The sequence below is a fragment of the Pseudophryne corroboree genome, chromosome 8, assembly GCF_028390025.1.
Source record: "Pseudophryne corroboree isolate aPseCor3 chromosome 8, aPseCor3.hap2, whole genome shotgun sequence".
Lineage (NCBI taxonomy): Eukaryota > Metazoa > Chordata > Amphibia > Anura > Myobatrachidae > Pseudophryne > Pseudophryne corroboree.
In genome coordinates this window covers 171,291,051-171,432,334 of record NC_086451.1, presented here as the reverse complement: position 1 = coordinate 171,432,334, position 141,284 = coordinate 171,291,051, and the positions used below count along the sequence as shown (strand labels likewise).

The window sequence follows — 141,284 nt, the reverse complement described above, 5'->3', positions numbered from 1 at the left end:
AGGAACAGATATCGAGTAACGTTGGAAGGAGTTACTGCACCTGAAGGATCAGACTCCATCCGAGAGAGAAATTGTTCAACCAGAGCGGCATATTGCAATAAATCTCCATCAAAGTAAATAGGTGGAAAACCATCAGACGAAAGCTTAGAGGATGAAACTGAAGAAAGCTTTGGCTGGACGAGTAGGACTGGATTGGATCCGAGGATACTTGAATTGGCTGGAGCCAAAGGAGACGGACCAGGCTGGTCCTGGAGTATTGCTGGACCGGCTGTAACCGGGACGGACTGACCAGGCGGAACCTGGAGTATTGCTGGACCAGCTGGAACCGGGACGGACTGACCAGGCGGAGCCTGGAGTATTGCTGGACCGTCTGGAACCGGGACGGACTGACCAGGCAGGGCCTGGAGTATTGCTGGACCGGCTGGAACCGGGACGGGCTGAGCCCTTTCTTCACAGGGCTGGGCTGAGGCAAGAGCCCCCACTTCACGGGGCTGGGCTGAGGCAAGAGCCCCCACTTCACGGGGCTGGGCTGAGGCAAGAGCCCCCTCTTCACGGGGCTGGGCAGCACTCTGTAGAATCTCTGGCTGGGCAGCACTCTGTAGAATCTCTGGCTGGGCAGCACTCTGTAGAATCTCTGGCTGGGCAGCACTCTGTAGAATCTCTGGCTGGGCAGCACTCTGTAGAATCTCTGGCTGGGCAGCACTCTGTAGAATCTCTGGCTGGGCAGCACTCTGTAGAATCTCTGGCTGGGCAGCACTCTGTAGAATCTCTGGCTGGGCAGCACTCTGTAGAATCTCTGGCTGGGCAGCACTCTGTAGAATCTCTGGCTGGGCAGCACTCTGAAGACTCACTGGCTGGGCAGCACTCTGAAGACTCACTGGCTGGGCAGCACTCTGAAGACTCACTGGCTGGGCAGCACTCTGAAGACTCACTGGGGCTGGGCGCTCTGAACCCCTCACTGGGGCTGGACGCTCTGAAATCGCCCCTCCTGGGGCTGGACGCTCTGAAGACGCCCCTCCTGGGGCTGGACGCTCTGAAGACGCCCCTCCTGGGGCTGGACGCTCTGAAGACGCCCCTCCTGGGGCTGTGGACACGGACTCCTCTGTGACTGTAAATGGCTTGAACATTCTTCTCTGGACACCAAACTTGGGATAAGGTCTTTTAACCACCGGACCCCAGTCATAAATTTGAGTCTCTCTCAGAAGAGTAGCCTTCTTGATACCCCCGTCAGCAGCAGAAGGATCGGATACTGTGGATGACTTATAGTCATGAGCACTATGATACTGAGATTTGTCACTATTACCTGGCTTGCGAAGAATGCAGTCTTTAACAAAATGACCAGAATTTCCACAGTAAAGACAGAGATGTAGCTCCTTACGCCGCTGACGTTCAGCTTCAGAGAGCTTGGGCCGTGGATAGCTCTGATGAAAAACTTTCCCTTGCGCAGAGGAAGAGACTATTAACTGGATGGGACAAAACAGGATCATTAACGTTGGTAGTATTCCTGAGGAGATCAGGCATCACAGAGAGAATACTAGGCAAAAGTTCTTGTAACTGTAGTAACATCTGGTAGAAAATCTGCAGTTGGTCAGGAGTCTTAGAGCAGAAGGTCATAGAATCTCTGGAGGACGAATTCCGCTGCAGACACTGTGCCAATCGATGCTGAGTCGACTCCAGACCTTCCAAGCGTCCTGCAATATTGCTTAGGAGGTCATGCGTCAGACAAACACTTTCGGCCGGGTCCATGTGGCCAGTTCCTACTGTCATGACTAAGGTTTTGTGAACCCGGTGTTAGTGAAGTCTGTGCGGGCGACTGGAGGATTATATGAATACTACCACTGACCTGGTTTGGGACTATTGTGGACTCTGGGTTTCTTCCGGTGACTGGGAAGAGGAACCGCAGCAGAGATGGCCGAATCTAGGTTCTCCTCATGCAGGATTAGGTCGGCAGACAGGAGGCATGCTGAAGGTCTCCTGAAAGACAGAACTGGAAAGGCACTGATGAATCAGTGAAGAATACCAGGTATAATTGTGCTAAAGGGCACGGGGTGCTTGGAGACACTGAGGTGCTTGCGGACACTGAGGTGCTTGCGGACACTGAGGTGCTTGCGGACACTGAGGTGCTTGCGGACACTGAGGTGCTTGCGGACACTGAGGTGCGTGGAGGCACTGAGGTGCGTGGAGGCACTGAGGTGCGTGGAGACACTGGGGTGCGTAGGGGTGCTGAGGCACGGAGGTGCTGGAAGCACGGAGATGCTGAGGCACGGAGGTACTGAGGCACGGAGGTGCTGTGGCACGGAGGTGCTGGAAGCACGGAGGTACTGAGGCACTGAGGCACGGAGATGCTGAGGTGCTGGAAGTACGGAGGTACTGAGGCACGGAGGTACTGATGCATGGAGGTACTGATGCACGGAGGTGCTGGAAGCACGGAGGTGCTGAGGCACTGAGATGCTGAGGCACTGAGATGCTGAGGCACGGAGATGCTGAGGCACGGAGATACTGAGGTGCTGGAAGCACAGAGGTGCTGAGGCACTGAGGTGCTGAGGCACTGAGGTGCTGAGGCACGGAGATACTGAGGTGCTGAGGCACGGAGATGCTGGAAGCACGGAGATGCTGGAAGCACGGAGATGCTGGAAGCACGGAGATGCTGGAAGCACGGAGATGCTGAGGCACGGAGATGCTGAGGCACGAGGTACTGAGCCCTGGAGATCCCAACTACAACAGTAGTAAAACTGAAACACGACAGCTGTGGTTTTCAGTGGAGAACACGGAATTCAGTACTGTGCCTTTAAGACGAAACATTGCAGCTGTACCTTTACATTGAGCCTCAGGGAAATGGTGAAATCAAATGGCAACACACAAATAAACCAAACGGTAACAAGGGAACAGAGTTTCCACAGGAACTTAGGTACAAAGGTTACCTTTAGGGAGCTCAGCTTAAGACCCACACAAGGCTGTATGTGACACAAGGAACTGGCCCAGATTCCAACTCAGCCTCCTGATTTATACTTCCTGGTCCTTGATGATTGGTGGGCAGGATTAGGTGATGTAGAGAGTCTCAGGCTGGCAGAGGATTGGACAACTCTGGGTCAGGTGAAGTCACTGTCATGTGACTACTCTAGAGGAGGCTGTGAAGTGCAGCGAGGCCTAGCAGGCCGAGAGAACACTGAAGCCTGAACTTCAGATTACTGAATTCAGCCTCACACAGGAGATCACCACAGGTGGAGCTAATTAACTATTACCTCTCAGGCAGAGAACTCAGGAAAACTCAGTTCTGACAAGCTGTTTAACTCCGTGAGTGAAAAAGACACAGGATCCAGGACAGATGGCAGGGGTAAGTCACCAAATATAAAACCTACAGTCAGGATTGTGACACTGGGGTTTCAAGACGTTCCCCCTCACCGATTGTTCAAATCGGCCTTAGTCAGCAGGGAGAAGGTTTTTATTCAAGCCTCTTCGTGGTCCCGATGCCGGACGGCTCAGTCAGACCAATCTTAAATCTGAAATCCCTCAATTTCTACCTAAAGAAATTCAATTTCAAGATGGAATCTCTCAGGGTAGGGATCTCCAGTCCGGAGGAAGGAGATTTCATGGTTTTGGTAGACATAAGGATGCCTAATTACATGTTCCCGTTTAGCCACTGCATAAAGCTACCTGAGGTTTGCAATTCAGGATTGTCATTACCAATTTCAGACGTTGCCGTTTGGTCTGTCCACGGCTCCGAGGATTTTCACCAGGGTGATGGCGGAAATTATGGTTCTCCTTCGCAAGCAAGGAGTCACAATTATCCCGTACTTGGATGATCTCCTGATAAAGGCGAGATCCAGGGACCAGTTGGTGCAAAACATCTACTCTCCCTGACAGTTCTTCAACAACATGGTTGGCTCCTAAACTTGCCAAAATCGCAGTTGGTCCCAATGACGCGGTTGTTGTTTTTGGGAGTCATACTGGACACAGAAGAGGCTTTCTTCCAGTGGAAAGGCTATGGAGATCCAGAGTCTGGTCAAACAAATTCTAAAACCAGCAAGAGTGTTAATCCATCAATGCATTCTGTTGCTGGGGAAGATGGTTGCGGCCTACGAGGCCATTCAGTTTGGCAGGTTCCATGCCAGAGTGTTCCAGTGGGACCTGTTGGACAAGTGGTCCGGACCTCACCTACACATGCACCGGAGGATAATCCTGTCTTCCAAGACCAGAATCTCACTCCATTGGTGGCTGCACAGTTCTCACCTCCTAGAGGGGCGATGGTTCGGGATCCAGGACTGGATCCTAGGGACCACGGATGCAACCCTCCGAGGCTGGGGAGCAGTCACACAGGTGGAAAACATCCAAGGAAGATGGTCAAGTCAGGAAAGTTGTCTCCACATAAATATTCTGGAGTTAAGGGCCATTTAATAACTGCAGACACAGTAAGCACTGGGACGGGTGCCCAGCATCCTCTACGGACTAAGAGAAAAGGATTTACCGGTAGGTATTAAAATCCTATTTTCTCTAACGTCCTAGAGGATGCTGGGGACTCCGTAAGGACCATGGGGATAGACAGGCTCCGCAGGAGACATGGGTACTTTAAGAAAGACTTTAGTTCTGGGTGTACACTGGCTCCTCCCTCTATGCCCCTCCTCCAGACCTCAGTTTGATACTGTGCCCAGTGGAGACTGGGTGCTTTTCAGGAGCTCTCCTGAGCTTTCTGACAGAAAGTATTTTGTTAGGTTTTTAATTTTCAGGGAGCACTGCTGGCAACAGACTCCCTCATCGAGGGACTGAGGGGAGAGAAGCAGCCCTACTCTCCGAGTTGTAAGGTCCTGCTTCTTAGGCTACTGGACACCATTAGCTCCAGAGGGATTGGTACGCAGGATCTCACCATCGCCGTCCGTCCCAGAGCCGCACCTCCGTCCCCCTTGCAGAGCCGGAAGATAGAAGCCGGGTGAGTATGAGAAGAAAAGAAGACTTCAGAGGTGGCAAAAGACTTCATGATCTTCACTGAAGTAACGCACAGCACTGCAGCTGTGCGCCATTGCTCCCATACACCTCACACACTCCAGTCACTGTAAGGGTGCAGGGCGCAGGGGGGGCACCTGGTCAGCAATATAAACCTCTTTTTGGCAAAACTATAACACATATACAGCTGGGCACTGTATATATGTATGAGCCCCCACCAATTTTACAGTTTAAGCGGGACAGAAGCCCGCCGCCAAGGGTGCGGGGCTTCTCCCTCAGCACTCACCAGCGCCATTTTTTCTTCACAGCACCGCTGAGAGGAAGCTCCCCAGACTCTCCCCTGCTTTTTCCATAGTAGACAAGAGAGTTGAAAAGAGGGGGGGGGCACATAATTCGGTGCAAATTACATACAGCAGTACTACTGGGCAAACATTAAGTTACTGTGTATTCCTGGGTTATATAGCGCTGGGGTGTGTGCTGGCATACTCTCTCTCTGTCTCTCCAAAGGGCCTTGTGGGGAAACGGTCTTCAGAAAAAGCATTCCCTGTGTTTGTGGTGTGTCGGTACACGTGTGTCGACATGTCTGAGGAAGAAGGCTATATTAGAGAGGAGCGGGAGCAAATTAATGTGGTGTCTACACCGACAGCTGATTGGATGGATATGTGGAATGTTTTAAATGCTAGTGTAAACTCATTGCACAAAAGATTAGACAAGGCTGAAGCTTTGGGACAGTCAGGGTCTCAACCCATGCCTGATCCTATGTTGCAGGGACTGTCAGGGTCTCATAAGCGCCCACTATCCCAGATTGTTGACACAGATACCGACACGGATTCTGACTCCAGTGTCGATTACGATGATGCAAAGTTACAGCCAAAATTGGCAAAATCCATTCGATATATGATTATGGCAATAAAATATGTTTTGCACATCAGAGAGGAACCCCCTGTCCCTGACAAGAGGGTACATATGTACAAGGGAAAAAAGCCTGAGGTAACCTTTGAGGGGGTCACACGAGCTGAACGAGTTATGTGAAAAAGCTTGGGAATCTCCAGATAAAAGACTGCAGATTTCCAAAAGGATTCTTATGGCGTATCCTTTCCCATCAATGGATAGGTTACGAGGGGAATCCTCCCCTAGGGTGGACAAAGCATTAACACGCTTATCCAAGAAGGTAGCCCTCCCGTCCCAGTATACGGCTACCCTCAAAGAGTCTGCTGACCGCAAACAGGAGATTACCCTGAAGTCCATTTATACACATTCAGGTACCTTACTCAGACCGGCAATTGCGTCGGCCTGGGTGTGTAGTGCTGTAGCGGCATGGACGGTTACCTTATCTGAGGGGATGGATACCATAGATAAGGATACTATTTTATTGACCCTGGGGCATATAAGAGATGCTGTCCTATATATGTGTGTATGCAAACTACAGGTGGTGCTGCAGGGCTCACACCCTTTTACTTGTCTTGTAGAGCAACTCTGGAGCTGTTACTGGGTCCAGCTGCTGCAAGAAATCAGCTTGAATGCTTCAGGGGCTGGGGCATGGCCAACATGAGCCCACACTGATGGGGGGTGGGGGTGTATAAAGCGATTTAGGTGTCATCCAAGCGCAACCCCACAAAGGCCGCCATGCCCTGCGTGACCCTTTTCTCTTTTCATATGCAGACGAGGGTTGCAGCCAACTATGTCCACTGCTTGGATGACATCACCATATGCAAATCCATCTGCTGCAGGCCTTCCCCCAGGAATGCTTGCACTAGTTGTTGCATTTGGTTTGTTGTTTGGGGGTGCTTCAGTATTAGGCAGCCTTCTGCCCTCCCACATTCGTCTGAAAATGTGTTCTCCCTGCAGTTGTTGTCCCCAGATGAGAGTTCCCTTGTGCTGCCTCAGTTGAATCTCCTTAACTTGACAGGGGTGTGCCCGAGCAGCCGCCCTCCACAGCCCTATCCCAACACATACTTATCTTGCATATGAGATCTTTTGATCATAAAGATAGTTCTCAAAGGGTGAGGTTCATCCATTACATTTTAAAGTAGGAAGGTACAAATTACATATTCAAATTACATATATGTGCTGGATTCAAATGTTTTCCCCCCTTCCTTTCTCAATTGTGCCCATCAGCAGCTATTCTAATGTTGCTGCCAATGGGTGTGACACATTAATTTCTTCTGTGGGGTACACTGGACTCCACAAGGATTCACATTGGGGTGTAGAGTAGGATCTTGATCTGAGGCACCAACAGGCTCAAAGCTTTTGACTGTTCCCAAGATGCTCAGCGCCCCCTCCTCTATAACCTCGCTTCCATGAACAGGGAGCTCAGTTTGTAGTTGATGCCTTCAGTAGCAGGCCACTTAACAGGGGGCTGCCTCAGGCAGCCTATTCTTAGCTATTAATTTTGGCAAGAAAAGAAGAACTTTTTTCATAAGAATCTACAAGGGCTGCAGCAGGCTAGGTCTAATAGACTTCTTTACTGCAGCTCCATCACTCCCAGTGGCGCAGTATACTCCCGTGCCCCGGTTGCTGGGTCACTGCAGCGGAGGCTCCGGTTTCTTCCTAAGGTCAGTCACACACACACCACCCTCCGGGATCACGAGGCCGCTGATGGGGGCGGGCCATGTGCGCACTGGCGTGGACACTGATTACTGGGCAGCCGCTCCACTAGCCACCAGGGACAGTTAAGGAGCACAGCTCTGGGGTTTTTTCTCCTATATTAACCCCATTTTGTACTACCCGCAGTGCATTGTGATAGGTAATGGGGCCTGATTCAGGTTGGATCGCAATCCAACTGCAAAAACTGCTAAGAGCATACGCATCCGCCTGCATTTTCTGCGGCACCCCGCAGATAATGCGATCGCCTCTGCATCGGTGAAGGGGGGGGGGGGAGGGGGGTCAACAACACTCCATTTCCAAGTCGGAGATGGAGCGGTGCGGGGGCACGGTTTCAAAATGGGGTCGGCAACGGAGAAACAGGAGGTGTGGTCAGAGCAGCTGCATGACATCACATGGGCCGGACTCTGCCAGTGGAGCCCCAGCGTCATGAGGTAGATTTTGTAGAGGCCGGGGAGGACTTCTGTTCCTGGGAACTAGCTGTGTTGTGCAGCTTTATTCCTCTGCCCCTACCTCTGGCAAGAAAGGACGCACCTCGCACTTTCTTGTTTCTTTGTGACCGAAAGGACTGCATTTGATAATGCAGAGCTTTCTTATGCTGTGAGGGAACATAAGGTAAAAATTTGATTTTCCAACTGTAGCTGTGCGTGTTAATGCTTTGTCCATCCTAGGGGAGGATTTCCATCGTAACCTATCCGTTGATGGAAAAGGATACGCCATAAGAATCCTTTTGGAAATCTGCAGTCTTTTATCTGGAGATTCCCAAGCTTTTTCACATAACTCGTTCAGCTCGTGTGACCCCCTCAAAGGTTACCTCAGGCTTCTTTCCCTTGTACATATGTACCCTCTTGTCAGGGACAGGGGGTTCCTCTGATGTGCAAAACATCTTTTATTGCCATAATCATATATCGAATGGATTTTGCCAATTTTGGCTGTAACTTTGCATCATCGTAATCGACACTGGAGTCAGAATCCATGTCGGTATCTGTGTCAACAATCTGGGATAGTGGGCGCTTATGAGACCCTGACAGTCCCTGCAACATAGGATCAGGCATGGGTTGAGACCCTGACTGTCCCAAAGCTTCAGCCTTGTCTAATCTTTTGTACAATGAGTTTACACTAGCATTTAAAGCATTCCACATATCCATCCAATCAGGTGTCAGCGAGGACACCACATTCATTTGCTCCCAATCCTCTCTAATATAGCCTTCTTCCTCAGACATGTCGACACACGTGTACCGACACACCACACACACAGGGAATGCTTTTTCTGGAGACAGTTTCCCCACAAGGTCCTTTGGAGAGACAGAGAGAGAGTATGCCAGCACACACCCCAGCGCTATATAACCCAGGAATAACACAGTATCTTAATGTTTGTCCAGTAGCGCTGCTGTATGTAATTTGTGCCGAATTTTGTGCCCCCCCCTCTTTTCAACCATCTTCTCTACCGTGGTATAAGCAGGGGAGAGTCCGGGGAGCTTCCTCTCAGCGGTGCTGTGGAGAAAAAATGGCGCTGGTGAGTGCTGAGGGAGAAGCCCTGCCCCCTCGGCGGCGGGCTTCTGTCCCGCTTAAACTGTAAAATTGGCGGGGGCTCATACATATATACAGTGCCCAGCTGTATATATGTTATATTTTTGCCAAAAAGAGGTTTATATTGCTGCCCAGGGTGCCCCCCCTGCGCCCTGCACCCTTACAGTGACCGGAGTATGTGAGGTGTATGGGAGCAATGGCGCACAGCTGCAGTGCTGTGCGTTACCTCAGTGAAGATCATGAACTCTGCGGAGCCCGTCTATCCCCATGGTCCTTACGGAGTCCCCAGCATCCTCTAGGACGTTAGAGAAACTAGGATTTTAATACCTACCGGTAAATCCTTTTCTCTTAGTCTGTAGAGGATGCTGGGCACCCGTCCCAGTGTGTACTGTGTCTGCAGTTATTAAATGGCCCTTAACTCCAGAACATTTATGTGGAGACAACTTTCCTGACTTGACCATCTTCCTTGGACGTTTTCCCCCTGTGTGACTGCTCCCCAGCCTCGGAGGGTTGCATCTGTGGTCCCTAGGATCCAGTGCTGGATCCCGAACCATCGCCCCTCTAGGAGGTGAGAACTGTGCAGCCACCAATGGAGTGAGATTCTGGTCTTGGAAGACAGGATTATCCTCCGGTGCATGTGTAGGTGGGATCCGGACCACTTGTCCAACAGGTCCCACTGGAACACTCTGGCATGGAACCTGCCAAACTGAATGGCCTCGTAGGCCACAACCATCTTCCCCAGCAACCGAATGCATTGATGGATTAACACTCTTGCTGGTTTCAGAATTTGTTTGACCAGACTCTGGATCTCCATAGCCTTTCCCCTGGAAGAAAACCTCTTCTGTGTCCAGCATGACTCCCAAAAACAACCACCGCGTCATTGGGACCAACTGAGATTTTGGCAAGTGTAGGAGCCAACCATGTTCTTGAAGAACTGTCAGGGAGAGTGCAATGTTTTGCACCAACTGGTCCCTGGATCTCGCCTTTATCAGGAGATCATCCAAGTACGGGATAATTGTGACTCCTTGCTTGCGAAGGAGAACCATCATTTCCGCCATCACCCTGGTAAAAATCCTCGGAGCCGTGGACAGACCAAACGGCAATGTCTGAAATTGGTAATGACAATCCTGAATTGCAAACCTTAGGTAGCTTGATGCAGTGGCTAAACGGGAACATGTAAGTAGGCATCCTTTATGTCTACCAAAACCATGAAATCTCTTTCCTCCGGACTGGAGATCACTACCCTGAGAGATTCCATCTTGAAATTGAATTTCTTTAGGAAGAAATTGAGGGATTTCAGATTTTAGATTGGTCTGACTGAGCCTTCCGGCTTCGGGACCACGAAGAGGCTTGAATAAAAACCTTCTCCCTGCTGACTAAGGCCAATTTGAACAATCGGTGAGGGGGAACGTCTTGAAAACCCAGTTTGTACCCTTGGGACACTATTTGTAAAACCCACGAGTCCAGGTCCGAATGAATCCAGAACTGACTGAAGAGTTTTAGACGTGCCCCCACTGGTGTGGGCTCCTGCAAGAAAGCCCCAGCGTCATGCAGTGGATTTGGCAGAAGCAGAGGACAATCTCTGCTCCTGCGATCTTGAAGAGGCTACAGACCTCTTCCTTCTCCTTCCTCTACCTGCAAAGAAAGGGGAATCTTAACTTCTTGCATATCTATTGGGCCAAAATGACTGCGTTAGATAATGATGCATCTTCATCCGTTGAGAGGGAACATAGGGCAAGAAGGTTGACTTACCTGCGGGAGCTGCCGAGATCAAATTAACTAGGCCGTCGCCAAACAAGGCTTCACCTTCATAGGGAAGAGACTCCCTTTCTTCTTGGAGTCAGCATCAGCATTCCCTTGGTGAATCCACAATGCCCTCCTATCCGAGACTGCCATGAAATTGGCCCGTGAACTCAAGAGTCCTATATCCCTTGCAGTCGTAAGTATGCTGCAGTGTCAACAGGCCAACTAAACCCTCCCCCCTCCTTTACCCCATCACTTTGTCCAGTCCCTGTGGTCCATACTGTATTGCCATTATTATGCATGTTGCTGTGCTGGCCCTTTTCTGAATGTCCCTGCCACCGCCACCGAAGAGCTGGATAGCCCAGTATGAAAACCACCTGCCGGCCTCACTGACGGTCCGAGTCAAAGGCTCCATTTTTTTTTTAAAGATCCCTCTGCCAAGTTAAGGGGGGCTTAAGGGGGCCCCAGAGATATCAGTGTACTGGGGCCCAAGATTTCTGTTGCTGGCCCTGACCCTCAGGGGCGTATCTACCCCTTGGCCAGGATGTCACTTGCCAGGAGCACCATCCAGGTTTCAGTTGGGGGATTAGAGTTCATACAGTAATTAAATGTTTTCATATTGAGAACTACATCTCCCAGCATATACAGTGTGCTGGGGATGCTAACAAGCTTTATTTAAAAGTTTAAAAAACATTGCTTTTATAATTGCAATGGTTAAAAAGGGAGAGCTATAAATCAATTTATCAGTGAATGATCGCAGTTTGAGCCGTTACATTTTACTGAACCACCTATCCCTCCACACTCACTACCTGTCCTCAGGATACATTTACCATCCTGGCAGACGGTATACCGGCGGTCATTTGACCGATGTTGGAATCCTGACACCACTTGGGAGACTGGTGCCGGCACATAGACAGCCAACATCCCGAAGGTGAGTATTGGAGGGAGGGTTAGGAGTCGGACCAGGGGAGGTGGTGTAAGAGAAGGCACTAGGAGGGGGGGGGGGGTAGCCCTAGCTGCCACCCCCTGAGGGTTAGCCCTATCCGCCACCCCCCCAGAGGGCTAGTATTAGGATTGGGGATCATGTGACCTCTGGAATCCCGAGCGCCGGATGCCATACCCAACCCCCTTTACTTTTTCAGGCATTTCTATCACTCCTCTCTCTATGGTGTTCCAATTGCCCACTTTCCCTTGTGCTTTACTCTCTCTCTCTCTCTCTCTCTCCTTTGTTTAGAGCATCAGTTTCTGTAGTCCACTTATACCCTTATTTTTTCCAGTGTTTCACTAACTCTCTGATGTAATGAGGATGTATGGTCTAGAGGGATCAGTAATGCATTGTACTGTACAGAGGCGTCAGGGATGTGGCGTAGGGAATAGAGGCGTCAGGGATGTGGCGTAGGGAATAGAGGCGTCAGGGATGTGGCGTAGGGAATAGAGGCGTCAGGGATGTGGCGTAGGGAATAGAGGCGTCAGGGATGTGGCGTAGGGAATAGAGGCGTCAGGGATGTGGCGTAGGGAATAGAGGCGTCAGGGATGTGGCGTAGGGAATAGAGGCGTCAGGGATGTGGCGTAGGGAATAGAGGTGTCAGGGATGTAGCGTAGGGAATATAGGCATCAGGGATGTACTAGCAGGTATATAGAGGTCAGTGTACTGTAAAGAGGGGTCAGTAATGCAGTGATGGTTATAGAAAGGTCAGTGATGTAGTGTAGGGTATAGAGGGGTCAGTTATGTAGTGTGGGGTAAAGAGGGGTCAGTAAAGATACTAAGCTGAAGTACTTAGAACACTTCTTGAATTAAGACACAACCTGCAAGAAAAAGTATGCAATATGGGTGAAAAGGCAAATGTCAGAGGTCTGATACAAGTGACCAGCTCCATACCTTGCACCACATAGCGTTATGTTAAACTGGGATTAGTGCTGAGCGGATTCGGTTTTACTCGGTTTTACTCGGTTCTCAAAACCAAATCTTATTGGCTATCCAAAACACGTGACATCAGTGAGCCAATAAGATTCGGTTTTGAGAACCGAGTAAAACCGAGTAAAACCGAATCCGCTCATCACTAACTGGGATATGTTCTTTTTTGGTGTGTGTGGGTGTGTGTGGGTGCCAAAGGCTGCCTGCCTTATTGCTCCTCCCCCATCCGGCTCCCAAGCACCTCTGCTGCCCAGTGATCCAGGAGCCTGCTGCTAGGAAGAAGTGGCCGAGCTTCAGCAAGCGAGTCTGGAAACTGGCGGAGGAAGTCATAATAACCAGATAATGGGGAGTGGAGAGCCAGTTCCAAGGTAATACTTTATACAGCTGGTTGAGATCCTGGTCGGTGGATATGGATTCCAAGAAAACCCTGGAGGTGCTTCCTTTCAAGGGAGACACTCTTTGGAGAAGACCTCAATAAGATTGTAGCTGATCTGGCTACTGCTAAAACAACTTGCCTACCTAGTATGACTCCTACCACGCAGAAGGCTAAAAGTACTTTTCCTTGGCCCTTTCATCCTCCAGGTAAAGCGTACCCATGGTCAGGCATACCCAAAGCAAGCTCATGCTTCCAGACCTGCCAAGCCCAGACTGAAGCAAGCCTGGGCTGCCGGTCAGCCTGCTTCCAAAACGGACAAGCCTGCCGCATGACGGGGCGGGCCTCCCTCTGGGGGATCCCAGGGTGGGGGGCCCCGACTTCTAGGTTTGGCATAGACAGGTATAATTCTAAGATAGAGAATTCTATTTGGAGCTCACCTTGTACTTTGTGAAGAAATAATCAGCATTGTGGCTGAGCAGATACATGTAGTGTGTGGCTGCAAACTGCATGGATCTGCTGCGTTGCAATGCTGATACTTTTTTTTTTCAAAGTACCAATAGCTTCATATAATGTTCACAATTTTTATGCAGGATCAAATAGCTCAATGGGTAGGGTGTTTGATTAGAATTCAACAGGTTATAGGTTTGAATCCTGGGTATTGTAGTTTGAGATGTGTTATTTAATAAAGCATGTTATTCTGACTGCCGGCATCCTATCACCTGGGATATCATACTAAATAAATGGAGTTGATCAATTTTTTTTTTTTTTATTAAACTAGGGACAATTTCCAGATACTTTTATTTATAACTGAGATTGCCCCCTGGAACTTCACATCAGTTGACAACTATGCATGAGTGGGCAGTGCTTGCCCTGGATCTGCCCACCCATTTGTGTGCCATCATAAAAGAAAGCATAACTGACAGTTATCCTGGGCGTACACTACACAATTATCTGTCAGGCTATCTATCCAGTCTGGATGGATGGAATAAAAATCTGGTAATGTATAGGAGCAAATGTCGATTAACCATTTGCTCCCAAACACTAGAAAAGTGGTCAAAAATGGTCATTACACAAATTGGTTAAACCCAAAATTTAACCAATTTGTTTAGGGGACCATTTTTGTCCATTTTCTAGTGTTTGAGAGTAAATCGTTGATGGTCATTTGCTCACATAGATAACCGGATTTCTATTCCAATCAGCCAGTGTTGGAGAGATGGTCTGCCAGATTACATAATGCATACCAGAGCCATGACTAGACTTTTTAGTGCCCTGTGACAGAGAATTATATGCCCCCCACCCCCCACTATTTTTGCAATATGGACTAAAGGCGCATGCCTCGTGGGGAAGGGGCATAACGAGATTGGTCTCAGAGAAAGCACATGAGATATGAAGATATATCTAGTATACTTGACACTCAATGGTTTGTGGTATTGCCGGGGGGCCCTCCTTAAATGCATATACAGTCACACATGGCTTGCTTGTGCAAATGGCATATCAGCAGTCAGCACTAACTGGTGACATGCCATTTGTACAAGTAAGCCATGTGTGACTAATATATAAACACACTTTATTAAATAACACCTCAAACTACCATACCCAGGATTCAAACCTATAACCTGTTGAATTCTAATCAAACACCCTACCCATTGAGCTACTTGATCCTGCATAAAAATTGTGAACATTATATGAAGCTATTGGTACTTTGCAAAAAAATATTATTAACATTGCAACTCAGCAGATCAATGCAGTGTGCAGCCACACACTCCATATATCTGCTCAGCCACAATGCTGATTATTTCTTCACAAAGTACAAGGTGAGCTCCAAATAGAATTCTCTAGCTTAGATTATACCTTTCTATGCAAGGGTAAATAGCTCAATTGTTTGACTGCAATGCCACAGGAAATGGTTTGGATCCAAGACAGTGTGACTGAATAATAAAGAAACCTTAAGATGAGTTCATGAATGTTGTAAAAGTATTAGTGAGAGAAGGGGTCAGGAGCATGCTAGGCTGCAAAAAATAAGGTAGGCTGCAAGTGAAAGTAATGATCTCCTATATATTTTCCCAGATCTGTCACTCTGTGTGGCTAACTCTGGGGGAAGTCACATCAATGGGCGGAGACGGCATCTGCAGGACGATACACCAGTGCCAGCAGCAGACCGTAACAAAGTGACAGATTAGGGAGAATATATAGGAGGTAGGGAGGTGGCCATGGTACATGGCTGACCAAGGGACACTAGCTCATGTACCCCTTTACCACTGAGGCTAGCCACCAAGGATGGACCTGTCACCAGTGCACATGCAATAACCTCTTCTGCTGCCCTCTTTGCAACTCAGATTGCCCAGTGCTCCCCTTCGCTAACAGTCCACAAAGTTTCCCCATCTCACGATCTGCCTCCTCACCGCCACTTTCATCTCTACAGCACACGCGCATATCATACAAGATCCCATCATGCGTACGTAGGTCTGAAATGCCAGAGGGAGGTTGGGGGGAGATTGGCATGCGCCAGCAACACCACACAGCTCACTGTGACCACAGTGGAGAGGCGCTGCAACAGGACAATACACCAACCTCGGAGCAAGGAACTGCGTCGGTCAGGAGGAGAACTATTTCAATAGCATAAAAAGGTTAGTGCGTCCCACCCTATGGACACCAGACTCATCAAGTCACTGTTGCCAGAGTCTCATACAATGACTCTGAACCTCTAAGCACACTATTTGACTGTCCACACCCTGCTGTGCCTATTACCCATCTCCTCCACCACCCTCAACACTGACCCACACATCATTCACCCACAAAGATACAATAAAGGTAGTTTGGATAAATTAGCTAAATGAAATGGATTTAACCAATTTATCTAAATGACCATTTTTGGATGTTTTCCAGTGTTTGTGAGCAAATGGTCAATTGTCATTTGCTGCCACATATTAGCATAATTTTGTTTCAACTAGAAAAAAAAAAATTGGACAGATAATCTAAGTGTGGATCCAGTTTAAAGGTCCGTATTCACGGCCCGATTTTGGGGAGATGTGTGCTGAGCGAACTGCTCAGCACACATCTCTCCCCCCGCTCAGCACAGCGTGATGTGTGCTGAGCGTACGGGGGGTGGGGGGGCGCTCATTTCACCCCCTGTGTAGGGCATTCTGTGTGTATCCAGCTTAACAGGTGAGCATCATACAACTACTGACTTGCGAGTAACTATACAGCAGCTCCATACCTTGTGACTTGAAGAAACACCAGTTAACCCCGGGAATGCTGCAGTCAAAGCAACAATTCCTCTTCTTACATTCCGCTGCACTTATTGTGGGGTAGCCGCAATCCCTTCTGCTGTACGGTTCCACATTACATTGTTTCTTGTCACTTCCTGTTGATGCAGTAAGGAAACATCCAGGAATTACAGCAGCTTAGTTTTTTTTTTTTTTTTTAACTGGTGCAATTTAGCTAAAACAGCTAACAGGAAATTTCCACTTAAATGGTATTTTCTAATCTTATATGACCATGACTAAGAATAAAGGATACACAAGATAAACTCTTATAGCTATGGACCTTATCCATGTTTAAGCTCCATCAAATCTGTAATCAATAGCACTACATGCTCCCACTCTACCACTGTACTGTATACTCTACCTGTGTTTTTAAGGTAAAAACACCATTTAACCCCAGTGACACTTGAATTAAAGCAGCAGCCTCTATAATAGCATTCTTTAGCATTAATCCCAGGAAATCTGCAATCTTCACGCTCTTTGATAGCCACGCTACATTGCTGTTTACTTGGATGGAGCAGAGAGCACAACATCAGGACATAGGAAATATTACAATGCATGATAAGAAAGGTGTGAGCTCTACAGCAAGGCCTCTAACCCTTTGCCAGTGCCAAATACATAGGGCTTAACTCAGATCTGATCACAGCAGCAAATTTATTAGCTAAAACCATGTACACTGCAGGGGGGGGGGGGGTGTATAATATGTGCAGAGAGAGTTAGATTTTGGTGCGGTGTGTTCAAACTGAAATCTAAATTGCAGTGTAAAAACAAAACAGCCAGTATTTACCCTGCACACAAACAATATAACCCACCTAAATCTCTCTGCAAATGTTATATCTGCCCCCCCCCCCCCCCATCCCTGCAGTGCACATGGTTTTGCCCACTAGCTAACAAATTTGCTGCATCTGGGAATTACAGCATCTTAATATTTCTTTTTACAGAGGGTTCAGCAAATTAAATTATTTAGTGAAATACTGTAATCATAACAGTTACAGGGATATTGTAGGTAGATTTATTGTCAGTGGATAAATGTAAAAATTAAACCCTTAGGCATCGTTCCCAAATGCTGTCATTGCAATCCAGATTTTAAGGATATCATGCTTGAGCACAGGTGACTTAATTAGAACTTCGGTCAATGTGAATTAACCATTGGACTCAACCATGGTTATCCTTAAAACCCAGGGGTCTATTTAAGATCGATCTTAATCGATGTTGGGCTTCCAGGTTGAAAAAAAAACACACATTTACTAACATTTTAAAATTTATATAAAAAATCATCTGTTCGTAAATGCAGTGCACATGGTTTTGCCCAACTGCTAACAAAAATCCTGCTGCGATCAACTCAGAATTACCCCCCATGGCCCTCATTCCGAGTTGTTCGCTCGCAAGCTGCTTTTAGCAGCATTGCACACGCTAAGCCGCCGCCTACTGGGAGTGAATCTTAGCATCTTAAAATTGCGAACGAAAGATTTGCAATATTGCGATAAGACATCTCTGTGCAGTTTCTGAGTAGCTCGAGACTTACTCTGCCAGTGCGATCAGTTCAGTGCTTGTCGTTCCTGGTTTGACGTCACAAACACACCCAGCGTTCGCCCAGACACTCCTCCGTTTCTCCAGCCATTACCGCGTTTTTTCCAGAAACGGTAGCATTTTTTCCCACACGCCCCTAAAACGGTCTGTTTCCGCCCAGAAACACCCACCTCCTGTCAATCACATTACGTTTACCAGAACGATGAAAAAACCGTGAGTAATATTCCTAACTGCATAGCAAATTTACTTGGCGCAGTCGCAGTGCGAACATTGCACATGCGCATTAAGCGGAAAATCGCTGCGATGCGAAGAAAATTACCGAGCGAACAACTCGGAATGACCACCTATGTGCACTGCAGGGAAGGCAGATTTAACATGTGCAGAGAGAGTTAGATTTGGGTGTGGTGTGTTCAATCTGCAATCTAATTTGCAGTGTAAAAATAAAGCAGTCAGTATTTACCCTGCACAGAAACAAAATAACTCACCCAAATCTAACTCTTTCTGCACATGTTATATCTGCCTCCCCTGCAGTACACATGGTTTTGCCCAACTGCAAACAAAATTCCTGCTGTGATCAACTTGGAATTACCCCCATCGAATTACCCCCATTTTCACACTGCTCGTGTATATAAGACATAGTTTGGATCGTAATACGCGTTACAACCGCAAAAACTATGAAGAGGATGGGGGCATATACGCAGGGTCCATCCTGTGCGTGTGCCTACATTTTCTCCGGGTGCCCCGCAGAAAATGCGAATGCCTCTGCCTGTCAATCAGTAGAGGGCGTACCTTCGCAGGTATATCGCGATCATGAGCCATGTCTCCCATTTTTGTCATTATAGGTGCTCTGTGAGCTGCTGGCCATGCCCCAGCCCCTCTGTCTCCCGTGAATAGACATTGAGGCTTATTCAGACCAGATCGCTTCAATTTATTTTCACCCAGCGGGCAATCAGGTCTGCACTGCACATGCGTATGCGCCACAATGCGTAAGTGCGACGGTCCGGAGATCACAAGAAGATTGACAAGAAGAGGGTGTTTGTGTGGGTGGCAACTGAATGTTTCTAGGGAGTGTCCGGAAAAACACTGGAGGGACCCGGCGTTTTGTGGGAGGATTTGTGACGTCACCTCAATGGCTGAGTAAGTGCTGAGCTGTGCAGCTCTTGTGCACATGTGATCACACACCTGCACAGCAAATTTTCCCTTCCGCTGTAGGCGGCAACTACCTGATTACAGGGATGCAAAAAACACACCCTAGCGATCAGGTCTGAATTACCCACAATGTGCATATTTGCAGAGCAACAAGCTACAGGGAGCCTTCCACCCCCCCCCCCTTCCCCATGACTATGGGACACTGCGGCCCCCACAGGGGGGGGGTTGTTTGGGTTAGCTGGACATTCCCAAAAAAAGTGACTGTCCTGCAAATATTGGTATAGTTGGGAGGTATGTTCAAATACATTTATTGTTTTGCATGCAGGGTAAATACTGGCTTCTTTGACATTTAGCCACAAATGCTGCACAGCTGAATTACAGTATTACACTGCAATTAACAGTTATGCTAGGACATTCCCCCTCCCAAATCTACCTCTCTCTGCATGTTACATCTGTCCCACAGTGGCGTGCGGTGAGGTCAGTGGCTAGTGAGGCACTACAGCCATAATTTCCGCCGAATCCTGCCGATGACCCTTAGCCAATGCCCGCTACTGCCTCTGAGCCGATACCCGCTGCCACCGCCAATGGCTTACAAACTCTCCCACAATCAACTGACCCAGCCCTCCACCACTAATTTCTATCTCAGTCCGATGCCGCCAATGCCCGCTGCCTGCCTGCTCATTGTTCTTGTTATATATTATACATTTTTAAAGAAAAAAAAATGAGTGTTTGGGACTGGGAAGGGTGAGGGAGGAGGACATGAATGCAATTTTGTTGTCCAGGGCTTCCATTAACTTAAAGGAGAAGGGTCTGAATGGGTTAAAAAAAAATGCGTGAGGTCCCCCCTCCTTAGTATAACCAGCCTCGGGCTCTTTGAGCCGGTCCTGGTTATTTAAATACTGGGGGAAAAATTGGACAGGGGTTCCCCGTATTTAGACAACCAGCACCGGGCTCTTAGAACGGTCCAGGTTCCAAAAATACGTGGGACAAAAGATGTAGGGGTCCCCCATATTTTTAAAACCAGCACCGGGCTCCACTAGCCAGAGAGATAATGCCACAGCCGGGGGACACTTTTATGTAGGTCCCTGCGGCCCTGGCATTACCCCTCCAACTAGTCACCCCTGGCTGGGGTTCCCTGGAGGAGTGGGGACCCCTTAAATCAAGAGGTTCCTCCCCTCGAGGCACCCAAGGGCCAGAGGTGAAGCCCGAGGCTGTCCCCAGCACCCCTGGGTGGTGGGTGCCGGGCTGATAGCCATGTGTGTAAAAAAAGAATATTGTTTTTTTTGTTGTGGAACTACAAGGCCCAGCAAGCCTCCCCAGCTTGCTGGTACTTGGAGAACCTCAAGTACCAGCAGGCGGGGAAATAACGGGCTTGCTGGTACCTGTAGTTCTACAACAACAAAAAATACCCAAATAAAAACACAAACACACACAGCGTGACAGTAAAATTATTGAGACAGGCTGTAGCATGTGGGTGCATGTAACCCTATAAAAGTGATGGATTGGGTGACTATTACAATACCCACTGTTGCTGTCTGAAAAATTATGGATTTATAGATTGCTCTGCCGAGACATGTTTTTTTCTAAAATGCACCACAGGTATGGATGGATAGTATACTTGACGACACAGAGGTAGGTAGAGCAGTGGCCTACTGTACCGTACTGCTATATATTATATTATTTATTATTATTATTATCCTTTATTTATATGGCGCCACAAGGGTTCCGCAGTGCCCAATTACAGAGTACATAAACAAATAATCAAACAGGAAAACAGCAACTTACAGTTGACAACAATATAGGACAAGTACAGGGTAAATAAACATAGCTACATCAGCAGATGACACTGGAATAAGTATCAGGTGGCAGAAGACTGCTGGATTTGGTGCAGCTGAAGATTATTAAAGTAAGAAAAGAGTAAGCACATGAGGGAAGAGGGCCCTGCTCGTGAGAGCTTACATTCTAAAAGGGAGGGGTAGACAGACAGGGGTGAGACAGATGGGGTACATAGAGAGCGTGGAACAGAGGTTTAGGATGAGATTTGGCTGGGTTTGGTGAAGAAGTGGGTCTTGAGAGCCCGTTTGAAGTTTTGTAGAGAGGTGGAGAGTCTGAGGGGGAGAGGTAGGGAATTCCAGAGAAGTGGTGCAGCACGTGAAAAATCTTGGAGGTAGGAGTGGGAGGAAGTAATCCGTAGGCAGGAGTCTGTGTGCATTAGCAGAGCGAAGAGGACGGGTGGGAGTGTAAAGCGAGATAAGATCAGAGATGTAGATGGGAGAGGAGTGGGTGAGGGCTTTGTAAGCAAGTGTGAGAAGCTTGAAATGGATTCTGAAAGGGAAGGGGAGCCAGTGAAGGACTAGTAAGAGAGGAGAGGTGGACGTAGTGCGTTTGGTGAGGAAAATGAGCCGGGAAGCAGCATTGAGGATAGATTGGAGTGGAGAGAGGTATTTGTCAGGAATGCCAGTCAGGAAGAGATTACAGCAGTCCAGTCTGGAGATGACCAGTGAGTGGATAAGAGTCTTAGTAGCATCCTGGGTCAGAAAGGGTCTGATCCTGGAAATATTTTTTAGATGAAAACGGCAGGTTTGTGAGAGGTGCTGAATGTGTGGTTTGAAGGAGAGGGAGGAGTCAAGGATTACTCCAAGACAGCGCACTTGGGGGGTAGAGGAGATAGTAGTGCCATCAATAGATAATGAGATTGTAGGAGGTGAGGTTATGCGGGAGGGAGGGAAGATGATCAGCTCGGTCTTAGACATGTTAAGTTTAAGAAAGAGCTGGGACATCCAGGAAGAGATAGCAGAGAGACAGTTGGAGATACGAGTGAGGAGAGTAGGGGAGAGGTCTGGAGAGGAAAGATAGATTTGAGTGTCATCAGCATAGAGATGATATTGGAAACCAAAAGAACTAATGAGCTTACTTAGTGAGGACGTATAGAGAGAGAAGAGAAGAGGACCAAGGACAGAACCTTGGGGTACCCCTACAGTTAGTGGAAGTGAGGGGGAGGTGGAGTCATGAGAGGAGACAGAGAATGAACGGTCAGAAAGGTAGGACGACAACCAAGAGAGGGCTGTGTTACGCAGACCAATGGAGTGAAGGATTTGCAGTAGGAGAGGATGGTCCACAGTGTCAAAAGCAGCAGAGAGATCAAGTAGAATAAGTAGAGAGTAGTGTCCCTTAGATTTAGCAGCATGGAGGTCATTGCATACTTTTGTAAGGGCAGTTTCAGTGGAGTGGAGAGGACGGAAGCCAGACTGGAATGGGTCAAGCAGTGAGTGTGAGGAAAGAAAGGAAGTAAGGCGGTTGTAGACAATACGCTCAAGGAGTTTGGAGGCAAAAGGGAGGAGAGAGATGGGTCGGTAGTTGGAGAGAGTGTTTGGATCAAGGGTAGGTTTTTTAAGAATAGGAGAGATGAGAGCGTGCTTGAAGGCAGAGGGGACAGTGTCTGATGAGAGGGAGAGATTGAGAAGGTGGGAAAGATGGGAAAAAGCAGAAGAAGAGAGGTGGCAAAGGAGGCGGGAGGGGATTGGGTCAAGTGGGGAGGTGGTGAGGGGACAGGAACGAATGAGGGCCATGACTTCCTCTCCAGATGCATGGGAGAAAGATGACAGAGTTGGTGCGAGGGATGGGGAGGGTTGGTAAGGGTTGGGAGAAGGCTGGTTACTGATAGTCTGGTGTGATGTGATGTCCTGACGTATGGAGTCAATTTTGGATGTGAAGTAAGTGGCAAAGTCAAGAGCAGAGAGTGAGGAAGGGAGACGAGGTGGAGGTGGGCAGAGGAGTGAGTTGAGAGTGGCAAAGAGGCGCCGGGGGTTGGAAGACTGGGAGGAGATGAGGTTCTTGAAGTATGACTGTTTAGCAAGAGAAAGGGCAGCACTGAAGGATGAGAGCATAAGTTTGAAATGGAGGAAGTCTGCCTTAGAGCGTGATTTCCTCCAGTGTCGCTCAGCCGTACGTGAGCATTTTTGCAGATATCTGGTGCATTTGGTGTGCCAGGGTTGAGGTGTTCATTTGTGAGGGTGAATAGTGGTTGGTGGAGCAACAGAGTCAAGAGCAGAAGTAAGGGAAGCATTGTATGTGGAAGTGGCTTGTTCAGGGCATGAGAGAGAGAGAGAATAGGAGAGAGAAGTGAGTCAAACAGGGAGGAAAGGAATGTGGTGTCAATAGCTTCAATGTTACGCTTAGTGATGGTAGCCTTAGGAGGTAGAGATGGGGAAGTCGAGAGAGATAGGTTGAAGGAGAGCAGGTGGTGGTCAGAGAGGGGAAATGGGGAGTTGGAAAAATCAGAAATATCACAGCGGTGAGTGAAGACCAGATCCAGTGAGCTCCCATTCACATGGGAGGGTGAGGAGGTCCACTGGGAGAGACCAAGTGAAGAGGTGAGGTTAAGGAGTTTAGAGGCAGGGGATTGTGTGGGGATGTCAATAGGGATGTTGAAATCGCCTAGGATAATGGTGGGAATGTCAGAAGAGAGGAAGTGAGGAAGCCAGGAAGCAAAGTTGTCGATTAATTTGGAAGCAGTGCCAGGGGGGCGGTAAATGACAGCTACTCTAAGATGGACTGGTTGGAAGAGGCATATGGCGTGGACCTCAAATGTAGAGAATATAAGGGATGGTTCTGGTGGTATGAGTTGGTAGGAGTAACTAGAAGGTAAAAGGACCCCAACACCACCCCCATGGCGACCCCCAGGTCGGGGTGTGTGTGTGAATGTAAGGCCCCCAGCAGAGAGAGCAGCAGCAGAAGTAGTGTCAGAGGGCGTAATCCAAGTTTCAGTAATGGCTAGTAGGTGTAGGGAGTTGGAAATGAAAAGGTCATGAGTGGGGACCAGTTTGTGTATAAACAGATCTGGCATTCCAGAGAGCACAGGATAGGGGGTATGAGTTTGTGGGAGAGATGTGAATTAGATTTTCAGGGTTGCTGTAGCGATGAGGTGGGATTAAGTTTGAGGGCAGGGATGATGAGAGAGTAGTGATGGTACGGGTGCCTGAGCTAGGAGGGGAAACTGCAGGAGGTGGGCAGGGAGGGAGGTCAGTGTGATGTGGATGGGGGTGTGGGGAGGTGACAGGGAAGGGAGAGAGGGAGCAGGGCTGAGTTGTGGGGTAGCAGGACCATGGGGCAGAGGTGAATGAAAGTGGGGTAACAGGAAAGGTGGGGGAAGGAAACAGAGGGATGGAGGGGAGACAGAGGAGGGGAGAGAGGAGGAGGTGGAGGAGACTAGGGGGGAAGGCTAAAGATACATTATTAGGTAGACACTGAGTGATGTGGGGAGTATAAGAAAACATTGACATAGTGTTAAGTAGGTAAATAGGTTGAGGGAAAGTGGAAGTAGGAGAGGAGACTGTAAGGCAATCCGAGCAGAAGAATTGCAGAAATGCAGGTGAGAAAAGCAGTGTAGGCTCAAGGGGTGTAGATTTAGTATGAAATGAGTCAAAAGCGTAGATAAAGTGGGTGCAGAAAAGTATTTGGAGTGTAAGAAATGAAAGGATTGTGAGAGGTTTAAGAAGCAATGGTAATTATGTTAGATGTTTTAAGTGTTTGCAGGTAAAATTGCATTGGTGCAGCTGTGCTTAAAAAACAAAATTACAATAATACAGATACAGGCATTCAGAACGACTTAGTTAAATTAGAAGCATGGGCAGCCAAATGGAGAATGCGCTTCAACACAGACAAGTGTAAGGTAATGCACTGTGGTAACAAGAACAAAAATTACACCTACCTACTAAATGGGGTAAAACTAGGGGATTCTGTACTGGAAAAGGACTTAGGTGTCCTCATAGATAGCAAGCTAAGCAGTAGTACCCAAAGTAGGACTGCAGCAAAGAAGGCTAATAAGATATTAGCATGCATAAAACGGGGTATTGATGCTAGGGACGAGAGTATTATACTCCCATTATATAAATCACTAGTGAGGCCACACCTTGAATACTGTGTACAGTTCTGGGCACCGTACTACAAAAAGGATATCCTGGAGCTTGAAAAGGTACAAAGGAGGGCGACCAAACTAATTAAGGGCATGGAGACGATGGAATACAAGGAAAGGCTTGAAAGACTAGGCATGTTTACATTGGAAAAGCGGAGACTAAGAGGGGACATGATCAACATCTACAAATATATAAGGGGACAATACTCAGAGCTTGCGCGGGACCTGTTTTTGGTTAGATCAACACAGAGGACTCGTGGACACTCGCTCAGGTTAGAGGAGAGGAGATTCCGCACAATACGGCGTAAAGGCTTTTTCACGGTAAGGACAATACGTGTTTGGAATTCCCTGCCCGAGGGAGTTGTAATGGCGGAATCTGTCAACACCTTTAAGAATGGGTTAGATAAATTCCTATTGGATAAGGATATCCAGGGGTATGGTGCATAGTCATGCATTATAGTTACTATTTAGTCAAATCATCATGCAGAGGACACCACAAATAGGTTGAACTCGATGGACAATTGTCTTTTTTCAACCTCAGATACTATGTTACTATGTTACTATGTAAATGGATGGTTTATGAAATGTCCAAGTAAGGTAGTTCTGTGCTATGTAATCAGATGCAACAATCAGGAGGTGAGTGATCTGAGGAGTAAGTGACTCACATTTGTTATTAGTTCTTCAGTTTTTTTTGTTTTGTTAGATTGGTGTGCTTCTGTTTTCCTTCTTTTTCACTTCGATTGAACGCTAATTGAACACTGCTGTTATGTGTCAATTTTATCACGCTTTGATAAAAATGCACGCTTAGATCAATAAATGCACAGCCAAACGGCTTTGCACAGCCTACACCATTGGACTTAAGTAGAAGACTATTACAAGTGAAACCAATAATTGAAATCTGTAACCACACCCCATCCCCTCAAATGCCAGGCAATAAATTACCGTAAAAACAACAACCAGGCATTCCACAAAGATTAAACTGGGTCTATATCATTCAAAACTTTAAAAAAGTACTTCAAAATCACATACTATGCAATAATGTTTCAATTTGCATTACCCAGCAGAATTAGCTTTGCATATATAGATATAGTGCAGCAGAATATATTGGTGGTTGTAGTCAATTGTAATTACTCAGCAGAATTAGCTTTGCATATATAGATATAGTGCAGCAGAATATATTGGTGGTTGTAGTCAATTGTAATTACCCAGCAGAATTAGCTTTGCAAATATAGATATAGTGCAGCAGAATATATTGGTGGTTGTAGTCAGTTGTAATTACCCAGCAGAATTAGCTTTGCATATATATAGTGCAGCAGAATATATTGGTGGTTGTAGTCAATTGTAATTACCCAGCAGCAGCTCTACTGCACTCAACATCACCAGTGCTCACAATATATATAATGCTATATACTATGCCATAGTGGTGCTTACTATATAACACCTCCTACTGCGTTCCCCCTGGCAATGAGCATGACACCCAGAGAGTGAAACCCCTGGCAATGAGCATGACACCCAGCACGTGAAACTCTTGGCATTGAGCAGTTTTTGTAAAAGTAATTAGAAGCTTTACTGTAGGGCATAGTGTATCACAGATATTGTGGTGAGTGACATAATATGTTCCAAAGGGCATTAATGTGTGGGGCTTAACATGGTGGAAATTACTGTACTTTTTTCCCTGTGGTGGCCGAGGTCTGTTGGTGCAGGGTCAAGAACTGGGGTGTAAGGTAGTCTTTGCCTGCAAGGCTACGCCCATTTTATGGAGACCATACCCATTTTTGCGAGGTCACGCCCCCCCATCCCGTCCGGAGCGCTCACGCAAATATAGTTTTTTATATATATATATATATATATATATATATATATATATGGGGGAGGGGCGCAATTTTTAATGCCAATGGTGGCGGGGGGCACGCATTTGAAGCCAAATTGTTTAGAAACACCCCTGCTAGAAAATATCTGCAAATCCAATGTTACCATAAGTGTGGCATATACCTGCGCTTGCTCGCGGGGTGAGAACATCTCCCTAATTGAATTCAGCGATATGAATAGAGGTTGTGCAGCAGCCACAGAAAGGGTTAATCTCTGCAGCTTGTCACTAAATTACATTGTTGCAATTTTAGCTGGGAGCTGCAATAATTACTCTAATACATAACACAGCCAACACTTCTATATTCACACAATATACTGCATGGTGAATATAGAAGTGGTGCTTACTAAACAGCACCTCCTACTGCATTCCACATCACCGCTGGTCACACTCATATCAGGCCCATAATGCTGTATACTATGCCATAGTGGTGCTTACTATATAACACCAGGTGCTGTGCAGTGGTCAAAACACACTAACTGGTCCCATGCTGTTGTTGAACTAAAGGCCTATACACACGATGAGATTCGGTCTATGCTAATAGGTTTAAAAAGGTTACATAAAAGCTACTTTATGTATTTATTCATTAAAGTTTTTAAGTTGTATTTTACAACCATACAATGATATGATATATAATGTATCGTATAATCATTACATAATGTTGATGGCATTGAATTGTCTCTGCCTTGACTAGTGGCAGCAGCTTCAGCACTAGGTGGAAGTGGATCTTGATCTTTCCCTATTTTACCCTCCACCTTTTTGTTCTCCATTTTTTAATGTGTGGAATTATATGCCAGTAATATATCTGGAATTAGACGGTGGTAATGTCTGGAATTAGATACCACTAGATAGATACCAGATATCACTGCATACCCTCCAACATTTTACACACAAAAATTGGTACAAATTAGGAAAAGGGGCGTGGTCACGGGTAAAGGGGGCGTGGTCACGCCCCTTTTCCTATACTTTCAATGGAAGTTTGGAGAGCCAAAAATAGGTACAGACCATGAAAAAAAGGTACTGTACCTATTAAAAAGGTACAGTTGGTGGGTATGTCACTGTGACTGGAATGATGACATATGCACAGTGACAGGACACTACCACAGCACCCTACAGCAGCCATATGCGGCACAAGACACTGGAGTATTAGTAATGTACTGTAGTATACTGAGCACCACAAGACAATGAGCAGTGATACGGAGCACTGATGAGATTACTAGAACTGACACTGAGCAGCCAGATGCAGCACTGGACTATTAGTAATGTTCTGTAGTATACTGAGCACCACAATGCAGCACAAAACAATGAGCAGTGATACTGAGCACTGATGAGGATACTAGAACTGACACTGAGCAGCAAGATGCAGCACTGGACTATTAGTAATGTACTCTAGTATACTGAGCACCACAATGCAGCACAAGACAATGAGCAGTGATACTGAGCACTGATGAGGATACTACTGAGAACTGACACTGAGCAGGAGAGACACACTACAATTTCATCTTGCGCCTCTTTTTTTATTTATCTTTGCATCATGTGCTGTTTGGGGCTATTTTTTTAAGTGCCATCCTGTCTGACACTGCAGTGCCACTCCTAGATGGGCCAGGTGTTTGTGCTGCCCACTTGGGTCGCTTAGCTTAGTCATCCAGGGACCTTGGTGCAAATTTTAGGACTAAAAATAATATTGGGAGGTGTGAGGTGTTCAGAATAGATTGGAAAGGAGTAGAAATTATGGTTATTGAGCTTAATACTATAGGATCAAAATGACCCCCAAATTCTATGATTTTAGCTGTTTGAGGTTTTAAAAAAAAATCACCCAAATCCAAAACACGAAAGGGTGGTTTTGCCAAAACGCGTCCGTATCCAAAACACAACTGCGGATCCGAAACCAAAACATGAAACACGAAAAATGCCCGCTGCACATCTCTAGTTAGGGGAGAAGCATGTAGCCTTGTAGACTATGCACAGCTATATCTAGAAAAATATACGATCTAATCTTTAACCAACCAATGCAAGAAAGTATTTAATGTGAAAATACGAAACACTAGACTAATTGGAGGTGCGCCCTAAAGCAAATTACAATGTTAGGATTAGGGGGTTCGGAAAGACCTCTAGTGTATACACTACTATATACATTTTAAGATAGGAAGGTACAAATTACATATTCACATTGCATCTATGGGCTGGATTCAAATGTCCCTTTCCTCCCTCAATCGTGCCCGTCAGCAGCTATTCTAATGTTGCTGCCAACGGGTGCGACATGTTTATTTCAGCTCGCTACCCCCAGGGGAAACAAGCTGAAATGTGAGCAAAGAGACCCATTTGGGCAACCAAACGGTGTCTTTTCACGATCGCGCCCATTACTTTATTCAGGTTTAGGTGCTTTGTGCACCTAAACCAGAGTGTAATGGGCGCAATAATTGAGGGCATTTGAATTTCCCTTATATGTGTGTGTGTGATATACACACAGACACACATACTGTATTTCTTTATATAATGGACACCTCAGTTTCTATTCATTCATGTCCTGCCCCCTACTCTGTCAGACCCCTTCCCCTCTACTTTTCTGACCCCAAACGCCACTCATTCTTGTTGAGTGCTGGTGGGCCCATTCAGAATTTTGCTATGGGGCCCACAAAGGTCTAGTTACGCCACTGGGCAGGGTTATAGAGGAGGCGGTGCAAGGCATCCTGGGAACAGTCAAAGCTTTAGCCTGTTGGTGCCTTGGATCAACATCCAACTCTACACCCCGATGTTAGTGTAGTGCCTTTTGGGGTTAAGGTTTTACAGAAAGTTACAGGTTTTTTTAATTTAGTAAAATATGCCCCATTTTAAAGATAGGGCATTTAAATTTGTTGCACCTGTGCAGTACATAGCAGCCTGCAGGGCATGTACAGTGGCTTCATTTGGGTGCACATACATTGCCGGCTCCTGGTCGCAAACTGAAATTATTGTGTGTAAGTGGAATTAGCGGTGTTTATGTCATACAGGGGGGTGGGGGAGGTTTGTGGTTGGCGGGGGGCACGCTGTGCGATTATTATCCTGCATCTATACATACATGCGCTAACACCTGGACATACACTGATGTACCCACACCTAATATCCATACATACACGCCCTGACACCTGGACATACACCAACATTCCCACACCTGCATCTATACATACACATGCTGACACCTGGACATACACCAACATACAAGCACCTGCATCTATATATACACGCGCTGACAAATGGACATACACCGACGTACCCACACTTGCATCTATACATACATGCACTGACATCTGGACATACAAGCACCTGCATCTATACATACACGCGCTGACACCTGAACCTACACTGACGTTCCCACACCTGCATCTATACATACACATTCTGACACCTGGACATACACAGACGTACCCACACCTGCATCTATACATACACGCGTTGACACCTGGACGTACACTGACGTACACACACCTACATCTATATATGCATGGATGCAAATGTGGTTACGTCTGTATACGTCCAGTTGTTAGCATGTGTATGTATAGATGTTAGGTGTGGGTACATCAGTGTATGTCCAGGTGTCAGCACATGTATGTATAGATTCACATGTGGGTACGTTGGTGTACGTTTAGGGGTCAGCGTGTTTATGTATAGATGTTGGTGTGTGTATGTCAGTGTACGTACAGATATAGGTGTGTGTATGTATGTATGTATGTATGTATGTATGTATTGTAACACTGTAGGGGTGCAAGGTGCCTTTTCCTGGGGAATATGGCAGCACGCAGCAGCTGAGGAACAACACAAGTCCAGTTTCTGGTACAACTGACCCCGGCCAGTTTTATTGAAACAGAAAATAAAACAAACCCCAAAATAAAAATACCTTGCCTGTCCGGCACTAACTAAACATAAGACGTTCCTAACTGTCACTAAACAAAACACAGAGTTCTTCAGTACATACTGTATAGCTTACTTGCATCAGAAAGCGTGTCTCTCACACACAGATCCTGCAGCCTTCCCAGGCAGTCTGCCCATACTAATCAGGTTAGAAGCACTATATCACTCTTACACAGCTGAAACCCTGATTAGCCCTCTGTGAGGCCAAAGACCCGAACTGGGCCCAATGTCTAGAACTCGCCTTATCTCTCTCTCAGAGCCTTTACCCAGCTTTTACAGCAAACTGAAAAGGTTCAGACAAAACAAAAAGCATTTTTCCTAGAAGTTAACATTTTCTAAAACATGTAAGACAAGAACCTGGGACAAATATACCTGCCCTCAAACACTATCCCAGTGTTCTTGTCACATATCCCCCTCCCCTGTTTCGACCTAGGGGCCGGAACACTTGTAGCCCCCAAACAGAAGATGCGAGACAATGCATCTGCGTTGGCCAATTGTGTTCCCGGTCTATGTTCGACAGTAAACTTAAAGTCCTGCAACGCTAGAAACCATCTAGTTACACGAGCATTCTTGCCTCTATTTACATACATCCATTTTAAAGGGGCATGGTCTGTCACTAGTCTGAATTGTCTACCCAAGAGGTAATATCTCAAGGTATCTAGTGCCCACTTAATGGCCAAAGCCTCCTTTTCCACAATGGCATACCTTTTTTCATGCTCATTGAGTTTCCTACTCAAATAAATGATAGGGTGTTCGTCCCCATCTCTGGTTTGGGACAGCACAGCACCTATCCCTACCTCTGAGGCATCTGTCTGTACCACAAATTCTTTTGAAAAATCTGGTGTTATCAACACCGGTTGTGAACACAAAGCCACTTTTAACGCTTGGAACGCCTTTTCTGCATCAGGGTTCCATTTCACCACATTTGACTGCTTCCCTTTGGTAAGGTCTGACAACGGCACCGCTGTGGTCGCAAAATTAGGAATAAACCGTCTATAGTACCCAGTAATTCCCAAAAAAGCCCTTACCTGTTTTTTATTCACTGGACGAGGCCAGTTTTGAATAGCATCAACTTTATTCAATTGGGGCCTAATCAGACCTCTGCCTATGGTGAAGCCCAAGTATTTGACCTCCTCCATTGCGAGGCAGCACTTCTTTGGGTTAGCAGTTAACCCTGCCTCTCTGATTGAGTCCAGTACTGCTTGTACTTTAACCAAATGTGACCCCCAGTCTGTACTGTGAATTACCACATCATCCAAATAGGCAGCTGCATATTTTCTATGGGGCCTCAAAATTTTATCCATCGCCCGTTGAAAGGTTGCTGGAGCCCCATGCAACCCAAAGGGTAACATCTTATACTGGTACAGCCCCTCCGGAACCGAAAAGGCTGTTTTTTCTTTGGCGCTATCAGATAAAGGTATTTGCCAGTAACCTTTGGTCAGGTCCAATGTGGTGAGAAACCTGGCTGTTCCCAGCCTTTCTACAAGCTCATCCACACGGGGCATGGGGTATGCGTCAAACTTGGACACCTCATTTAACTTACGAAAGTCATTACAGAAGCGTATGCTACCGTCGGGCTTCGGGATGAGCACTATGGGACTGGACCACTCACTGTTAGACTCCTCTATGACTCCAAGTTCTAACATGGTTTTAACTTCCTTAGAAATAGCTTCTCGCTGAGCTTCAGGAATCCTATATGGCTTTAAATGAACCCTGACCCCTGGTTCTGTGACAATGTCATGTTTTATTATGGTCGTTCGGCCAGGCAGCTCTGAAAATACCTCCCTATTTTGGATGAGAAATTCTTTAACCTGATTGTTCTGATCAGCTGATAATGTCTCTGACACCTTCACTGCGGGAAGCAACCGGGGTGAAGACACCGAAGGGCAAGGCTCCGCTGACAGAGACAACCTATCTTTCCAGGGTTTGATTAAGTTAACATGGTAGATCTGTTCGGGTTTTCTCTTTCCCGGCTGGTATACTTTGTAATTAACCTCATTCATTTTTTCCCTAATCTCAAATGGACCCTGCCATTTAGCTAGGAATTTGCTTTCCACAGTGGGTACCAAAACAAGAACTCTATCTCCAGGAGCAAATTCCCGTATCTTGGCACTCCGGTTATAGACCCTCTGTTGAGCACTTTGGGCCTGTTCCATGTGCTCTCTGACAACAGGTACCACGGCTGCAATCCTATCCTGCATTTGTGTTACATGCTCAATAACGCTTCTATAAGGAGTGGGCTGTCCTTCCCACGTCTCTTTGGCAACATCCAACAGCCCTCTGGGGTGTCTACCATACAACAAATCAAATGGAGAAAACCCCGTAGAGGACTGAGGAACTTCTCTGATGGCCATTAACAAGTAGGGCAACAAACAATCCCAGTTTTTCCCATCTCTCTCAACAACCTTTTTTAACATACTTTTTAATGTTTTATTAAACCTTTCCACCAACCCGTCAGTTTGGGGATGGTAGATGGACGTCCTGAGGTGAGTGACCTTAAATAACTTGCACAATTCTTTCATGATCCTTGACATAAATGGAGTACCTTGGTCAGTCAAAATTTCTTTTGGTATTCCCACTCTACTAAATACCTGCACCAGCTCCCTAGCTATCGCCTTGGTTGTGATAGTGCGTAAAGGGACTGCCTCAGGATATCGAGTGGCATAGTCCATAATTACCAGGATATACTGATGGCCCCGAGCAGACTTTAACAAGGGCCCCACGAGATCCATGGCTATTCTGTCAAACGGGACCTCTATAATAGGCATGGGAACTAGTGGGCTCCTGAAATGGGGTCTAGGGGCATGATACTGGCATTCAGGACAGGAAGAACAATATTCAGACACTTCTTTATAAACCCCTGACCAAAAGAACCTTTGTAAAACTCTTTCAGTGGTTTTTTCTGCCCCTAAATGTCCTGCGGTAACGTGACTATGAGCTAAATCTAGTACCGTTCTCCGATAAGGCTGGGGAACTACCAGCTGTTCCACCACATCCTCGCCCCTTTTGACAATGTGGTACAAGAGCTCATTACAGATGGCCATGTGGGGATACGTAACCCTGTCACCTGGTACCACAGGTTCCCCATTAACAATCTTAACATTCTCTCTAGCCTTTATTAAGGTAGGATCCTTTAACTGTTCAGACGCAAACAGATCCTTCTTTACCTCCAGGTCAGGCACGCTTTCAGTTCTAACTACTATGTCTCTGTTCCCGGCAAGAGGGTCCTCACTGGACTCCCCATCTGTCACTTCCCCAGCCAAACTAGCAAAAGGCAAAGGGCCAGAAAGTTCCGAAGACCCACGTACATCCATAAAATCACCGGTATTATCAACTGGCTTTTTACTTCTCACATCTGTTGATAACCGTGATTCCCACAGTTTCCAAAAATGAGGAAAATCCCTCCCTATTATGGCCTCATGCACCAAGGTAGGGACCAGTCCCACTTTAACCATTGCTGACCCACAACAAGTTTCTATATTCACCTCAGCAGTGGCATAATGTTGGGTATCCCCATGTATGCAAGTTACCCCAATAGGTATTTGCTGGACCTTTAAGGGGTTCACTAACCCAGCTTTCACGAGGGTAACTAAACTTCCTGAATCTAGCAAGGCCTCTACCCGGTTACCTTCTAAGAACACATCACACATTTGTTTTTCCAGCTCAGGTGAAGGTACCACAGTACAGGCTAACCTAGTAAAGAAAGACATTCTGCGACATTCAAAGGCAGCATCACATTGCATGGGTTCTTGCGTGACTGGGCAATTGGCAATAACATGACCTGGCATACCACACCTAAAACATTTAACCACACGATTATCAACCCATTTGGGCAGCATAGACCGTTCTAGCCCCATTGGCCTGTTTCCAGGGCCAGTGTTTACAGTCTCTCCAGCCTTGCGTTCTCTTAACCGCCCAGCAACGTTTTCCCACGGAACAGTCTTACCAGTCTTTACTGAAGGGCGCTGTCGAGGATCTATGGGTTGCTGGGTGGTCATCAGTAGTTCCTCTGCTGCCAAATACCTCTCTACCATGTCCACTAATTGGTCAGCAGTACCCGGGTTTCCATGGCTCACCCACTTGCGCAGGACCATGGGCAAAGATCTCAAGTAGCGGTCCATGACGACTCTTTCCACCATCTGGGGACCAGTTAATGTCTCTGGCTGTAGCCATTTTTTTGTTAGCTGAATAAGGTCGTGCATCTGGGAGCGCGGAGGCTTCTCCATGGCGTACAGCCAACGGTGCACCCGTTGTGCTCGTACTGACAGCGTGACTCCCAGGCGGGTCAGGATCTCAGTCTTTAGTTTATCATAGTCCCGAGCCTCAGCAGGGCTTAAATCAAAGTAAGCTTTTTGGGGCTCACCTGACAGGAAAGGTGCCAGCAGACTGGCCCACTGTGCTTTCGGCCAGTTCTCACGCTCGGCAGTCCTTTCAAACGTGGTCAGATAGGCCTCCACATCATCAGCCTCTGTCATTTTCTGCAGGAAGTGACTGGCTCGTATAGAACTAGAGCTGGTTGGAGCACTGACGGCCACATCTCCAACCCGAGCTGCAAGTCTCTGCACCACTTCTGCTAAGGCCTCTCTATCCTGACGCTGTTGCCTGTAAAGTTCATCAACAACTGCCTGCTGTTGTCTCTTATTTTCCTCCATTGCCACCTGCTGCTGTCTGTTGGCCTCCTGCTGTAGTCTCCAATTTTCCTCCATTGCCACCTGCTGCTGTCGGTTGGCCTCCTGCTGAGCCGCTGTAGCTTGCAGCAAGGCTTTAAGCAGATCCTCCATGTCAACAGATTTTTCAGGCGGCTTTGCAGCTGCTTTCACCCAGGACATATATCAAACCCTCAGGGGTGAGTCTCAGTAACTTCACACTGGGCTGTATCTGCATAAACCACCGTTTTCTGCAGGCCTCACAAAGCTGCTGCTTTCACTTATGCGCAGAACGGCCTGCTCGCATTCTCCACCAAGTTGTAACACTGTAGGGGTGCAAGGTGCCTTTTCCTGGGGAATATGGCAGCACGCAGCAGCTGAGGAACAACACAAGTCCAGTTTCTGGTACAACTGACCCCGGCCAGTTTTATTGAAACAGAAAATAAAACAAACCCCAAAATAAAAATACCTTGCCTGTCCGGCACTAACTAAACATAAGACGTTCCTAACTGTCACTAAACAAAACACAGAGTTCTTCAGTACATACTGTATAGCTTACTTGCATCAGAAAGCGTGTCTCTCACACACAGATCCTGCAGCCTTCCCAGGCAGTCTGCCCATACTAATCAGGTTAGAAGCACTATATCACTCTTACACAGCTGAAACCCTGATTAGCCCTCTGTGAGGCCAAAGACCCGAACTGGGCCCAATGTCTAGAACTCGCCTTATCTCTCTCTCAGAGCCTTTACCCAGCTTTTACAGCAAACTGAAAAGGTTCAGACAAAACAAAAAGCATTTTTCCTAGAAGTTAACATTTTCTAAAACATGTAAGACAAGAACCTGGGACAAATATACCTGCCCTCAAACACTATCCCAGTGTTCTTGTCACAGTATGTATATGTATAGAGGAAGGTGTGATACATACATATAACACATACATGATAGATACATACATATATCACACACACGATAGATAGATAGATAGATAGATAGATAGATAGAACACATACATACAAGATAGATACATACATACATGATAGATACATATATACACACACATACGATAGATAGATAGATAGATAGATATCACAAACATATATGATTCATACATATATCACACACACATACATGATACATACATGAGAAAGACCTGGGATGGTGATGAGGCCCGGGCCCCCTGCTGATGTTGCGTTGAGGAAGGCAGTGTTCCAGGGCGGATGCCAGTCGGGGAGAGCGCCGCGCAGCCCGGGAAAAATACTGCTGAGGAGCTACATCTGGAAGAGCCCCAGGGAGGGAGAGTGTCACATGCCCCATCCTGCGCGGCACACTCTGCAGGCCTGCACATGGGAAGGGAGGTCTCTGGCCACACATACTCACCCTGCTGCTGAAGCCCCGCTGCTGTCCCCATCAGCGCTCTCCAGCGGGGAGCGGGGCCAGGATGAACCTCAACCTGTGAGAACTATCTTCATGATCAAGAGATCTCATATGCAAGATAAGTATGTGTTGGGAAAGGGCTGGGGAGGGCGGCTGCTCGGGCACACCCTCGTCAAGTTAAGGAGATTTAACTGAGGAAGCACAAGGGAACTCTCGTCTGAGGACAACAACTGCAGGGAGACCACATCTTTTCAGATGAACATGGGAGGGCGGAAGGCTGCCTAATACTGAAGCACCCTCAGACATTAAAACCATATGCAACAACTATTGCAAGCATTCCTGGGGGAAGGTCTGCAGCAGACGGATTTGCATTCGGTGATGTCATCCAAGCAGTGGGCCAAAGTTGGCTGGAACCCTCATCTGTATATGAAAAGAGAAAAGGGGCATGCGGGGCATGGCGGTCTTTTGCGGCGCTTGGATAACCCCAAGTTTGCATTAAACACCCCCACCCTCCTTCGGTGTGGGGCTCATGTTGGCCATGCCCAAGCCCCTGAAGCATTCAAGCTGATTTCTTGCAGCAGCTGGGCACTGTAACAGCTTCAGAGCTGCTCTACAAGACAAGTAAAAGGGTGTGGGCCCTGCAGCCCCACCGGTAGTTTGCATACACACATATATAGGACAGCATCTCTTATATGCCCCAGGGTCAATAAAATAGTATCCTTGTCTAGGCTATCCATCCCCTCAGATAAGGCATTTGTCCATGCCGCTACAGCACTACACACCCAGGTCGACGCAATTGCCGGTCTGAGTAAGGTACCTGAATGTGTATAAATGGACTTTAGGGTAATCTCCTGTTTGCGGTCAGCACACTCTTTGAGGGTAGCCGTATCCTGGGACGGGAGGGCTACCTTCTTGGATAAGCGTGTTAATGCTTTGTCCACCCTAGGGGAGGATTCCCATCGTAACCTATCCGTTGATGGGAAAGGATACGCCATAAGAATCCTTTTGGAAATCTGCAGTCTTTTATCTGGAGATTTCCAAGCTTTTTCACATAACTCGTTCAGCTCGTGTGAGGGGGGAAAGGTTACCTCAGGCTTCTTTCCCTTGTACATATGTACCCTCTTGTCAGCGACAGGGGGTTACTCTGTGATGTGCAAAACATCTTTTATTGCCATAATCATAAATCGAATGGATTTTGCCAATTTTGGCTGTAACTTTGCATCATCGTAATCGACACTGGAGTCAGAATCCGTGTCGGTATCTGTGTCAACAAACTGGGATAGTGGGCGCTTATAAGACCCTGACAGTCCCTGCAACATAGGATCAGGCATGGGTTGAGACCCTGACTGTCCCAAAGCTTCTGCCTTGTCTAATCTTTTGTGCAATGAGTTTACACTAGCATTTAAAACATTCCACATATCCATCCAATCAGCTGTCAGCGGAGACACCACATTCATTTGCTCCCGCTCCTCTCTAATATAGCCTTCTTCCTCAGACATGTCGACACACGTGTACCGACACACCACACACACAGGGAATGCTTTTTCTGAAGACAGTTTCCCCACAAGGCCCTTTGGAGAGACAGAGAGGGAGTATGCCAGCACACACCCCAGCGCTATATAACCCAGGAATAAAACAGTAACTTAATGTTTGCCCAGTAGTGCTGCTGTATGTAATTTGCGAATTATGTGCCCCCCCCCCCTCTTTTCAACCCTCTTGTCTAACGTGGTATAAGCAGGGTAGAGTCCGGGGAGCTTCCTCTCAGCGGTGCTGTGGAGAAAAAATGGCGCTGGTGAGTGCTGAGGGAGAAGCCCCGCCCCCTTGGAGGCGGGCTTCTGTCCCGCTTAAACTGTAAAATTGGTGGGGGCTCATACATTTATACAGTGCCCAGCTGTATATATGTTATATTTTTGCGAAAGAGGTTTATATTGCTGCCCAGGGCGCCCCCCCCTGCGCCCTGCACCCTTACAGTGACCGGAGTATGTGAGGTGTATGGGAGCAAAGGCACACAGCTGCAGTGCTGTGCGTTACCTCAGTGAAGATCATGAAGTCTTCTGCCGCCTCTGAAGTCTTCTTTTCTTCTCATACTCACCCGGCTTCTATCTTCCGGCTCTGCGAGGGGGACGGAGGCGCGGCTCTGGGACGGACGGCGAGGGTGAGATCCTGCGTACCAATCCCTCTGGAGCTAATGGTGTCCAGTAGCCTAAGAAGCAGGACCTTGCAACTCAGAGAGTAGGGCTGCTTCTCTCCCCTCAGTCCCTCGATGAGGGAGTCTGTTGCCAGCAGTGCTCCCTGAAAATTAAAAACCTAACAAAATACTTTCTGTCAGAAAGCTCAGGAGAGCTCCTGAAAAGCACCCAGTCTCCACTGGGCACAGTATCAAACTGAGGTCTGGAGGAGGGGCATAGAGGGAGGAGCCAGTGCACACCCAGAACTAAAGTCTTTCTTAAAGTGCCCATGTCTCCTGCGGAGCCCGTCTATCCCCATGGTCCTTACGGAGTCCCCAGCATCCTCTAGGACTTTAGAGAAAATAGGATTTTAATACCTACTGGTAAATCCTTTTCTCTTAGTCCGTAGAGGATGCTGGGCACCCGTCCCAGTGCGTACTGTGTCTGCAGTTATTAAATGGCCCTTAACTCCAGAACATTTATGTGGAGACAACTTTCCTGACTTGACCATCTTCCTTGGATGTTTTCCCCCTGTGTGACTGCTCCCCAGCCTCGGAGGGTTGCATCCGTGGTCCCTAGGATCCCGTCCTGGATCCCAAACCATCGCCCCTCTAGGTGGTGAGAACTGTGCAGCCACCAATGGAGTGAGATTCTGGTCTTGGAAGACAGGATTATCCTCCGGTGCATGTGTAGGTGGGATCCGGACCACTTGTCCAACAGGTCCCACTGGAACACTCTGGCATGGAGCCTGCCAAACTGAATGGCCTCGTAGGCCGCAACCATCTTCCCCAGCAACCGAATGCATTGATGGATTAACACTCTTGCTAGTTTCAGAATTTGTTTGACCAGACTCTGGATCTCCAGAGCCATTCCACTAGAAAAAAACCTCTTCTGTGTCCAGTATCACTCCCAAAAACAACAACCGCGTCATTAGGACCAACTGCGATTTTGGCAAGTTTAGGAGCCAACCATGTTGTTAAAGAACTGTCAGGGAGAGTAGATGTTTTGCACCAACTGGTACCGGGATCTCGCCTTTATCAGGAGATCATCCAAGTACGGGATAATTGTGACTCCTTGCTTGCGAAGGAGAACCATCATTTCCGCCATCACCCTGGTGAAAATCCTCGGAGCCGTGGACAGACCAAACGGCAACGTCTGAAATTGGTAATGACAATCCTGAATTGCAAACCTCAGGTAGCTTGATGCAGTGGCTAAATGGGAACATGTAAGTAGGCATCCTTTATGTCTACCAAAACCATGAAATCTCCTTTATCCCCCGGACTGGAGATCACTACCCTGAGAGATTCCATCTTGAAATTGAATTTCTTTAGGTAGAAATTAAGGGATTTCAGATTTAAGATTGGTCTGACTGAGCCGTCCGGCTTCGGGACCACGAAGAGGCTTGAATAAAAACCTTCTCCCTGCTGACTAAGGCTGATTTGAACAATCGGTGAGGGGGAACTTCTTGAAACCCCAGTTTGTACCCTTTGGACACTATTTGTAAAACCCACGAGTCCAGGTCCGAATGAATCCAGAACTGACTGAAGAGTTTTAGACGTGCCCCCCAGTGGCGGAACTAGCGAGCAGTGGGCCCATGTGCGACAAAATGGCTTGGGCCCCCCCCCCATCCCATCCCATCCAAGTCCACCCCCTCACCCCTGGAGAGGATCTGGTGAGGGGGGCCTGCTCAGGGAAGTGGATACCTAGCAACAGTGCCGTAACTAGACATTTTAGCAGTGTGTGCAAGAAACGGCATTGGAGCCCCACCCCTGCATGCAAAACAGGGGCAGTGCGCGCCGTAGGCGCGCGCAAAAAAACATAGTGGCGTGGCTTCGTGGTTAAGGGGTGTGGCCACAAAATAATACCAATTCATAAAACGGTGCACAGTAGTCTCCATTATTCAAATTACGCCGCACAGTAGCACCACTACACCAGGTAGAGACCCTTTTACACCTTACGGCGGACAGATTCCTCTTTTTACACATTACAGCAGACAGCATCCTCTTTTTACACATTACAGCAGACAGCGTCCCCTTTTTACACATTACGGCAGACAGCATCCCCCTTTTTTACACAACGGCAGACAGTGTGCCCTTGTTACACATAGCGGCAGACAGCGTACATTTTTTTCACATAACGGCAGACAGCCTGCCCTTGTTAAACATAGTGGCAGACAGCGTACACTTTTTACACATAACGGCAGACAGCCTGCCCTTGTTAAACATAGCGGCAGACAGCGTACACTTTTTTCACATAACAGCAGTCAGCCTGCCCTTGTTACACATAATGGCAGACATCGTACACTTTTTACACATTACAGCAGACAGCTTGCCCTTGTTACACATTACAGCAGACAGCTTGCCCTTGTTACACATTATGGCAGACAGCGTGCCCTTGTTACACATTACGGCAGACAGCATCCCCCTTGTTACACATTACGGCAGGCAGATTCCCCCTTGTTACACATTGCGGCAAGCAGATTCCCCCTTTTTACACATTGCGGCAAGCAGCTTCCCCCTTTTTACACATTGCGGCAGGCAGATTCCCCCTTTTTACACATTGCGGCAGGCAGTCCCCCTTTTTACACATAGCTGCAGGCAGATTCCCCCTTTTTACACATAGCGGCAGGCAGATTCCCCCTTTTTACACATTGCGGCAGGCAGTCCCCCTTTTTACACATAGCTGCAGGCAGATTCCCCCTTTTAACACATAGCTGCAGGCAGATTCCCCCCTTTTACACATAGCTGCAGGCAGATTCCCCCTTTTTACACATAGCGGCAGGCAGATTCCCCCTTTTTACACATAGCGGCAGGCAGATTCCCCCTTTTTACACATAGCGGCAGGCAGATTCCCCCTTTTTACACATAGCGGCAGGCAGTCCCAACAAAGAAAGAAAGAGACGAAAGAAAGAAAGAAAGAAAGAAAGAAAGAAAGAAAGAAAGAAAGAAAGAAAGAAAGAAGAATTATACTTACCCTCTCCGCTGGCTCAGGCTCCTCGTGCAGCTTGACGATTCCCGGGCAGTAGAGAAGGAGGAGGAGGGAGGTGGAGGAGGGAGCCGCAGCAGCGCTGTGTTATTGGTGGAGGCGCTGCTGCTGCTGCCCCTCTGCTTCACTATAGGCTGTTCTCGGAAGACAGCCTATAGTGAAGCAGAGGGGCAGCAGCAGCGCCTCCACCAGTAACAAAGCGCTGCTGCGGCTCCTTCCTTCACCTCCCTCCTCCTCCTCCTCCCCCCCGTGCCGCTGCTCCTCTCATCTCCAAGCGACCCTCCTCCCTCTTCGTGTGTTACAGAGGTGGCAGCGTGTCTGGTGCTGCGGCTGCTGCCCGTAGTGCCCTGGCCTGATCTGTTCGTTACGACGGGCGGGCGGCGGGAGTCGCAGGACGCAGACCCGACGGGAGCGCTGGTGTGCGGCTGCGGCATGATACAATGAGTCATTGTGACTCATTGTAATGCCGGCGGCTGTGGGCCCTTGAGTGCGGCGGGGCCCCAGTGCAATGCACTGCCTGCCCTGCCAGTAGTTCCGCCCCTGGTGCCCCCCACTGGTGTGGGCTCCTGCAAGAGAGCCCCAGCGTCATGCAGTGGATTTGTCAGAAGCAGAGGACTCTGCTCCTGCGATCTTGAAGAGGCTTCTTGGAGTCAGCATCAGCATTCCCTTGGTGAATCCACAATGCCCTCCTATCCGAGACTGCCATGAAATTGGCCCGTGAGCACTTGTGCCCGGTGTAGGATTTTTAAATATGTGTAGTTTACTGTATGCAAGGGTTTAAAACCTTTTAGGAACTGATATCTAAGGTGTATTACATGTAGTTTAAAAAAAACAAAAAAGGTTTATTTTATGGCAGTAGTTTCCAAACTGGGGTTCTTGCACTGGTAGCATAGTTTGGTGGTCCAGGACCAATTAAAATTATTTATACTTTATTAAATTGGCAAAACCATTCCCTCACAACATAACTGAACCTGAGGATGACATGCTATAAACACAATTTACTTAATTTTATATTTTTTTCTGAATTTCTCAATAAAAAAAACTTTGGCCTAGGGGTGCCGTGAAACAAATTTTGATACTATTTATTTATATAGTGCTCTTTCTCCAACAGGACTCAAGGCGCTTGAGATATGGCTTCTGGAACTGAACACAGGATTCTAAATGTGGCTGTACCAAGGACCTATACAGTGGCATTACAGGTTGAGTATCCCTTATCCAAAATGCTTGGGACCAGAGGAATTTTGGATATCGGATTTTTCTGTATTTTGGAATAATTGCATACCATAACGAGATATTATGGTGATGGGACCTAAATCTAAGCACAGAATGCATTTATGTTTCATATATACCATATACACACAGCCTGAAGGTCATTTTAGCCAATATTTTTTATAACTTTGTGCATTAAACAAAGTGTGTGTACATTCACAGAATTCATTTATGTGTCATATACACCTTATACACACAGTCTGAAGTTCATTTAATACAATATTTTTAATAACTTTGAGTATTAAACAAAGTTTGTGTACACTGAGCCATCAAAAAACAAAGGTTTCACTATCTCAGTCTCACTCAAAAAAGTCCGTATTTCGGAATATTCCGTATTTCGGAATATTTGGATATGGGATACTCAACCTGTATTACTTTTTTCTGCTACTGGTTCTTTACCTATGCAAACAAGCATCTGACTTGCCTTTCCTATTGCTTTGTTACATTGCTCACCTGAAATAGTAATACTTAGATAGCTTTCCTCTTGCCATTATAATGCCCTTAATATTATAGTTAGCCTTTGTATTTTTGAGACGTGTATGATTTTGCATTTTTTGGCATTAAATGTTGCCATGTTCTTGACCATTCCTCTAGTCCAGGGGCGGAACTGCCAGAGACAACGGAGTCAGTTGCCGCCGGGCTCCAGCCCTAAAGGGGCTTCCTCCATTGCCCTCCGGCTGTTACGTGCCCTTCCTACTAAATAGACAAAGGCGCTACCAGCAGGGTCTCGCAGTTTGTACATTCCATGCCGTAACACCCTTCTTTCCACCTTTTTAAAGACCCAGCCCAGCAGCCTCGCCGCTGCCACCACCGCTAGCTGCAGCACTGCCAGCGGTGGGGTGCCCCTGCTTCTTCTCACACCACAGATAGCTGGGCAGCACTGCAACTGCCTGCCTGATTGCTCCGCCCCCTTCCGGCTCCCAAGCACCTCTGCTGCCCAGTGATCCAGGAGCCTGCTGCTAGGAAGAAGTGGCCGAGCTTCAGCAAGCGAGTCTGGACACTGGCGGAGGAAGCCATGATAACCAGATAATGGGGAGTGGAGAGCCAGTTCCAAGGTAATACTTTATACAGCTGGTTGAGATCCTGGTCGGTGGATATGGATTCCAAGAAAACCCTGGAGGTGCTTCCTTTCAAGGGAGACACTCTCTTTGGAGAAGACCTCAATAAGATTGTAGCTGATCTGGCTACTGCTAAAACAGCTTGCCTACCTAGTATGACTCCTACCACGCAGAAGGCTAAAAGTACTTTCCCTTGGCCCTTTCATCCTCAAGGTAAAGCGTACCCAAGGTCAGGCATACCCAAAGCAAGCTCATGCTTCCAGACCTGCCAAGCCCAGACTGAAGCAAGCCTGGGCTGCCCATCAGCCTGCTTCCAAAATGGACAAGCCTGCTGCATGACGGTGCAGGCCTCCCTCTGGGGGATCCCAGGGTGGGGGGCCCGACTTCTAGGTTTGGCATAATTCTAAGCTAGAGAATTCTGTTTGGAGCTCACCTTGTACTTTGTGAAGAAATAATCAGCATTGTGGCTGAGCAGATACATGTAGTGTGTGGCTGCAAACTGCATGGATCTGCTGCGTTGTAATGCTGATACTTTTTTTTTCAAAGTACCAATAGCTTCATATAATGTTCACAATTTTTATGCAGGATCAAATAGCTCAATAGGTAGGGTGTTTGATTAGAATTCAACAGGTTATAGGTTTGAATCCTGGGTATGGTAGTTTGAGATGTGTTATTTAATAAAGTATGTTGTTCTGACTGCCGGCATCCTATCACCTGGGATATCATACTAAATAAATGGAGTTGATCAATTTTTTTAATTTTTTTTTTTAAACTAGGGACAATTTCCAGATACTTTTCTTTATAACTGAGATTGCCCCCTGGAACTTCACATCAGTTGACAACTATGCATGAGTGGGCAGTGCTTGCTCTGGATCTGCCCACCCATTTATGTGCCGTCATAAAAGAAAGCACAACTGACAGTTATCCTGGGCGTACACTACACAATTATCTGTCAGGCTATCTATCCAGTCTGGATGGATGGAATGAAAATCTGGTAATGTATAGGAGCAAATGTCAATTAACCATTTGCTCCCAAACACTAGAAAAGTGGTCAAAAATGGTCATTACACAAATTGGTTAAACCCAAAATTTAACCAATTTGTTTAGGGGACCATTTTTGTCCATTTTCTAGTGTTTGAGAGTAAATCGTTGATGGTCATTTGCTCACATAGATAACCGGATTTCTATTCCAACCAGCCAGTGTTGGAGATATGGTCTGCCAGATTACATAATGCATACCAGAGCCATAACTAGACTTTTTGGTGCCCTGTGACAGATAATTATATGCCCCCCCCCCTCCCCATTTTTGCAATATGGACAAAAGGCGCATGCCTTGTGGGGAAGGGGCATAACAAGATTGGTCTCAGAGAAAGCACATGAGATATGAAGATATATCTAGTATACTTGACACTCAATGGTTTGTGGTATTGCCGGGGTGCCCTCCTTAAATGCATATACAGTCACACATGGCGTGTTTGTGCAAATGGCATATCAGCAGTCAGCACTAACTGGTGACATGCCATTTGTACAAGTAAGCCATGTGTGACTAGTATATAAACATACTTTATTAAATAACACCTCAAACTATCATACCCAGGATTCAAACCTATAACCTGTTGAATTCTAATCAAATACCCTACCCATTGAGCTACTTGATCCTGCATCTATTCTAACCTCCAAAAACAGATTCAGTTGCATTTTCCAGCGTGTTTTGTTTGCGCCTTTGCAAATGTCTTACATCGACAAACTTATTTAGTACTATTTTGCAAATAGGGTTACATTGTCGCAACATTGTGTTCCCTAATTGCTTGATTTTTTTAAATGCAACAATTGATAAAGACACCTGATAATTGCTCTGTGGAGTCTTATTTTGTGTCTACTTCTTATCTACATTTAATTCCCTACCTCTAATCAAGGCATTTTTAAATGCTGGGGGCTGCCAGGACGTGAGGCCTACCTAGACTTTAGATCTGAATTTGAATGTACTTGTGAACTAACTTAATTTCCTACTTCTAAATTCATTCCTAAATTCACTACTTACATTAATCCTGTAGTTGGGCATTTTGAGCCTTCAATTGTGGGCATTGTTTTGTGTCCAAATCAGCAGCTGGTGGTGTGCATTTGCTGGAAAGGCATCGAAGACCTCCGATATGCTGCATCTCCTGATGTGTGTCTCCCTCAAGTGGCTGTCAGCAAATGCATGCTAGACACCCCATTCCAAGCTGATTGTGACATCACGGAACATGCATCATAGAACAGGCATGCTAGAATATGGGTCTTCAACCTGCGACCCTCCAGCTGCTGTGGAACTACATATACCAGCATGCCCTGCCTCAGTTTTAGCATACCTTAATAGCAAAACTGTGGCAGGGCATGCTGGGATGTGTAGTTTCACAGCAGCTGGAGGGCCACAGGATGAAGACCCATGTGCTAGAGCCAAGCCGCAGGTACATTGAATGCTAGCAAGCTGAATGTTTAAATCATTTTTGTTCCGCAGCATTCCAATGCGGAAGATTCCATGGAACCAGAGATTATTCCATTGAGAAGGACATGCTGCCTGGATGACTGCACTGTGCAAATTAAATCACGGAGCCAGTTGGCTTGTGGGTGGCTCTGGTGACTGGGTGGTTGGGTGGGCGGTGTGTCGGAGGTGGAGCACATGCAAATGAATGTGTATCATCCAGCTAGTGAGAGTGAAAACTCATGCAGGAGTGTGCCTGCTTGTCAGTGGGTTATGCACCTTGCCAGGCGTCAAATCTACATGGAGCAGCTGGAGGGGACAAGAGCAGGTTTGCAAAATATAGATAGAAGAGCATATATGCTGGCGCATTCTCCATGATTGTGTCAGCTTATGTTTTGGTGCACTGCACTTTCCTTCACTAAGTTTTAGCCATTTTGGTTAAATGCAAGTGTAGTTGCTTCTCGCCCTTTTGGCTGTGATCTTGTATCGTGGTTGAAGAGTCTGCTGGAGGGATTGTTTTCTTCATTGGCGAGAGACTGAAGATATTCCAGGATGGAAGGCTTGGGAACACTATCCGTTTTTCAGTTGTGGAAGAGTTGAAAGACCGGATTGGACTACATTCTATAGTAAAGGATATCTTTGTATTTATTAATCCTCCCTTTATATGTGTCTGTCTTTCAATAAAGCTTCGGGCTTGTGATTCCCTCACCCTCTTACACTCCACACACATAGCCTTATTAACTGTTGTATTATTGTATTGTTTAAATGTATAGTGCAGTTCATGATTTATAGTGTAGGCTGGCCTGTGCTGTAGTTCTTGAACTGTACTATACCGACAGCATTTGTATTGTGTTTTGGCTGTGCTGCAAAACGGTACTTATGTGTGTAATGTTTATGTATGTTTTTTTGCTTCTTTATGTCAATAAAGACTGCTTTTTCAATCCAATATCTGAAAACAATCAATGTTTATCTTTGATGGCAATAGAAGTGGTATGATATTTGCTGCTTTTGAAAGGCAATATCTGATATGTCCCCTATCTGGGAACCATATATTAAATGGCTTTTCAGAAAAGGGAGATGGGAGAAGAGCTTTCAGTACTTGTAGGACCGATGCTCATTTCCTATTCTAGCCTCCAAAAACAGATTCAGTTGCATTTTCCAGCGTGTTTTGGATGCGCCTTTGCAAATGTCTTACATCGACAAACTTATTTAGTACTATTTTGCAAATAGGGTTACATTGTTGCAACATTGTGTTCCCTAATTGCTTGCTTTTTTAAATGCAACAATTGATAAAGACACCTGATAACTGCTCTGTGGAGTCTTATTTTGTGTCTACTTCTTATCTACATTTAATTCTCTACCTCTAATCAAGGCATTTTTAAATGCTGGGGGCTGCCAGGACGTGAGGCCTACCTAGACTTTAGATCTGAATTTGAATGTACTTGTGAACTAACTTAATTTCCTACTTCTAAATTCATTCCTAAATTCACTACTTACATGAATCCTGTAGTTGGGCATTTTGGGACTTCGATTGTGGGCATTGTTTTGTGTCCAGACCAGCAGCAGGTGGTGTGCATTTGCTGGAAAGGCATCGAAGACCTCCGATATGCTGCATCTCCTGATGTGTGTCTCCCTCAAGTGTCTGTCAGCAAATGCCTGCTAGACACCCCATTCCAAGCTGATTGTGACATCACGGTACATGCATCATAGAACAGGCATGCTAGAACATGGGTCTTCAACCTGCGACCCTCCAGCTGCTGTGGAACTACACATCCCAGCATGCCCTGCCTCAGTTTTAGCATACCTTAATAGCAAAACTGTGGCAGGGCATGCTGGGATGTGTAGTTTCACAGCAGCTGGAGGGCCACAGGATGAAGACCCATGTGCTAGAGCCAAGCCGCAGGTACATTGAATGCTAGCAAGCTGAATATTCAAATCCTTTTTGTTCCGCAGCATTCCAATGTGGAAGATTCCATGGAACCAGAGATCCTTCCATTGAGAAGGACATGCTGCCTGGATGACTACACTGTGCAAATTAAATCACGGAGCTAGTTGGTTTGTGGGTGGCTCTGGTGACTGGGTGGTTGGGTGGGTGGTGTGTCGGAGGTGGAGCACATGCAAATGATTGTGTATCATCCAGCTAGTGAGAGAGAAAACTCATGCAGGAGTGTGCCTGCTTGTCAGTGGGTTATGCACCTTGCCAGACGTCAAATCTACATAGAGCAGCTGGAGGGGACAAGAGCAGGTTTGCAAAATATAGATAGAAGAGCATATATGCTGGCACATTCTCCATGATTGTGTCAGCTTATGTTTTGGTGCACTGCACTTTCCTCCACTAAGTTTTAGCCATTTTTGTTAAGTTCAAGTGTAGTTGCTTCTCGGCCTTTTGGCTGTGATCTTGTATCGTGGTTGAAGGGTCTGCTGGAGGGAGGGATTGTTTTCTTCATTGGCGAAAGACCAAAGATATTCCAGGATGGAAGGCTTGGGAACACTATCCGTTTTTCAGTTGTGGAAGAGCACAGAGGTCGGATTGGACTACATTCTATAGTAAAGGATACCTTTCTATTTATTGCCCCTCCCCTTATATGTGTCTGTGTTACAATAAAGCTTCGGTCTTGTGATTCCCTCACCCTCTTACACTCCACACACATAGCCTTATTAACTGTTGTATTATTGTATAGTTTAAATGTATAGTGCAGTTCATGATTTATAGTGTAGGCTGGCCTGTGCTGTAGTTCTTGAACTGTACTATACCGACAGCATTTTTATTGTGTTTTGGCTGTGCTGCAACACAGTACTTATGTGTGTAATGTTTATGTATGTTTTTTTGCTTCTTTATGTCAATAAAGACTGCTTTTTCAATCCAATATCTGAAAACAATCAATGTTTATCTTTGATGGCAATAGAAGTGGTATGATATTTGCTGCTTTTGAAAGGCAATATCTGATATGTCCCCTATCTGGGAACCATATATTAAATGGCTTTTCAGAAAAGGAAGATGGTAGAAGAGCTTTCAGTACTTGTTGGACCGATGCACATTTCCTATTCTAGCCTCCAAAAACAGATTCAGTTGCATTTTCCAGTGTGTTTTAAATGCGCCTTTGCAAATGTCTTACATCGACAAACTTATTTAGTACTATTTTGCAAATAGGGTTACATTGTTGCAACATTGTGTTCCCTAATTGCTTGATTTTTTAAATGCAACAATTGATAAAGACACCTGATAACTGCTCTGTGGAGTCTTATTTTGCGTCTACTTCTTATCTACATTTAATTCCCTACCTCTAATCAAGGCATTTTTAAATGCTGGGGGCTGCCAGGACGTGAGGCCTATCTAGACTTTAGATCTGAATTTGAATGTACTTGTGAACTAACTTAATTTCCTACTTCTAAATTCATTCCTAAATTCACTACTTACATGAATCCTGTAGTTGGGCATTTTGGGACTTCGATTGTGGGCATTGTTTTGTGTCTAGACTAGCAGCAGGTGGTGTGCATTTGCTGGAAAGGCATCGAAGACCTCCGATATGCTGCATCTCCTGATGTGTGTCTACCTCAAGTGGCTGTCAGTAAATGCCTGCTAGATACCCCATTCCAAGCTGATTGTGACATCACGGAACATGCATCATAGAACAGGCATGCTAGAACATGGGTCTTCAACCTGCGACCCTCCAGCTGCTGTGGAACTACACATCCCAGCATGCCCTGCCTCAGTTTTAGCATACCTTAATAGCAAAACTGTGGCAGGGCATGCTGGGATGTGTAGTTTCACAGCAGCTGGAGGGCCACAGGATGAAGACCCATGTGCTAGAGCCAAGCCGCAGGTACATTGAATGCTAGCAAGCTGAATGTTTAAATCCTTTTTGTTCCGCAGCATTCCAATGCGGAAGATTCCATGGAACCAGAGATTATTCCATTGAGAAGGACATGCTGCCTGGATGACTGCACTGTGCAAATTAAGTCACGGAGCCAGTTGGCTTGTGGGTGGCTCTGGTGACTGGGTGGTTGGGTGGGCGGTGTGTCGGAGGTGGAGCACATGCAAATGAATGTGTATCATCCAGCTAGTGAGAGTGAAAACTCATGCAGGAGTGTGCCTGCTTGTCAGTGGGTTATGCACCTTGCCAGACGTTAAATCTACATGGAGCAGCTGGAGGGGACAAGAGCAGGTTTGCAAAATATAGATAGAAGAGCATATATGCTGGCGCATTCTCCATGATTGTGTCAGCTTATGTTTTGGTGCACTGCACTTTCCTCCACTAAGTTTTAGCTATTTTGGTTAAACGCAAGTGTTGTTGCTTCTCGCCCTTTTGGCTGTGATCTTGTATCGTGGTTAAAGAGTCTGCTGGAGGGATTGTTTTCTTCATTGGCGAGAGACTGAAGATATTCCAGGATGGAAGGCTTGGGAACACTATCCGTTTTTAAGTTGTGGAAGAGTTGAAAGACCGGATTGGACTACATTCTATAGTAAAGGATATCTTTGTATTTATTAATCCTCCCTTTATATGTGTCTGTCTTTCAATAAAGCTTCGGGCTTGTGATTCCCTCACCCTCTTACACTCCACACCCATAGCCTTATTAACTGTTGTATTATTGTATTGTTTAAATGTATAGTGCAGTTCATGATTTATAGTGTAGGCTGGCCTGTGCTGTAGTTCTTGAACTGTACTATACCGACAGCATTTGTATTGTGTTTTATCTGTGCTGCAACACAGTACTAATGTGTGTAATGTTTATGTATGTTTTTTTGCTTCTTTATGTCAATAAAGACTGCTTTTTCAATCCAATATCTGAAAACAATCAATGTTTATCTTTGATGGCAATAGAAGTGGTATGATATTTGCTGCTTTTGAAAGGCAATATCTGATATGTCCCCTATCTGGGAACCATATATTAAATGGCTTTTCAGAAAAGGGAGATGGTAGAAGAGCTTTCAGTACTGGTAGGACCGATGCACATTTCCTATTCTAGCCTCCAAAAACAGATTCAGTTGCATTTTCCAGCGTGTTTTGGATGCGCCTTTGCAAATGTCTTACATCGACAAACTTATTTAGTACTATTTTGCAAATAGGGTTACATTGTTGCAACATTGTGTTCCCTAATTGCTTGATTTTTTAAATGCAACAATTGATAAAGACACCTGATAACTGCTCTGTGGAGTCTTATTTTGTGTCTACTTTTTATCTACAGTTAATTCTCTACCTCTAATCAAGGCATTTTTAAGTGCTGGGGGCTGCCAGGACGTGAGGCCTACCTAGACTTTAGATCTGAATTTGAATGTACTTGTGAACTAACTTAATTTCCTACTTCTAAATTCATTCCTAAATTCACTACTTACATGAATCCTGTAGTTGGGCATTTTGGGACTTCGATTGTGGGCATTGTTTTGTGTCCAGACCAGCAGCAGGTGGTGTGCATTTGCTGGAAAGGCATCGAAGACCTCCGATATGCTGCATCTCCTGATGTGTGTCTCCCTCAAGTGGCTGTCAGCAAATGCCTGCTAGACACCCCATTCCAAGCTGATTGTGACATCACGGTACATGCATCATAGAACAGGCATGCTAGAACATGGGTCTTCAACCTGCGACCCTCCAGATGCTGTGGAACTACACATCCCAGCATACCCTGCCTCAGTTTTAGCATACCTTAATAGCAAAACTGTGGCAGGGCATGCTGGGATGTGTAGTTTCACAGCAGCTGGAAGGCCACAGGATGAAGACCCATGTGCTAAAGCCAAGCCGCAGGTACATTGAATGCTAGCAAGCTGAATATTTAAATCCTTTTTATTCCGCAGCATTCCAATGTGGAAGATTCCATGGAACCAGAGATCCTTCCATTGCGAAGGACATGCTGCCTGGATGACTACACTGTGCAAATTAAATCACGGAGCCAGTTGGCTTGTGGGTGGCTCTGGTCACTGGGTGGTTGGGTGGGTGGTGTGTCGGAGGTGGAGCACATGCAAATGATTGTGTATCATCCAGCTAGTGAGAGAGAAAACTCATGCAGGAGTGTGCCTGCTTGTCAGTGGGTTATGCACCTTGCCAGACGTCAAATCTACATGGAGCAGCTGGAGAGGACAAGAGCAGGTTTGCAAAATATAGACAGAAGAGCTCTCCAGCCTAGTTTGCTGTCTGTTTCCACTTCTCTTTTCTTGAGCCGCTCCCTTCTATGCCCTTGCGCACTATCCTGACTTCTCCCATCTGCTTACTTTGTGCCTTCCAGCGCACAATGCGAACTACAGGTAGTGCTGCAGGGCCCACACCCTTTTACTTGCCATACAGAGCAGCTCTGGAGCTGTTACAGTGCCCAGCTTCTGCAAGAAATCAGCTTGAATGCTTCAGGGGCTGGGGCATAGCCAACATGAGCCCCACACCGAAGGAGCGTGGAGGTGTTTAATGCGAACTAGGGGTCTTCCAAGCGCTGCAAAAGGCCGACATGCCCTGCACGCCCCTTTTCTCTTTACATATGCAGACGAGGGTTGAAGCCAACTTTGACCCACTGCTTGGATGACATCACCATATGCAAATCCATCTGCTGCAGGCCTTCCCCCAGGAATGCTTGCACTAGTTGTTGCATTTGGTTTGTTGTTTGGGGGTGCTTCAGTATTAGGCAGCCTTCTGCCCTCCCATGTTCATCTGAAAATATGTGTTCTCCCTGCAGTTGTTGTCCCCAGATGAGAGTTCCCTTGTGCTGCCTCAGTTGAATCTTCTTTACTTGACAGAGATGTGCCTGAGCAGCGGCCCTCCCCAGCCCTATCCCAAATCATACTTATTTTGCATAGGAGATACCATGGTCATGAAGATTGTTCTCCCAGGGTGAGGTTCATTCATTGCATTCTGGGTATGCTGACCCCTGTGATTTCCCCAAATGTGGGAAACTTGACTGCATTATTTGTGGTAGTGGGGGACTGTGTTTGTGCTTTCCTCTGGTCAGCTCTGGTAAAAGTCAGATTTCTTTGTCTCAGATCTTCCTCTAGCCTTGTTCTTCTTTCGAGAGTTCCCTTGTGCTGCCTCAGTTGGATCTCCTTTACTTGACAGGGGGGTGCCCAAGCAGCGACCCTCCCCAGCTTTAGCCCAACTCCTACTTACCTGCCAGGTGAGATACTATGATCATGAAGGTGCTTCTCCCAGGGCAAGGCTCACCCATTGCACTCTGGGTGTGCTGCCCCTGTGATTTCCCCAAATGTGGGAAACTTGACTGCATAATTTGTGTTTCCACTGGTCGGCTTTCATATAATTCAGATCTCTTTGTCTCAGGTCTCTCTCCAGCCTAGTTTGCAGTCTGTTTCCACTTCTTTTTTTTTGAGCCCCTCCCTTCTATACCCTTGTGCACTATCCTGACTTCTCCTCCTGTCTGCTTACTTTGTGCCTTCCAATGCACAATGCAAACTACAGGTAGTGCTGCAGGGCCCACAAACTTTTACTTGCATTACAGAGCAGCTCTGGAGCTGTTACAGTGCCAAGCTGCTGCAAGAAATCAGCTTGAATGCTTCAGGGGCTGGGGCATTGCCAACATGAGCCCCACACCGAAGGAGGGTGGGGGTGTTTAATGCGAACTAAGGGTCATCCAAGCGCCGCAAAAGGCCGCCATTCCCTGCATACCCCTTTTCTCTTTTCATATGCAGATGAGGGTTCCAGCCAACTTTGGCCCACTGCTTGGATGACATCACTGTATGCAAATCCGTCTTCTGCAGACCTTCCCCCAGGAATGCTTGTACTAGTTGTTGCATTTGGTTTGTTGTTTGGGGGTGCTTCAGTATTAGGCAGCCTTCTGCCCTCCCATGTTCATCTGAAAATATGTGTTCTCCCTGCAGTTGTTGTCCCCAGATGAGAGTTCCCTTGTGCTGCCTCAGTTGAATCTCCTTTACTTGACAGAGATGTGCCTGAGCAGCGGCCCTCCCCAGCCCTATCCCAAATCATACTTATTTTGCATAGGAGATATCATGGTAATGAAGACTGTTATCCCAGGGTGAGGTTCATTCATTGCATTCTGGGTATGCTGACCCCTGTGATTTCCCCAAATGTGGGAAACTTGACTGCATTATTTGTGGTAGTGGGGGACTGTGTTTGTGCTTTCCTCTGGTCAGCTCTGGTAAAAGTCAGATTTATTTGTCTCAGATCTTCTTGTTCTTCTTTTGAGAGTTCCCTTGTGGGGTGCCCGAGCTGCGACCCTCCCCAGCTCTAGCCCAACTCCTACTTACCTGCCAGGTGAGATACTATGATCATGTAGGTGCTTCTCCCAGGGCAAGGCTCACCCATTGCACTCTGGGTGTGCTGCCCCTGTGATTTCCCCAAATGTGGGAAACTTGACTGCATAATTTGTGTTTCCCCTGGTCGGCTCTCGTATAATTCAGATCTCTTTGTCTCAGGTCTCTCTCCAGCCTAGTTTGCTGTCTGTTTCCACTTCTCTTTTCTTGAGCCGCTCCCTTCTATGCCCTTGCGCACTATTCTGACCTCTCCTGTCTGCTTACTTTGTGCCTTCCAACGCACAATGCAAACTACAGGTAGTGCTGCAGGGCCCACACCCTTTTACATGCTTTACAGAGCAGCTCTGGAGCTGTTACAGTGCCCAGCTGCTGCAAGAAATCAGCTTGAATGCTTCAGGGGCTGGGGCATAGCCAACATGAGCCCCACACCGAAGGAGGGTGGAGATGTTTAATGCGAATTAGGGGTCATCCAAGCGCCGCAAAAGGCCGCCATTCCCTGCACATCCCTTTTTTCTTTTCATATGCAGACGAGGGTTGAAGCCAACTTTGACCCACTGCTTGGATGACATCACCATATGCAAATCCATCTGCTGCAGGCCTTCCCCAGGAATGCTTGCACTAGTTGTTGCATTTGGTTTGTTGTTTGGGGGTGCTTCAGTATTAGGCAGCCTTCTGCCCTCCCATGTTCATCTGAAAATATGTGTTCTCCCTGCAGTTGTTGTCCCAAGATGAGAGTTCCCTTGTGCTGCCTCAGTTGAATCGCCTTTACTTGACAGAGATGTGCCTGAGCAGCGGCCCTCCCCAGCCCTGTCCCAAATCATACTTATTTTGCATAGGAGATACCATGGTCATGAAGATTGTTCTCCCAGGGTGAGGTTCATTCATTGCATTCTGGGTATGCTGACCCCTGTGATTTCCCCAAATGTTGGAAACTCGACTGCATTATTTGTGCTTTCCTCTGGTCAGCTCTGGTAAAAGTCAGATTTCTTTGTCTCAGATCTTCCTCTAGCCTTGTTCTTCTTTCGAGAGTTCCCTTGTGCTGCCTCAGTTGGATCTCCTTCACTTGACAGGGGGGTGCCCGAGCAGCGACCCTCCCCAGCTCTAGCCTAACTCCTACTTACCTGCCAGGTGAGATACTATGATCATGTAGGTGCTTCTCCCAGGGCAAGGCTCACCCATCGCACTCTTGGTGTGCTGCCCCTGTGATTTCCCCAAATGTGGGAAACTTGACTGCATAATTTGTGTTTCCCCTGGTCGGCTCTCGTATAATTCAGATGTCTTTGTCTCAGGTCTCTCTCCAGCCTAGTTTGCTGTCTGTTTCCACTTCTCTTTTCTTGAGCTGCTCCCTTCTATGCCCTTGCGCACTATCCTGACTTCTCCCGTCTGCTTACTTTGTGCCTTCCAACGCACAATGCGAACTACAGGTAGTGCTGCAGGGCCCACACCCTTTGACTTGCCTTACAGAGCAGCTCTGGAGCTGTTACAGTGCCCAGCTGCTGCAAGAAATCAGCTTGAATGCTTCAGGGGCTGGGGCATAGCCAACATGAGCCCCACACCGAAGGAGGGTGGAGGTGTTTAATGCGAACTAGGGGTCATCCAAGCGCCGCAAAAGGCCGCCATGCCCTGCACGCCCCTCTTCTCTATTCATATGCAGATGAGTGTTGAAGCCAACTTTGACCCACTGCTTGGATGACATCACCATATGCAAATCCATCTGCTGCAGGCCTTCCCCCAGGAATGCTTGCACTAGTTGTTGCATTTGGTTTGTTGTTTGGGGGTGCTTCAGTATTAGGCAGCCTTCTGCCCTCCCATGTTCATCTGAAAATTTGTGTTCTCCCTGCATTTGTTGTCCCCCGATGAGAGTTCCCTTGTGCTGCCTCAGTTGAATCTCCTTTACTTGACAGAGATGTGCCTGAGCAGCGGCCCTCCCCAGCTCTATCCCAAATCATACTTATTTTGCATAGGAGATACCATGGTCATGAAGATTGTTTTCCCAGGGTGAGGTTCATTTATTGCATTCTGGGTATGCTGACCCCTGTGATTTCCCCAAATGTGGGAAACTGGACTGCATTATTTGTGGTAGTGAGGGACTGTGTTTGTGCTTTCCTCTGGTCAGCTCTGGTAAAAGTCAGATTTCTTTGTCTCAGATCTTCCTCTAGCCTTGTTCTTCTTTCGAGAGTTCCCTTGTGCTGCCTCAGTTGGATCTCCTTCACTTGACAGGGGGGTGCCCGAGCAGCGACCCTCCCCAGCTCTAGCCCAGCTCCTACTTACCTGCCAGGTGAGATACTATGATCATGAAGGTGCTTCTCCCAGGGCAAGGCTCACCCATTGCACTCTGGGTGTGCTACTCCTGCGGTTTCCCCAAATGTTGGACACTTGACTGCATAATTTGTGTTTCACCTGGTCGGCTCTCGTATAATTCAGATCTCTTTGTCTCAGGTCTCTCTCCAGCCTAATTTGCAGTCTGTTTCCACTTCTCTTTTCTTGAGTTGCTCCCTTCTATGCCCTTGCGCACTATCCTGACTTCTCCCGTCTGCTTACTTTGTGCCTTCCAACGCACAATGCAAACTACAGGTAGTGCTGCAGGGCCCACACCCTTTTACTTGCCTTACAGAGCAGCTCTGGAGCTGTTACAGTGCCCAGCTGCTGCAAGAAATCAGCTTGAATGCTTCAGGGGCTGGGGCATAGCCATCATGAGCCCCACACCGAAGGAGGGTGGAGGTGTTTAATGCGAACTAGGGGTCATCCAAGCACCGCAAAAGGCCGCCATGCCCTGCATGCCAATTTTATCTTTTCATATGCAGACGAGGGTTGAAGCCAACTTTGACCCACTGCTTGGATGACATCACCATATGCAAATCCATCTGCTGCAGGCCTTTCCCCAGGAATGCTTGCACTAGTTGTTGCATTTGGTTTGTTGTTTGGGGGTGCTTCAGTATTAGGCAGCCTTCTGCCCTCCCATGTTCATCTGAAAATATGTGTACCTCCTGCAGTTGTTGTCCCCAGATGAGAGTTCCCTTGTGCTGCCTCAGTTGAATCTCCTATACTTGACAGAGATGTGCCTGAGCAGCGGCCCTCTCCAGCCCTATCCCAAATCATACTTATTTTGCATAGGAGATACCATGGTCATGAAGATTGTTCTCCCAGGGTGAGGTTCATTCATTGCATTCTGGGTATGCTGACCCCTGTTATTTCCCCAAATGTGGTAAACTTGACAGCATTATTTGTGGTAGTGGGGGACTGTGTTTGTGCTTTCCTCTGGTCAGCTCTGGTAAAAGTCAGATTTCTTTGTCTCAGATCTTCCTCTAGCCTTGTTCTTCTTTCGAGAGTTCCCTTGTGCTGCCTCAGTTGGATCTCCTTCACTTGACAGGGGGGTGCCCGAGCAGCGACCCTCCCCAGCTCTAGCCCAACTCCTACTTACCTGCTAGGTGAGATACTATGATCATGAAGGTGCTTCTCCCAGGGCAAGGCTCATAAATTGCACTCTGGGTGTGCTGCTCCTGCGATATCCCCAAATGTGGGAAACTTGACTGCATAATTTGTGTTTCCCCTGGTCGGCTCTCGTATAATTCAGATCTCTTTGTCTCATGTCTCTCTCCAGCCTAGTTTGCTGTCTGTTTACACTTCTCTTTTCTTGAGCCACGCCCTTCTATGCCCTTGCGCACTATCTTGACTTCTCCCGTCTGCTTACTTTGTGCCTTCCAACGCACAATGCGAACTACAGGTAGTGCTGCAGGGCCCACACCCTTTTAGTTGCCTTACAGAGCAGCTCTGGAGCTATTACAGTGCCCAGCTGCTGCAAGTAATCAGCTTGAATGCTTCAGGGGCTGGGGCATAGCCAACATGAGCCCCACACCGAAGTAGGGTGGAGGTGTTTAATGCGAACTAGGGGTCATACAAGCGCCGCAAAAGGCCGCCATGCCCTGCACGCCCCTTTTCTCTTTTCATATGCAGACGAGGGTTGAAGCCAACTTTGACCCACTGCTTGGATGACATCACCATATGCAAATCCATCTGCTGCAGGCCTTCCCCCAGGAATGCTTGTACTAGTTGTTGCATTTGGTTTGTTGTTTGTGGGTGCTTCAGTATTAGGCAGCCTTCTGCCCTCCCATGTTCATCTGAAAATATGTGTTCTCACTGCAGTTGTTGTCCCCAGATGAGAGTTCCCTTGTGCTGCCTCAGTTGAATCTCCTTTACTTGACAAGGGAGGCATTTTTGATTTTTTCTTTGGGTACCCTTACACCTGATGGTCTGAATGAGAGCATCGAACTGAACAACATTGGCAGTCTCTGAAGATTTTATCTATTGATTTACCTAATATATTATTTATTGAATATCCATTTATTGTATGTTTAATAAATAAACAAAATGATTAGAAGTAGCTATTTTGGAAACAGCTTTCCTCTTAGGATGAAACTGTATAATCCTGTTGTGTGTGTTCCTTTAAAGTTCTTTAGTAAAATCCACTAGTAATGATGAACATCAGATTTCTTCCTCCATCCTCTTTTTACACTTTCTCTTGGTTCTATATATATATATTTTTCTATTTTTATTTTTTTCCCCTCCTTCTCCCAAAAGGCCCCCCTCCCTCCCCCCCCCTCCCTGTTTTAAATTTTAAAATCTTTAAATATTTAAATCTTCGAATCCTTAAATTGTCTGTTTAATATTTATTTTTTCTTCAATTCTTTTTGTTGTTTAAACAGCAATGTAGTTATTCCAGGGGTTAAAATAATGAAATATAGAAATAATATTAACAAAAATTAAAGGTAAAAATGAATTGATAGAATGATCCCATTAAAAGTAAATAAATAATATGGAAGTTAAGCTGAGCAGGTTGGATTCGAACATGGGATTAGCTGCATAGAGTGCAGGTGATGTTTCCCCTGCGCCACCAGAACTGCTTTAGTAGTGGCATGGATTTATGTTACCCTAAAAGGTTTTATATAAGTAAATGGGGATCCTTAGTGCTGAGTCTCTGAATTATGTATATGTGATTATAGATATGAGGTATTGATTGAAAGATTATAGGTTAATCTGTATATAGATTATATATGTTCTGTTATTTTTTAAACCACCTTGTTGCTTATTTTATTATTATTTTTAATCACCATGTTGCTTATTTTTATATTATGAAATGCCTTTATATGTGCAATTGCAATTAGAAAGTTGTTCCATATGTGAGTCATTACATGTATGCATCCAATTAGTACATGTATGTATCCAATCAACTAATTAGTAATGCTATTGGTCCGGTGCATTTTAAAAAGAGCCTGCTAGGCTGCTGATGTATCCTCTGACGAAACCGCTCTTGGATAACAGCGGAGAAACGCGTAAGTAAGGTGATTACCGGACACTCTGATTGCTGAGATATAAGCCCGTTCATGAACGAGCTACATCACGGCGGACGTCTGATGTAAAGACAGCGGTGAAGGGGAAAAAGCAATTTGAGACCGAGCAAAAGGAGGTCTCTACCCCACGGCAGGGAGAAATATCCCGACCGCGAGTGCCAATAAGATCCAGCCACGGTTAACGGGGGTCGTAGCATACCGCTGTGTTTCACCAACCATCACAGCGCTCTCCCCCTGTTTTCTTTCATTACTCACGTGAGTTACATATGAACTTTAACTGCAGTAAATAAGAGGCGTTGGTTACAACTGTTGCTGTTCATCCACAAGAAGGAATTTAATGTATCAATTACAATTGGAAAGTAACGATTAAATTACAACAGCTGTATCCAGGAGGATTTTTTGGACACTTTAATAAACATTCCGTTGTCATCAAGGGCAATATGAAATAGATCCTGATTACATTTAGATATGGATAGTGGTGCCTATATATGTTGACTCCATTGTATTTTATTGAATGTGGGTTTCTTCTGTCTATATATATTTTTTAAAAATAAAGAGCTTGTATATTTTATTTTTTGCGCTCCCTTGATAACAAGTGTGATTATCTTTAAAATTTGGTTTATTATTGGTAGAACAGTACTACCTATGGGAGCAGCATTTTATAATATATGGTGAAAATTAATAGATGTATAAAGATTAAATAAGCAACAAATTGGTGAAATAGATACGTTTTGATAGGAGCGCTGGGTTCTATATATATATATTGACATTTGGTTATATATATGTATAGACTTTATAAATTCTTGACAGAGATGTGCCTGAGCAGCGGCCCTCCCCAGCCCTATCCCAAATCATACTTATTTTGCATAGGAGATACCATGGTCATGAAGATTGTTCTCCCAGGGTGAGGTTCATTCATTGCATTCTGGGTATGCTGACCCCTGTGATTTCCCCAAATGTGGGAAACTCGACTGCATTATTTGTGGTAGTGGGGGACTGTGTTTGTGCTTTCCTCTGGTCAGCTCTGGTAAAAGTCAGATTTATTTGTCTCAGATCTTCCTCTAGCCTTGTTCTTCTTTCGAGAGTTTCCATGTGCTGCCTCAGTTGGATCTCCTTCACTTGACAGGGGGGTGCCCGAGCAGCGACCCTCCCCAGCTCTAGCCCAACTCCTACTTACCTGCCAGGTGAGATACTATGATCATGAAGGTGCTTCTCCCAGGGCAAGGCTCACCCATTGCACTCTGGGTGTGCTGCTCCTGCGGTTTCCCCAAATGTTGGACACTTGACTGCATAATTTGTGTTTCCCCTGGTCGGCTCTCGTATAATTCAGATCTCTTTGTCTCAGGTCTCTCTCCAGCCTAGTTTGCTGTCTGTTTCCACTTCTCTTTTCTTGAGTTGCTCCCTTCTATGCCCTTGCGCACTATCCTGACTTCTCCCGTCTGCTTACTTTGTGCCTTCCAACGCACAATGCAAACTACAGGTAGTGCTGCAGGGCCCACACCCTTTTACTTGCCTTACAGAGCAGCTCTGGAGCTGTTACAGTGCCCAGCTGCTGCAAGAAATCAGCTTGAATGCTTCAGGGGCTGGGGCATAGCCCCACACCGAAGGAGGGTGGAGGTGTTTAATGCGAACTAGGGGTCATCCAAGCGCCGCAAAAGGCCGCCATGCCCTGCACGCCCCTTTTCTCTTTTCATATGCAGACGAGGGTTGAAGCCAACTTTGACCCACTGCTTGGATGACATCACCATATGCAAATCCATCTGCTGCAGGCCTTCCCCCAGGAATGCTTGCACTAGTTGTTGCATTTGGTTTGTTGTTTGGGGGTGCTTCAGTATTAGGCAGCCTTCTGCCCTCCCATGTTCATCTGAAAATATGTGTTCTCCCTGCAGTTGTTGTCCCAAGATGAGAGTTCCCTTGTGCTGCCTCAGTTGAATCTCCTTTACTTGACAGAGATGTGCCTGAGCAGCGGCCCTCCCCAGCCCTATCCCAAGTCATACTTATTTTGCATAGGAGATACCATGGTCATGAAGATTGTTCTCCCAGGGTGAGGTTCATTCATTGCATTCTGGGTATGCTGACCCCTATGATTTCCCCAAATGTGGGAAACTCGACTGCATTATTTGTGGTAGTGGGGGACTGTGTTTGTTCTTTCCTCTGGTCAACTCTGGTAAAAGTCAGATTTATTTGTCTCAGATCTTCCTCTAGCCTTGTTCTTCTATCGAGAGTTTCCTTGTGCTGCCTCAGTTGGATCTACTTCACTTGACAGGGGGGTGCCCGAGCAGCGACCCTCCCCAGCTCTATCCCAAATCCTACTTACCTGCCAGGTGAGATACTATGATCATGAAGGTGCTTCTCCCAGGGCAAGTCTCACCCATTGCACTCTGGGTGTGCTGCTCCTGCGATTTCCCCAAATGTGGGAAACTTGACTGCATAATTTGTGTTTCCCCTGGTCGGCTCTGATTTCCCCAAATGTGGGAAACTTGACTGCATTATTTGTGGTAGTGAGTGACTGTGTTTGTGCTTTCCTCTGGTCAGCTCTGGTAAAAGTCAGATTTCTTTGTCTCAGATCTTCCTCTAGCCTTGTTCTTCTTTCGAGAGTTTCCTTGTGCTGCCTCAGTTGGATCTCCTTCACTTGACAGGGGGGTGCCCGAGCAGCGACCCTCCCCAGCTCTAGCCCAACTCCTACTTACCTGCCAGGTAAGATACTATGATCATGAAGGTGCTTCTCCCAGGGCAAGGCTCACCCATTGCACTCTGGGTGTGCTGCTCCTGCGATTTCCCCAAATGTGGGAAACTTGACTGCATAATTTGTGTTTCCCCTGGTCGGCTCTCGTATAATTCAGATCTCTTTGTCTCAGGTCTCTCTCCAGCCTAGTTTGCTGTCTGTTTCCACTTCTCTTTTCTTGAGCCGCTCCCTTCTATGCCCTTGCGCACTATCCTGACTTCTCCCGTCTGCTTACTTTTTGCCTTCCAACGCACAATGCGAACTACAGGTAGTGCTGCAGGTCCCACACCCTTTTATTTGCCTTACAGAGCAGCTCTGGAGCTGTTACAGTGCCCAGCTGCTGCAAGAAATCAGCTTGAATGCTTCAGGGGCTGGGGCATAGCCAACATGAGCCCCACACTGAAGGAGGGTGGAGGTGTTTAATGCGAGCTAGGGGTCATCCAAGCGCCGCAAAAGGCTGCCATGCGCTGCACGCCCCTTTTCTCTTTTCATATGCAGACGAGGGTTGAAGCCAACTTTGACCCACTGCTTGGATGACATCACCATATGCAAATCCATCTGCTGCAGGCCTTCCCCCAGGAATGCCTGCACTAGTTGTTGCATTTTGTTTGTTGTTTTGGGGTGCTTCAGTATTAGGTAGCCTTCTGCCCTCCCATGTTCATCTGAAAATATGTGTTCTCCCTGCAGTTGTTGTCCCCAGATGAGAGTTCCCTTGTGCTGCCTCAGTTGAATCTCCTTTACTTGACAGAGATGTGCCTGAGCAGCGGCCCTCCCCAGCCCTATCCCAAATCATACTTATTTTGCATAGGAGATACCATGGTCATGAAGATTGTTCTCCCAGGGTGAGGTTCATTCATTGCATTCTGGGTATGCTGACCCCTGTGATTTCCACAAATGTGGGAAACTCGACTGCATTATTTGTGATAGTGGGGGACTGTGTTTGTGCTTTCCTCTGGTCAGCTCTGGTAAAAGTCAGATTTCTTTGTCTCAGATTTTCCTCTAACCTTGTTCTTCTTTCGAGAGTTCCCTTGTGCTGCCTCAGTTGGATCTCCTTCACTTGACAGGGGGCTGCCCGAGCAGCGACCCTCCCCAGCTCTAGCCCAACTCCTACTTACCTGCCAGGTGAGATACTATGATCATGAAGTTGCTTCTCCCTGGGCAAGGATCACCCATTGCACTCTGGGTGTGCTGCCCCTGTGATTTCCCCAAATGTGGGAAACTTGACTGCGTAATTTGTGTTTCCCCTGGTCGGCTCTCATATAATTCAGATCTCTTTGTCTCAGGTCTCTCTCCAGCCTAGTTTGCTGTCTGTTTCCACTTCTTTTTTCTTGAGCCCCTCCCTTCTATACCCTTGTGCACTATCCTGACTTCTCCTCCCGTCTGCTTACTTTGTGCCTTACAATGCACAATGCAAACTACAGGTAGTGCTGCAGGGCCCACACCCTTTTACTTGCCTTACAGAGCAGCTCTGGAGCTGTTACAGTGCCCAGCTGCTGCAAGAAATCAGCTTGAATGCTTCAGGGGCTGGGGCATGGCCAACATGAGCCCCACACAGAAGGAGGGTGGGGGTATTTAATGCGAACTAGGGGTCATCCAAGCGCCGCAAAAGGCCGCCATGCCCTGCATACCCCTTTTCTCTTTTCATATGCAGATGAGGGTTCCAGCCAACTTTGGCCCACTGCTTGGATGACATCACCGTATGCAAATCCGTCTTCTGCAGACCTTCCCCCAGGAATGCTTGTACTAGTTGTTGCATTTGGTTTGTTGTTTGGGGGTGCTTCAGTATTAGGCAGCCTTCTGCCCTCCCATGTTCATCTGAAAATATGTGTTCTCCCTGCAGTTGTTGTCCCCAGATGAGAGTTCCCTTGTGCTGCCTCAGTTGAATCTCCTTTACTTGACAGAGATGTGCCTGAGCAGCGGCCCTCCCCAGCCCTATCCCAAATCATACTTATTTTGCATAGGAGATACCATGGTCATGAAGATTGTTCTCCCAGGGTGAGGTTCATTCATTGCATTCTGGGTATGCTGACCCCTGTGATTTCCCCAAACGTGGGAAACTTGACTGCATTATTTGTGGTAGTGAGTGACTGTGTTTGTGCTTTCCTCTGGTCAGCTCTGGTAAAAGTCAGATTTCTTTGTCTCAGATCTTCCTCTAGCCTTGTTCTTCTTTCGAGAGTTTCCTTGTGCTGCCTCAGTTGGATCTCCTTCACTTGACAGGGGGGTGCCCGAGCAGCGACCCTCCCCAGCTCTAGCCCAACTCCTACTTACCTGCCAGGTGAGATACTATGATCATGAAGGTGCTTCTCCCAGGGCAAGGCTCACCCATTGCACTCTGGGTGTGCTGCTCCTGCGATTTCCCCAAATGTGGGAAACTTGACTGCATAATTTGTGTTTCCCCTGGTCGGCTCTCGTATAATTCAGATCTCTTTGTCTCAGGTCTCTCTCCAGCCTAGTTTGCTGTCTGTTTCCACTTCTCTTTTCTTGAGCCGCTCCCTTCTATGCCCTTGCGCACTATCCCAGGATAATTATTGTAGCTGGTCTGCGGGTAACAGCTCTCAGATCCACTTCTAGAAAAAATGCAACAATGTAATTTGAGTGACAAACTGCAGAGATGAACGCTTTCTGTGACTGCTGCACAGGGATAACACAAACTCTATTCATAGGGCTGACTTCACTTAGGGGAGATGTTCTCGCCCCGCAAAGAAGTGCGAGTATATACCGCACTTACGGTACCATTGGATTTACAGATATTTTCTTGCAATACACTATGGGGGTCATTCTGAGTTGATTGCTCGCTAGCAGTTTTTAGCAGCCTTAAAACGGTGGAGTTAACATATCTCACGTGGAAGGTGGTCATGTTATTAGCCTTGGCTTCGGCTAGGCGAGTGTCGGAATTAGCGGCTTTGTCACATAAAAGCCCATATTTGGTGTTCCATGTGGATAGAGCGGAATTGCGGACCCATCCTCAATTCCTACCAAAAGTGGTCTCATCTTTTCATATGAACCAATCTATTGTGGTGCCTTTGGCTACGCGTGACTTGGAGGATTCCGAGTTACTTGATGTGGTCAGGGCTTTGAAAATTTACGTGGCCAGGACGGCTAGAGTCAGGAAAACTGAAGCGCTGTTTGTCCTGTATGCAACCAACAAGATTGGTGCCCCTGCTTCAAAGCAGGCTATTGCTCGCTGGATTTGTAACACGATTCAGCAAGCGCATTCTATGGCTGGATTGCAGTTACCGAAATCGGTCTAGGCCCATTCCACGAGGAAAGTGGGCTCTTCTTGGGCGGCTGCCCGAGGGGTCTCGGCACTACAGCTGTGTCGAGCTGCTACTTGGTCAGGTTCAAACACCTTTTCAAAATACTATAAGTTTGATACCCTGGCTGAGGAGGAACTCATGTTTGCTCAATCGGTGCTGCAGAGTCATCCGCACTCTCCCGCCCGTTTTGGAGCTTTGGTATAATCCCCATGGTCCTTACGGAGTCCCCAGCATCCTCTAGGACGTTAGAGAAAATAAGATTTTAAACCTACCGGTAAATCTTTTTCTCGTAGTCCGTAGAGGATGCTGGGCGCCCGTCCCAAGTGCGGACTACTTCTGCAATACTTGTATATAGTTATTGCTTCAATAAGGGTTATGTTATAGTTGCATCGGTCCTGCACTGATGCTACAGTATGTTGTTTTTTCGTACTCATAACTGGGTAGTTTATCACAAGTTATACGGTGTGATTGGTGTGGCTGGTATGAATCTTGCCCTGGATTAACAAAATCCTTTCCTCATACTGTCAGTCTCCTCTGGGCACAGTTTCTCTAACTGTGGCATAGAGGCGCATAGAGGGAGGAGCCAGTGCACACCCAGAACTAAAGTCTTTCTTAAAGTGCCCATGTCTCCTGCGGAGCCCGTCTATCCCCATGGTCCTTACGGAGTCCCCAGCACCCTCTACGGACTACGAGAAAAAGATTTACCGGTAGGTTTAAAATCTTATTTTCTACTTTATTCTTTTCTATCCTAGTTTATTACGACCAACTCTCATCCAAGGAGTTTGATATTCTACTACCTGCATGCAATTTAAATTGCTTAAATTGTTTATATGGTTGATTTGTCCTTCACAACCCATAATCTGCAACTTGGATGTACTTGTGTCATTGAAAATCTTATAATAAAAATGTTTATATATTGAAAAAAAAAGTTATAAGACATATGCATTCAATATTTGAAGAAACAAAATAAAATAAAGCTATGTATTGGGTTTCACTAACAAGCACATTGGAAGACTTGACTACTGTTAAAAGACATGCATTACATGGTATAGAGCCACAAACCACAATGTAGTAAAATAAAAACAAACTTACATGTGCTAGAGCTGGGGAGGGTCGCTGCTCGGGCAGCCCCCTGTCAAGTGAAGGAGATCCAACTGAGGCAGCACAAGGGAACTCTCGAAAGAAGAACAAGGCTAGAGGAAAATCTGAGACAAAGAAATCTGACTTTTACCAGAGCTGACCAGAGGAAAGCACAAACACAGTCCCCCACTACCACAAATAATGCAGTCGAGTTTCCCACATTTGTGGAAATCACAGGGGTCAGCATACCCAGAATGCAATGAATGAACCTCACCCTGGGAGAACAATCTTCATGACCATGGTATCTCCTATGCAAAATAAGTATGATTTGGGATAGGGCTGGGGAGGGCCGCTGCTCAGGCACATCTCTGTCAAGTAAAGGAGATTCAACTGAGGCAGCACAAGGGAACTCTCATCTGGGGACAACAACTGCAGGGAGAACACATATTTTCAGATGAACATGGGAGGGCAGAAGGCTACCTAATACTGAAGCACCCCCAAACAACAAACAAAATGCAACAACTAGTGCAAGCATTCCTGGGGGAAGGCCTGCAGCAGATGGATTTGCATATGGTGATGTCATCCAAGCAGTGGGTCAAAGTTGGCTTCAACCCTCGTCTGCATATGAAAAGAGAAAAGGGGCGTGCAGGGCATGGCAGCCTTTTGCTGCGCTTGGATGACCTCTAGCTCGCATTAAACACCTCCACCCTCCTTCGGTGTGGGGCTCATGTTGGCTATGCCCCAGCCCCTGAAGCATTCAAGCTGATTTCTTGCAGCAGTTGGCACTGTAACAGCTCCAGAGCTGCTCTGTAAGGCAAATAAAAGGGTGTGGGACCTGCAGCACTACCTGTAGTTCGCATTGTGCGTTGGAAGGCAAAAAGTAAGCAGACGGGAGAAGACAGGATAGTGCGCAAGGGCATAGAAGGGAGCGGCTCAAGAAAAGAGAAGTGGAAACAGACAGCAAACTAGGCTGGAGAGAGACCTGAGACAAAGAGATCTGAATTATACGAGAGCCGACCAGGGGAAACACAAATTATGCAGTCAAGTTTCCCACATTTGGGGAAATCGCAGGAGCAGCACACCCAGAGTGCAATGGGTGAGCCTTGCCCTGGGAGAAGCACCTTCATGATCATAGTATCTCACCTGGCAGGTAAGTAGGAGTTGGGCTAGAGCTGGGGAGGGTCGCTGCTCGGGCACCCCCCTGTCAAGTGAAGGAGATCCAACTGAGGCAGCACAAGGAAACTCTCGAAAGAAGAACAAGGCTAGAGGAAGATCTGAGACAAAGAAATCTGACTTTTACCAGAGCTGACCAGAGGAAAGCACAAACACAGTCACTCACTACCACAAATAATGCAGTCAAGTTTCCCACATTTGGAGAAATCACAGGGGTCAGCATACCCAGAATGCAATGAATGAACCTCACCCTGGGAGAACAATCTTCATGACCATAGTATCTCCTATGCAAAATAAGTATGATTTGGGATAGGGCTGGGGAGGGCCGCTGCTCAGGCACATCTCTGTCAAGTAAAGGAGATTCAACTGAGGCAGCACAAGGGAACTCTCATCTGGGGACAACAACTGCAGGGAGAACACATATTTTCAGATGAACATGGGAGGGCAGAAGGCTGCCTAATACTGAAGCACCCCCAAACAACAAACCAAATGCAACAACTAGTACAAGCATTCCTGGGGGAAGGTCTGCAGAAGACGGATTTGCATACGGTGATGTCATCCAAGCAGTGGGCCAAAGTTGGCTGGAACCCTCATCTGCATATGAAAAGAGAAAAGGGGTATGCAGGGCATGGCGGCCTTTTGCAGCGCTTGGATGACCCCTAGTTCGCATTAAATACCTCCACCCTCCTTCTGTGTGGGGCTCATGTTGGCCATGCCCCAGCCCCTGAAGCATTCAAGCTGATTTCTTGCAGCAGCTGGGCACTGTAACAGCTCCAGAGCTGCTCTGTAAGGCAAGTAAAAGGGTGTGGGCCCTGCAGCACTACCTGTAGTTTGCATTGTGCATTGTAAGGCACAAAGTAAGCAGACGGGAGGAGAAGTCAGGATAGTGCACAAGGGTATAGAAGGGAGGGGCTCAAGAAAAAAGAAGTGGAAACAGACAGCAAACTAGGCTGGAGAGAGACCTGAGACAAAGAGATCTGAATTATATGAGAGCCGACCAGGGGAAACACAAATTACACAGTCAAGTTTCCCACATTTGGGGAAATCACAGGGGCAGCACACCCAGAGTGCAATGGGTGATCCTTGCCCAGGGAGAAGCAACTTCATGATCATAGTATCTCACCTGGCAGGTAAGTAGGAGTTGGGCTAGAGCTGGGGAGGGTCGCTGCTCGGGCACCCCCCTGTCAAGTGAAGGAGATCCAACTGAGGCAGCACAAGGGAACTCTCGAAAGAAGAACAAGGCTAGAGGAAAATCTGAAACAAAGAAATCTGACTTTTACCAGAGCTGACCAGAGGAAAGAACAAACACAGTCCCCCACTACCACAAATAATGCAGTCGAGTTTCCCACATTTAGGGAAATCACAGGGGTCAGCATACCCAGAATGCAATGAATGAACCTCACCCTGAGAGAACAATCTTCATGACCATGATATCGCCTATGCAAAATAAGTATGATTTGGGATAGGGCTGGGGAGGGCCGCTGCTCAGGCACATCTCTGTCAAGTAAAGGAGATTCAACTGAGGCAGCACAAGGGAACTCTCATCTGGGGACAACAACTGCAGGGAGAACACATATTTTCAGATGAACATGGGAGGGCAGAAGGCTGCCTAATACTGAAGCACCCCCAAACAACAAACCAAATGCAACAACTAGTGCAAGCATTCCTGGGGGAAGGCTGCAGCAGATGGATTTGCATATGGTGATGTCATCCAAGCAGTGGGTCAAAGTTGGCTTCAACCCTCGTCTGCATATGAAAAGAGAAAAGGGGCGTGCAGGGCATGGCGGCCTTTTGCGGCAATTGGATGACCCCTAGTTCGCATTAAACACCTCCACCCTCCTTCGGTGTGGGGCTCATGTTGGCTATGCCCCAGCCCCTGAAGCATTCAAGCTGATTTCTTGCAGCAGCTAGGCACTGTAACAGCTCCAGAGCTGCTCTGTAAGGCAAGTAAAAGGGCGTGGGCCCTGCAGCACTACCTGTAGTTCGCATTGTGCGTTGGAAGGCACAAATTAAGCAGACGGGAGAAGTCAGGATAGTGCGCAAGGGCATAGAAGGGAGCGGCTCAAGAAAAAAGAAGTGTAAACAGACAGCAAACTAGGCTGGAGAGAGACATGAGACAAAGAGATCTGAATTATACGAGAGCCGACCAGGGGAAACACAAATTATGCAGTCAAGTTTCCCACATTTGGGGAAATCGCAGGAGCAGCACACCCAGAGTGCAATTGGTGAGCCTTGCCCTGGGAGAAGCACCTTCATGATCATAGTATCTTACCTAGCAGGTAAGAAGGAGTTGGGCTAGAGCTGGGGAGGGTCGCTGCTCGGGCACCCCCCTGTCAAGTGAAGGAGATCCAACTGAGGCAGCACAAGGGAACTCTCGAAAGAAGAACAAGGCTAGAGGAAGATCTGAGACAAAGAAATCTGACTTTTACCAGAGCTGACCAGAGGAAAGCACAAACACAGTGCCCCACTACCACAAATAATGCTGTCAAGTTTACCACATTTGGGGAAATAACAGGGGTCAGCATACCCAGAATGCAATGAATGAACCTCACCCTGGGAGAACAATCTTCATGACCATGGTATCTCCTATGCAAAATAAGTATGATTTGGGATAGGGCTGGGGAGGGCCGCTGCTCAGGCACATCTCTGTCAAGTAAAGGAGATTCAACTGAGGCAGCACAAGGGAACTCTCATCTGGGGACAACAACTGCAGGAGGTACACATATTTTCAGATGAACATGGGAGGGCAGAAGGCTGCCTAATACTAAAGCACCCCCAAACAACAAACCAAATGCAACAACTAGTGCAAGCATTCCTGGGGGAAGGCCTGCAGCAGATGGATTTGCATATGGTGATGTCATCCAAGCAGTGGGTCAAAGTTGGCTTCAACCCTCGTCTGCATATGAAAAGAGAAAATTGGCATGCAGGGCATGGCGGCCTTTTGCGGTGCTTGGATGACCCCTAGTTCGCATTAAACACCTCCACCCTCCTTCGGTGTGGGGCTCATGATGGCTATGCCTCAGCCCCTGAAGCATTTAAGCTGATTTCTTGCAGCAGCTGGGCACTGTAACAGCTCCAGAGCTGCTCTGTAAGGCAAGTAAAAGGGTGTGGGCCCTGCAGCACTACCTGTAGTTTGCATTGTGCGTTGGAAGGCACAAAGTAAGCAGACGGGAGAAGTCAGGATAGTGCGCAAGGGCATAGAAGGGAGCAACTCAAGAAAAGAGAAGTGGAAACAGACTGCAAATTAGGCTGGAGAGTGACCTGAGACAAAGAGATCTGAATTATACGAGAGCCGACCAGGTGAAACACAAATTATGCAGTCAAGTGTCCAACATTTGGGGAAACCGCAGGAGTAGCACACCCAGAGTGCAATGGGTGAGCCTTGCCCTGGGAGAAGCACCTTCATGATCATAGTATCTCACCTGGCAGGTAAGTAGGAGTTGGGCTAGAGCTGGGGAGGGTCGCTGCTCGGGCACCCCCCTGTCAAGTGAAGTAGATCCAACTGAGGCAGCACAAGGAAACTCTCGATAGAAGAACAAGGCTAGAGGAAGATCTGAGACAAAGAAATCTGACTTTTACCAGAGCTGACCAGAGGAAAGAACAAACACAGTCCCCCACTACCACAAATAATGCAGTCGAGTTCCCCACATTTGTGGAAATCACAGGGGTCAGCATACCCAGAATGCAATGAATGAACCTCACCCTGGGAGAACAATCTTCATGACCATGGTATCTCCTATGCAAAATAAGTATGACTTGGGATAGGGCTGGGGAGGGCCGCTGCTCAGGCACATCTCTGTCATGTAAAGGAGATTCAACTGAGGCAGCACAAGGGAACTCTCATCTGGGGACAACAACTGCAGGGAGAACACATATTTTCAGATGAACATGGTAGGGCAGAAGGCTGCCTAATACTGAAGCACCCCCAAACAACAAACCAAATGCAACAACTAGTGCAAGCATTCCTGGGGGAAGGCCTGCAGCAGATGGATTTGCATATGGTGATGTCATCCAAGCAGTGGGTCAAAGTTGGCTTCAACCCTCGTCTACATATGAAAAGAGAAAAGGGGCGTGCAGGGCATGGCGGCCTTTTGCGGCACTTGGATGACCCCTAGTTCGCATTAAACACCTCCACCCACCTTCGGTGTGGGGCTATGCCCCAGCCCCTGAAGCATTCAAGCTGATTTCTTGCAGCAGCTGGGCACTGTAACAGCTCCAGAGCTGCTCTGTAAGGCAAGTAAAAGGGTGTGGGCCCTGCAGCACTACCTGTAGTTTGCATTATGCGTTGGAAGGCACAAAGTAAGCAGACGGGAGAAGTCAGGATAGTGAGCAAGGGCATAGAAGGGAGCAACTCAAGAAAAGAGAAGTGGAAACAGACAGCAAACTAGGCTGGAGAGAGACCTGAGACAAAGAGATCTGAATTATACGAGAGCCGACCAGGGGAAACACAAATTATGCAGTCAAGTGTCCAACATTTGGGGAAACCGCAGAAGCAGCACACCCAGAGTGCAATGGGTGAGCCTTGCCCTGGGAGAAGCACCTTCATGATCATAATATCTCACCTGGCAGGTAAGTAGGAGTTGGGCTAGAGCTGGGGAGGGTCGCTGCTCGGGCACCCCCCTGTCAAGTGAAGGAGATCCAACTGAGGCAGCACAAGGGAACTCTCGAAAGAAGAACAAGGCTAGAGGAAGATCTGAGACAAAGAAATCTGACTTTTACCAGAGCTGACCAGAGGAAAGCACAAACACAGTCCCCCACTACCACAAATAATGCTGTCAAGTTTACCACATTTGGGGAAATAACAGGGGTCAGCATACCCAGAATGCAATGAATGAACCTCACCCTGGGAGAACAATCTTCATGACCATGGTATCTCCTATGCAAAATAAGTATGATTTGGGATAGGGCTGGGGAGGGCTCAGGCACATCTCTGTCAAGAATTTATAAAGTCTATACATATATATAACCAAATGTCAATATATATATATAGAACCCAGCGCTCCTATCAAAACTTATCTATTTCACCAATTTGTTGCTTATTTAATCTTTATACATCTATTAATTTTCACCATATATTATAAAATGCTGCTCCCATAGGTAGTACTGTTCTACCAATAATAAACCAAATTTTAAAGATAATCACACTTGTTATCAAGGGAGCGCAAAAAATAAAATATACAAGCTCTTTATTTTTAAAAAATATATATAGACAGAAGAAACACACATTCAATAAATTACAATGGAGTCAACATATATAGGCACCACTATCCATATCTAAATGTAATCAGGATCTATTTCATATTGCCCTTGATGACAACGGAATGTTTATTAAAGTGTCCAAAAAATCCTCCTGGATACAGCTGTTGTAATTTAATCGTTACTTTCCAATTGTAATTGATACATTAAATTCCTTCTTGTGGATGAACAGCAACAGTTGTAACCAACGCCTCTTATTTACTGCAGTTAAAGTTCATATGTAACTCACGTGAGTAATGAAAGAAAACAGGGGGAGAGCGCTGTGATGGTTGGTGAAACACAGCGGTATGCTACGACCCCCGTTAACCGTGGCTGGATCTTATTGGCACTTGCGGTCGGGATATTTCTCCCTGCCGTGGGGTAGAGACCTCCTTTTGCTCGGTCTCAAATTGCTTTTTCCCCTTCACCGCTGTCTTTACATCAGACGTCCGCCGTGATGTAGCTCGTTCATGAACGGGCTTATATCTCAGCAATCAGAGTGTCCGGTAATCACCTTCCTTACGCGTTTCTCCGCTGTTATCCAAGAGCGGTTTCGTCAGAGGATACATCAGCAGCCTAGCAGGCTCTTTTTAAAATGCACCGGACCAATAGTATTACTAATTAGTTGATTGGATACATACATGTACTAATTGGATGCATACATGTAATGACTCACATATGGAACAACTTTCTAATTGCAATTGCACATATAAAGGCATTTCATAATATAAAAATAAGCAACATGGTGATTAAAAATAATAATAAAATAAGCAACAAGGTGGTTTAAAAAATAACAGAAAATATATAATCTATATACAGATTAACCTATAATCTTTCAATCAATACCTCATATCTATAATCACATATACATAATTCAGAGACTCAGCACTAAGGATCCCCATTTACTTATATAAAACCTTTTAGGGTAACATAAATCCATGCCACTACTAAAGCAGTTCTTGTGGCGCAGGGGAAACATCACCTGCACTCTATGCAACTAGTCCCATGTTCGAATCCAACCTGCTCAGCTTAACATCCATATTATTTATTTACTTTTAATGGGATCATTCTATCAATTCATTTTTACCTTTAATTTTTGTTAATATTATTTCTATATTTCATTATTTTAACCCCTGGAATAATTACATTGCTGTTTAAACAACAAAAAGAATTGAAGAAAAAATAAATATTAAACAGACAATTTAAGGATTCGAAGATTTAAATATTTAAAGATTTTAAAATTTAAAACAGGGAGGGGGGGGGAGGGAGGGTGGCCTTTTGGGAGAAGGAGGGGAAAAAAATAAAAATAGAAAAAAATATATATATATAGAACCAAGAGAAAGTGTAAAAAGAGGATGGAGGAAGAAATCTGATGTTCATCATTACTAGTGGATTTTACTAAGGAACTTTAAAGGAATACACACAACAGGATTATACAGTTTCATCCTAAGAGGAAAGCTGTTTCCAAAATAGCTACTTCTAATAATTTTGTTTATTTATTAAACATACAATAAATGGATATTCAATAAATAATATATTAGGTAAATCAATAGATAAAATCTTCAGAGACTGCCAATGTTGTTCAGTTCGATGCTCTCATTCAGACCATCAGGTGTAAGGGTACCCAAAGAAAAAATCCAAAATGCCTCCCTTGTCAAGTAAAGGAGATTCAACTGAGGCAGCACAAGGGAACTCTCATCTGGGGACAACAACTGCAGGGAGAACACATATTTTCAGATGAACATGGGAGGGCAGAAGGCTGCCTAATACTGAAGCACCCCCAAACAACAAACCAAATGCAACAACTAGTACAAGCATTCCTGGGGGAAGGCCTGCAGCAGATGGATTTGCATATGGTGATGTCATCCAAGCAGTGGGTCAAAGTTGGCTTCAACCCTCGTCTGCATATGAAAAGAGAAAAGGGGCGTGCAGGGCATGGCGGCCTTTTGCGGCGCTTGGATGACCCCTAGTTCGCATTAAACACCTCCACCCTACTTCGGTGTGGGGCTCATGTTGGCTATGCCCCAGCCCCTGAAGCATTCAAGCTGATTACTTGCAGCAGCTGGGCACTGTAATAGCTCCAGAGCTGCTCTGTAAGGAAACTAAAAGGGTGTGGGCCCTGCAGCACTACCTGTAGTTCGCATTGTGCGTTGGAAGGCACAAAGTAAGCAGACGGGAGAAGTCAAGATAGTGCGCAAGGGCATAGAAGGGAGTGGCTCAAGAAAAGAGAAGTGTAAACAGACAGCAAACTAGGCTGGAGAGAGACATGAGACAAAGAGATCTGAATTATACGAGAGCCGACCAGGGGAAACACAAATTATGCAGTCAAGTTTCCCACATTTGGGGAAATCGCAGGAGCAGCACACCCAGAGTGCAATTGGTGAGCCTTGCCCTGGGAGAAGCACCTTCATGATCATAGTATCTTACCTAGCAGGTAAGAAGGAGTTGGGCTAGAGCTGGGGAGGGTCGCTGCTCGGGCACCCCCCTGTCAAGTGAAGGAGATCCAACTGAGGCAGCACAAGGGAACTCTCGAAAGAAGAACAAGGCTAGAGGAAGATCTGAGACAAAGAAATCTGACTTTTACCAGAGCTGACCAGAGGAAAGCACAAACACAGTCCCCCACTACCACAAATAATGCAGTCAAGTTTACCACATTTGGGGAAATAACAGGGGTCAGCATACCCAGAATGCAATGAATGAACCTCACCCTGGGAGAACAATCTTCATGACCATGGTATCTCCTATGCAAAATAAGTATGATTTGGGATAGGGCTGGGGAGGGCCGCTGCTCAGGCACATCTCTGTCAAGTAAAGGAGATTCAACTGAGGCAGCACAAGGGAACTCTCATCTGGGGACAACAACTGCAGGAGGTACACATATTTTCAGATGAACATGGGAGGGCAGACGGCTGCCTAATACTGAAGCACCCCCAAACAACAAACCAAATGCAACAACTAGTGCAAGCATTCCTGGGGGAAGGCCTGCAGCAGATGGATTTGCATATGGTGATGTCATCCAAGCAGTGGGTCAAAGTTGGCTTCAACCCTCGTCTGCATATGAAAAGAGAAAATTGGCATGCAGGGCATGGCGGCCTTTTGCGGCGCTTGGATGACCCCTAGTTCGCATTAAACACCTCCACCCTCCTTCGGTGTGGGGCTCATGTTGGCTATGCCCCAGCCCCTGAAGCATTCAAGCTGATTTCTTGCAGCAGCTGGGCACTGTAACAGCTCCAGAGCTGCTCTGTAAGGCAAGTAAAAGGGTGTGGGCCCTGCAGCACTACCTGTAGTTCGCATTGTGCGTTGGAAGGCAAAAAGTAAGCAGACGGGAGAAGTCAGGATAGTGCGCAAGGGCATAGAAGGGAGCGGCTCAAGAAAAGAGAAGTGGAAACAGACAGCAAACTAGGCTGGAGAGAGACCTGAGACAAAGACATCTGAATTATACGAGAGCCGACCAGGGGAAACACAAATTATGCAGTCAAGTTTCCCGCATTTGGGGAAATCACAGGGGCAGCACACCCAGAGTGCGATGGGTGAGCCTTGCCCTGGGAGAAGCACCTACATGATCATAGTATCTCACCTGGCAGGTAAGTAGGAGTTGGGCTAGAGCTGGGGAGGGTCGCTGCTCGGGCACCCCCCTGTCAAGTGAAGGAGATCCAACTGAGGCAGCACAAGGGAACTCTCGAAAGAAGAACAAGGCTAGAGGAAGATCTGAGACAAAGAAATCTGTCTTTTACCAGAGCTGACCAGAGGAAAGCACAAACACAGTCCCCCACTACCACAAATAATGCAGTCGAGTTTCCAACATTTGGGGAAATCACAGGGGTCAGCATACCCAGAATGCAATGAATGAACCTCACCCTGGGAGAACAATCTTCATGACCATGGTATCTCCTATGCAAAATAAGTATGATTTGGGATAGGGCTGGGGAGGGCCGCTGCTCAGGCACATCTCTGTCAAGTAAAGGCGATTCAACTGAGGCAGCACAAGGGAACTCTCATCTGGGGACAACAACTGCAGGGAGAACACATATTTTCAGATGAACATGGGAGGGCAGAAGGCTGCCTAATACTGAAGCACCCCCAAACAACAAACCAAATGCAACAACTAGTGCAAGCATTCCTGGGGAAGGCCTGCAGCAGATGGATTTGCATATGGTGATGTCATCCAAGCAGTGGGTCAAAGTTGGCTTCAACCCTCGTCTGCATATGAAAAGAAAAAAGGGATGTGCAGGGCATGGCGGCCTTTTGCGGCGCTTGGATGACCCCTAATTCGCATTAAACATCTCCACCCTCCTTCGGTGTGGGGCTCATGTTGGCTATGCCCCAGCCCCTGAAGCATTCAAGCTGATTTCTTGCAGCAGCTGGGCACTGTAACAGCTCCAGAGCTGCTCTGTAAAGCATGTAAAAGGGTGTGGGCCCTGCAGCACTACCTGTAGTTTGCATTGTGCGTTGGAAGGCACAAAGTAAGCAGACAGGAGAGGTCAGAATAGTGCGCAAGGGCATAGAAGGGAGCGGCTCAAGAAAAGAGAAGTGGAAACAGACAGCAAACTAGGCTGGAGAGAGACCTGAGACAAAGAGATCTGAATTATACGAGAGCCGACCAGGGGAAACACAAATTATGCAGTCAAGTGTCCCACATTTGGGGAAATCGCAGGAGCAGCACACCCAGAGTGCAATGGGTGAGCCTTGCCCTGGGAGAAGCACCTACATGATCATAGTATCTCACCTGGCAGGTAAGTAGGAGTTGGGCTAGAGCTGGGGAGGGTCGCTGCTCGGGCACCCCCCTGTCAAGTGAAGGAGATCCAACTGAGGCAGCACAAGGGAACTCTCGAAAGAAGAACAAGGCTAGAGGAAGAAATGAGACAAAGAAATCTGACTTCTACCAGAGCTGACCAGAGGAAAGCACAAACACAGTCCCCCACTACTACAAATAATGCAGTCAAGTTTCCCACATTTGGGGAAATCACAGGGGTCAGCATACCCAGAATGCAATGAATTAACCTCACCCTGGGATAACAATCTTCATGACCATGGTATCTCCTATGCACGATAAGTATGATTTGGGATAGGGCTGGAGAGGGCCGCTGCTCAGGCACATCTCTGTCAAGTAAAGGAGATTCAACTGAGGCAGCACAAGGGAACTCTCATCTGGGGACAACAACTGCAGGGAGAACACATATTTTCAGATGAACATGGGAGGGCAGAAGGCTGCCTAATACTGAAGCACCCCCAAACAACAAACCAAATGCAACAACTAGTGCAAGCATTCCTGGGGGAAGGCCTGCAGCAGATTGATTTGCATATGGTAATGCCATCCAAGCAGTGGGTCAAAGTTGGCTTTAACCCTCGTCTGCATATGAAAAGAGAAAAGGGGCGTGCAGGGCATGGCGGCCTTTTGCGGCGCTTGGATGACCTCTAGTTCGCATTAAACACCTCCACCCTCCTTCGGTGTGGGGCTCATGTTGGCTATGCCCCAGCCCCTGAAGCATTCAAGCTGATTTCTTGCAGCAGCTGGGCACTGTAACAGCTCCAGAGCTGCTCTGTAAGGCAAGTAAAAGGGTGTGGGCCCTGCAGCACTACCTGTAGTTTGCATTGTGCATTGGAAGGCACAAAGTAAGCAGACGGGAGAAGTCAGGATAGTGCGCAAGGGCATAGAAGGGAGCGGCTCAAGAAAAGAGAAGTGGAAACAGACAGCAAACTAGGCTGGAGAGCTCTTCTGTCTATATTTTGCAAACCTGCTCTTGTCCTCTCCAGCTGCTCCATGTAGATTTGACGTCTGGAAAGGTGCATAACCTACTGACAAGCAGGCACACTCCTGCATGAGTTTTCTCTCTCACTAGCTGGATGATACACAATCATTTGCATGTGCTCCACCTCCGACACACGACCCACCCAACCACCCAGTGACCAGAGCCACCCACAAGCCAACTGGCTCCGTGACTTAATTTGCACAGTGCAGTCATCCAGGCAGCATGTCCTTCTCAATGGAATAATCTCTGGTTCCATGGAATCTTCTGCATTGGAATGCTGCGGAACAAAAAGGATTTAAACATTCAGCTTGCTAGCATTCAATGTACCTGCGGCTTGGCTCTAGCACATGGGTCTTCATCCTGTGGCCCTCCAGCTGCTGTGAAACTACACATCCCAGCATGCCCTGCCACAGTTTTGCTATTAAGGTATGCTAAAACTGAGGCAGGGCATGCTGGGATGTGTAGTTCCACAGCAGCTGGAGGGTCGCAGGTTGAAGACCCATGTTCTAGCATGCCTGTTCTATGATGCATGTTCCGTGATGTCACAATCAGCTTGGAATGGGGTATCTAGCAGGCATTTGCTGACAGCCACTTGAGAGAGACACACATCAGGAGATGCAGCATATCGGAGGTCTTCGATGCCTTTCCAGCAAATGCACACCACCTGCTGCTGGTCTGGACACAAAACAATGCCCACAATCGAAGTCCCAAAATGCCCAACTACAGGATTCATGTAAGTAGTGAATTTAGGAATGAATTTAGAAGTAGGAAATTAAGTTAGTTCACAAGTACATTCAAATTCAGATCTAAAGTCTAGGTAGGCCTCACGTCCTGGCAGCCCCCAGCATTTAAAAATGCCTTGATTAGAGGTAGGGAATTAAATGGAGATAAGAAGTAGACGCAAAATAAGACTCCACAGAGCAGTTATCAGGTGTCTTTATCAATTGTTGCATTTAAAAAATCAAGCAATTAGGGAACACAATGTTGCAACAATGTAACCCTATTTGCAAAATAGTACTAAATAAGTTTGTCGATGTAAGACATTTGCAAAGGCACATTTAAAACACGCTGGAAAATGCAACTGAATCTGTTTTTGGAGGCTAGAATAGGAAATGTGCATCGGTCCAACAAGAACTGAAAGCTCTTCTACCATCTTCCTTTTCTGAAAAGCCATTTAATATATGGTTCCCAGATAGGGGACATATCAGATATTGCCTTTCAAAAGCAGCAAATATCATACCACTTCTATTGCCATCAAAGATAAACATTGATTGTTTTCAGATATTGGATTGAAAAAGCAGTCTTTATTGACATAAAGAAGCAAAAAAACATACATAAACATTACACACATAAGTACTGTGTTGCAGCACAGATAAAACACAATACAAATGCTGTCGGTATAGTACAGTTCAAGAACTACAGCACAGGCCAGCCTACACTATAAATCATGAACTGCACTATACATTTAAACTATACAATAATACAACAGTTAATAAGGCTATGTGTGTGGAGTGTAAGAGGGTGAGGGAATCACAAGCCCGAAGCTTTATTGAAAGACAGACACATATAAAGGGAGGATTAATAAATACAAAGATATCCTTTACTATAGAATGTAGTCCAATCCGGTCTTTCAACTCTTCCACAACTGAAAAACGGATAGTGTTCCCAAGCCTTCCATCCTGGAATATCTTCAGTCTCTCGCCAATGAAGAAAACAATCCCTCCAGCAGACTCTTCAACCACGATACAAGATCACAGCCAAAAGTGCGAGAAGCAACTACACTTGCGTTTAACCTAAATGGCTAAAACTTAGTGAAGGAAAGTGCAGTGCACCAAAACATAAGCTGACACAATCATGGAGAATGCGCCAGCATATATGCTCTTCTATCTATATTTTGCAAACCTGCTCTTGTCCCCTCCAGCTGCTCCATGTAGATTTGACGCCTGGCAAGGTGCATAACCCACTGACAAGCAGGCACACTCCTGCATGAGTTTTCACTCTCACTAGCTGGATGATACACATTCATTTGCATGTGCTCCACCTCCGACACACCGCCCACCCAACCCCCCAGTCACCAGAGCCACCCACAAGCCAACTGGCTCCGTGATTTAATTTGCACAGTGCAGTCATCCAGGCAGCATGTCCATCTCAATGGTATGCTAAAACTGAGGCAGGGCATGCTGATATATGTAGTTCCACAGCAGCTGGAGGGTCGCAGGTTGAAGACCCATATTCTAGCATGCCTGTTCTATGATGCATGTTCCGTGATGTCACAATCAGCTTGGAATGGGGTGTCTAGCATGCATTTGCTGACAGCCACTTGAGGGAGACACACATCAGGAGATGCAGCATATCGGAGGTCTTCGATGCCTTTCCAGCAAATGCACACCACCAGCTGCTGGTCTGGACACAAAACAATGCCCACAATTGAAGGCTCAAAATGCCCAACTACAGGATTAATGTAAGTAGTGAATTTAGGAATGAATTTAGAAGTAGGAAATTAAGTTAGTTCACAAGTACTTTCAAATTCAGATCTAAAGTCTAGGTAGGCCTCACGTCCTGGCAGCCCCCAGCATTTAAAAATGCCTTGATTAGAGGTAGGGAATTAAATGTAGATAAGAAGTAGACACAAAATAAGACTCCACAGAGCAATTATCAGGTGTCTTTATCAATTGTTGCATTTAAAAAAATCAAGCAATTAGGGAACACAATGTTGCGACAATGTAACCCTATTTGCAAAATAGTACTAAATAAGTTTGTCGATGTAAGACATTTGCAAAGGCGCAAACAAAACACGCTGGAAAATGCAACTGAATCTGTTTTTGGAGGTTAGAATAGATGCAGGATCAAGTAGCTCAATGGGTAGGGTATTTGATTAGAATTCAACAGGTTATAGGTTTGAATCCTGGGTATGATAGTTTGAGGTGTTATTTAATAAAGTATGTTTATATATTAGTCACACATGGCTTACTTGTACAAATGGCATGTCACCAGTTAGTGCTGACTGCTGATATGCCATTTGCACAAACACGCCATGTGTGACTGTATATGCATTTAAGGAGGGCACCCCGGCAATACCACAAACCATTGAGTGTCAAGTATACTAGATATATCTTCATATCTCATGTGCTTTCTCTGAGACCAATCTTGTTATGCCCCTTCCCCACAAGGCATGCGCCTTTTGTCCATATTGCAAAAATGGGGAGGGGGGGGGGCATATAATTATCTGTCACAGGGCACCAAAAAGTCTAGTTATGGCTCTGGTATGCATTATGTAATCTGGCAGACCATATCTCCAACACTGGCTGGTTGGAATAGAAATCCGGTTATCTATGTGAGCAAATGACCATCAACGATTTACTCTCAAACACTAGAAAATGGACAAAAATGGTCCCTCAAACAAATTGGTTAAATTTTGGGTTTAACCAATTTGTGTAATGACCATTTTTGACCACTTTTCTAGTGTTTGGGAGCAAATGGTTAATTGACATTTGCTTCTATACATTACCAGATTTTCATTCCATCCATCCAGACTGGATAGATAGCCTGACAGATAATTGTGTAGTGTACGCCCAGGATAACTGTCAGTTGTGCTTTCTTTTATGACGGCACATCCAGAGCAAGCACTGCCCACTCATGCATAGTTGTCAACTGATGTGAAGTTCCAGGGGGCAATCTCAGTTATAAAGAAAAGTATCTGGAAATTGTCCCTAGTTTAAAAAAAAAATAAAAAAAAATTGATCAACTCCATTTATTTAGTATGATATCCCAGGTGATAGGATGCCGGCAGTCAGAACAACTATACCATACCCAGGATTCAAACCTATAACTACCATACCCAGGATTCAAACCTATAACCTGTTGAATTCTAATCAAACACCCTACCTATTGAGCTATTTGATCCTGCATAAAAATTGTGAACATTATATGAAGCTATTGGTACTTTGAAAAAAAAAGTATCAGCATTACAACGCAGCAGATCCATGCAGTTTGCAGCCACACACTACATGTATCTGCTCAGCCACAATGCTGATTATTTCTTCACAAAGTACAAGGTGAGCTCCAAACAGAATTCTCTAGCTTAGAATTATGCCAAACCTAGAAGTCGGGCCCCCCACCCTGGGATCCCCCAGAGGGAGGCCTGCACCGTCATGCGGCAGGCTTGTCCGTTTTGGAAGCAGGCTGATGGGCAGCCCAGGCTTGCTTCAGTCTGGGCTTGTCAGGTCTGGAAGCATGAGCTTGCTTTGGGTATGCCTGACCTTGGGTACGCTTTACCTTGAGGATGAAAGGGCCAAGGAAAGTACTTTTAGCCTTCTGCGTGGTAGGAGTCATACTAGGTAGGCAAGCTGTTTTAGCAGTAGCCAGATCAGCTACAATCTTATTGAGGTCTTCTCCAAAGAGAGTGTCTCCCTTGAAAGGAAGCACCTCCAGGGTTTTCTTGGAATCCATATCCACCGACCAGGATCTCAACCAGCTGTATAAAGTATTACCTTGGAACTGGCTCTCCACTCCCCATTATCTGGTTATCATGGCTTCCTCCGCCAGTGTCCAGACTCGCTTGCTGAAGCTCGGCCACTTCTTCCTAGCAGCAGGCTCCTGGATCACTGGGCAGCAGAGGTGCTTGGGAGCCGGAAGGGGGCGGAGCAATCAGGCAGGCAGTTGCAGTGCTGCCCAGCTATCTGTGGTGTGAGAAGAAGCAGGGGCACCCCACCGCTGGCAGTGCTGCAGCTAGCGGTGGTGGCAGCGGCGAGGCTGCTGGGCTGGGTCTTTAAAAAGGTGGAAAGAAGGGTGTTACGGCATGGAATGTACAAACTGCGAGACCCTGCTGGTAGCGCCTTTGTCTATTTAGTAGGAAGGGCACGTAACAGCCGGAGGGCAATGGAGGAAGCCCCTTTAGGGCTGGAGCCCGGCGGCAACTGACTCCGTTGTCTCTGGCAGTTCCGCCCCTGCACTAGAGGAATGGTCAAGAACATGGCAACATTTAATGCCAAAAAATGCAAAATCATACACGTCTCAAAAATACAAAGGCTAACTATAATATTAAGGGCATTATAATGGCAAGAGGAAAGCTATCTAAGTATTACTATTTCAGGTGAGCAATGTAACAAAGCAATAGGAAAGGCAAGTCAGATGCTTGTTTGCATAGGTAAAGAACCAGTAGCAGAAAAAAGTAATACAGGTTGAGTATCCCATATCCAAATATTCCGAAATACGGAATATTCCGAAATACGGACTTTTTTGAGTGAGACTGAGATAGTGAAACCTTTGTTTTTTGATGGCTCAGTGTACACAAACTTTGTTTAATACTCAAAGTTATTAAAAATATTGTATTAAATGAACTTCAGACTGTGTGTATAAGGTGTATATGACACATAAATGAATTCTGTGAATGTACACACACTTTGTTTAATGCACAAAGTTATAAAAAATATTGGCTAAAATGACCTTCAGGCTGTGTGTATATGGTATATATGAAACATAAATGCATTCTGTGCTTAGATTTAGGTCCCATCACCATAATATCTCGTTATGGTATGCAATTATTCCAAAATACAGAAAAATCCGATATCCAAAATTCCTCTGGTCCCAAGCATTTTGGATAAGGGATACTCAACCTGTAATGCCACTGTATAGGTCCTTGGTACAGCCACATTTAGAATCCTGTGTTCAGTTCCAGAAGCCATATCTCAAGCGCCTTGAGTCCTGTTGGAGAAAGAGCACTATATAAATAAATAGTATCAAAATTTGTTTCACGGCACCCCTAGGCCAAAGTTTTTTTTATTGAGAAATTCAGAAAAAAATATAAAATTAAGTAAATTGTGTTTATAGCATGTCATTCTCAGGTTCAGTTATGTTGTGAGGGAATGGTTTTGCCAATTTAATAAAGTATAAATAATTTTAATTGGTCCTGGACCACCAAACTATGCTACCAGTGCAAGAACCCCAGTTTGGAAACTACTGCCATAAAATAAACCTTTTTTGTTTTTTTTAAACTACATGTAATACACCTTAGATCTCAGTTCCTAAAAGGTTTTAAACCCTTGCATACAGTAAACTACACATATTTAAAAATCCTACACCGGGCACAAGTGCTCACGGGCCAATTTCATGGCAGTCTCGGAGAGGAGGGCATTGTGGATTCACCAAGGGAATGCTGATGCTGACTCCAAGAAGCCTCTTCAAGATCGCAGGAGCAGAGTCCTCTGCTTCTGCCAAATCCACTGCATGACGCTGGGGCTCTCTTGCAGGAGCCCACACCAGTGGGGGGCACCAGGGGCGGAACTACTGGCAGGGCAGGCAGTGCATTGCACTGGGGCCCCGCCGCACTCAAGGGCCCACAGCCGCCGGCATTACAATGAGTCACAATGACTCATTGTATCATGCCGCAGCCGCACACCAGCGCTCCCGTCGGGTCTGCGTCCTGCGACTCCCGCCGCCCGCCCGTCGTAACGAACAGATCAGGCCAGGGCACTACGGGCAGCAGCCGCAGCACCAGACACGCTGCCGCCTCTGTAACACACGAAGAGGGAGGAGGGTCGCTTGGAGATGAGAGGAGCAGCGGCACGGGGGGGAGGAGGAGGAGGAGGGAGGTGAAGGAAGGAGCCGCAGCAGCGCTTTGTTACTGGTGGAGGCGCTGCTGCTGCTGCCCCTCTGCTTCACTATAGGCTGTCTTCCGAGAACAGCCTATAGTGAAGCAGAGGGGCAGCAGCAGCAGCGCCTCCACCAATAACACAGCGCTGCTGCGGCTCCCTCCTCCACCTCCCTTCTCCTCCTTCTCTACTGCCCGGGAATCGTCAAGCTGCACGAGGAGCCTGAGCCAGCGGAGAGGGTAAGTATAATTCTTCTTTCTTTCTTTCTTTCTTTCTTTCTTTCTTTCTTTCTTTCTTTCTTTCTTTCTTTCTTTCTTTCTTTCTTTCTTTCTTTCGTCTCTTTCTTTCTTTGTTGGGACTGCCTGCCGCTATGTGTAAAAAGGGGGAATCTGCCTGCCGCTATGTGTAAAAAGGGGGAATCTGCCTGCCGCTATGTGTAAAAAGGGGGAATCTGCCTGCCGCTTTTTGTGTAAAAAGGGGGAATCTGCCTGCAGCTATGTGTAAAAGGGGGGAATCTGCCTGCAGCTATGTGTTAAAAGGGGGAATCTGCCTGCAGCTATGTGTAAAAAGGGGGACTGCCTGCCGCAATGTGTAAAAAGGGGGAATCTGCCTGCCGCTATGTGTAAAAAGGGGGAATCTGCCTGCAGCTATGTGTAAAAAGGGGGACTGCCTGCCGCAATGTGTAAAAAGGGGGAATCTGCCTGCCGCAATGTGTAAAAAGGAGGAAGCTGCTTGCCGCAATGTGTAAAAAGGGGGAATCTGCTTGCCGCAATGTGTAACAAGGGGGAATCTGCCTGCCGTAATGTGTAACAAGGGGGATGCTGTCTGCTGTAATGTGTAACAAGGGCACGCTGTCTGCCATAATGTGTAACAAGGGCAAGCTGTCTGCTGTAATGTGTAACAAGGGCAAGCTGTCTGCTGTAATGTGTAAAAAGTGTACGATGTCTGCCATTATGTATAACAAGGGCAGGCTGACTGCTGTTATGTGAAAAAAGTGTACGCTGTCTGCAGCTATGTTTAACAAGGGCAGGCTGTCTGCCGTTATGTGTAAAAAGTGTACGCTGTCTGCCGCTATGTTTAACAAGGGCAGGCTGTCTGCCGTTATGTGAAAAAAATGTACGCTGTCTGCCGCTATGTGTAACAAGGGCACGCTGTCTGCCGTTGTGTAAAAAAGGGGGATGCTGTCTGCCGTAATGTGTAAAAAGGGGACGCTGTCTGCTGTAATGTGTAAAAAGAGGACGCTGTCTGCTGTAATGTGTAAAAAGAGGAATCTGTCCGCCGTAAGGTGTAAAAGGGTCTCTACCTGGTGTAGTGGTGCTACTGTGCGGCGTAATTTGAATAATGGAGACTACTGTGCACCGTTTTATGAATTGGTATTATTTTGTGGCCACACCCCTTAACCACAAAGCCACGCCACTATGTTTTTTTGCGCGCGCCTACGGCGCGCACTGCCCCTGTTTTGCATGCAGGGGTGGGGCTCCAATGCCGTTTCTTGCACACACTGCTAAAATGTCTAGTTACGGCACTGTTGCTAGGTATCCACTTCCCTGAGCAGGCCCCCCTCACCAGATCCTCTCCAGGGGTGAGGGGGTGGACTTGGATGGGATGGGATGGGGGGGGGGGCCCAAGCCATTTTGTCGCACATGGGCCCACTGCTCGCTAGTTCCGCCACTGGGGGGCACGTCTAAAACTCTTCAGTCAGTTCTGGATTCATTCGGACCTGGACTCGTGGGTTTTACAAATAGTGTCCCAAGGGTACAAACTGGGGTTTCAAGAAGTTCCCCCTCACCAATTGTTCAAATCAGCCTTAGTCAGCAGGGAGAAGGTTTTTATTCAAGCCTCTTCGTGGTCCCGAAGCCGGACAGCTCAGTCAGACCAATCTTAAATCTGAAATCCCTTAATTTCTACCTAAAGAAATTCAATTTCAAGATGGAATCTCTCAGGGTAGTGATCTCCAGTCCGGGGGATAAAGGAGATTTCATGGTTTTGGTAGACATAAAGGATGCCTACTTACATGTTCCCATTTAGCCACTGCATCAAGCTACCTGAGGTTTGCAATTCAGGATTGTCATTACCAATTTCAGACGTTGCCGTTTGGTCTGTCCACGGCTCCGAGGATTTTCACCAGGGTGATGGCGGAAATGATGGTTCTCCTTCGCAAGCAAGGAGTCACAATTATCCCGTACTTGGATGATCTCCTGATAAAGGACGCGATCCCGGTACCAGTTGGTGCAAAACATCTACTCTCCCTGACAGTTCTTTAACAACATGGTTGGCTCCTAAACTTGCCAAAATCGCAGTTGGTCCTAATGACGCGGTTGTTGTTTTTGGGAGTGATACTGGACCAAGAAGAGGTTTTCTTCTAGTGGAATGGCTCTGGAGATCCAGAGTCTGGTCAAACAAATTCTGAAACCAGCAAGAGTGTTAATCCATCAATGCATTCGGTTGCTGGGGAAGATGGTTGCGGCCTACGAGGCCATTCAGTTTGGCAGGCTCCATGCCAGAGTGTTCCAGTGGGACCTGTTGGACAAGTGGTCCGGATCCCACCTACACATGCACCGGAGGATAATCCTGTCTTCCAAGACCAGAATCTCACTCCATTGGTGGCTGCACAGTTCTCACCACCTAGAGGGGCGATGGTTTGGGATCCAGGACGGGATCCTAGGGACCACGGATGCAACCCTCCGAGGCTGGGGAGCAGTCACACAGGGGGAAAACATCCAAGGAAGATGGTCAAGTCAGGAAAGTTGTCTCCACATAAATGTTCTGGAGTTAAGGGCCATTTAATAACTGCAGACACAGTACGCACTGGGACGGGTGCCCAGCATCCTCTACGGAATAAGAGAAAAGGATTTACCAGTAGGTATTAAAATCCTATTTTCTCTAACGTCCTAGAGGATGCTGGGGACTCCGTAAGGACCATGGGGATAGACGGGCTCCGCAGGAGACATGGGCACTTTAAGAAAGACTTTAGTTCTGGGTGTGCACTGGCTCCTCCCTCTATGCCCCTCCTCCAGACCTCAGTTTGATACTGTGCCCAGTGGAGACTGGGTGCTTTTCAGGAGCTCTCCTGAGCTTTCTGACAGAAAGTATTTTGTTAGGTTTTTAATTTTCAGGGAGCACTGCTGGCAACAGACTCCCTCATCGAGGGACTGAGGGGAGAGAAGCAGCCCTACTCTCTGAGTTGCAAGGTCCTGCTTCTTAGGCTACTGGACACCATTAGCTCCAGAGGGATTGGTACGCAGGATCTCACCCTCGCCGTCCGTCCCAGAGCCGCGCCGCCGTCCCCCTCGCAGAGCCGGAAGATAGAAGCCGGGTGAGTATGAGAAGAAAAGAAGACTTCAGAGGCTGCAGAAGACTTCATGATCTTCACTGAGGTAACGCACAGCACTGTGTGCCTTTGCTCCCATACACCTCACATACTCCGGTCACTGTAAGGGTGCAGGGCGCAGGGGGGGCGCCCTGGGCAGCAATATAAACCTCTTTCGCAAAAATATAACATATATACAGCTGGGCACTGTATAAATGTATGAGCCCCCACCAATTTTACAGTTTAAGCGGGACAGAAGCCCGCCTCCGAGGGGGCGGGGCTTCTCCCTTAGCACTCACCAGCGCCTTTTTTTCTCCACAGCACCGCTGAGAGGAAGCTCCCCGGACTCTACCCTGCTTATACCACGTTAGACAAGAGGGTTGAAAAGAGGGGGGGGGGCACATAATTCGCAAATTACATACAGCAGCACTACTGGGCAAACATTAAGTTACTGTTTTATTCCTGGGTTATATAGCGCTGGGGTGTGTGCTGGCATACTCCCTCTCTGTCTCTCCAAAGGGCCTTGTGGGGAAACTGTCTTCAGAAAAAGCATTCCCTGTGTGTGTGGTGTGTCGGTACACGTGTGTCGACATGTCTGAGGAAGAAGGCTATATTAGAGAGGAGCGGGAGCAAATGAATGTGGTTTCTCTGCCGACAGCTGATTGGATGGATATGTGGAATGTTTTAAATGCTAGTGTAAACTCATTGCACAAAAGATTAGACAAGGCAGAAGCTTTGGGACAGTCAGGGTCTCAACCCATGCCTGATCCTATGTTGCAGGGACTGTCAGGGTCTCATAAGCGCCCACTATCCCAGTTTGTTGACACAGATACCGACACGGATTCTGACTCCAGTGTCGATTACGATGATGCAAAGTTACAGCCAAAATTGGCAAAATCCATTCGATTTATGATTATGGCAATAAAAGATGTTTTGCACATCACAGAGTAACCCCCTGTCGCTGACAAGAGGGTACATATGTACAAGGGAAAGAAGCCTGAGGTAACCTTTCCCCCCTCACACGAGCTGAACGAGTTATGTAAAAAAGCTTGGAAATCTCCAGATAAAAGACTGCAGATTTCCAAAAGGATTCTTATGGCGTATCCTTTCCCATCAACGGATAGGTTACGATGGGAATCCTCCCCTAGGGTGGACAAAGCATTAACACGCTTATCCAAGAAGGTAGCCCTCCCATCCCAGGATACGGCTACCCTCAAAGAGTGTGCTGACCGCAAACAGGAGATTACCCTGAAGTCCATTTATACACATTCAGGTACCTTACTCAGACCGGCAATTGCGTCGACCTGGGTGTGTAGTGCTGTAGCGGCATGGACAAATGCCTTATCTGAGGGGATGGATAGCCTAGACAAGGATACTATTTTATTGACCCTGGGGCATATAAGAGATGCTGTCCTATATATGTGTGTATGCAAACTACCGGTGGTGCTGCAGGGCCCACACCCTTTTACTTGTCTTGTAGAGCCCAGCTGCTGCAAGAAATCAGCTTGAATGCTTCAGGGGCTTGGGCATGGCCAACATGAGCCCCACACCGAAGGAGGGTGGGGGTGTTTAATGCAAACTTGGGGTTATCCAAGCGCCGCAAAAGACCGCCATGCCCCGCATGCCCCTTTTCTCTTTTCATATACAGATGAGGGTTCCAGCCAACTTTGGCCCACTGCTTGGATGACATCACTGAATGCAAATCCGTCTGCTGCAGACCTTCCCCCAGGAATGCTTGCAATAGTTGTTGCATATGGTTTAATGTCTGAGGGTGCTTCAGTATTAGGCAGCCTTCCGCCCTCCCATGTTCATCTGAAAAGATGTGGTCTCCCTGCAGTTGTTGTCCCCAGACGAGAGTTCCCTTGTGCTTCCTCAGTTAAATCTCCTTAACTTGACGAGGGTGTGCCCGAGCAGCCGCCCTCCCCAGCCCTTTCCCAACACATACTTATCTTGCATATGAGATCTCTTGATCATGAAGATAGTTCTCACAGGTTGAGGTTCATCGTGGCCCCGCTCCCCGCTGGAGAGCGCTGATGGGGACAGCAGCGGGGCTTCAGCAGCAGGGTGAGTATGTGTGGCCAGAGACCTCCCTTCCCATGTGCAGGCCTGCAGAGTGTGCCGCGCAGGATGGGGCATGTGACACTCTCCCTCCCTGGGGCTCTTCCAGATGTAGCTCCTCAGCAGTATTTTTCCCGGGCTGCGCGGCGCTCTCCCCGACTGGCATCCGCCCTGGAACACTGCCTTCCTCAACGCAACATCAGCAGGGGGCCCGGGCCTCATCACCTTCCCAGGTCTTTCTCATGTATGTATCATGTATGTGTGTGTGATATATGTATGAATCATATATGTTTGTGATATATATATATATATATATATATGTATCTATCTATCTATCTATCTATCTATCTATCTATCTATCTATCGTATGTGTGTGTATATATGTATCTATCATATATGTATGTATGTATCTATCTTGTATGTATGTGTTCTATCTATCTATCTATCTATCTATCGTGTGTGTGATATATGTATGTATCTATCATGTATGTGTTATATGTATGTATCACACCTTCCTCTATACATATACATACATACATACATACATACATACACACACCTATATCTGTACGTACACTGACATACACACACCAACATCTATACATAAACACGCTGACCCCTAAACGTACACCAACGTACCCACATGTGAATCTATACATACATGTGCTGACACCTGGACATACACTGATGTACCCACACCTAACATCTATACATACACATGCTAACAACTGGACGTATACAGTCGTACCCACATTTGCATCCATGCATATATAGATGTAGGTGTGTGTACGTCAGTGTACGTCCAGGTGTCAACGCGTGTATGTATAGATGCAGGTGTGGGTACGTCTGTGTATGTCCAGGTGTCAGAATGTGTATGTATAGATGCAGGTGTGGGAACGTCAGTGTAGGTTCAGGTGTCAGCGCGTGTATGTATAGATGCAGGTGCTTGTATGTCCAGATGTCAGTGCATGTATGTATAGATGCAAGTGTGGGTACGTCGGTGTATGTCCATTTGTCAGCGCGTGTATATATAGATGCAGGTGCTTGAATGTTGGTGTATGTCCAGGTGTCAGCATGTGTATGTATAGATGCAGGTGTGGGAATGTTGGTGTATGTCCAGGTGTCAGGGCGTGTATGTATGGATATTAGGTGTGGGTACATCAGTGTATGTCCAGGTTTTAGCGCATGTATGTATAGATGCAGGATAATAATCGCACAGCGTGCCCCCCGCCAACCACAAACCTCCCCCACCCCCCTGTATGACATAAACACCGCTAATTCCACTTACACACAATAATTTCAGTTTGCGACCAGGAGCCGGCAATGTATGTGCACCCAAATGAAGCCACTGTACATGCCCTGCAGGCTGCTATGTACTGCACAGGTGCAACAAATTTAAATGCCCTATCTTTAAAATGGGGCATATTTTACTAAATTAAAAAAACCTGTAACTTTCTGTAAAACCTTAACCCCAAAAGGCACTACACTAACATCGGGGTGTAGAGTTGGATGTTGATCCAAGGCACCAACAGGCTAAAGCTTTGACTGTTCCCAGGATGCCTTGCACCGCCTCCTCTATAACCCTGCCCAGTGGCGTAACTAGACCTTTGTGGGCCCCATAGCAAAATTCTGAATGGGCCCACCAGCACTCAACAAGAATGAGTGGCGTTTGGGGTCAGAAAAGTAGAGGGGAAGGGGTCTGACAGAGTAGGGGGCAGGACATGAATGAATAGAAACTGAGGTGTCCATTATATAAAGAAATACAGTATGTGTGTCTGTGTGTATATCACACACACACATATAAGGGAAATTCAAATGCCCTCAATTATTGCGCCCATTACACTCTGGTTTGGGTGCACAAAGCACCTAAACCTGAATAAAGTAATGGGCGCGATCGTGAAAAGACACCGTTTGGTTGCCCAAATGGGTCTCTTTGCACACATTTCAGCTTGTTTCCCCTGGGGGTAGCGAGCTGAAATAAACATGTCGCACCCGTTGGCAGCAACATTAGAATAGCTGCTGACGGGCACGATTGAGGGAGGAAAGGGACATTTGAATCCAGCCCATAGATGCAATGTGAATATGTAATTTGTACCTTCCTACCTTAAAATGTATATAGTAGTGTATACACTAGAGGTCTTTCCGAACCCCCTAATCCTAACATTGTCATTTGCTTTAGGGCGCACCTCCAATTAGTCTAGTGTTTCGTATTTTCACATTAAATACTTTCTTGCATTGGTTGGTTAAAGATTAGATCGTATATTTTTCTAGATATAGCTGTGCATAGTCTACAAGGCTACATGCTTCTCCCCTAACTAGAGATGTGCAGCGGGCATTTTTCGTGTTTCATGTTTTGGTTTTGGTTTCGGATCCGCAGTTGTGTTTTGGATACGGACGCGTTTTGGCAAAACCACCCTTTCGGGTTTTGGATTCGGGTGATTTTTTTTTAAAACCTCAAACAGCTAAAATCATAGAATTTGGGGGTAATTTTGATCCTATAGTATTAAGCTCAATAACCATAATTTCTACTCCTTTCCAATCTATTCTGAACACCTCACACCTCCCAATATTATTTTTAGTCCTAAAATTTGCACCAAGGTCCCTGGATGACTAAGCTAAGCGACCCAAGTGGGCAGCACAAACACCTGGCCCATCTAGGAGTGGCACTGCAGTGTCAGACAGGATGGCACTTAAAAAAATAGCCCCAAACAGCACATGATGCAAAGATAAATAAAAAAAGAGGCGCAAGATGAAATTGTAGTGTGTCTCTCCTGCTCAGTGTCAGTTCTCAGTAGTATCCTCATCAGTGCTCAGTATCACTGCTCATTGTCTTGTGCTGCATTGTGGTGCTCAGTATACTAGAGTACATTACTAATAGTCCAGTGCTGCATCTGGCTGCTCAGTGTCAGTTCTAGTAATCTCATCAGTGCTCCGTATCACTGCTCATTGTCTTGTGGTGCTCAGTATACTACAGTACATTACTAATACTCCAGTGTCTTGTGCCGCATATAGCTGCTGTAGGGTGCTGTGGTAGTGTCCTGTCACTGTGCATATGTCATCATTCCAGTCACAGTGATATCTGGTATCTATCTAGTGGTATCTAATTCCAGACATTACCACCGTCTAATTCCAGATATATTACTGGCATATAATTCCACACATTAAAAAATGGAGAACAAAAAGGTGGAGGGTAAAATAGGGAAAGATCAAGATCCGCTTCCACCTAGTGCTGAAGCTGCTGCCACTAGTCAAGGCAGAGACAATTCAATGCCATCAACATTATGTAATGATTATACGATACATTATATATCATATCATTGTATGGTTGTAAAATACAACTTAAAAACTTTAATGAATAAATACATAAAGTAGCTTTTATGTAACCTTTTTAAACCTATTAGCATAGACCGAATCTCATCGTGTGTATAGGCCTTTAGTTCAACAACAGCATGGGACCAGTTAGTGTGTTTTGACCACTGCACAGCACCTGGTGTTATATAGTAAGCACCACTATGGCATAGTATACAGCATTATGGGCCTGATATGAGTGTGACCAGCGGTGATGTGGAATGCAGTAGGAGGTGCTGTTTAGTAAGCACCACTTCTATATTCACCATGCAGTATATTGTGTGAATATAGAAGTGTTGGCTGTGTTATGTATTAGAGTAATTATTGCAGCTCCCAGCTAAAATTGCAACAATGTAATTTAGTGACAAGCTGCAGAGATTAACCCTTTCTGTGGCTGCTGCACAACCTCTATTCATATCGCTGAATTCAATTAGGGAGATGTACTCACCCCGCGAGCAAGCGCAGGTATATGCCACACTTATGGTAACATTGGATTTGCAGATATTTTCTTGCAGGGGTGTTTCTAAACAATTTGGCTTCAAATGCGTGCCCCCTGCCACCATTGGCATTAAAAATTGTGCCCCTCCCCCATATATATATATATAAAAAAAAATATATTTGCGTGAGCGCTTCGGACGGGATGGGGGGCGTGACCTCGCAAAAATGGGTATGGTCTCCATAAAATGGGCGTAGCCTTGCAGGCAAAGACTACCTTACACCCCAGTTCTTGACCCTGCACCAACAGACCTCGGCCACCACAGGGAAAAAAGTACAGTAATTTTCACCATGTTAAGCCCCACACATTAATGCCCTTTGGAACATATTATGTCACTCACCACAATATCTGTTATACACTATGCCCTACAGTAAAGCTTCTAATTACTTTTACAAAAACTGCTCAATGCCAAGAGTTTCACGTGCTGGGTGTCATGCTCATTGCCAGGGGTTTCACTCTCTGGGTGTCATGCTCATTGCCAGGGGGAACGCAGTAGGAGGTGTTATATAGTAAGCACCACTATGGCATAGTATATAGCATTATATATATTGTGAGCACTGGTGATGTTGAGTGCAGTAGAGCTGCTGCTGGGTAATTACAATTGACTACAACCACCAATATATTCTGCTGCACTAAATCTATATTTGCAAAGCTAATTCTGCTGGGTAATTACAATTGACTACAACCACCAATATATTCTGCTGCACTATATCTATATATGCAAAGCTAATTCTGCTGAGTAATTACAATTGACTACAACCACCAATATATTCTGCTGCACTATATCTATATATGCAAAGCTAATTCTGCTGGGTAATGCAAATTGAAACATTATTGCATAGTATGTGATTTTGAAGTACTTTTTTAAAGTTTTGAATGATATAGACCCAGTTTAATCTTTGTGGTATGCCTGGTTGTTGTTTTTAAGGTAATTTATTGCCTGGCATTTGAGGGTGTGGGGTGTGGTTACAGATTTCAATTATTGGTTTCACTTGTAATAGTCTTCTACTTAAGTCCAATGGTGTAGGCTGTGCAAAGCCGTTTGGCTGTGCATTTATTGATCTAAGCGTGCATTTTTATCAAAGCGTGATAAAATTGACACATAACAGCAGCGTTCAATCAGCGTTAATTTATCTTCAGCTGATATTGATTGTGAATTGACGTTTCTTCTCTTCTTGTCACCTACAGGTAATTACAATTGACTACAACCACCAATATATTCTGCTGCACTATATCTATATATGCAAAGCTAATTCTGCTGGGTTATGCAAATTGAAACATTATTGCATAGTATGTGATTTTGAAGTACTTTTTTAAAGTTTTGAATGATATAGACCCAGTTTAATCTTTGTGGAATGCCTGGTTGTTGTTTTTAAGGTAATTTATTGCCTGGCATTTGAGGGGGTGGGGTGTGGTTACAGATTTCAATTATTGGTTTCACTTGTAATAGTCTTCTACTTAAGTCCAATGGTGTAGGCTGTGCAAAGCCGTTTGGCTGTGCATTTATTGATCTAAGCGTGCATTTTTATCAAAGCGTGATAAAATTGACACATAACAGCAGCGTTCAATCAGCGTTAATTTATCTTCAGCTGATATTGATTGTGAATTGACGTTTCTTCTCTTCTTGTCACCTACAGGTAATTACAATTGACTACAACCACCAATATATTCTGCTGCACTATATCTATATATGCAAAGCTAATTCTGCTGGGTAATGCAAATTGAAACATTATTGCATAGTATGTGATTTTGAAGTACTTTTTTAAAGTTTTGAATGATATAGACCCAGTTTAATCTTTGTGGAATGCCTGGTTGTTGTTTTTAAGGTAATTTATTGCCTGGCATTTGAGGGGGTGGGGTGTGGTTACAGATTTCAATTATTGGTTTCACTTGTAATAGTCTTCTACTTAAGTCCAATGGTGTAGGCTGTGCAAAGCCATTTGGCTGTGCATTTATTGATCTAAGCGTGCATTTTTATCAAAGCGTGATAAAATTGACACATAACAGCAGTGTTCAATCAGCGTTCAATCGAAGTGAAAAAGAAGGAAAACAGAAGCACACCAATCTAACAAAACAAAGAAAACTGAAGAACTAATAACAAATGTGAGTCACTTACTCCTCAGATCACTCACCTCCTGATTGTTGCATCTGATTACATAGCACAGAACTACCTTACTTGGACATTTCATAAACCACCCATTTCACCTACAAATGCCTGTATCTGTATTATTGTAATTTTGTTTTTTAAGCACAGCTGCACCAATGCAATTTTACCTGCAAACACTTAAAACATCTAACATAATTACCATTGCTTCTTAAACCTCTCACAATCCTTTCATTTCTTACACTCCAAATACTTTTCTGCACCCACTTTATCTACGCTTTTGACTCATTTCATACTAAATCTACACCCCTTGAGCCTACACTGCTTTTCTCACCTGCATTTCTGCAATTCTTCTGCTCGGATTGCCTTACAGTCTCCTCTCCTACTTCCACTTTCCCTCAACCTATTTACCTACTTAACACTATGTCAAGGTTTTCTTATACTCCCCACATCACTCAGTGTCTACCTAATAATGTATCTTTAGCCTTCCCCCCTAGTCTCCTCCAATTCCTCCTCTCTCCCCTCCTCTGTCTCCCCTCCATCCCTCTGTTTCCTTCCCCCACCTTTCCTGTTACCCCACTTTCATTCACCTCTGCCCCATGGTCCTGCTACCCCACAACTCAGCCCTGCTCCCTCTCTCCCTTCCCTGTCACCTCCCCACACCCCCATCCACATCACACTGACCTCCCTCCCTGCCCACCTCCTGCAGTTTCCCCTCCTAGCTCAGGCACCCGTACCATCACTACTCTCTCATCATCCCTGCCCTCAAAGTTAATCCCACCTCATCGCTACAGCAACCCTGAAAATCTAATTCACATCTCTCCCACAAACTCATACCCCCTATCCTGTGCCCTCTGGAATGCCAGATCTGTTTATAACAAACTGGTCCCCACTCATGACCTTTTCATTTCCAACTCCCTACACCTACTAGCCATTACTGAAACTTGGATTACGCCCTCTGACACTACTTCTGCTGCTGCTCTCTCTGCTGGGGGCCTTACATTCACACACACACCCCGACCTGGGGGTCGCCATGGGGGTGGTGTTGGGGTCCTTTTACCTTCTAGTAACTCCTACCAACTTATACCACCAGAACCATCACTTATATTCTCTACATTTGAGGTCCACGCCATATGCCTCTTCCAACCAGTCCATCTTAGAGTAGCTGTCATTTACCGCCCCCCTGGCACTGCTTCCAAATTAATCGACAACTTTGCTTCCTGGCTTCCTCACTTCCTCTCTTCTGACATTCCCACCATTATCCTAGGCGATTTCAACATCCCTATTGACATCCCCACACAATCCCCTGCCTCTAAACTCCTTAACCTCACCTCTTCACTTGGTCTCTCCCAGTGGACCTCCTCACCCTCCCATGTCAATGGGAGCTCACTGGATCTGGTCTTCACTCACCGCTGTGATATTTCTGATTTTTCCAACTCCCCATTTCCCCTCTCTGACCACCACCTGCTCTCCTTCAACCTATCTCTCTCGACTTCCCCATCTCTACCTCCTAAAGCTACCATCACTAAGCGTAACATTGAAGCTATTGACACCACATTCCTTTCCTCCCTGTTTGACTCACTTCTCTCTCCTATTCTCTCTCTCTCATGCCCTGAACAAGCCACTTCCACATACAATGCTTCCCTTACTTCTGCTCTTGACTCTGTTGCTCCACCAACCACTATTCACCCTCACAAATTAACACCTCAACCCTGGCACACCAAATGCACCAGATATCTGCAAAAATGCTCACGTACGGCTGAGCGACACTGGAGGAAATCACGCTCTAAGGCAGACTTCCTCCATTTCAAACTTATGCTCTCATCCTTCAGTGCTGCCCTTTCTCTTGCTAAACAGTCATACTTCAAGAACCTCATCTCCTCCCAGTCTTCCAACCCCCGGCGCCTCTTTGCCACTCTCAACTCACTCCTCTGCCCACCTCCACCTCGTCTCCCTTCCTCACTCTCTGCTCTTGACTTTGCCACTTACTTCACATCCAAAATTGACTCCATACGTCAGGACATCACATCACACCAGACTATCAGTAACCAGCCTTCTCCCAACCCTTACCAACCCTCCCCATCCCTCGCACCAACTCTGTCATCTTTCTCCCATGCATCTGGAGAGGAAGTCATGGCCCTCATTCGTTCCTGTCCCCTCACCACCTCCCCACTTGACCCAATCCCCTCCCGCCTCCTTTGCCACCTCTCTTCTTCTGCTTTTTCCCATCTTTCCCACCTTCTCAATCTCTCCCTCTCATCAGGCACTGTCCCCTCTGCCTTCAAGCACGCTCTCATCTCTCCTATTCTTAAAAAACCTACCCTTGATCCAAACACTCTCTCCAACTACCGACCCATCTCTCTCCTCCCTTTTGCCTCCAAACTCCTTGAGCGTATTGTCTACAACCGCCTTACTTCCTTTCTTTCCTCACACTCACTGCTTGACCCATTCCAGTCTGGCTTCCGTCCTCTCCACTCCACTGAAACTGCCCTTACAAAAGTATGCAATGACCTCCATGCTGCTAAATCTAAGGGACACTACTCTCTACTTATTCTACTTGATCTCTCTGCTGCTTTTGACACTGTGGACCATCCTCTCCTACTGCAAATCCTTCACTCCATTGGTCTGCGTAACACAGCCCTCTCTTGGTTGTCATCCTACCTTTCTGACCGTTCATTCTCTGTCTCCTCTCATGACTCCACCTCCCCCTCACTTCCACTAACTGTAGGGGTACCCCAAGGTTCTGTCCTTGGTCCTCTTCTCTTCTCTCTCTATACGTCCTCACTAAGTAAGCTCATTAGTTCTTTTGGTTTCCAATATCTCTATGCTGATGACACTCAAATCTATCTTTCCTCTCCAGACCTCTCCCCTACTCTCCTCACTCGTATCTCCAACTGTCTCTCTGCTATCTCTTCCTGGATGTCCCAGCTCTTTCTTAAACTTAACATGTCTAAGACCGAGCTGATCATCTTCCCTCCCTCCCGCATAACCTCACCTCCTACAATCTCATTATCTATTGATGGCACTACTATCTCCTCTACCCCCCAAGTGCGCTGTCTTGGAGTAATCCTTGACTCCTCCCTCTCCTTCAAACCACACATTCAGCACCTCTCACAAACCTGCCGTTTTCATCTAAAAAATATTTCCAGGATCAGACCCTTTCTGACCCAGGATGCTACTAAGACTCTTATCCACTCACTGGTCATCTCCAGACTGGACTGCTGTAATCTCTTCCTGACTGGCATTCCTGACAAATACCTCTCTCCACTCCAATCTATCCTCAATGCTGCTTCCCGGCTCATTTTCCTCACCAAACGCACTACGTCCACCTCTCCTCTCTTACTAGTCCTTCACTGGCTCCCCTTCCCTTTCAGAATCCATTTCAAGCTTCTCACACTTGCTTACAAAGCCCTCACCCACTCCTCTCCCATCTACATCTCTGATCTTATCTCGCTTTACACTCCCACCCGTCCTCTTCGCTCTGCTAATGCACACCGACTCCTGCCTACGGATTACTTCCTCCCACTCCTACCTCCAAGATTTTTCACGTGCTGCACCACTTCTCTGGAATTCCCTACCTCTCCCCCTCAGACTCTCCACCTCTCTACAAAACTTCAAACGGGCTCTCAAGACCCACTTCTTCACCAAACCCAGCCAAATCTCATCCTAAACCTCTGTTCCACGCTCTCTATGTACCCCATCTGTCTCACCCCTGTCTGTCTACCCCTCCCTTTTAGAATGTAAGCTCTCACGAGCAGAGCCCTCTTCCCTCATGTGCTTACTCTTTTCTTACTTTAATAATCTTCAGCTGCACCAAATCCAGCAGTCTTCTGCCACCTGATACTTATTCCAGTGTCATCTGCTGATGTAGCTATGTTTATTTACCCTGTACTTGTCCTATATTGTCGTCAACTGTAAGTTGCTGTTTTCCTGTTTGATTATTTGTTTATGTACTCTGTAATTGGGCACTGCGGAACCCTTGTGGCGCCATATAAATAAAGGATAATAATAATAATAAATAATATAATATATAGCAGTACGGTACAGTAGGCCACTGCTCTACCTACCTCTGTGTTGTCAAGTATACTATCCATCCATACCTGTGGTGCATTTTAGAAAAAAACATGTCTCGGCAGAGCAATCTATAAATCCATAATTTTTCAGACAGCAACAGTGGGTATTGTAATAGTCACCCAATCCATCACTTTTATAGGGTTACATGCACCCACATGCTACAGCCTGTCTCAATAATTTTACTGTCACGCTGTGTGTGTTTGTGTTTTTATTTGGGTATTTTTTGTAGTTGTAGAACTACAGGTACCAGCAAGCCCGTTATTTCCCTGCCTGCTGGTACTTGAGGTTCTCCAAGTACCAGCAAGCGGGGGAGGCTTGCTGGGCCTTGTAGTTCTACAAAAAAAAAAACAATATTCTTTTTTTACACACATGGCTATCAGCCCGGCACCCACCACCCAGGGGTGCTGGGGACAGCCTCGGGCTTCACCTCTGGCCCTTGGGTGCCTCGAGGGGAGGAACCTCTTGATTTAAGGGGTCCCCACTCCTCCAGGGAACCCCGGCCAGGGGTGACTAGTTGGAGCGGTAATGCCAGGGCCGCAGGGACCTACATCTGCATATGAAAAGAGAAAAGGGGCGTGCAGGGCATGGCAGCCTTTTGCGGCGCTTGGATGACCCCTAGTTCGCATTAAACACCTCCACCCTCCTTCGGTGTGGGGCTCATGTTGGCTATGCCCCAGCCCCTGAAGCATTCAAGCTGATTTCTTGCAGCAGCTGGGCACTGTAACAGCTCCAGAGCTGATCTGTAAGGCAAGTAAAAGGGTGTGGGCCCTGCAGCACTACCTGTAGTTCGCATTGTGCGTTGGAAGGCACAAATTAAGCAGACGGGAGAAGTCAGGATAGTGCGCAAGGGCATAGAAGGGAGCGGCTCAAGAAAAGAGAAGTGGAAACAGACAGCAAACTAGGCTGGAGAGAGACCTGAGACAAAGAGATCTGAATTATACGAGAGCCGACCAGGGGAAACACAAATTATGCAGTCAAGTTTCCCACATTTGGGGAAATCGCAGGAGCAGCACACCCAGAGTGCAATGGGTGAGCCTTGCCCTGGGAGAAGCACCTTCATGATCATAGTATCTCACCTGGCAGGTAAGTAGGAGTTGGGCTAGAGCTGGGGAGGGTCGCTGCTCGGGCACCCCCCTGTCAAGTGAAGGAGATCCAACTGAGGCAGCACAAGGAAACTCTCGAAACGAAGAACACTAGAATGAAAATTTTAAAGCCTCCTGTTAGTGCTTCATCTACACGGTATAGCCCTGAATATTTCAATGCGCAGCTCTTTGCAAAAGAGAGATATTGGCAAGGAAAAGCTGTCTTGTACCTTTGCATTTTTCTCCCAAACGAAGGACACTAGAAAGAAAATTTTAAAGCCTCCTGTTAGGCCATCATCTACACGACATAGCCCTGAATTTTCCAATGCGTAGCTCTTTGCAAAAGAGAGATATTGGCAAGGAAAAGCTGTCTTGTACCTTTGCATTTTTCTCCCAAACGAAGGACACTAGAAAGAAAATTTTAAAGCCTCCTGTTAGGCCATCATCTACACGGCATAGCCCTGAATTTTCCAATGCACAGCTCTCTGCAAAAGAGAGATATTGGCAAGGAAAAGCTGTCTTGTACCATTGGATTTTTCTCCCAAACGAAGGACACTAGAATGAAAATTTTAAAGCCTCCTGTTAGTGCTTCATCTACACGGTATTGCCCTGAATTTTCCAATGCGTAGCTCTTTGCAAAAGAGAGATATTGGCAAGGAAAAGCTGTCTTGTACCTTTGCATTTTTCTCACAAACGAAGGACACTTGAAAGAAAATTTTAAAGCCTCCTGTTAGGCCATCATCTACACGGCATAGCCCTGAATTTTCCAATGCGCAGCTCTTTGCAAAAGAGAGATATTGGCAAGGAAAAGCTGTCTTGTACCTTTGCATTTTTCTCCCAAACGAAGGACACTAGAAAGAAAATTTTAAAGCCTCCTGTTAGGCCATCATCTACACGGCATAGCCCTGAATTTTCCAATGCGCAGCTCTTTGCAAAAGAGAGATATTGGCAAGGAAAAGCTGTCTTGTACCTTTGCATTTTTCTCCCAAACGAAGGACACTAGAAAGAAAATTTTAAAGCCTCCTGTTAGGGCTTCATCTACACGGTATAGCCCTGAATTTTCCAATGCGCAGCTCTTTGCAAAAGAGAGATATTGGCAAGGAAAAGCTGTCTTGTACTTTTGCATTTTTCTCCCAAACGAAGGACACTAGAAAGAAAATTTTAAAGCCTCCTGTTAGGCCATCATCTACACGGCATAGCCCTGAATTTTCCAATGCGCAGCTCTTTGCAAAAGAGAGATATTGGCAAGGAAAAGCTGTCTTGTACCTTTGCTATTTTCTCCCAAACGAAGGACACTAGAATGAAAATTTTAAAGCCTCCTGTTAGTGCTTCATCTACATGGTATAGCCCTGAATTTTCCAATGCGCAGCTCTTTGCAAAAGAGAGATATTGGCAAGGAAAAGCTGTCTTGTACCTTTGCATTTTTCTCCCAAACGAAGGACACTAGAAAGAAAATTTTAAAGCCTCCTGTTAGGCCATCATCTACACGGCATAGCCCTGAATTTTCCAATGCGCAGCTCTTTGCAAAAGAGAGATATTGGCAAGGAAAAGCTGTCTTGTACCTTTGCATTTTTCTCCCAAACGAAGGACACTAGAATGAAAATTTTAAAGCCTCCTATTAGTGCTTCATCTACACGGTATAGCCCTGAATTTTCCAATGCGCAGCTCTTTGCAAAAGAGAGATATTGGCAAGGAAAAGCTTTCTTATACCATTGGATTTTTCTCCCAAACGAAGGACACTAGAATGAAAATTTTAAAGCCTCCTGTTAGTGCTTCATCTACACGGTATAGCCCTGAATTTTCCAATGCGCAGCTCTTTGCAAAAGAGAGATATTGGCAAGGAAAAGCTGTCTTGTACCTTTGCATTTTTCTCCCAAACGAAGGACACTAGAAAGAAAATTTTAAAGCCTCCTGTTAGGCCATCATCTACACGGCATAGCCCTGAATTTTCCAATGCGCAGCTCTTTGCAAAAGAGAGATATTGGCAAGGAAAAGCTGTCTTGCACCTTTGCATTTTTATCCCAAACGAAGGACACTAGAAAGAAAATTTTAAAGCCTCCTGTTAGGCCATCATCTACCCGGCATAGCCCTGAATTTTCCAATACGCAGCTCTTTGCAAAAGAGAGATATTGGCAAGGAAAAGCTGTCTTGTACCTTTGCATTTTTTCTCCCAAACGAAGGACACTATAAAGAAAATTTTAAAGCCTCCTGTTAGGCCATCATCTACATGGCATAGCCCTGAATTTTCCAATGCGCAGCTCTTTGCAAAAGAGAGATATTGGCAAGGAAAAGCTGTCTTGTACCTTTGCATTTTTCTCCCAAACGAAGGACACTAGAAAGAAAATTTTAAAGCCTCCTGTTAGGCCATCATCTACACGGCATAGCCCTGAATTTTCCAATGCGCAGCTCTTTGCAAAAGAGAGATATTGGCAAGGAAAAGCTGTCTTGTACCATTGGATTTTTCTCCCAAACGAAGGACACTAGAATAAAAATTTTAAAGCCTCCTGTTAGTGCTTCATCTACACGGTATAGCCCTGAATTTTCCAATGCGTAGCTCTTTGCAAAAGAGAGATATTGGCAAGGAAAAGCTGTCTTGTACCTTTGCATTTTTCTCCCAAACGAAGGACACTAGAAAGAAAATTTTAAAGCCTCCTGTTAGGCCATCATCTACACGGCATAGCCCTGAATTTTCCAATGCGCAGCTCTTTGCAAAAGAGAGATATTGGCAAGGAAAAGCTGTCTTGTACCTTTGCATTTTTCTCCCAAACGAAGGACACTAGAAAGAAAATTTTAAAGCCTCCTGTTAGGCCATCATCTACACGGCATAGCCCTGAATTTTCCAATGCGCAGCTCTTTGCAAAAGAGAGATATTGGCAAGGAAAAGCTATCTTGTACCTTTGCATTTTTCTCCCAAACGAAGGACACTAGAATGAAAATTTTAAAGCCTCCTATTAGTGCTTCATCTACACGGTATAGCCCTGAATTTTCCAATGCGCAGCTCTTTGCAAAAGAGAGATATTGGCAAGGAAAAGCTGTCTTATACCATTGGATTTTTCTCCCAAACGAAGGACACTAGAATGAAAATTTTAAAGCCTCCTGTTAGTGCTTCATCTACACGGTATAGCCCTGAATTTTCCAATGCGCAGCTCTTTGCAAAAGAGAGATATTGGCAAGGAAAAGCTGTCTTGTACCTTTGCATTTTTCTCCCAAACGAAGGACACTAGAAAGAAAATTTTAAAGCCTCCTGTTAGGCCATCATCTACACGGCATAGCCCTGAATTTTCCAATGCGCAGCTCTTTGCAAAAGAGAGATATTGGCAAGGAAAAGCTGTCTTGCACCTTTGCATTTTTATCCCAAACGAAGGACACTAGAAAGAAAATTTTAAAGCCTCCTGTTAGGCCATCATCTACCCGGCATAGCCCTGAATTTTCCAATACGCAGCTCTTTGCAAAAGAGAGATATTGGCAAGGAAAAGCTGTCTTGTACCTTTGCATTTTTCTCCCAAACGAAGGACACTAGAAAGAAAATTTTAAAGCCTCCTGTTAGGCCATCATCTACATGGCATAGCCCTGAATTTTCCAATGCGCAGCTCTTTGCAAAAGAGAGATATTGGCAAGGAAAAGCTGTCTTGTACCTTTGCATTTTTCTCCCAAACGAAGGACACTAGAAAGAAAATTTTAAAGCCTCCTGTTAGGCCATCATCTACACGGCATAGCCCTGAATTTTCCAATGCGCAGCTCTTTGCAAAAGAGAGATATTGGCAAGGAAAAGCTGTCTTGTACCATTGGATTTTTCTCCCAAACGAAGGACACTAGAATAAAAATTTTAAAGCCTCCTGTTAGTGCTTCATCTACACGGTATAGCCCTGAATTTTCCAATGCGTAGCTCTTTGCAAAAGAGAGATATTGGCAAGGAAAAGCTGTCTTGTACCTTTGCATTTTTCTCCCAAACGAAGGACACTAGAAAGAAAATTTTAAAGCCTCCTGTTAGGCCATCATCTACACGGCATAGCCCTGAATTTTCCAATGCGCAGCTCTTTGCAAAAGAGAGATATTGGCAAGGAAAAGCTGTCTTGTACCTTTGCATTTTTCTCCCAAACGAAGGACACTAGAAAGAAAATTTTAAAGCCTCCTGTTAGGCCATCATCTACACGGCATAGCCCTGAATTTTCCAATGCGCAGCTCTTTGCAAAAGAGAGATATTGGCAAGGAAAAGCTGTCTTGTACCTTTGCATTTTTCTCCCAAACGAAGGACACTAGAAAGAAAATTTTAAAGCCTCCTGTTAGGGCTTCATCTACACGGTATAGCCCTGAATTTTCCAATGCGCAGCTCTTTGCAAAAGAGAGATATTGGCAAGGAAAAGCTGTCTTGTACTTTTGCATTTTTCTCCCAAACGAAGGACACTAGAATGAAAATTTTAAAGCCTCCTGTTAGTGCTTCATCTACATGGTATAGCCCTGAATTTTCCAATGCGCAGCTCTTTGCAAAAGAGAGATATTGGCAAGGAAAAGCTGTCTTGTACCTTTGCATTTTTCTCCCAAACGAAGGACACTAGAAAGAAAATTTTAAAGCCTCCTGTTAGGCCATCATCTACACGGCATAGCCCTGAATTTTCCAATGCGCAGCTCTTTGCAAAAGAGAGATATTGGCAAGGAAAAGCTGTCTTGTACCTTTGCATTTTTCTCCCAAACGAAGGACACTAGAATGAAAATTTTAAAGCCTCCTATTAGTGCTTCATCTACACGGTATAGCCCTGAATTTTCCAATGCGCAGCTCTTTGCAAAAGAGAGATATTGGCAAGGAAAAGCTTTCTTATACCATTGGATTTTTCTCCCAAACGAAGGACACTAGAATGAAAATTTTAAAGCCTCCTGTTAGTGCTTCATCTACACGGTATAGCCCTGAATTTTCCAATGCGCAGCTCTTTGCAAAAGAGAGATATTGGCAAGGAAAAGCTGTCTTGTACCTTTGCATTTTTCTCCCAAACGAAGGACACTAGAAAGAAAATTTTAAAGCCTCCTGTTAGGCCATCATCTACACGGCATAGCCCTGAATTTTCCAATGCGCAGCTCTTTGCAAAAGAGAGATATTGGCAAGGAAAAGCTGTCTTGCACCTTTGCATTTTTATCCCAAACGAAGGACACTAGAAAGAAAATTTTAAAGCCTCCTGTTAGGCCATCATCTACCCGGCATAGCCCTGAATTTTCCAATACGCAGCTCTTTGCAAAAGAGAGATATTGGCAAGGAAAAGCTGTCTTGTACCTTTGCATTTTTCTCCCAAACGAAGGACACTATAAAGAAAATTTTAAAGCCTCCTGTTAGGCCATCATCTACATGGCATAGCCCTGAATTTTCCAATGCGCAGCTCTTTGCAAAAGAGAGATATTGGCAAGGAAAAGCTGTCTTGTACCTTTGCATTTTTCTCCCAAACGAAGGACACTAGAAAGAAAATTTTAAAGCCTCCTGTTAGGCCATCATCTACACGGCATAGCCCTGAATTTTCCAATGCGCAGCTCTTTGCAAAAGAGAGATATTGGCAAGGAAAAGCTGTCTTGTACCATTGGATTTTTCTCCCAAACGAAGGACACTAGAATAAAAATTTTAAAGCCTCCTGTTAGTGCTTCATCTACACGGTATAGCCCTGAATTTTCCAATGCGTAGCTCTTTGCAAAAGAGAGATATTGGCAAGGAAAAGCTGTCTTGTACCTTTGCATTTTTCTCCCAAACGAAGGACACTAGAAAGAAAATTTTAAAGCCTCCTGTTAGGCCATCATCTACACGGCATAGCCCTGAATTTTCCAATGCGCAGCTCTTTGCAAAAGAGAGATATTGGCAAGGAAAAGCTGTCTTGTACCTTTGCATTTTTCTCCCAAACGAAGGACACTAGAAAGAAAATTTTAAAGCCTCCTGTTAGGCCATCATCTACACGGCATAGCCCTGAATTTTCCAATGCGCAGCTCTTTGCAAAAGAGAGATATTGGCAAGGAAAAGCTGTCTTGTACCTTTGCATTTTTCTCCCAAACGAAGGACACTAGAATGAAAATTTTAAAGCCTCCTATTAGTGCTTCATCTACACGGTATAGCCCTGAATTTTCCAATGCGCAGCTCTTTGCAAAAGAGAGATATTGGCAAGGAAAAGCTGTCTTATACCATTGGATTTTTCTCCCAAACGAAGGACACTAGAATGAAAATTTTAAAGCCTCCTGTTAGTGCTTCATCTACACGGTATAGCCCTGAATTTTCCAATGCGCAGCTCTTTGCAAAAGAGAGATATTGGCAAGGAAAAGCTGTCTTGTACCTTTGCATTTTTCTCCCAAACGAAGGACACTAGAAAGAAAATTTTAAAGCCTCCTGTTAGGCCATCATCTACACGGCATAGCCCTGAATTTTCCAATGCGCAGCTCTTTGCAAAAGAGAGATATTGGCAAGGAAAAGCTGTCTTGCACCTTTGCATTTTTATCCCAAACGAAGGACACTAGAAAGAAAATTTTAAAGCCTCCTGTTAGGCCATCATCTACCCGGCATAGCCCTGAATTTTCCAATACGCAGCTCTTTGCAAAAGAGAGATATTGGCAAGGAAAAGCTGTCTTGTACCTTTGCATTTTTCTCCCAAACGAAGGACACTAGAAAGAAAATTTTAAAGCCTCCTGTTAGGCCATCATCTACATGGCATAGCCCTGAATTTTCCAATGCGCAGCTCTTTGCAAAAGAGAGATATTGGCAAGGAAAAGCTGTCTTGTACCTTTGCATTTTTCTCCCAAACGAAGGACACTAGAAAGAAAATTTTAAAGCCTCCTGTTAGGCCATCATCTACACGGCATAGCCCTGAATTTTCCAATGCGCAGCTCTTTGCAAAAGAGAGATATTGGCAAGGAAAAGCTGTCTTGTACCATTGGATTTTTCTCCCAAACGAAGGACACTAGAATAAAAATTTTAAAGCCTCCTGTTAGTGCTTCATCTACACGGTATAGCCCTGAATTTTCCAATGCGTAGCTCTTTGCAAAAGAGAGATATTGGCAAGGAAAAGCTGTCTTGTACCTTTGCATTTTTCTCCCAAACGAAGGACACTAGAAAGAAAATTTTAAAGCCTCCTGTTAGGCCATCATCTACACGGCATAGCCCTGAATTTTCCAATGCGCAGCTCTTTGCAAAAGAGAGATATTGGCAAGGAAAAGCTGTCTTGTACCTTTGCATTTTTCTCCCAAACGAAGGACACTAGAAAGAAAATTTTAAAGCCTCCTGTTAGGGCTTCATCTACACGGTATAGCCCTGAATTTTCCAATGCGCAGCTCTTTGCAAAAGAGAGATATTGGCAAGGAAAAGCTGTCTTGTACTTTTGCATTTTTCTCCCAAACGAAGGACACTAGAAAGAAAATTTTAAAGCCTCCTGTTAGGCCATCATCTACACGGCATAGCCCTGAATTTTCCAATGCGCAGCTCTTTGCAAAAGAGAGATATTGGCAAGGAAAAGCTGTCTTGTACCTTTGCATTTTTCTCCCAAACGAAGGACACTAGAATGAAAATTTTAAAGCCTCCTGTTAGTGCTTCATCTACATGGTATAGCCCTGAATTTTCCAATGCGCAGCTCTTTGCAAAAGAGAGATATTGGCAAGGAAAAGCTGTCTTGTACCTTTGCATTTTTCTCCCAAACGAAGGACACTAGAAAGAAAATTTTAAAGCCTCCTGTTAGGCCATCATCTACACGGCATAGCCCTGAATTTTCCAATGCGCAGCTCTTTGCAAAAGAGAGATATTGGCAAGGAAAAGCTGTCTTGTACCTTTGCATTTTTCTCCCAAACGAAGGACACTAGAATGAAAATTTTAAAGCCTCCTATTAGTGCTTCATCTACACGGTATAGCCCTGAATTTTCCAATGCGCAGCTCTTTGCAAAAGAGAGATATTGGCAAGGAAAAGCTGTCTTATACCATTGGATTTTTCTCCCAAACGAAGGACACTAGAATGAAAATTTTAAAGCCTCCTGTTAGTGCTTCATCTACACGGTATAGCCCTGAATTTTCCAATGCGCAGCTCTTTGCAAAAGAGAGATATTGGCAAGGAAAAGCTGTCTTGTACCTTTGCATTTTTCTCCCAAACGAAGGACACTAGAAAGAAAATTTTAAAGCCTCCTGTTAGGCCATCATCTACACGGCATAGCCCTGAATTTTCCAATGCGCAGCTCTTTGCAAAAGAGAGATATTGGCAAGGAAAAGCTGTCTTGCACCTTTGCATTTTTATCCCAAACGAAGGACACTAGAAAGAAAATTTTAAAGCCTCCTGTTAGGCCATCATCTACCCGGCATAGCCCTGAATTTTCCAATACGCAGCTCTTTGCAAAAGAGAGATATTGGCAAGGAAAAGCTGTCTTGTACCTTTGCATTTTTCTCCCAAACGAAGGACACTAGAAAGAAAATTTTAAAGCCTCCTGTTAGGCCATCATCTACACGGCATAGCCCTGAATTTTCCAATGCGCAGCTCTTTGCAAAAGAGAGATATTGGCAAGGAAAAGCTGTCTTGTACCATTGGATTTTTCTCCCAAACGAAGGACACTAGAATAAAAATTTTAAAGCCTCCTGTTAGTGCTTCATCTACACGGTATAGCCCTGAATTTTCCAATGCGTAGCTCTTTGCAAAAGAGAGATATTGGCAAGGAAAAGCTGTCTTGTACCTTTGCATTTTTCTCCCAAACGAAGGACACTAGAAAGAAAATTTTAAAGCCTCCTGTTAGGCCATCATCTACACGGCATAGCCCTGAATTTTCCAATGCGCAGCTCTTTGCAAAAGAGAGATATTGGCAAGGAAAAGCTGTCTTGTACCTTTGCATTTTTCTCCCAAACGAAGGACACTAGAAAGAAAATTTTAAAGCCTCCTGTTAGGCCATCATCTACACGGCATAGCCCTGAATTTTCCAATGCGCAGCTCTTTGCAAAAGAGAGATATTGGCAAGGAAAAGCTGTCTTGTACCTTTGCATTTTTCTCCCAAACGAAGGACACTAGAAAGAAAATTTTAAAGCCTCCTGTTAGGGCTTCATCTACACGGTATAGCCCTGAATTTTCCAATGCGCAGCTCTTTGCAAAAGAGAGATATTGGCAAGGAAAAGCTGTCTTGTACTTTTGCATTTTTCTCCCAAACGAAGGACACTAGAAAGAAAATTTTAAAGCCTCCTGTTAGGCCATCATCTACACGGCATAGCCCTGAATTTTCCAATGCGCAGCTCTTTGCAAAAGAGAGATATTGGCAAGGAAAAGCTGTCTTGTACCTTTGCATTTTTCTCCCAAACGAAGGACACTAGAATGAAAATTTTAAAGCCTCCTGTTAGTGCTTCATCTACATGGTATAGCCCTGAATTTTCCAATGCGCAGCTCTTTGCAAAAGAGAGATATTGGCAAGGAAAAGCTGTCTTGTACCTTTGCATTTTTCTCCCAAACGAAGGACACTAGAAAGAAAATTTTAAAGCCTCCTGTTAGGCCATCATCTACACGGCATAGCCCTGAATTTTCCAATGCGCAGCTCTTTGCAAAAGAGAGATATTGGCAAGGAAAAGCTGTCTTGTACCTTTGCATTTTTCTCCCAAACGAAGGACACTAGAATTAAAATTTTAAAGCCTCCTATTAGTGCTTCATCTACACGGTATAGCCCTGAATTTTCCAATGCGCAGCTCTTTGCAAAAGAGAGATATTGGCAAGGAAAAGCTGTCATACCATTGGATTTTTCTCCCAAACGAAGGACACTAGAATGAAAATTTTAAAGCCTCCTGTTAGTGCTTCATCTACACGGTATAGCCCTGAATTTTCCAATGCGCAGCTCTTTGCAAAAGAGAGATATTGGCAAGGAAAAGCTGTCTTGTACCTTTGCATTTTTCTCCCAAACGAAGGACACTAGAAAGAAAATTTTAAAGCCTCCTGTTAGGCCATCATCTACACGGCATAGCCCTGAATTTTCCAATGCGCAGCTCTTTGCAAAAGAGAGATATTGGCAAGGAAAAGCTGTCTTGTACCTTTGCATTTTTCTCCCAAACGAAGGACACTAGAAAGAAAATTTTAAAGCCTCCTGTTAGGCCATCATCTACATGGCATAGCCCTGAATTTTCCAATGCGCAGCTCTTTGCAAAAGAGAGATATTGGCAAGGAAAAGCTGTCTTGTACCTTTGCATTTTTCTCCCAAACGAAGGACACTAGAAAGAAAATTTTAAAGCCTCCTGTTAGGCCATCATCTACACGGCATAGCCCTGAATTTTCCAATGCGCAGCTCTTTGCAAAAGAGAGATATTGGCAAGGAAAAGCTGTCTTGTACCATTGGATTTTTCTCCCAAACGAAGGACACTAGAATAAAAATTTTAAAGCCTCCTGTTAGTGCTTCATCTACACGGTATAGCCCTGAATTTTCCAATGCGTAGCTCTTTGCAAAAGAGAGATATTGGCAAGGAAAATCTGTCTTGTACCTTTGCATTTTTCTCCCAAACGAAGGACACTAGAAAGAAAATTTTAAAGCCTCCTGTTAGGCCATCATCTACACGGCATAGCCCTGAATTTTCCAATGCGCAGCTCTTTGCAAAAGAGAGATATTGGCAAGGAAAAGCTGTCTTGTACCTTTGCATTTTTCTCCCAAACGAAGGACACTAGAAAGAAAATTTTAAAGCCTCCTGTTAGGCCATCATCTACACGGCATAGCCCTGAATTTTCCAATGCGCAGCTCTTTGCAAAAGAGAGATATTGGCAAGGAAAAGCTGTCTTGTACCTTTGCATTTTTCTCCCAAACGAAGGACACTAGAATGAAAATTTTAAAGCCTCCTATTAGTGCTTCATCTACACGGTATAGCCCTGAATTTTCCAATGCGCAGCTCTTTGCAAAAGAGAGATATTGGCAAGGAAAAGCTGTCTTATACCATTGGATTTTTCTCCCAAACGAAGGACACTAGAATGAAAATTTTAAAGCCTCCTGTTAGTGCTTCATCTACACGGTATAGCCCTGAATTTTCCAATGCGCAGCTCTTTGCAAAAGAGAGATATTGGCAAGGAAAAGCTGTCTTGTACCTTTGCATTTTTCTCCCAAACGAAGGACACTAGAAAGAAAATTTTAAAGCCTCCTGTTAGGCCATCATCTACACGGCATAGCCCTGAATTTTCCAATGCGCAGCTCTTTGCAAAAGAGAGATATTGGCAAGGAAAAGCTGTCTTGCACCTTTGCATTTTTATCCCAAACGAAGGACACTAGAAAGAAAATTTTAAAGCCTCCTGTTAGGCCATCATCTACCCGGCATAGCCCTGAATTTTCCAATACGCAGCTCTTTGCAAAAGAGAGATATTGGCAAGGAAAAGCTGTCTTGTACCTTTGCATTTTTCTCCCAAACGAAGGACACTAGAAAGAAAATTTTAAAGCCTCCTGTTAGGCCATCATCTACATGGCATAGCCCTGAATTTTCCAATGCGCAGCTCTTTGCAAAAGAGAGATATTGGCAAGGAAAAGCTGTCTTGTACCTTTGCATTTTTCTCCCAAACGAAGGACACTAGAAAGAAAATTTTAAAGCCTCCTGTTAGGCCATCATCTACACGGCATAGCCCTGAATTTTCCAATGCGCAGCTCTTTGCAAAAGAGAGATATTGGCAAGGAAAAGCTGTCTTGTACCATTGGATTTTTCTCCCAAACGAAGGACACTAGAATAAAAATTTTAAAGCCTCCTGTTAGTGCTTCATCTACACGGTATAGCCCTGAATTTTCCAATGCGTAGCTCTTTGCAAAAGAGAGATATTGGCAAGGAAAAGCTGTCTTGTACCTTTGCATTTTTCTCCCAAACGAAGGACACTAGAAAGAAAATTTTAAAGCCTCCTGTTAGGCCATCATCTACACGGCATAGCCCTGAATTTTCCAATGCGCAGCTCTTTGCAAAAGAGAGATATTGGCAAGGAAAAGCTGTCTTGTACCTTTGCATTTTTCTCCCAAACGAAGGACACTAGAAAGAAAATTTTAAAGCCTCCTGTTAGGCCATCATCTACACGGCATAGCCCTGAATTTTCCAATGCGCAGCTCTTTGCAAAAGAGAGATATTGGCAAGGAAAAGCTGTCTTGTACCTTTGCATTTTTCTCCCAAACGAAGGACACTAGAAAGAAAATTTTAAAGCCTCCTGTTAGGGCTTCATCTACACGGTATAGCCCTGAATTTTCCAATGCGCAGCTCTTTGCAAAAGAGAGATATTGGCAAGGAAAAGCTGTCTTGTACTTTTGCATTTTTCTCCCAAACGAAGGACACTAGAAAGAAAATTTTAAAGCCTCCTGTTAGGCCATCATCTACACGGCATAGCCCTGAATTTTCCAATGCGCAGCTCTTTGCAAAAGAGAGATATTGGCAAGGAAAAGCTGTCTTGTACCTTTGCATTTTTCTCCCAAACGAAGGACACTAGAATGAAAATTTTAAAGCCTCCTGTTAGTGCTTCATCTACATGGTATAGCCCTGAATTTTCCAATGCGCAGCTCTTTGCAAAAGAGAGATATTGGCAAGGAAAAGCTGTCTTGTACCTTTGCATTTTTCTCCCAAACGAAGGACACTAGAAAGAAAATTTTAAAGCCTCCTGTTAGGCCATCATCTACACGGCATAGCCCTGAATTTTCCAATGCGCAGCTCTTTGCAAAAGAGAGATATTGGCAAGGAAAAGCTGTCTTGTACCTTTGCATTTTTCTCCCAAACGAAGGACACTAGAATGAAAATTTTAAAGCCTCCTATTAGTGCTTCATCTACACGGTATAGCCCTGAATTTTCCAATGCGCAGCTCTTTGCAAAAGAGAGATATTGGCAAGGAAAAGCTGTCTTATACCATTGGATTTTTCTCCCAAACGAAGGACACTAGAATGAAAATTTTAAAGCCTCCTGTTAGTGCTTCATCTACACGGTATAGCCCTGAATTTTCCAATGCGCAGCTCTTTGCAAAAGAGAGATATTGGCAAGGAAAAGCTGTCTTGTACCTTTGCATTTTTCTCCCAAACGAAGGACACTAGAAAGAAAATTTTAAAGCCTCCTGTTAGGCCATCATCTACACGGCATAGCCCTGAATTTTCCAATGCGCAGCTCTTTGCAAAAGAGAGATATTGGCAAGGGAAAGCTGTCTTGTACCTTTGCATTTTTCTCCCAAACGAAGGACACTAGAATGAAAATTTTAAAGCCTCCTGTTAGGGCTTCATCTACATGGCATAGCCCTGAATTTTCCAATGCGCAGCTCTTTGCAAAAGAGAGATATTGGCAAGGAAAAGCTGTCTTGTACCTTTGCATTTTTCTCCCAAACGAAGGACACTAGAAAGAAAATTTTAAAGCCTCCTGTCAGGGCTTCATCTACACGGTATAGCCCTGAATTTTCCAATGCGCAGCTCTTTGCAAAAGAGAGATATTGGCAAGGAAAAGCTGTCTTATACCATTGGATTTTTCTCCCAAACGAAGGACACTAGAATGAAAATTTTAAAGCCTCCTGTTAGTGCTTCATCTACACGGTATAGCCCTGAATTTTCCAATGCGCAGCTCTTTGCAAAAGAGAGATATTGGCAAGGAAAAGCTGTCTTGTACCTTTGCATTTTTCTCCCAAACGAAGGACACTAGAAAGAAAATTTTAAAGCCTCCTGTTAGGCCATCATCTACACGGCATAGCCCTGAATTTTCCAATGCGCAGCTCTTTGCAAAAGAGAGATATTGGCAAGGAAAAGCTGTCTTGCACCTTTGCATTTTTATCCCAAACGAAGGACACTAGAAAGAAAATTTTAAAGCCTCCTGTTAGGCCATCATCTACCCGGCATAGCCCTGAATTTTCCAATACGCAGCTCTTTGCAAAAGAGAGATATTGGCAAGGAAAAGCTGTCTTGTACCTTTGCATTTTTCTCCCAAACGAAGGACACTAGAAAGAAAATTTTAAAGCCTCCTGTTAGGCCATCATCTACATGGCATAGCCCTGAATTTTCCAATGCGCAGCTCTTTGCAAAAGAGAGATATTGGCAAGGAAAAGCTGTCTTGTACCTTTGCATTTTTCTCCCAAACGAAGGACACTAGAAAGAAAATTTTAAAGCCTCCTGTTAGGCCATCATCTACACGGCATAGCCCTGAATTTTCCAATGCGCAGCTCTTTGCAAAAGAGAGATATTGGCAAGGAAAAGCTGTCTTGTACCATTGGATTTTTCTCCCAAACGAAGGACACTAGAATAAAAATTTTAAAGCCTCCTGTTAGTGCTTCATCTACACGGTATAGCCCTGAATTTTCCAATGCGTAGCTCTTTGCAAAAGAGAGATATTGGCAAGGAAAAGCTGTCTTGTACCTTTGCATTTTTCTCCCAAACGAAGGACACTAGAAAGAAAATTTTAAAGCCTCCTGTTAGGCCATCATCTACACGGCATAGCCCTGAATTTTCCAATGCGCAGCTCTTTGCAAAAGAGAGATATTGGCAAGGAAAAGCTGTCTTGTACCTTTGCATTTTTCTCCCAAACGAAGGACACTAGAAAGAAAATTTTAAAGCCTCCTGTTAGGCCATCATCTACACGGCATAGCCCTGAATTTTCCAATGCGCAGCTCTTTGCAAAAGAGAGATATTGGCAAGGAAAAGCTGTCTTGTACCTTTGCATTTTTCTCCCAAACGAAGGACACTAGAATGAAAATTTTAAAGCCTCCTATTAGTGCTTCATCTACACGGTATAGCCCTGAATTTTCCAATGCGCAGCTCTTTGCAAAAGAGAGATATTGGCAAGGAAAAGCTGTCTTATACCATTGGATTTTTCTCCCAAACGAAGGACACTAGAATGAAAATTTTAAAGCCTCCTGTTAGTGCTTCATCTACACGGTATAGCCCTGAATTTTCCAATGCGCAGCTCTTTGCAAAAGAGAGATATTGGCAAGGAAAAGCTGTCTTGTACCTTTGCATTTTTCTCCCAAACGAAGGACACTAGAAAGAAAATTTTAAAGCCTCCTGTTAGGCCATCATCTACACGGCATAGCCCTGAATTTTCCAATGCGCAGCTCTTTGCAAAAGAGAGATATTGGCAAGGAAAAGCTGTCTTGCACCTTTGCATTTTTATCCCAAACGAAGGACACTAGAAAGAAAATTTTAAAGCCTCCTGTTAGGCCATCATCTACCCGGCATAGCCCTGAATTTTCCAATACGCAGCTCTTTGCAAAAGAGAGATATTGGCAAGGAAAAGCTGTCTTGTACCTTTGCATTTTTCTCCCAAACGAAGGACACTAGAAAGAAAATTTTAAAGCCTCCTGTTAGGCCATCATCTACATGGCATAGCCCTGAATTTTCCAATGCGCAGCTCTTTGCAAAAGAGAGATATTGGCAAGGAAAAGCTGTCTTGTACCTTTGCATTTTTCTCCCAAACGAAGGACACTAGAAAGAAAATTTTAAAGCCTCCTGTTAGGCCATCATCTACACGGCATAGCCCTGAATTTTCCAATGCGCAGCTCTTTGCAAAAGAGAGATATTGGCAAGGAAAAGCTGTCTTGTACCATTGGATTTTTCTCCCAAACGAAGGACACTAGAATAAAAATTTTAAAGCCTCCTGTTAGTGCTTCATCTACACGGTATAGCCCTGAATTTTCCAATGCGTAGCTCTTTGCAAAAGAGAGATATTGGCAAGGAAAAGCTGTCTTGTACCTTTGCATTTTTCTCCCAAACGAAGGACACTAGAAAGAAAATTTTAAAGCCTCCTGTTAGGCCATCATCTACACGGCATAGCCCTGAATTTTCCAATGCGCAGCTCTTTGCAAAAGAGAGATATTGGCAAGGAAAAGCTGTCTTGTACCTTTGCATTTTTCTCCCAAACGAAGGACACTAGAAAGAAAATTTTAAAGCCTCCTGTTAGGCCATCATCTACACGGCATAGCCCTGAATTTTCCAATGCGCAGCTCTTTGCAAAAGAGAGATATTGGCAAGGAAAAGCTGTCTTGTACCTTTGCATTTTTCTCCCAAACGAAGGACACTAGAAAGAAAATTTTAAAGCCTCCTGTTAGGGCTTCATCTACACGGTATAGCCCTGAATTTTCCAATGCGCAGCTCTTTGCAAAAGAGAGATATTGGCAAGGAAAAGCTGTCTTGTACTTTTGCATTTTTCTCCCAAACGAAGGACACTAGAAAGAAAATTTTAAAGCCTCCTGTTAGGCCATCATCTACACGGCATAGCCCTGAATTTTCCAATGCGCAGCTCTTTGCAAAAGAGAGATATTGGCAAGGAAAAGCTGTCTTGTACCTTTGCATTTTTCTCCCAAACGAAGGACACTAGAAAGAAAATTTTAAAGCCTCCTGTTAGGCCATCATCTACACGGCATAGCCCTGAATTTTCCAATGCGCAGCTCTTTGCAAAAGAGAGATATTGGCAAGGAAAAGCTGTCTTGTACCTTTGCATTTTTCTCCCAAACGAAGGACACTAGAATGAAAATTTTAAAGCCTCCTATTAGTGCTTCATCTACACGGTATAGCCCTGAATTTTCCAATGCGCAGCTCTTTGCAAAAGAGAGATATTGGCAAGGAAAAGCTGTCTTATACCATTGGATTTTTCTCCCAAACGAAGGACACTAGAATGAAAATTTTAAAGCCTCCTGTTAGTGCTTCATCTACACGGTATAGCCCTGAATTTTCCAATGCGCAGCTCTTTGCAAAAGAGAGATATTGGCAAGGAAAAGCTGTCTTGTACCTTTGCATTTTTCTCCCAAACGAAGGACACTAGAAAGAAAATTTTAAAGCCTCCTGTTAGGCCATCATCTACACGGCATAGCCCTGAATTTTCCAATGCGCAGCTCTTTGCAAAAGAGAGATATTGGCAAGGGAAAGCTGTCTTGTACCTTTGCATTTTTCTCCCAAACGAAGGACACTAGAATGAAAATTTTAAAGCCTCCTGTTAGGGCTTCATCTACATGGCATAGCCCTGAATTTTCCAATGCGCAGCTCTTTGCAAAAGAGAGATATTGGCAAGGAAAAGCTGTCTTGTACCTTTGCATTTTTCTCCCAAACGAAGGACACTAGAAAGAAAATTTTAAAGCCTCCTGTCAGGGCTTCATCTACACGGTATAGACCTGAATTTTCCAATGCGCAGCTCTTTGCAAAAGAGAGATATTGGCAAGGAAAAGCTGTCTTGCACCTTTGCATTTTTATCCCAAACGAAGGACACTAGAAAGAAAATTTTAAAGCCTCCTGTTAGGCCATCATCTACCCGGCATAGCCCTGAATTTTCCAATACGCAGCTCTTTGCAAAAGAGAGATATTGGCAAGGAAAAGCTGTCTTGTACCTTTGCATTTTTCTCCCAAACGAAGGACACTAGAAAGAAAATTTTAAAGCCTCCTGTTAGGCCATCATCTACATGGCATAGCCCTGAATTTTCCAATGCGCAGCTCTTTGCAAAAGAGAGATATTGGCAAGGAAAAGCTGTCTTGTACCTTTGCATTTTTCTCCCAAACGAAGGACACTAGAAAGAAAATTTTAAAGCCTCCTGTTAGGCCATCATCTACACGGCATAGCCCTGAATTTTCCAATGCGCAGCTCTTTGCAAAAGAGAGATATTGGCAAGGAAAAGCTGTCTTGTACCATTGGATTTTTCTCCCAAACGAAGGACACTAGAATAAAAATGTTAAAGCCTCCTGTTAGTGCTTCATCTACACGGTATAGCCCTGAATTTTCCAATGCGTAGCTCTTTGCAAAAGAGAGATATTGGCAAGGAAAAGCTGTCTTGTACCTTTGCATTTTTCTCACAAACGAAGGACACTAGAAATAAAATTTTAAAGCCTCCTGTTAGGCCATCATCTACACGGCATAGCCCTGAATTTTCCAATGCGCAGCTCTTTGCAAAAGAGAGATATTGGCAAGGAAAAGCTGTCTTGTACCTTTGCATTTTTCTCCCAAACGAAGGACACTAGAAAGAAATTTTTAAAGCCTCCTGTTAGGCCATCATCTACACGGCATAGCCCTGAATTTTCCAATGCGCAGCTCTTTGCAAAAGAGAGATATTGGCAAGGAAAAGCTGTCTTGTACCTTTGCATTTTTCTCCCAAACGAAGGACACTAGAAAGAAAATTTTAAAGCCTCCTGTTAGGCCATCATCTACACGGCATAGCCCTGAATTTTCCAATGCGCAGCTCTTTGCAAAAGAGAGATATTGGCAAGGAAAAGCTGTCTTGTACCATTGGATTTTTCTCCCAAACGAAGGACACTAGAATGAAAATTTTAAAGCCTCCTGTTAGTGCTTCATCTACACGGTATAGCCCTGAATTTTCCAATGCGTAGCTCTTTGCAAAAGAGAGATATTGGCAAGGAAAAGCTGTCTTGTACCTTTGCATTTTTCTCCCAAACGAAGGACACTAGAAAGAAAATTTTAAAGCCTCCTGTTAGGCCATCATCTACACGGCATAGCCCTGAATTTTCCAATGCGCAGCTCTTTGCAAAAGAGAGATATTGGCAAGGAAAAGCTGTCTTGTACCTTTGCATTTTTCTCCCAAACGAAGGACACTAGAAATAAAATTTTAAAGCCTCCTGTTAGGCCATCATCTACACGGCATAGCCCTGAATTTTCCAATGCGCAGCTCTTTGCAAAAGAGAGATATTGGCAAGGAAAAGCTGTCTTGTACCTTTGCATTTTTCTCCCAAACGAAGGACACTAGAAAGAAAATTTTAAAGCCTCCTGTTAGGGCTTCATCTACACGGTATAGCCCTGAATTTTCCAATGCGCAGCTCTTTGCAAAAGAGAGATATTGGCAAGGAAAATCTGTCTTGTACTTTTGCATTTTTCTCCCAAACGAAGGACACTAGAAAGAAAATTTTAAAGCCTCCTGTTAGGCCATCATCTACATGGCATAGCCCTGAATTTTCCAATGCGCAGCTCTTTGCAAAAGAGAGATATTGGCAAGGAAAAGCTGTCTTGTACCTTTGCATTTTTCTCCCAAACGAAGGACACTAGAAAGAAAATTTTAAAGCCTCCTGTTAGGCCATCATCTACACGGCATAGCCCTGAATTTTCCAATGCGCAGCTCTTTGCAAAAGAGAGATATTGGCAAGGAAAAGCTGTCTTGTACCATTGGATTTTTCTCCCAAACGAAGGACACTAGAATGAAAATTTTAAAGCCTCCTGTTAGTGATTTATCTACACGGTATAGCCCTGAATTTTCCAATGCGTAGCTCTTTGCAAAAGAGAGATATTGGCAAGGAAAAGCTGTCTTGTACCTTTGCATTTTTCTCCCAAACGAAGGACACTAGAAATAAAATTTTAAAGCCTCCTGTTAGGCCATCATCTACACGGCATAGCCCTGAATTTTCCAATGCGCAGCTCTTTGCAAAAGAGAGATATTGGCAAGGAAAAGCTGTCTTGTACCTTTGCATTTTTCTCCCAAACGAAGGACACTAGAAAGAAAATTTTAAAGCCTCCTGTTAGGCCATCATCTACACGGCATAGCCCTGAATTTTCCAATGCACAGCTCTCTGCAAAAGAGAGATATTGGCAAGGAAAAGCTGTCTTGTACCATTGGATTTTTCTCCCAAACGAAGGACACTAGAATGAAAATTTTAAAGCCTCCTGTTAGTGCATCATCTACACGGTATTGCCCTGAATTTTCCAATGCGTAGCTCTTTGCAAAAGAGAGATATTGGCAAGGAAAAGCTGTCTTGTACCTTTGCATTTTTCTCACAAACGAAGGACACTAGAAAGAAAATTTTAAAGCCTCCTGTTAGGCCATCATCTACACGGCATAGCCCTGAATTTTCCAATGCGCAGCTCTTTGCAAAAGAGAGATATTGGCAAGGAAAAGCTGTCTTGTACCTTTGCATTTTTCTCCCAAACGAAGGACACTAGAAAGAAAATTTTAAAGCCTCCTGTTAGGCCATCATCTACACGGCATAGCCCTGAATTTTCCAATGCGCAGCTCTTTGCAAAAGAGAGATATTGGCAAGGAAAAGCTGTCTTGTACCATTGGATTTTTCTCCCAAACGAAGGACACTAGAATGAAAATTTTAAAGCCTCCTGTTAGTGCTACACGGTATAGCCCTGAATTTTCCAATGCGCAGCTCTTTGCAAAAGAGAGATATTGGCAAGGAAAAGCTGTCTTGTACCTTTGCATTTTTCTCCCAAACGAAGGACACTAGAAAGAAAATTTTAAAGCCTCCTGTTAGGCCATCATCTACACGGCATAGCCCTGAATTTTCCAATACGCAGCTCTTTGCAAAAGAGAGATATTGGCAAGGAAAAGCTGTCTTGTACCTTTGCATTTTTCTCCCAAACGAAGGACACTAGAAAGAAAATTTTAAAGCCTCCTGTTAGGCCATCATCTACACGGCATAGCCCTGAATTTTCCAATGCACAGCTCTCTGCAAAAGAGAGATATTGGCAAGGAAAAGCTGTCTTGTACCATTGGATTTTTCTCCCAAACGAAGGACACTAGAATGAAAATTTTAAAGCCTCCTGTTAGTGCTTCATCTACACGGTATTGCCCTGAATTTTCCAATGCGTAGCTCTTTGCAAAAGAGAGATATTGGCAAGGAAAAGCGGTCTTGTACCTTTGCATTTTTCTCACAAACGAAGGACACTAGAAAGAAAATTTTAAAGCCTCCTGTTAGGCCATCATCTACACGGCATAGCCCTGAATTTTCCAATGCGCAGCTCTTTGCAAAAGAGAGATATTGGCAAGGAAAAGCTGTCTTGTACCTTTGCATTTTTCTCCCAAACGAAGGACACTAGAAAGAAAATTTTAAAGCCTCCTGTTAGGCCATCATCTACACGGCATAGCCCTGAATTTTCCAATGCGCAGCTCTTTGCAAAAGAGAGATATTGGCAAGGAAAAGCTGTCTTGTACCATTGGATTTTTCTCCCAAACGAAGGACACTAGAATGAAAATTTTAAAGCCTCCTGTTAGTGCTACACGGTATAGCCCTGAATTTTCCAATGCGCAGCTCTTTGCAAAAGAGAGATATTGGCAAGGAAAAGCTGTCTTGTACCTTTGCATTTTTCTCCCAAACGAAGGACACTAGAAAGAAAATTTTAAAGCCTCCTGTTAGGCCATCATCTACACGGCATAGCCCTGAATTTTCCAATACGCAGCTCTTTGCAAAAGAGAGATATTGGCAAGGAAAAGCTGTCTTGTACCTTTGCATTTTTCTCCCAAACGAAGGACACTAGAATGAAAATTTTAAAGCCTCCTGTTAGTGCTTCATCTACACGGTATAGCCCTGAATTTTCCAATGCGCAGCTCTTTGCAAAAGAGAGATATTGGCAAGGAAAAGCTGTCTTGTACCATTGGATTTTTCTCCCAAACGAAGGACACTAGAATGAAAATTTTAAAGCCTCCTGTTAGTGCTTCATCTACACGGTATAGCCCTGAATTTTCCAATGCGTAGCTCTTTGCAAAAGAGAGATATTGGCAAGGAAAAGCTGTCTTGTACCTTTGCATTTTTCTCCCAAACGAAGGACACTAGAAATAAAATTTTAAAGCCTCCTGTTAGGCCATCATCTACACGGCATAGCCCTGAATTTTCCAATGCGCAGCTCTTTGCAAAAGAGAGATATTGGCAAGGAAAAGCTGTCTTGTACCTTTGCATTTTTCTCCCAAACGAAGGACACTAGAAAGAAAATTTTAAAGCCTCCTGTTAGGCCATCATCTACACGGCATAGCCCTGAATTTTCCAATGCGCAGCTCTTTGCAAAAGAGAGATATTGGCAAGGAAAAGCTGTCTTGTACCTTTGCATTTTTCTCCCAAACGAAGGACACTAGAAAGAAAATTTTAAAGCCTCCTGTTAGGCCATCATCTACACGGCATAGCCCTGAATTTTCCAATGCGCAGCTCTTTGCAAAAGAGAGATATTGGCAAGGAAAAGCTGTCTTGTACCATTGGATTTTTCTCCCAAACGAAGGACACTAGAATGAAAATTTTAAAGCCTCCTGTTAGTGCTTTATCTACACGGTATAGCCCTGAATTTTCCAATGCGTAGCTCTTTGCAAAATAGAGATATTGGCAAGGAAAAGCTGTCTTGTACCTTTGCATTTTTCTCCCAAACGAAGGACACTAGAATGAAAATTTTAAAGCCTCCTGTTAGTGCTTCATCTACACGGTATAGCCCTGAATTTTACAATGCGCAGCTCTTTGCAAAATAGAGATATTGGCAAGGGAAAGCTGTCTTGTACCTTTGCATTTTTCTCCCAAACGAAGGACACTAGAAAGAAAATTTTAAAGCCTCCTGTTAGGCCATCATCTACACGGCATAGCCCTGAATTTTCCAATGCGCAGCTCTTTGCAAAAGAGAGATATTGGCAAGGAAAAGCTGTCTTGTACTTTTGCATTTTTCTCCCAAACGAAGGACACTAGAAAGAAAATTTCAAAGCCTCCTGTTAGGCCATCATCTACACGGCATAGCCCTGAATTTTCCAATGCGCAGCTCTTTGCAAAAGAGAGATATTGGCAAGGAAAAGCTGTCTTGTACCATTGGATTTTTCTCCCAAACGAAGGACACTAGAATGAAAATTTTAAAGACTCCTGTTAGTGCTTCATCTACACGGTATAGCCCTGAATTTTCCAATGCGTAGCTCTTTGCAAAAGAGAGATATTGGCAAGGAAAAGCTGTCTTGTACCTTTGCATTTTTCTCCCAAACGAAGGACACTAGAAAGAAAATTTTAAAGCCTCCTGTTAGGCCATCATCTACACGGCATAGCCCTGAATTTTCCAATGCGCAGCTCTTTGCAAAAGAGAGATATTGGCAAGGAAAAGCTGTCTTGTACCTTTGCATTTTTCTCCCAAACGAAGGACACTAGAAAGAAAATTTTAAAGCCTCCTGTTAGGCCATCATCTACACGGCATAGCCCTGAATTTTCCAATGCGCAGCTCTTTGCAAAAGAGAGATATTGGCAAGGAAAAGCTGTCTTGTACCTTTGCATTTTTCTCCCAAACGAAGGACACTAGAAAGAAAATTTTAAAGCCTCCTGTTAGGGCTTCATCTACACGGTATAGCCCTGAATTTTCCAATGCGCAGCTCTTTGCAAAAGAGAGATATTGGCAAGGAAAAGCTGTCTTGTACTTTTGCATTTTTCTCCCAAACGAAGGACACTAGAAAGAAAATTTTAAAGCCTCCTGTTAGGCCATCATCTACACGGCATAGCCCTGAATTTTCCAATGCGCAGCTCTTTGCAAAAGAGAGATATTGGCAAGGAAAAGCTGTCTTGTACCTTTGCATTTTTCTCCCAAACGAAGGACACTAGAATGAAAATTTTAAAGCCTCCTGTTAGTGCTTCATCTACACGGTATAGCCCTAAATTTTCCAATGCGCAGCTCTTTGCAAAAGAGAGATATTGGCAAGGAAAAGCTGTCTTGTACCTTTGCATTTTTCTCCCAAACGAAGGACACTAGAAAGAAAATTTTAAAGCCTCCTGTTAGTGCTTCATCTACACGGTATAGCCCTGAATTTTCCAATGCGCAGCTCTTTGCAAAAGAGAGATATTGGCAAGGAAAAGCTGTCTTGTACCTTTGCATTTTTCTCCCAAACGAAGGACACTAGAAAGAAAATTTTAAAGCCTCCTGTCAGGGCTTCATCTACACGGTATAGCCCTGAATTTTCCAATGCGCAGCTCTTTGCAAAAGAGAGATATTGGCAAGGAAAAGCTGTCTTGCACCTTTGCATTTTTATCCCAAACGAAGGACACTAGAAAGAAAATTTTAAAGCCTCCTGTTAGGCCATCATCTACCCGGCATAGCCCTGAATTTTCCAATACGCAGCTCTTTGCAAAAGAGAGATATTGGCAAGGAAAAGCTGTCTTGTACCTTTGCATTTTTCTCCCAAACGAAGGACACTAGAAAGAAAATTTTAAAGCCTCCTGTTAGGCCATCATCTACATGGCATAGCCCTGAATTTTCCAATGCGCAGCTCTTTGCAAAAGAGAGATATTGGCAAGGAAAAGCTGTCTTGTACCTTTGCATTTTTCTCCCAAACGAAGGACACTAGAAAGAAAATTTTAAAGCCTCCTGTTAGGCCATCATCTACACGGCATAGCCCTGAATTTTCCAATGCGCAGCTCTTTGCAAAAGAGAGATATTGGCAAGGAAAAGCTGTCTTGTACCATTGGATTTTTCTCCCAAACGAAGGACACTAGAATAAAAATTTTAAAGCCTCCTGTTAGTGCTTCATCTACACGGTATAGCCCTGAATTTTCCAATGCGTAGCTCTTTGCAAAAGAGAGATATTGGCAAGGAAAAGCTGTCTTGTACCTTTGCATTTTTCTCACAAACGAAGGACACTAGAAATAAAATTTTAAAGCCTCCTGTTAGGCCATCATCTACACGGCATAGCCCTGAATTTTCCAATGCGCAGCTCTTTGCAAAAGAGAGATATTGGCAAGGAAAAGCTGTCTTGTACCTTTGCATTTTTCTCCCAAACGAAGGACACTAGAAAGAAATTTTTAAAGCCTCCTGTTAGGCCATCATCTACACGGCATAGCCCTGAATTTTCCAATGCGCAGCTCTTTGCAAAAGAGAGATATTGGCAAGGAAAAGCTGTCTTGTACCTTTGCATTTTTCTCCCAAACGAAGGACACTAGAAAGAAAATTTTAAAGCCTCCTGTTAGGCCATCATCTACACGGCATAGCCCTGAATTTTCCAATGCGCAGCTCTTTGCAAAAGAGAGATATTGGCAAGGAAAAGCTGTCTTGTACCATTGGATTTTTCTCCCAAACGAAGGACACTAGAATGAAAATTTTAAAGCCTCCTGTTAGTGCTTCATCTACACGGTATAGCCCTGAATTTTCCAATGCGTAGCTCTTTGCAAAAGAGAGATATTGGCAAGGAAAAGCTGTCTTGTACCTTTGCATTTTTCTCCCAAACGAAGGACACTAGGAAGAAAATTTTAAAGCCTCCTGTTAGGCCATCATCTACACGGCATAGCCCTGAATTTTCCAATGCGCAGCTCTTTGCAAAAGAGAGATATTGGCAAGGAAAAGCTGTCTTGTACCTTTGCATTTTTCTCCCAAACGAAGGACACTAGAAATAAAATTTTAAAGCCTCCTGTTAGGCCATCATCTACACGGCATAGCCCTGAATTTTCCAATGCGCAGCTCTTTGCAAAAGAGAGATATTGGCAAGGAAAAGCTGTCTTGTACCTTTGCATTTTTCTCCCAAACGAAGGACACTAGAAAGAAAATTTTAAAGCCTCCTGTTAGGGCTTCATCTACACGGTATAGCCCTGAATTTTCCAATGCGCAGCTCTTTGCAAAAGAGAGATATTGGCAAGGAAAATCTGTCTTGTACTTTTGCATTTTTCTCCCAAACGAAGGACACTAGAAAGAAAATGTTAAAGCCTCCTGTTAGGCCATCATCTACACGGTATAGCCCTGAATTTTCCAATGGGCAGCTCTTTGCAAAAGAGAGATATTGGCAAGGAAAAGCTGTCTTGCACCTTTGCATTTTTCTCCCAAACGAAGGACACTAGAAAGAAAATTTTAAAGCCTCTTGTTAGGCCATCATCTACCCGGCATAGCCCTGAATTTTCCAATACGCAGCTCTTTGCAAAAGAGAGATATTGGCAAGGAAAAGCTGTCTTGTACCTTTGCATTTTTCTCCCAAACGAAGGACACTAGAAAGAAAATTTTAAAGCCTCCTGTTAGGGCTTCATCTACACGGTATAGCCCTGAATTTTCCAATGCGCAGCTCTTTGCAAAAGAGAGATATTGGCAAGGAAAAGCTGTCTTGTACCTTTGCATTTTTCTCCCAAACGAAGGACACTAGAAAGAAAATTTTAAAGCCTCCTGTTAGGCCATCATCTACATGGCATAGCCCTGAATTTTCCAATGCGCAGCTCTTTGCAAAAGAGAGATATTGGCAAGGAAAAGCTGTCTTGTACCTTTGCATTTTTCTCCCAAACGAAGGACACTAGAAAGAAAATTTTAAAGCCTCCTGTTAGGCCATCATCTACACGGCATAGCCCTGAATTTTCCAATGCGCAGCTCTTTGCAAAAGAGAGATATTGGCAAGGAAAAGCTGTCTTGTACCATTGGATTTTTCTCCCAAACGAAGGACACTAGAATGAAAATTTTAAAGCCTCCTGTTAGTGATTTATCTACACGGTATAGCCCTGAATTTTCCAATGCGTAGCTCTTTGCAAAAGAGAGATATTGGCAAGGAAAAGCTGTCTTGTACCTTTGCATTTTTCTCCCAAACGAAGGACACTAGAAATAAAATTTTAAAGCCTCCTGTTAGGCCATCATCTACACGGCATAGCCCTGAATTTTCCAATGCGTAGCTCTTTGCAAAAGAGAGATATTGGCAAGGAAAAGCTGTCTTGTACCTTTGCATTTTTCTCCCAAACGAAGGACACTAGAAATAAAATTTTAAAGCCTCCTGTTAGGCCATCATCTACACGGCATAGCCCTGAATTTTCCAATGCGCAGCTCTTTGCAAAAGAGAGATATTGGCAAGGAAAAGCTGTCTTGTACCTTTGCATTTTTCTCCCAAACGAAGGACACTAGAATGAAAATTTTAAAGCCTCCTGTTAGTGCTTCATCTACACGGTATAGCCCTGAATTTTCCAATGCGTAGCTCTTTGCAAAAGAGAGATATTGGCAAGGAAAAGCTGTCTTGTACCTTTGCATTTTTCTCCCAAACGAAGGACACTAGAATGAAAATTTTAAAGCCTCCTGTTAGTGCTTCATCTACACGGCATAGCCCTGAATTTTCCAATGCGTAGCTCTTTGCAAAAGAGAGATATTGGCAAGGAAAAGCTGTCTTGTACCTTTGCATTTTTCTCCCAAACGAAGGACACTAGAAATAAAATTTTAAAGCCTCCTGTTAGGCCATCATCTACACGGCATAGCCCTGAATTTTCCAATGCGCAGCTCTTTGCAAAAGAGAGATATTGGCAAGGAAAAGCTGTCTTGTACCTTTGCATTTTTCTCCCAAACGAAGGACACTAGAAAGAAAATTTTAAAGCCTCCTGTTAGGCCATCATCTACACGGCATAGCCCTGAATTTTCCAATGCGCAGCTCTTTGCAAAAGAGAGATATTGGCAAGGAAAAGCTGTCTTGTACCATTGGATTTTTCTCCCAAACGAAGGACACTAGAATGAAAATTTTAAAGCCTCCTGTTAGTGCTTCATCTACACGGTATAGCCCTGAATTTTCCAATGCGTAGCTCTTTGCAAAAGAGAGATATTGGCAAGGAAAAGCTGTCTTGTACCTTTGCATTTTTCTCCCAAACGAAGGACACTAGAATGAAAATTTTAAAGCCTCCTGTTAGTGCTTCATCTACACGGTATAGCCCTCAATTTTCCAATGCGCAGCTCTTTGCAAAAGAGAGATATTGGCAAGGAAAAGCTGTCTTGTACCTTTGCATTTTTCTCCCAAACGAAGGAAACTAGAAAGAAAATTTTAAAGCCTCCTGTTAGGCCATCATCTACACGGCATAGCCCTGAATTTTCCAATGCGCAGCTCTTTGCAAAAGAGAGATATTGGCAAGGAAAAGCTGTCTTGTACCTTTGCATTTTTCTCCCAAACGAAGGACACTAGAAAGAAAATTTTAAAGCCTCCTGTTAGGGCTTCATCTACACGGTATAGCCCTGCATTTTCCAATGCGCAGCTCTTTGCAAAAGAGAGATATTGGCAAGGAAAATCTGTCTTGTACTTTTGCATTTTTCTCCCAAAAGAAGGACACTAGAAAGAAAATTTTAAAGCCTCCTGTTAGGCCATCATCTACACGGCATAGCCCTGAATTTTCCAATGCGCAGCTCTTAGCAAAAGAGAGATATTGGCAAGGAAAAGCTGTCTTGTACCTTTGCATTTTTCTCCCAAACGAAGGACACTAGAAAGAAAATTTTAAAGCCTCCTGTTAGGCCATCATCTACACGGCATAGCCCTGAATTTTCCAATGCGCAGCTTTGTGCAAAAGAGAGATATTGGCAAGGAAAAGCTGTCTTGTACCATTGGATTTTTCTCCCAAACGAAGGACACTAGAATGAAAATTTTAAAGCCTCCTGTTAGGCCATCATCTACACGACATAGCCCTGAATTTTCCAATGCGCAGCTCTTTGCAAAATAGAGATATTGGCAAGGAAAAGCTGTCTTGTACCTTTGCATTTTTCTCCCAAACGAAGGACACTAGAAAGAAAATTTTAAAGCCTCCTGTTAGGCCATCATCTACACGGCATAGCCCTGAATTTTCCAATGCGCAGCTCTTTGCAAAAGAGAGATATTGGCAAGGAAAAGCTGTCTTGTACCTTTGCATTTTTCTCCCAAACGAAGGACACTAGAATGAAAATTTTAAAGCCTCCTGTTAGTGCATCATCTACACGGTATTGCCCTGAATTTTCCAATGCGTAGCTCTTTGCAAAAGAGAGATATTGGCAAGGAAAAGCTGTCTTGTACCTTTGCATTTTTCTCACAAACGAAGGACACTAGAAAGAAAATTTTAAAGCCTCCTGTTAGGCCATCATCTACACGGCATAGCCCTGAATTTTCCAATGCGCAGCTCTTTGCAAAAGAGAGATATTGGCAAGGAAAAGCTGTCTTGTACCTTTGCATTTTTCTCCCAAACGAAGGACACTAGAAAGAAAATTTTAAAGCCTCCTGTTAGGCCATCATCTACACGGCATAGCCCTGAATTTTCCAATGCGCAGCTCTTTGCAAAAGAGAGATATTGGCAAGGAAAAGCTGTCTTGTACCATTGGATTTTTCTCCCAAACGAAGGACACTAGAATGAAAATTTTAAAGCCTCCTGTTAGTGCTACACGGTATAGCCCTGAATTTTCCAATGCGCAGCTCTTTGCAAAAGAGAGATATTGGCAAGGAAAAGCTGTCTTGTACCTTTGCATTTTTCTCCCAAACGAAGGACACTAGAAAGAAAATTTTAAAGCCTCCTGTTAGGCCATCATCTACACGGCATAGCCCTGAATTTTCCAATACGCAGCTCTTTGCAAAAGAGAGATATTGGCAAGGAAAAGCTGTCTTGTACCTTTGCATTTTTCTCCCAAACGAAGGACACTAGAAAGAAAATTTTAAAGCCTCCTGTTAGGCCATCATCTACACGGCATAGCCCTGAATTTTCCAATGCACAGCTCTCTGCAAAAGAGAGATATTGGCAAGGAAAAGCTGTCTTGTACCATTGGATTTTTCTCCCAAACGAAGGACACTAGAATGAAAATTTTAAAGCCTCCTGTTAGTGCTTCATCTACACGGTATTGCCCTGAATTTTCCAATGCGTAGCTCTTTGCAAAAGAGAGATATTGGCAAGGAAAAGCTGTCTTGTACCTTTGCATTTTTCTCCCAAACGAAGGACACTAGAAAGAAATTTTTAAAGCCTCCTGTTAGGCCATCATCTACACGGCATAGCCCTGAATTTTCCAATGCGCAGCTCTTTGCAAAAGAGAGATATTGGCAAGGAAAAGCTGTCTTGTACCTTTGCATTTTTCTCCCAAACGAAGGACACTAGAAAGAAAATTTTAAAGCCTCCTGTTAGGCCATCATCTACACGGCATAGCCCTGAATTTTCCAATGCGCAGCTCTTTGCAAAAGAGAGATATTGGCAAGGAAAAGCTGTCTTGTACCATTGGATTTTTCTCCCAAACGAAGGACACTAGAATGAAAATTTTAAAGCCTCCTGTTAGTGCTTCATCTACACGGTATAGCCCTGAATTTTCCAATGCGTAGCTCTTTGCAAAAGAGAGATATTGGCAAGGAAAAGCTGTCTTGTACCTTTGCATTTTTCTCCCAAACGAAGGACACTAGGAAGAAAATTTTAAAGCCTCCTGTTAGGCCATCATCTACACGGCATAGCCCTGAATTTTCCAATGCGCAGCTCTTTGCAAAAGAGAGATATTGGCAAGGAAAAGCTGTCTTGTACCTTTGCATTTTTCTCCCAAACGAAGGACACTAGAAATAAAATTTTAAAGCCTCCTGTTAGGCCATCATCTACACGGCATAGCCCTGAATTTTCCAATGCGCAGCTCTTTGCAAAAGAGAGATATTGGCAAGGAAAAGCTGTCTTGTACCTTTGCATTTTTCTCCCAAACGAAGGACACTAGAAAGAAAATTTTAAAGCCTCCTGTTAGGGCTTCATCTACACGGTATAGCCCTGAATTTTCCAATGCGCAGCTCTTTGCAAAAGAGAGATATTGGCAAGGAAAATCTGTCTTGTACTTTTGCATTTTTCTCCCAAACGAAGGACACTAGAAAGAAAATGTTAAAGCCTCCTGTTAGGCCATCATCTACACGGTATAGCCCTGAATTTTCCAATGGGCAGCTCTTTGCAAAAGAGAGATATTGGCAAGGAAAAGCTGTCTTGCACCTTTGCATTTTTCTCCCAAACGAAGGACACTAGAAAGAAAATTTTAAAGCCTCTTGTTAGGCCATCATCTACCCGGCATAGCCCTGAATTTTCCAATACGCAGCTCTTTGCAAAAGAGAGATATTGGCAAGGAAAAGCTGTCTTGTACCTTTGCATTTTTCTCCCAAACGAAGGACACTAGAAAGAAAATTTTAAAGCCTCCTGTTAGGGCTTCATCTACACGGTATAGCCCTGAATTTTCCAATGCGCAGCTCTTTGCAAAAGAGAGATATTGGCAAGGAAAAGCTGTCTTGTACCTTTGCATTTTTCTCCCAAACGAAGGACACTAGAAAGAAAATTTTAAAGCCTCCTGTTAGGCCATCATCTACATGGCATAGCCCTGAATTTTCCAATGCGCAGCTCTTTGCAAAAGAGAGATATTGGCAAGGAAAAGCTGTCTTGTACCTTTGCATTTTTCTCCCAAACGAAGGACACTAGAAAGAAAATTTTAAAGCCTCCTGTTAGGCCATCATCTACACGGCATAGCCCTGAATTTTCCAATGCGCAGCTCTTTGCAAAAGAGAGATATTGGCAAGGAAAAGCTGTCTTGTACCATTGGATTTTTCTCCCAAACGAAGGACACTAGAATGAAAATTTTAAAGCCTCCTGTTAGTGATTTATCTACACGGTATAGCCCTGAATTTTCCAATGCGTAGCTCTTTGCAAAAGAGAGATATTGGCAAGGAAAAGCTGTCTTGTACCTTTGCATTTTTCTCCCAAACGAAGGACACTAGAAATAAAATTTTAAAGCCTCCTGTTAGGCCATCATCTACACGGCATAGCCCTGAATTTTCCAATGCGTAGCTCTTTGCAAAAGAGAGATATTGGCAAGGAAAAGCTGTCTTGTACCTTTGCATTTTTCTCCCAAACGAAGGACACTAGAAATAAAATTTTAAAGCCTCCTGTTAGGCCATCATCTACACGGCATAGCCCTGAATTTTCCAATGCGCAGCTCTTTGCAAAAGAGAGATATTGGCAAGGAAAAGCTGTCTTGTACCTTTGCATTTTTCTCCCAAACGAAGGACACTAGAATGAAAATTTTAAAGCCTCCTGTTAGTGCTTCATCTACACGGTATAGCCCTGAATTTTCCAATGCGTAGCTCTTTGCAAAAGAGAGATATTGGCAAGGAAAAGCTGTCTTGTACCTTTGCATTTTTCTCCCAAACGAAGGACACTAGAATGAAAATTTTAAAGCCTCCTGTTAGTGCTTCATCTACACGGCATAGCCCTGAATTTTCCAATGCGTAGCTCTTTGCAAAAGAGAGATATTGGCAAGGAAAAGCTGTCTTGTACCTTTGCATTTTTCTCCCAAACGAAGGACACTAGAAATAAAATTTTAAAGCCTCCTGTTAGGCCATCATCTACACGGCATAGCCCTGAATTTTCCAATGCGCAGCTCTTTGCAAAAGAGAGATATTGGCAAGGAAAAGCTGTCTTGTACCTTTGCATTTTTCTCCCAAACGAAGGACACTAGAAAGAAAATTTTAAAGCCTCCTGTTAGGCCATCATCTACACGGCATAGCCCTGAATTTTCCAATGCGCAGCTCTTTGCAAAAGAGAGATATTGGCAAGGAAAAGCTGTCTTGTACCATTGGATTTTTCTCCCAAACGAAGGACACTAGAATGAAAATTTTAAAGCCTCCTGTTAGTGCTTCATCTACACGGTATAGCCCTGAATTTTCCAATGCGTAGCTCTTTGCAAAAGAGAGATATTGGCAAGGAAAAGCTGTCTTGTACCTTTGCATTTTTCTCCCAAACGAAGGACACTAGAATGAAAATTTTAAAGCCTCCTGTTAGTGCTTCATCTACACGGTATAGCCCTCAATTTTCCAATGCGCAGCTCTTTGCAAAAGAGAGATATTGGCAAGGAAAAGCTGTCTTGTACCTTTGCATTTTTCTCCCAAACGAAGGAAACTAGAAAGAAAATTTTAAAGCCTCCTGTTAGGCCATCATCTACACGGCATAGCCCTGAATTTTCCAATGCGCAGCTCTTTGCAAAAGAGAGATATTGGCAAGGAAAAGCTGTCTTGTACCTTTGCATTTTTCTCCCAAACGAAGGACACTAGAAAGAAAATTTTAAAGCCTCCTGTTAGGGCTTCATCTACACGGTATAGCCCTGCATTTTCCAATGCGCAGCTCTTTGCAAAAGAGAGATATTGGCAAGGAAAATCTGTCTTGTACTTTTGCATTTTTCTCCCAAAAGAAGGACACTAGAAAGAAAATTTTAAAGCCTCCTGTTAGGCCATCATCTACACGGCATAGCCCTGAATTTTCCAATGCGCAGCTCTTAGCAAAAGAGAGATATTGGCAAGGAAAAGCTGTCTTGTACCTTTGCATTTTTCTCCCAAACGAAGGACACTAGAAAGAAAATTTTAAAGCCTCCTGTTAGGCCATCATCTACACGGCATAGCCCTGAATTTTCCAATGCGCAGCTTTGTGCAAAAGAGAGATATTGGCAAGGAAAAGCTGTCTTGTACCATTGGATTTTTCTCCCAAACGAAGGACACTAGAATGAAAATTTTAAAGCCTCCTGTTAGGCCATCATCTACACGACATAGCCCTGAATTTTCCAATGCGCAGCTCTTTGCAAAATAGAGATATTGGCAAGGAAAAGCTGTCTTGTACCTTTGCATTTTTCTCCCAAACGAAGGACACTAGAAAGAAAATTTTAAAGCCTCCTGTTAGGCCATCATCTACACGGCATAGCCCTGAATTTTCCAATGCGCAGCTCTTTGCAAAAGAGAGATATTGGCAAGGAAAAGCTGTCTTGTACCTTTGCATTTTTCTCCCAAACGAAGGACACTAGAATGAAAATTTTAAAGCCTCCTGTTAGTGCATCATCTACACGGTATTGCCCTGAATTTTCCAATGCGTAGCTCTTTGCAAAAGAGAGATATTGGCAAGGAAAAGCTGTCTTGTACCTTTGCATTTTTCTCACAAACGAAGGACACTAGAAAGAAAATTTTAAAGCCTCCTGTTAGGCCATCATCTACACGGCATAGCCCTGAATTTTCCAATGCGCAGCTCTTTGCAAAAGAGAGATATTGGCAAGGAAAAGCTGTCTTGTACCTTTGCATTTTTCTCCCAAACGAAGGACACTAGAAAGAAAATTTTAAAGCCTCCTGTTAGGCCATCATCTACACGGCATAGCCCTGAATTTTCCAATGCGCAGCTCTTTGCAAAAGAGAGATATTGGCAAGGAAAAGCTGTCTTGTACCATTGGATTTTTCTCCCAAACGAAGGACACTAGAATGAAAATTTTAAAGCCTCCTGTTAGTGCTACACGGTATAGCCCTGAATTTTCCAATGCGCAGCTCTTTGCAAAAGAGAGATATTGGCAAGGAAAAGCTGTCTTGTACCTTTGCATTTTTCTCCCAAACGAAGGACACTAGAAAGAAAATTTTAAAGCCTCCTGTTAGGCCATCATCTACACGGCATAGCCCTGAATTTTCCAATACGCAGCTCTTTGCAAAAGAGAGATATTGGCAAGGAAAAGCTGTCTTGTACCTTTGCATTTTTCTCCCAAACGAAGGACACTAGAAAGAAAATTTTAAAGCCTCCTGTTAGGCCATCATCTACACGGCATAGCCCTGAATTTTCCAATGCACAGCTCTCTGCAAAAGAGAGATATTGGCAAGGAAAAGCTGTCTTGTACCATTGGATTTTTCTCCCAAACGAAGGACACTAGAATGAAAATTTTAAAGCCTCCTGTTAGTGCTTCATCTACACGGTATTGCCCTGAATTTTCCAATGCGTAGCTCTTTGCAAAAGAGAGATATTGGCAAGGAAAAGCGGTCTTGTACCTTTGCATTTTTCTCACAAACGAAGGACACTAGAAAGAAAATTTTAAAGCCTCCTGTTAGGCCATCATCTACACGGCATAGCCCTGAATTTTCCAATGCGCAGCTCTTTGCAAAAGAGAGATATTGGCAAGGAAAAGCTGTCTTGTACCTTTGCATTTTTCTCCCAAACGAAGGACACTAGAAAGAAAATTTTAAAGCCTCCTGTTAGGCCATCATCTACACGGCATAGCCCTGAATTTTCCAATGCGCAGCTCTTTGCAAAAGAGAGATATTGGCAAGGAAAAGCTGTCTTGTACCATTGGATTTTTCTCCCAAACGAAGGACACTAGAATGAAAATTTTAAAGCCTCCTGTTAGTGCTACACGGTATAGCCCTGAATTTTCCAATGCGCAGCTCTTTGCAAAAGAGAGATATTGGCAAGGAAAAGCTGTCTTGTACCTTTGCATTTTTCTCCCAAACGAAGGACACTAGAAAGAAAATTTTAAAGCCTCCTGTTAGGCCATCATCTACACGGCATAGCCCTGAATTTTCCAATACGCAGCTCTTTGCAAAAGAGAGATATTGGCAAGGAAAAGCTGTCTTGTACCTTTGCATTTTTCTCCCAAACGAAGGACACTAGAATGAAAATTTTAAAGCCTCCTGTTAGTGCTTCATCTACACGGTATAGCCCTGAATTTTCCAATGCGCAGCTCTTTGCAAAAGAGAGATATTGGCAAGGAAAAGCTGTCTTGTACCATTGGATTTTTCTCCCAAACGAAGGACACTAGAATGAAAATTTTAAAGCCTCCTGTTAGTGCTTCATCTACACGGTATAGCCCTGAATTTTCCAATGCGTAGCTCTTTGCAAAAGAGAGATATTGGCAAGGAAAAGCTGTCTTGTACCTTTGCATTTTTCTCCCAAACGAAGGACACTAGAAATAAAATTTTAAAGCCTCCTGTTAGGCCATCATCTACACGGCATAGCCCTGAATTTTCCAATGCGCAGCTCTTTGCAAAAGAGAGATATTGGCAAGGAAAAGCTGTCTTGTACCTTTGCATTTTTCTCCCAAACGAAGGACACTAGAAAGAAAATTTTAAAGCCTCCTGTTAGGCCATCATCTACACGGCATAGCCCTGAATTTTCCAATGCGCAGCTCTTTGCAAAAGAGAGATATTGGCAAGGAAAAGCTGTCTTGTACCTTTGCATTTTTCTCCCAAACGAAGGACACTAGAAAGAAAATTTTAAAGCCTCCTGTTAGGCCATCATCTACACGGCATAGCCCTGAATTTTCCAATGCGCAGCTCTTTGCAAAAGAGAGATATTGGCAAGGAAAAGCTGTCTTGTACCATTGGATTTTTCTCCCAAACGAAGGACACTAGAATGAAAATTTTAAAGCCTCCTGTTAGTGCTTTATCTACACGGTATAGCCCTGAATTTTCCAATGCGTAGCTCTTTGCAAAATAGAGATATTGGCAAGGAAAAGCTGTCTTGTACCTTTGCATTTTTCTCCCAAACGAAGGACACTAGAATGAAAATTTTAAAGCCTCCTGTTAGTGCTTCATCTACACGGTATAGCCCTGAATTTTACAATGCGCAGCTCTTTGCAAAATAGAGATATTGGCAAGGGAAAGCTGTCTTGTACCTTTGCATTTTTCTCCCAAACGAAGGACACTAGAAAGAAAATTTTAAAGCCTCCTGTTAGGCCATCATCTACACGGCATAGCCCTGAATTTTCCAATGCGCAGCTCTTTGCAAAAGAGAGATATTGGCAAGGAAAAGCTGTCTTGTACTTTTGCATTTTTCTCCCAAACGAAGGACACTAGAAAGAAAATTTCAAAGCCTCCTGTTAGGCCATCATCTACACGGCATAGCCCTGAATTTTCCAATGCGCAGCTCTTTGCAAAAGAGAGATATTGGCAAGGAAAAGCTGTCTTGTACCATTGGATTTTTCTCCCAAACGAAGGACACTAGAATGAAAATTTTAAAGCCTCCTGTTAGTGCTTCATCTACACGGTATAGCCCTGAATTTTCCAATGCGTAGCTCTTTGCAAAAGAGAGATATTGGCAAGGAAAAGCTGTCTTGTACCTTTGCATTTTTCTCCCAAACGAAGGACACTAGAAAGAAAATTTTAAAGCCTCCTGTTAGGCCATCATCTACACGGCATAGCCCTGAATTTTCCAATGCGCAGCTCTTTGCAAAAGAGAGATATTGGCAAGGAAAAGCTGTCTTGTACCTTTGCATTTTTCTCCCAAACGAAGGACACTAGAAAGAAAATTTTAAAGCCTCCTGTTAGGCCATCATCTACACGGCATAGCCCTGAATTTTCCAATGCGCAGCTCTTTGCAAAAGAGAGATATTGGCAAGGAAAAGCTGTCTTGTACCTTTGCATTTTTCTCCCAAACGAAGGACACTAGAAAGAAAATTTTAAAGCCTCCTGTTAGGGCTTCATCTACACGGTATAGCCCTGAATTTTCCAATGCGCAGCTCTTTGCAAAAGAGAGATATTGGCAAGGAAAAGCTGTCTTGTACTTTTGCATTTTTCTCCCAAACGAAGGACACTAGAAAGAAAATTTTAAAGCCTCCTGTTAGGCCATCATCTACACGGCATAGCCCTGAATTTTCCAATGCGCAGCTCTTTGCAAAAGAGAGATATTGGCAAGGAAAAGCTGTCTTGTACCTTTGCATTTTTCTCCCAAACGAAGGACACTAGAATGAAAATTTTAAAGCCTCCTGTTAGTGCTTCATCTACACGGTATAGCCCTAAATTTTCCAATGCGCAGCTCTTTGCAAAAGAGAGATATTGGCAAGGAAAAGCTGTCTTGTACCTTTGCATTTTTCTCCCAAACGAAGGACACTAGAAAGAAAATTTTAAAGCCTCCTGTTAGTGCTTCATCTACACGGTATAGCCCTGAATTTTCCAATGCGCAGCTCTTTGCAAAAGAGAGATATTGGCAAGGAAAAGCTGTCTTGTACCTTTGCATTTTTCTCCCAAACGAAGGACACTAGAAAGAAAATTTTAAAGCCTCCTGTCAGGGCTTCATCTACACGGTATAGCCCTGAATTTTCCAATGCGCAGCTCTTTGCAAAAGAGAGATATTGGCAAGGAAAAGCTGTCTTGCACCTTTGCATTTTTATCCCAAACGAAGGACACTAGAAAGAAAATTTTAAAGCCTCCTGTTAGGCCATCATCTACCCGGCATAGCCCTGAATTTTCCAATACGCAGCTCTTTGCAAAAGAGAGATATTGGCAAGGAAAAGCTGTCTTGTACCTTTGCATTTTTCTCCCAAACGAAGGACACTAGAAAGAAAATTTTAAAGCCTCCTGTTAGGCCATCATCTACATGGCATAGCCCTGAATTTTCCAATGCGCAGCTCTTTGCAAAAGAGAGATATTGGCAAGGAAAAGCTGTCTTGTACCTTTGCATTTTTCTCCCAAACGAAGGACACTAGAAAGAAAATTTTAAAGCCTCCTGTTAGGCCATCATCTACACGGCATAGCCCTGAATTTTCCAATGCGCAGCTCTTTGCAAAAGAGAGATATTGGCAAGGAAAAGCTGTCTTGTACCATTGGATTTTTCTCCCAAACGAAGGACACTAGAATAAAAATTTTAAAGCCTCCTGTTAGTGCTTCATCTACACGGTATAGCCCTGAATTTTCCAATGCGTAGCTCTTTGCAAAAGAGAGATATTGGCAAGGAAAAGCTGTCTTGTACCTTTGCATTTTTCTCACAAACGAAGGACACTAGAAATAAAATTTTAAAGCCTCCTGTTAGGCCATCATCTACACGGCATAGCCCTGAATTTTCCAATGCGCAGCTCTTTGCAAAAGAGAGATATTGGCAAGGAAAAGCTGTCTTGTACCTTTGCATTTTTCTCCCAAACGAAGGACACTAGAAAGAAATTTTTAAAGCCTCCTGTTAGGCCATCATCTACACGGCATAGCCCTGAATTTTCCAATGCGCAGCTCTTTGCAAAAGAGAGATATTGGCAAGGAAAAGCTGTCTTGTACCTTTGCATTTTTCTCCCAAACGAAGGACACTAGAAAGAAAATTTTAAAGCCTCCTGTTAGGCCATCATCTACACGGCATAGCCCTGAATTTTCCAATGCGCAGCTCTTTGCAAAAGAGAGATATTGGCAAGGAAAAGCTGTCTTGTACCATTGGATTTTTCTCCCAAACGAAGGACACTAGAATGAAAATTTTAAAGCCTCCTGTTAGTGCTTCATCTACACGGTATAGCCCTGAATTTTCCAATGCGTAGCTCTTTGCAAAAGAGAGATATTGGCAAGGAAAAGCTGTCTTGTACCTTTGCATTTTTCTCCCAAACGAAGGACACTAGGAAGAAAATTTTAAAGCCTCCTGTTAGGCCATCATCTACACGGCATAGCCCTGAATTTTCCAATGCGCAGCTCTTTGCAAAAGAGAGATATTGGCAAGGAAAAGCTGTCTTGTACCTTTGCATTTTTCTCCCAAACGAAGGACACTAGAAATAAAATTTTAAAGCCTCCTGTTAGGCCATCATCTACACGGCATAGCCCTGAATTTTCCAATGCGCAGCTCTTTGCAAAAGAGAGATATTGGCAAGGAAAAGCTGTCTTGTACCTTTGCATTTTTCTCCCAAACGAAGGACACTAGAAAGAAAATTTTAAAGCCTCCTGTTAGGGCTTCATCTACACGGTATAGCCCTGAATTTTCC

The 141,284-nt window shown here is 45.0% G+C and overlaps 33 non-coding genes and 4 pseudogenes across 33 annotated transcripts; 19 read left to right on the top strand and 18 right to left on the bottom strand.

Annotated features, from left to right (window-relative positions):
* The first annotated feature begins 53,439 nt into the window (after positions 1-53,439).
* LOC134950536 (U1 spliceosomal RNA) lies at positions 53,440-53,603 on the top strand. The gene has a single exon (XR_010183438.1). It is a non-coding gene; the product is annotated as a U1 spliceosomal RNA (small nuclear RNA).
* A 152-nt stretch (positions 53,604-53,755) lies between these two features.
* Positions 53,756-53,918, top strand: LOC134952225 (U1 spliceosomal RNA). Its single transcript, XR_010184795.1, has one exon. It is a non-coding gene; the product is annotated as a U1 spliceosomal RNA (small nuclear RNA).
* Positions 53,919-54,592: 674 nt separating this feature from the next.
* LOC134951802 (U1 spliceosomal RNA) lies at positions 54,593-54,756 on the top strand. The gene has a single exon (XR_010184475.1). It is a non-coding gene; the product is annotated as a U1 spliceosomal RNA (small nuclear RNA).
* Positions 54,757-54,867: 111 nt separating this feature from the next.
* LOC134952536 (U1 spliceosomal RNA) lies at positions 54,868-55,030 on the top strand. The gene has a single exon (XR_010185039.1). It is a non-coding gene; the product is annotated as a U1 spliceosomal RNA (small nuclear RNA).
* A 670-nt stretch (positions 55,031-55,700) lies between these two features.
* Positions 55,701-55,854, top strand: LOC134952963 (U1 spliceosomal RNA; annotated as a pseudogene).
* Positions 55,855-55,994: 140 nt separating this feature from the next.
* LOC134953448 (U1 spliceosomal RNA) lies at positions 55,995-56,157 on the top strand. Its single transcript, XR_010185586.1, has one exon. It is a non-coding gene; the product is annotated as a U1 spliceosomal RNA (small nuclear RNA).
* Positions 56,158-56,828: 671 nt separating this feature from the next.
* On the top strand, positions 56,829-56,992 carry LOC134951752 (U1 spliceosomal RNA). Its single transcript, XR_010184434.1, has one exon. It is a non-coding gene; the product is annotated as a U1 spliceosomal RNA (small nuclear RNA).
* A 152-nt stretch (positions 56,993-57,144) lies between these two features.
* Positions 57,145-57,307, top strand: LOC134953030 (U1 spliceosomal RNA). Its single transcript, XR_010185376.1, has one exon. It is a non-coding gene; the product is annotated as a U1 spliceosomal RNA (small nuclear RNA).
* Positions 57,308-57,978: 671 nt separating this feature from the next.
* On the top strand, positions 57,979-58,142 carry LOC134951282 (U1 spliceosomal RNA). The gene has a single exon (XR_010184051.1). It is a non-coding gene; the product is annotated as a U1 spliceosomal RNA (small nuclear RNA).
* A 152-nt stretch (positions 58,143-58,294) lies between these two features.
* On the top strand, positions 58,295-58,457 carry LOC134953507 (U1 spliceosomal RNA). The gene has a single exon (XR_010185608.1). It is a non-coding gene; the product is annotated as a U1 spliceosomal RNA (small nuclear RNA).
* Positions 58,458-61,082: 2,625 nt separating this feature from the next.
* LOC134950351 (U1 spliceosomal RNA) lies at positions 61,083-61,246 on the top strand. Its single transcript, XR_010183286.1, has one exon. It is a non-coding gene; the product is annotated as a U1 spliceosomal RNA (small nuclear RNA).
* Positions 61,247-61,398: 152 nt separating this feature from the next.
* LOC134952896 (U1 spliceosomal RNA) lies at positions 61,399-61,561 on the top strand. Its single transcript, XR_010185275.1, has one exon. It is a non-coding gene; the product is annotated as a U1 spliceosomal RNA (small nuclear RNA).
* A 661-nt stretch (positions 61,562-62,222) lies between these two features.
* LOC134950638 (U1 spliceosomal RNA) lies at positions 62,223-62,386 on the top strand. The gene has a single exon (XR_010183522.1). It is a non-coding gene; the product is annotated as a U1 spliceosomal RNA (small nuclear RNA).
* A 152-nt stretch (positions 62,387-62,538) lies between these two features.
* Positions 62,539-62,759, top strand: LOC134952129 (U1 spliceosomal RNA; annotated as a pseudogene).
* A 152-nt stretch (positions 62,760-62,911) lies between these two features.
* On the top strand, positions 62,912-63,074 carry LOC134952476 (U1 spliceosomal RNA). The gene has a single exon (XR_010184989.1). It is a non-coding gene; the product is annotated as a U1 spliceosomal RNA (small nuclear RNA).
* Positions 63,075-63,745: 671 nt separating this feature from the next.
* LOC134950867 (U1 spliceosomal RNA) lies at positions 63,746-63,909 on the top strand. Its single transcript, XR_010183710.1, has one exon. It is a non-coding gene; the product is annotated as a U1 spliceosomal RNA (small nuclear RNA).
* A 152-nt stretch (positions 63,910-64,061) lies between these two features.
* Positions 64,062-64,203, top strand: LOC134953315 (U1 spliceosomal RNA; annotated as a pseudogene).
* Positions 64,204-64,898: 695 nt separating this feature from the next.
* Positions 64,899-65,062, top strand: LOC134951339 (U1 spliceosomal RNA). The gene has a single exon (XR_010184097.1). It is a non-coding gene; the product is annotated as a U1 spliceosomal RNA (small nuclear RNA).
* Positions 65,063-65,214: 152 nt separating this feature from the next.
* Positions 65,215-65,377, top strand: LOC134952042 (U1 spliceosomal RNA). Its single transcript, XR_010184662.1, has one exon. It is a non-coding gene; the product is annotated as a U1 spliceosomal RNA (small nuclear RNA).
* Positions 65,378-67,452: 2,075 nt separating this feature from the next.
* Positions 67,453-67,616, bottom strand: LOC134950742 (U1 spliceosomal RNA). The gene has a single exon (XR_010183608.1). It is a non-coding gene; the product is annotated as a U1 spliceosomal RNA (small nuclear RNA).
* Positions 67,617-68,286: 670 nt separating this feature from the next.
* LOC134952041 (U1 spliceosomal RNA) lies at positions 68,287-68,449 on the bottom strand. The gene has a single exon (XR_010184661.1). It is a non-coding gene; the product is annotated as a U1 spliceosomal RNA (small nuclear RNA).
* Positions 68,450-68,601: 152 nt separating this feature from the next.
* On the bottom strand, positions 68,602-68,765 carry LOC134951662 (U1 spliceosomal RNA). Its single transcript, XR_010184361.1, has one exon. It is a non-coding gene; the product is annotated as a U1 spliceosomal RNA (small nuclear RNA).
* A 695-nt stretch (positions 68,766-69,460) lies between these two features.
* LOC134953272 (U1 spliceosomal RNA) lies at positions 69,461-69,602 on the bottom strand (annotated as a pseudogene).
* A 152-nt stretch (positions 69,603-69,754) lies between these two features.
* Positions 69,755-69,918, bottom strand: LOC134951699 (U1 spliceosomal RNA). The gene has a single exon (XR_010184391.1). It is a non-coding gene; the product is annotated as a U1 spliceosomal RNA (small nuclear RNA).
* Positions 69,919-70,588: 670 nt separating this feature from the next.
* On the bottom strand, positions 70,589-70,751 carry LOC134953592 (U1 spliceosomal RNA). Its single transcript, XR_010185664.1, has one exon. It is a non-coding gene; the product is annotated as a U1 spliceosomal RNA (small nuclear RNA).
* A 152-nt stretch (positions 70,752-70,903) lies between these two features.
* LOC134951745 (U1 spliceosomal RNA) lies at positions 70,904-71,067 on the bottom strand. Its single transcript, XR_010184428.1, has one exon. It is a non-coding gene; the product is annotated as a U1 spliceosomal RNA (small nuclear RNA).
* Positions 71,068-71,738: 671 nt separating this feature from the next.
* On the bottom strand, positions 71,739-71,901 carry LOC134953029 (U1 spliceosomal RNA). Its single transcript, XR_010185375.1, has one exon. It is a non-coding gene; the product is annotated as a U1 spliceosomal RNA (small nuclear RNA).
* Positions 71,902-72,053: 152 nt separating this feature from the next.
* Positions 72,054-72,217, bottom strand: LOC134951069 (U1 spliceosomal RNA). Its single transcript, XR_010183876.1, has one exon. It is a non-coding gene; the product is annotated as a U1 spliceosomal RNA (small nuclear RNA).
* A 661-nt stretch (positions 72,218-72,878) lies between these two features.
* On the bottom strand, positions 72,879-73,041 carry LOC134953134 (U1 spliceosomal RNA). The gene has a single exon (XR_010185448.1). It is a non-coding gene; the product is annotated as a U1 spliceosomal RNA (small nuclear RNA).
* A 152-nt stretch (positions 73,042-73,193) lies between these two features.
* Positions 73,194-73,357, bottom strand: LOC134951281 (U1 spliceosomal RNA). The gene has a single exon (XR_010184050.1). It is a non-coding gene; the product is annotated as a U1 spliceosomal RNA (small nuclear RNA).
* Positions 73,358-75,978: 2,621 nt separating this feature from the next.
* LOC134953591 (U1 spliceosomal RNA) lies at positions 75,979-76,141 on the bottom strand. The gene has a single exon (XR_010185663.1). It is a non-coding gene; the product is annotated as a U1 spliceosomal RNA (small nuclear RNA).
* A 152-nt stretch (positions 76,142-76,293) lies between these two features.
* LOC134950843 (U1 spliceosomal RNA) lies at positions 76,294-76,457 on the bottom strand. Its single transcript, XR_010183691.1, has one exon. It is a non-coding gene; the product is annotated as a U1 spliceosomal RNA (small nuclear RNA).
* Positions 76,458-77,128: 671 nt separating this feature from the next.
* On the bottom strand, positions 77,129-77,291 carry LOC134952978 (U1 spliceosomal RNA). The gene has a single exon (XR_010185333.1). It is a non-coding gene; the product is annotated as a U1 spliceosomal RNA (small nuclear RNA).
* Positions 77,292-77,443: 152 nt separating this feature from the next.
* LOC134950805 (U1 spliceosomal RNA) lies at positions 77,444-77,607 on the bottom strand. The gene has a single exon (XR_010183660.1). It is a non-coding gene; the product is annotated as a U1 spliceosomal RNA (small nuclear RNA).
* A 670-nt stretch (positions 77,608-78,277) lies between these two features.
* Positions 78,278-78,440, bottom strand: LOC134952590 (U1 spliceosomal RNA). Its single transcript, XR_010185082.1, has one exon. It is a non-coding gene; the product is annotated as a U1 spliceosomal RNA (small nuclear RNA).
* A 152-nt stretch (positions 78,441-78,592) lies between these two features.
* On the bottom strand, positions 78,593-78,756 carry LOC134951647 (U1 spliceosomal RNA). Its single transcript, XR_010184348.1, has one exon. It is a non-coding gene; the product is annotated as a U1 spliceosomal RNA (small nuclear RNA).
* A 23,601-nt stretch (positions 78,757-102,357) lies between these two features.
* On the bottom strand, positions 102,358-102,520 carry LOC134952040 (U1 spliceosomal RNA). The gene has a single exon (XR_010184660.1). It is a non-coding gene; the product is annotated as a U1 spliceosomal RNA (small nuclear RNA).
* Positions 102,521-141,284: the final 38,764 nt, after the last annotated feature.